Here is a 144,179-nt window from a genome sequence, read left to right on the forward strand (position 1 = left end):
GCTTTATGCCATAACCAGTAACAGGAGGAAAAAAAAACATTAGGAAAGGATCTCAAACATTTACTGAAAGTTGGCTGGAAAAGTGAAGAGTATAGTTTGCAGTTTTATGCAGTCACTGGATATAGTGAATCTTCTCTTTTTCTTTGAGATCTACTTTGTATGCTTGAAAATTCAGTCATTGCTAAATTACGACGTAGGTGACCACAGCCCTGAGGTCTATAGAGTGCCTGGTAGAGGTGCTCAGTGAGAAGCACCCAGTGCTGTGTTACAGCTTCTCAACTCCACCCTGGAGGTTCGAATGGGAGGGGCTCAGCATTTCAACAAAAATTGATTTTTGAAACCATTTGATGTAAGAAAATTTACATTATTTCACTAGTTTAATTTGATCTCAGAATGTTGTACCATATTCTCAGCCGCGGTATCCACAGTGTTGTAAGCACCCTTTAATAGCAGGTAGAGTGCCAAGTCACCCTACCTTATAACACCCTGAATAAAGCCCATTTGCAAAGGGATGTTAGCCCCATTTTATTAAAAAGAAAACTGAGGCTCACGGGTTGAGGCTTGCCAAAGAACACTTGAGTCATGGAGACAGGATTCATATTTCGTTCCAAGGTTTGTGTTCTTTCTGTCCTCTATGTTGTAAGAAAATGTGACTGGTTTTGCTTAAGATGCATAATACTGAAATATGTCTGTACTATAAGGTATTTCAGTATTGGCTTAGGACAAAACACAGTTCAGTGAAGCAGGACAGCAACTCCGGAAAAGAGGTCAGTGAATGACAGCCACTGTTTCCTTTCATTGATATTTTTGACAGTATGTTTGGTAAAAGCTGGCTAATTCAGGACACTGGCATACGGATAGCTATATTAGTATGACTTTAAGGGGCTTTTAAAAGTTGTTTCAACACTTTTATAATTAAAAAACTTAAAGTGTCATAAGATTATCATGAAACAGAAATTGTTTCCTCAAAGGGTAGCATTTTCTTTTTTTTGTTGTTTGATTTTTTTTTTTTAAATTGCATTTTAAGTTTTGGGGTACATGTGAAGAACATGCAAGATTGTTGCATAGGTACACAAATGGCAGTGTGGTTTGCTACCTTCCGTCCCCTCACCTGTATCTGTCATTTCGCCCCATGCTATCTCTTCCCACCTCCCCACCCCCCGTCCCTCCCCCATTTCCCCCCAACGGACCCCAGTGTGTAGTGCTCCCCTCCCTGTGTCCATGTGTTCTCATTGTTCAACAAGGGGTAGCATTTTCAAGGTAAACATGAACAGAGTTTGGGTCATGGATTATTTAGTAATTCACTGTTCAGAGGTTTCCAGAATATGACTGTCTACAATGCCAATTTATATGTATATGTGTGTGTATATATATATATATATATATATATATATATATACATAATTATACTTTAAGTTGTGGGATACATGTGCAGAACGTATAGGTTGGTTACATAGGTATACATGTGCCATGGTGGTTTGCTGTACCCATCAACCCGTCATCTACATTGGGTATTTCTCCTAATGCTATCTCTCCCCTAGCCCCCAACCCCATGACAGGCCCCCACGTGTGATATTCCCCTCCCCGTATGTTCTCATTGTTCAACATCCACTTATGAGTGGTGGTGTTTGGTTTCTGTTCCTGTGTTAGTTTGTTGAGAATGATGATTTCCAGCTTCATCCATGTCCCTGCAAAGGACATGAACACATCCTTTTTTAATGGCTGCATAGTATTACATGGTATATATGTGCCACATTTTCTTTATCCAGTCTATCATTGATGGGCATTTGGGTTGGTTCCAAGTCTTTGCTATTGAGAATATTGCTGCAATGAACATATGTGTGCATGTGTCTTTATAGTAGAACGATTTATAATCCTTTGGGTATATACCCAACTACTTCTTTGCACTCAACTTCCTGTACTCTCACTGCAGGACAGTGATTTTGTTGTTATTGTTGTTGGTACTTTATTGCCAATGAGTTTCATTTATGGAAAGTTACATATAGGGCCTTTCGACCTAAGCATAACTTTAATTAATTTTAACCAGAAAATTTTCAAGTTAGTCAACAAGGGATGGGTGTCATGAGTGTATGACTTGTCATAGGCCAGCCAATACATTGATGTAAACTTTCAGAAAATTATATTTAAGTTACAATTAAAATGCTATTTATGTGGCAGACTTCAAATTTCTTAGAGAGTTGATACTCGCTGTTTGTAATACACAATGGTAAAGTGTGGGAAATGTAGGTGTAGTATGATTGATCCTTAGATTGCTATTTAAAATAAGATTTCAGGCCAGGACCAGTGCCTTATGTATATAATCCCAAAACATTGGGTGGCCAAGGCAGGCAGATCCCTTGTGCCCAGGAGTTTGAGGCCAGCATGGGCAACATGGGGAAACCACATCTCTACCAAAAAATGAAAAAAATTATCCTTGGTGGTGGCATTCACCTGTAGGCTCAGCTATTCATGAGGCTGAGACAGGAGGATCCGTTGAGCCCAGAAGTCTGGACCTACAGTGGGCCAAGATGGTGCCACTGCACTGCAGCCTGGACAGAATGAGAGCCTGTCTCAGAAAAACGATTAAATACATAAAATAAAATAAGCCTTCATAATACGAGATAACAAAATGGAAACATTTTTGCATCACATTTGTTATGTCACTAGCCTACAGGCTTTTAACACTGAGGAAAAGAATATTATCATTTCCTTATTTATATTTTATGTTTACCGGCTTCACTTCGTAACTTTTGCATTTTAAAGTGTGTGACCTGGAAGCTGATCTCCAGGAGCTGTCTCAGTCAAAGACGGGATGAATGCAGAGGTGGTCCTGACGTCAAGGGGAAGATTCTGCCAAAACTAGACCATTTTAAAATGCCAGAAGGAGGTATGTTATCCGTTAAGAAGCAAAATTACGTGCTTTCTGTTTTCCACAATATTATACTTTTGATAATAAAAAGAGAGAACATTAGTGCCCCTTTAAAAACAGAGCTCAAATGCAGACTTTCTTTGAAAGGTGGTTCAAACTCTGAATGCCTGAGTACAAGACTTAAACACTATCAGATACAGAAACAAATTGGGTCAAAGCCATACTGAATTGTCAATCTTGGATTTTGTCAAATTCTGAATTCTGTGGCTCTTAAAGAATAATTGTACTTTAAGTCCTTTCCGCAGTGAAGCCTTGAATATCTGAATAATAAAATGGCAAGAGATGAGTTTCTGTGGCCCATGAAGTAGGGAGAATGCACGTAGGTCAGTGAGCATGCTCCTTGCCCTCCTGTCAGTCTTCATGAGCTATTGTGTGTAATTAGATTGAAGACACATATGATTGAATCACCTCTAACTATATCATAGGCTAGATATTACACATTTCTGTCTTGAGACATCAGTTAATAGGATCTAAAATTCAAAGTCTGTAACTTGCTAATTCCTGAGTAGTCAGCATATTTTACACATATATTCCAAATTGCTGACTGTTAATTAGAAGAGCTTCTGAATTTAAAGGAAACACTTCATGTTTAGGGAAGAAATTACCTAGATGTTTTTACTCTACACTGCTGAACCATTTCATTAGACTATTTACATTAAAAGATAGTTTTCAGACTACTAAACAAGCCTCAGTTGTATTCTTAGGAAGATTCTAACCTTAAATGCACATCTTATTAAAGTAGATAGCAAATTACATTATACAAGAAAATCATGATAAAAAAACAAAAAATAATAATCAAAGGGCAAGAGAATAAACCTAATGGAAGAGGAAAGAGGTAGTGAATAAATGACAGATATGAATCATTAGTAAAAGGCAAACTAATCCAAAAGTAACAAATTTAAAAGCTTGTTCTTTTGAAAAATAGTATAGAGTATCTAGTAGCATACAGTAGTTTATACTATCTAGAAGAAAATGGAAAAAGATGAACACAGAATATGTACAAGACACATGGATTAAACATAGGGTATAATAGAAAGTGAATACATTCTTGAACACTAATATGTTTTCAGAGTATGGATGAAATGATTGATATGATAAGAACACACTCATTATTTACTATATTCGTGTAATACCTGAATATCTAAACATCACAAAGACTGTGGAAGAACTTGAGAAATTTGCCAGTTGTCCCTCAAAAACATTTACTTTTAAAAACAAATATTTGTCTTCTTCATGTGTCTTATTCTTCTTTTCCATTTCCCTTTATCTCTGTTTCCTTTTTTGCCACACTGTTCATGATATATACTTATTTGATATTTTGATTTCAAAAATGATACTGCTAGCTTAACACTAATGTGGCTATATAATTAATTAAGTAAACGGGAATATCTTCCAGTGAAAAAAGGGTCATTATTCATGTTGACATCAGAACCATAAGTGAAAAGTGGAGACCAATGTTTACCATACCTGAAAAACAACATAAAGATAAACTAGCCTAAAGCAACATTTGTGTACTGTTGCACGATAGGGAAAAATAAAATAGTGGCCTATTTATTCACTTCAATTATGCAGTTCTTAATGTGACGTTAACAGTTTTCTTAAAATATAGCTTTCAGACTATTTCCAGGAGCCTAGTTTCAAGCCAGAACATTATTCCTTTTTTTTTTTTTTTGGTAATTTTATTTTGTTTCTTAGGTATTTTGGGTGTTGGTTATATTTTTAGTAATATTGTACACAATTTTTGTTTTCTGCTTTAATCTCCCTTTTAATAGATTCACTTGTGTTCCGACCTCAAACTGTCTTTTGGTTTTCTTGTAACACTAGAAAGCAGAGTGTGTTTAAAAAGTTTTTTTTTTAAAATGTATATGCTTGGAAGTGTATCTCCAAAGTGCCTAGAGATCTAACAGAATGTAAGCCGAAACATGACTCTTAGACTTCTGGTTTTAGTCCATTTTATAAAACTGAAACTTTGGTGGTGTTTGCAAACCTTTAATGTCATCTGAATACAGTTCTGCTAGTAATGACCCTTCCTCTTATGTTTCTATTACAGCTGAAGGGCAACTACCGGTTTAAATGAAGAAAGGCTGAAATAATACAAACTGGTTTTACCTAAGGTGTTTGACTTTAAAAGATCTCAATAAAGTTTTATAGCTTTTCCCAAAGAATTCTTGCACATCTTTTGTTAAGTTTATTTCCAAGTGTTTGAGACCATTGAAAATTGTGGCTGGGTGCAGTGGCTCATGCCTGTAATCCCAGCACTTGAGATGCAGAAGCAGGAGGATTGCTTGAGTTCAGGAGACTGACACCGGCCTGGGCAACATAGCCTCTACGAAAATGAATGAAGGAATGTAGGAATGGATGCATGTATGTATGTAGTTGTAGTCCCAGCTACTCCGGATGCCCTTGAGCCCAGGAAGTTGAGGATGAGGAAGCTGAGGAAGTTAATCATGTTCAGACCACTGCAACTTCAGCCTGGGTGACAGAGGGAGACTTTCTTTTGAAAAAAGGGGAAAAGAGTATTTTGAGAAATTTTGTGTTCTGATTGAACTAGTATATATAAGTGTGATACTGTGAAATATATGTTTGGTCCTCCAGCCTGTTTACTGGTACACAACTCCTAAAAATCTTAGAATCTCCAAGAAGTGACATCTTTTATATGCTAGTGAGTTGACGGAGGCTGGCAGCCCCTAGATAGCTCTAAGATGAGGAGATTAGAGGGATGGCACTTTCAGCCACACCCTCAACCTTCGGGGAAGGGAGAGGCTTTTCTGTGATGAAAATTTTTTTTGTCTATTTAATCATCCCCTTTCTCCTCCAGACTTTTCTTTTCTGGAAGAGTTGTATGCAAAAGGGACACAGCATTTTCAAAAAACACACTTTAGTATAATTTAAGTAAAAATATTCATGTTTAAGAAATGGTCAGGATAAAATTCTAAATTTTGAAAAACTTAAAAAATGGGTTTACAGCACCTCCATCCCTTTTGTCTCTATTGTTTATCTAGAGAAACGTGAAAAACTGCAATCCCTGGCTTGTGGCTGCTGCATTGAGCAGTGAAACTGCTGGACCTCTTCTGTCAATATTGTCACACATCCAGATGTATTAACCACAAAATGCAAGGCCATTTTAAAACTCCCCCCTTTTTTCATCTCCAGGATATTTCCTTCAAACACCTTGCGGTAAATTCAGCATTCACAGAGTTAAAACACCATGGACAAGAGAGATCCTGGCTCATATGTTGGGATGTGGCTTTAGTAGCAACAGCCCAGCTGAAAACAAGGCTGGAATGTGTCGTCACACCCCCAAACCCCCTTTTTGAGACAGGGTTTTGCCCTGTTGCCCAGGCTGGAGTGCACTGGAGGGCTCATAGCTCACTGCAATCTCAGACCCCTGGGTTCTACTGATCCTCCTGCCTCACTTCCTGAGTAGATGGGACTACAGGCACGTGTCACCACACCCAACAAATTATTAAAATTTTGTAGAGCAGGAGATCTCACTGTGTTGCCCAGGCTGGTCTTGGACTCCTGGCCTCAAGTGATTCTCCTGCCTTATCCTCCCAAAGTGCTGGGATTACAGGTGTGAGCCACTACACCTGGTTTGTTCCCCACCCCACTTTTTTCCCTTTAAGACTTAAGGTTGATCTAACGCTTTGCTCAAGCCCAGGAAACTTTTTTTTTCCCCCTCCCACTTGGAGGAAAGAGCAATTCAGATGTTCAGAAATTTTTGCCTACTCAAAGCTCTTTGACATTTGGGTCCTTTCTCTACCTGCCTGCAGGAGAAAACAGAAACCAAAGTCAGCACCTGGCTGCACTTTCCCCCCTTCCATTATCCAGCACAGAACAGCGGTTAAGGGATCCAGTGAGCCAGCTGTCTTACAGTTGGAGGGATTATCGTTAAATACTGGGAGTGCATACACGTATTTCTCATAACAGACAACAGGTCAGTTGCTGCTTCACATTATGGGGAAATCCATAGTCTCCCAGGTGTGACAGCTTCATCATCTCTAGCCCTTCACTCTTCCTTTATTGGAAGAAGGTTTTCACCATATTTTAGTGAGTTAGGGTCTTGCTGGTGACTCACACTGTGTCAGGGATCCCCAAGGCCACCCTCACTTTCAGTGATTCCGTGGCATTCCCTGTCGCCTTTCTGTATACAGTGCTCATAACTGAAGCCAGCCCTCTCACCTTAGCTCAGGATCCCATGCCTCCCACCTTCTCATGGGCTTTGTTCCTGCAATGATCACTCCTTTCTCCTGAACCATCACTGCTCCCTATATATTGGATCATTCCCCAAGCTAAGATGAAACTCACCTCCTTCCCCCATGTCCTTGTGTAGCTCCTAACATACTTATCTGCTGCCATTGAAAGCGAAACTGCATCAACGGAAACAATTCACTGCATTGGAATCAATTTTCAACATTGTCTGGAAAGGAAAATGAATCAGAGTACCCAAAACAATTCTGAAGGATAACTTTGGGGAATTCATACTGCATAATGTCAAGGTTCACATTAATTCTATCTTATTATTTTATTAATATGATTTTTAATCATCCAGCCCCATATGTCAATTACGTTAATTCTATAGGAATCAAGACAGGGTGCTATCGGAGAAAAAATTAACAGAACAGAATAGCATCCAGCAACAGACTCACAGACATGGTAAATTCATTTTCAGAAAAGGTTCAAAGGCGATGGAGAAAAATTGTCTTTTCAAGAAATAGTGTTGTTTACTTCCTGCTTCTTGGCCACTACATCATTCATCGTTTTTTTTTTTTTTTTTTAAATTCCTCTGCATCCCTTCTCTGTGTTTCCCCTTTGCACTTCAACTGCTCTTCTGTTTAAGGGTCTGTCTGTCCCATCAGAGTGTGATAGCCCCCACAGCAAGTACCACGTGTTGTTGATTGGTCTTCCTATTTCCAGCATTCCAGATATTTCCTGTAACATGGCAGGCATCAATGTATGTCTACTGAATTGATTAATCAATCCTCTGTAATGATGCTAACAGATAGGCATCTCTTCTATTTGGGACTCATTATTGGAGATGGTATGTTTCTAAGCACCTTACACATGGCATTTGGTTTCGTGCCAGACGCTCTAGGGTAATAGCTTTGCCATGGTGCCCTGGAGCTCTTGCAGGCCACCACATAGGCTACATAGGCAAAGCCAGGCTGCAGGCTAACCTGATTCTTGGCAGAATACCTCGAATCTCATTGGAACAAAGGGAGATACGCAGCATGGTGGGAGCTGCCAAAGGTACTTTCTTGCCAGCTTCCTACCTTCTTGAAGGCTGACACAAGGCCATTCTTCATTCATCCTCCTAGTTTTAGTTAAGCCCAGGCCTTCCCTCGTCTTAAGGTACAGTTGTAAAGTATAAAAGTGCTCACTGCTTTAGGGTATATCTGTGGGCTCCTCATAGGCAGAGAGACCCACCATCTGTGCTGTCTGTCACTGAGTACCTCCAAATTAGTGTCATACTATGGGATATGATGCTGGTTTTTTTTTTTTTTTTTTTTTTTTTGAGACAGAGTTTCGCTCTTGTTACCCAGGCTGGAGTGCAATGGCGTGATCTTGGCTTACTGCAACCTCCGCCTCCTGGGTTCAAGCAATTCTCCTGCCTCAGCCTCCTGAGTAGCTGGGATTACAGGCATGAGCCACCATGCCCAGCTAATTTTTTGTATTTTTAGTAGAGACAGGGTTTCACCATGTTGACCAGGATGGTCTTGATCTCTCGACCTCGTGATCCACCCGCCTCGGCCTCCCAAAGTGCTGGGATTACAGGCTTGAGCCACCGCGCCCGGCCCATGATGCTGTTTTTGCTTTTGCTGTGTCTTCAAGCAATCAACCACTTGGATCCATTTGGGCTCATTGTCTCCCTACAGGCCAAATCTGTGGATATGTGACAATCCGAACTAACAGCTGCAGTGGTGATCCTTGCGGCCCTGTTTGCCACCACAGGGCTGCTTAGGGAATGCTTGAACACTTGACACACTATTGTATTCAGTTGTGTGTGGTGTTGCCTGACCAGAATATTGGCCTAGTCTTCATGGCATCACACACAGCAAACAAGATTTCAGCACGTACTATTGACTTACGGTTGGCCTTGTCACACCTTGGTTATTTACAAATCAACTTTAGAATCGATGCCGTGTCTGACATCAGGTACACTGCTATTTAATTAACATATTTATTTAAATCAAATAAGTTTCTGAACTGAAATTCATTTAAAAAGGTAAGTAGATATCCCTGCTTGACATTCAAAAGCAATTATCACATACTAGAGATGTAGTTGTAAAGAAAACTGGAATGAAAAAAAAAAGGAAATTTTAAAGGAAAAAAGGAAATATAACTAGCCAACCAAATTGATCTGCAATGTAATGCCTACTTGGTATGTTATTTCATTGATTCTTCACAGGAATAATTTAGTATAAATATTCTCATTTCTAATTTAGAAATGGGGAAATTGTCCCAAAGGATACATGTATCTTGCCCAACACCTCAAAGCCAGTGTGTGAGAGGCAGGAGGGAAACCCTATAAAAAGACAGTGTAGATAGGACACAAGTCATCTTGCCTTAGCAAGTTGCCCTGTTGCTTTCCCCTTTATTCTACCTATGCTCTAATTCAGTCACCCAGCTCTGCAGCCTAGGGACTTCTCACATATTTTTTGGCAAGTGGGATACCCCAAGAAAGGATGCCAATCAGGAGATACATAGGGCAAGGCATGTTGGAAGGGGCAGGGAGCTTCCATGCTCATAGAGGGCATGGTACCCTCCATATATTCAGCTAGCTGGAAGCTCTATGAACCCTGTCTTTTGGGGTTTTGATAGAGGTTTTCATTATGTAGGCGTGTTTGATTAAAGCATTGGCCTGCCATTGGTGATCAACTTAACCTTCAGCCCCTCTCCCTTCCCTGAGGGTTGGGGTGGGGCTGAAAGTCCCAACCCTCTAATCCCCATTCTAGAGCTACCTGTAGGTCATTTAGACAGTGTATGGGTCAGAAATATCCATAGCTTGATCTTTGTTACTACTTTTCTCCTAGCTTTAGGTTTACTTTGTTCTTGTTTCTCCAGTTCTTTGAGGGGTGACATTAAGTTGTCAATTTGTGCTCTTTCAGACTTTTTAATGTAGGCATTTAGCACTGTAAACTTTGCTCTTAGCAGTGCTTTTTCTGTATCTCAGAGGTTTTGATAACTTGTCTCAATATTATCATTCAACTTAAAGAATTTTAAAAATTTTAACTTGATTTTATTATTAACCCACATATCATTTAAGAGCAGATTATTTAATTTTTATGTATTTGTGTAGTTTTTAGGGTTCCTTTTGGAGTTGATTTCTAGTCCGATTCTACTGTGGTCTGAGAAGATACTGGACACAATTTTGTTTTTAAAAAATTTATTGAGACTTGTTTTGTGGCCTACCATATGGTCTATTTTGGAGAATGTTCCATGAGTTGATGAAAGAATGTATATTCTGCAAATCTTTGGCAGAATTTTCTGTAAATATTTGTGAAGTCCCTTTGTTCTAGTGTGTCATTTAAGTCCATTGTGTCTGTTGACTTTCTGCCTCTAAGATATGTCTAGTGCTATCAGTAGTGTATTGAAGTCTCCCACTATTATTGTTTTGTTTTGCTGTCTATTTCATTTCTCAGGTTTGAAGCAGGAGTGGCAGGGAACAAACCTCTCGAACACTGAACTGAGGAAGGAAGTGGCTTCTTATTTGGCTGGGATCTGCGGGGGGCTACAGCCTCATTCACCGAGCTCCCTGAGCTGCAGCTTCTCTCTCCTTTTATAGGCATACAATGCTAAAGGGGAAACTGAGGCAGAACTATGTCATTGTCCATTTGCTGGACGTCCAACCTTACAATGTTTTGGCTTCATTGATGTGCTAATTCATATGCAGCATGAGCAGGGACCAGCAGGGGAGGGGGCTTGCAGAGACAAGACAAAAGCAACAAGCTGTTTGTTGGCAGAGGTGTTTCCAGTAGGGAGCTTGGACCTTGGAGATGTTGGGACGTGACCCAGTGCCAGGCTCCAGCCAGCAGGGATAACATTCATTTGCAACTCTTTCAAGGTTAACAGATAGCAGAGACGCTGGGAACTGAAAAGGGAGTCATTTTCCCAGCTCTTTGGTATTTTATTTTATTTTACTTTTTCTCTTCTTCACCCATCTGGAAGCTGGGGAGGGAGGAGATAAAATAGAAGGAGGCAAAGGGCTCTTCTCTCTTACCCCCACTTTGAGAATCTCACTTACCTCTTTTTTTTTTTTTTTTTTTTAGTGAGAATTCTCACTCTTACCTTCAGCCTCACTGTTGGGGTTTTCTGGTGCGACAGATTGGTGGTGGTGGTTCATGTAATAGGTCTGCATTGATGTTTTTTCTTGAACCATGGTGGTAATATATCCTTTTATCACTTGAAGGAGCAAGGACATTAAGTAGGAGAGCAATATTCATGCTCCTATCATCAGTGACACACTTACGATAATGGTCTTGAGCCCTCCTATAGCAGGAAACAAATTCCCAAACATTGATTCAGGGTCAAACCCATGCCGGACCTGTACGGGTACATGCATCAGTTTTGTCATGTCACTTACAATATTTTCAACCATGAGGTCCTGGGTAGCATTATATAAACAAGTTCCTTTGAGGGTTCTGGTGCATTCATAATAACTGTAGCACAAGAGAACTGTGGCAACCTTTTGTCCTACCATAGTAACCTTATGTATGCACTAGGAACAATCCTTGGATGGGGGATTTACATCTACTGGGGTAGCAAAGACACAAGTCCATAGTCCAAAGAGAAGGAGTACCTGTCCCACAGAGGCAGTCCTCATGCTTTGGCCATTTGTAGACCAGTCAGCTTCTGGGGTGTGACTGGAGTAGGGCTTGTCTCGGTTCTCCTTAAGGTGATCTTACATGGGTTATCGAGATCTGTCTTTACTTCCCAGGTGTCTGATGCTGCAGGAACTCCCTTGACCTTCACGGCAGTTGGAGTTGTCAGAATGACAGTTTGGGGTCCTTTTGACCTCAGTCGTAGCGGGGGCCACGTTCCAGTCCTTGATCCAAACTCAGTCACCTGGTGAGAAAGGGTGAACTGGGGAGAATAAGCTGACAGGGCATCTTTCATTAACCCATTCAGACACCTTCTCTGCCACATTTCCCAAAGTCTGTAATTGCTGACATAATTCGGTTTCCCCTAATTCACAGGAAGTCCCTGGGAGTCCCCAGAGAGTGGGAGGAGGCCTATGATACAGAGTCTCATAAGGGGAATATCCAGTTTTTAAAGAAGGTATACAACTGATCTTAAACAAAACCATAGGAAGGACCTATACCTACTTTAACCCCGTCTCCTGGCACACTTCCCTAAGTTATTCTTTATAGTTGTTTATTCGCTCTACTTTGCCTGAACTCTGAGGCCAGTAGGCAGCATGTAGTATCCAGTTTATTTCTAGCATTCTAGCTGTACTCTGCACTGGTCAGCTAAAATGAGGCCCATTGTCTGAGCCAACTCGCAAAGGCAGTCCAAATCTAGGGATGATGTCTCTTAAAAGAACACAAGTCATTTCATGGGCCTTCTCAGTCTGTGTTGGGTAGGCTTTTACCCACCCGGAGTAAGGACATACCAGAACCAGCAGATGTCAGTTACCTCTGCACTTAGGCATCTAAATGAAATCTGTTTGCAACTTTTCAAAAGGAGTACTTTCATAAGCCTGGATTCCTGGTGGGACCATAGGTCCCTGTCTGGCACTGTGCTGTCTGCATGTTACACACCATTGTGTCACTGTTTTTGCTATTGCAGATAAATGAGATATGTGAAAATACCAGCCTAACAATTTTTCAAGAGTTTCTTGACCAAGGCAGGAGAAGGTTTCATGGGCAGCTAAGACCACTGCAGGTCCTAACAGCTGCGGCACTGCTACCCTTCCATCTGGCAGGCGTATCCATCCTCCCTTTATTTCCTTTCTGCCTTCAGCTTGGAGGAGATTTTTTTCTCTCTCTGAGTAAACTGGCACCAAGTCTGGGACCTGGGGCAGTAGGGGGGCCGCAACTGATGCCCAGTATGGGATGGATGTGGCTCTCCAGGCTTCCGCATCAGCATGGGCATCTCTCAGTGCTACTGTGGTGGAGGTTTGCTGATGTCTTCTGCAGTGCACGACTGCCACTTTTTGGGGCTTCCATACTGTTTCCAGTAGCTGCAAAATTTCCTGTTGGTATTTTCTTTGCCTCCAGAGTTAAGTAGGCACTTCTCCTTGTACTTGGAGAGTGAGGAATGCATACTGTGAGTCAGTGAAAATGTTAACATTTTTTTTTTCACTTAATTTCAAGGCATGAGTTAAGGCTATTAACTCTGCTGTCTGTGCTGAGGTGCCTTAAGGTAATAGCTTGGCCTCTAGAGTTGAGTCCAGAGTCACCACCGCATACCCAGCACACCTTTCCCCTAGAGGGTTGACAAAACTGATTCCATCCACATACAGTTCCCAGTCAGCCTGAGACCATGGCTGGTCCTGTAGATCCAGCTGACTGGAGTAAACTCAGTTCAGTACCTCTAGGCAGTTATGTGTTACTGGGTCCTCAGACACTGGGAGTAAGGTGGCCAGCTTTAGGGTGTTACAAGCTTCCATGGTTATGTGTAGATTCTCACACAGTAGGCTCTGGTACTTAGGCAAGCAGGCATTGGTGAGCCAGTGATGGCACTTCGTGTTCATTAAGGTGACAATGGTGTGGGGACTTTTATCTTTAAATTCTGTCCCAAAGTTAGCTTGTCAGCCTCTTGTGCCAGTAAGGCAGTGGCTGCTAAGGCTCCTAGACATGGGGGCCATCCCTTGGAAACTCCATCCAGTTGTTTGGACAAGTATGCCACTGGTCAAGGCCATGGGCCCACAGTCTGGGTCAGGACCCCCACTACCATTTGCATACAGATACATACGGCATAAAGGGTTTTGTCAAGTCCGGCAGTCCCAGAGCCAGGGCAGACATCAGTTTTGCTTTTAACTGCAAGAAAGCCCCCTGCTGCTCTGAGCTCCACTCAAATGGCTCTCCATCATTGCCACCTTTGTGGCTTCAGACAGAGGTTTAGCCAGAACTGCAAAGTTAGGAATTCACAGCCTGCAGAATCCCACAGCTCCCAAGAATTCTCGTACCTGCCTTTGATTCTTAGGCACCGGCAGGTTACTGATAACCTGCTTTCTTTCTATTCCTAGGCTTCGCTGCCCTTGCTGGATGGTAAATCCCAGATAGCACACCTGCTGTTGGCAAATCTGGGCCTTCCTTTTTGGAGTCCTTGTATCCACAGGTCTCCAGGTGTCTAAGCAACAAATCAGTTCCCTAGGCATATCTGGCTGCTACTGAGTGTTCCAGCAAAATGTCATCCACATGCTGAAGCAGCATACAACCTAACTCCTTGGTGGGGAACCTCTGGAGGTCCTGAGCCAATGCCTCTCCAAAGATGGTTGGGGAGTTTTTGAATCCCTGTGGAAGTTAAGTCCAGGTGTACTGTGTTGTTATGTCTGACTCTGGATCTTCCCACTGGAAGGCAAACAGTTTCTTGCTCTCAGGAACTAACCAGATACTGAAGAAAGCATCCTTTAAGTCTAAGCAAGTGAACCAGCTGGCCTCAGCTGGCAATAGTCCTAGCAACGCATAGGGATTGGGCATTGTGGGGTGCAAGGTCACAGTTGCCTGGTTGACCAAGCACAGATCCTGCACCAATCTAAAGTTCTTGGTCCCCAGCTTGGGGACAGGCAGGAGAGGTGTGTTCCAAGGAGGCTGGCAGGGAACCATAATACCACAAGCTTTCAGGTGTCTGAGATGAACCTGGATGCCCTCAAAAGTTTCTCTTGGTACTGAGTACTGCCTCTGTCTAACTGGTAGTGCCCCCAGCTTTACTTTGATAACCACCGGGGCATGGTTTACTGCCAAACCTGGGGGGTTGTCTTCTGCCCAGACTTGTGGCCATCACTTGGTCAGTGCAGGGGTTAATTCTCCTGGCTCTGTCAGGAAGAGTCTTCACTCCTCCGCCTTCAGGACTGTGAGAGCCATAATTATTCCTGCCTGAGGCAGTTTGAGCTGCACAGAACCCTTATCAGTAAAAGTGATAGTAGCTCTTAGTTTGCTCAGCAAGTCTCTTCCCAAGAGGGGTAGAGGGCAATCCGGCTTGCACAAGAACTGTTGTATAATCTCGGCCTCCCATTGAGCAGGTGAGTAGCAGGCAAAAAGCCTGTTTTTATGAAACTCCAGTTGCCCCAATTATATTTATTGTCTTGCTGGACAAAGAGGCTACGGGTTGGGTCACCAGCGAGTGCTCGGCTCCCGTGTCGATTAAGAAATCAATGTCCTTGCTCCCCTGTCCATCCTGACCATGGGCTCTTTGGGGGCATCCAAGCCCAGTCCCCTTCAGTCCATTGGCACCCCCTGCCAAGCCAAACAGGGTAGTCTCACCTTTCCTGAGGCTTCTTGCTTGGAGTTACCCTGTTCCCCTGCCAACTGAGGACATTCATTTTTCCAGTGCCCCATTTCTTTACAATGGGCACACTGGTTGCACTGCAGACATGGTTGATTTAACTGGGTGTTTTTTCCAGGCCCCCCCTTGCCCTGACCCTTTAAAAGGGTTCCTCTGATAGCCATGGCCAGCAAATCAATATTTCGCCAGTTCTTTCGCTTATTCTCTCGGTAGCTTACTGCATTTCTGTTTATAAATACCTGATGGGCTATTTCCAAAAACTGTACAGTGCTCATGGTCATGAACCCATTCTGTTTTTGTAACTTTTTTTCTGATATTATTTGATTCTCGGGGTTCTCAGGGTTAAAAGGAGTATACATGCAGGGGCCTTACACAGCTTTTTATAAAACTGGGCTGGACTCTTATTTTGCCCCTGCTTAAGTTGAGATACTTTGCATATATTTGTGACTTTTTCCGCTCCTTTTCTTACTCTCTCCAGTAAGGCCTCTTTGTATTGAGTTAGCTTCTGCATGCCCTCAGTGGTATTTGGGTCCCACTGAGGGTCGGTTCCTGGTAACTGGGTTCTTACGTATTCCTGGGGATTTTGGTAATTAGCTGGAACATGCTCTTCCAGCTATTTAGATGTCACCTGGAGCACTCTTCACCTCTCATCAGTGTTAAAAAGATACATGAGCACCTGGTGACAATTAGCCCCAGTAGGGTTATGAGTTAGGATGACAGTTTGAATCAGGTCAAGTTAAGCTTGTGGTCTGTCATTGTAAGATGGGTTGTTATTCTTCCAGTTGATGAGGTCAGATGAAGTGAACGGTACGTATGTGAAGACATGCCTTTCCACCATATATTCATCCTCATTTACTCTTGTATACCACTGCTCTCTCAGGGGCATTTGCATTCCAGCCTTGGGCTGCAAATGAGCCCCCAGGGGAGGGGACCCCCCTGAGAAGAGGGCTGCTATGGGAGGAGTGCCCCCTGATGCTGCACTTTCTTTCTTTCTTTCTTTCTTTCTTTCTTTCTTTCTTTCTTTCTTTCTTTCTTTCTTTCTTTCTTTTTTTTTTTTTTTTAACTCTGGGCTGTCTAGGAGGGTTCAGACCCTGTGGAGGCATTGAGATCTCTGGCTTTGGAAAGGGGGGCCTCTCCTCCTGGTAAGGAGGGGGTGTTATTGGAAGATGGTCCTCTGGTGCCGAGTCAGCCAAGATCTTAGAAGCCTGTGTCCCTTGGTGGGTGGATTAAGATTTTTTCCTAACTGCCTGTCCCTTTGCTACTAACACTGCTGCTGCTTGGCCTCTTAACCACTGTGGGAGGTTTAAAACTAAATGTCACCAAGTATCTATGTATGGAAATTGGTTAAGGTGTCATGAATTTCCTGCAAACTTGTGCCACACTTTGGAGACAAGGGACCTGTCCAGGCTCCTTTCTGTGGGCCAGTCTGCCTCTAATGCTGGTCAGGCTACTTCACACGAGTTTTAAGTATTTTTTGGCGTCATGGTGGCATCATAATCTCCACTAAATCCCTTCTTGAAATTCTTTATCATAGTTTTCAATGGAGTGGGTTTACTCGGCATTTTACCCATCTCCCTCTAGCCAAGTTAGAAACAGAAACAAGTTTAAGGTGCCAAGACTGGCTTACAGAGTCACAAAATTCTTCTGCATGCCCTCAGGGGTATTTGGGTCCCACTGAGGGTCGGTTCCTGGTAACTGGGTTCTTACATATTCCAAGATTGATACATACACACAAGAACAGAGCCAAAACCAAGGTGCCTGCCTTGGCACACACACACAAGAACAAAACCAGAACCAGGGTGCTGACTCAGCGTGCTCTATCACGACTGCCCTGGCAGCAGGTAAGCTATTCCCAACTGCACTACGTCGGCTGCCAGCTCAGCAGGCCGTATCCCACTGTTTGCTGGCTCTCAGGACACACACACACACAAGAAAAGAACCAAAACCAAGTGCCTACCTTGGCACACCATGGGTAATCAGGCCACACTTCCACCCAGTGGGGTGGGCCAGTGAAGCTTCTCAGAATTAATCCTACCAAGTTTCTGACATCCAGTATCTGAGCACACCAGTTCCTTCTCGGGGTTCAGCCTCTGTGCCAGATCCCCGTGGGCCTGCCTGGCTGTGCTGTGGGAGAAGGGTCCACCGGGTCTAATGCCTACCTGGGAGCCCTCTCAGGATCCCATTGCCCAAGTGGGCTGGAGTCTCCATGGGGATGCTCTGCTGGGCAGGGCAAAGCTGCCTGGAAGGCTGTCCTGGCTGTCTGCCAACCAAAACTTGTTTCCCAGTCATGGAACCAAAAATGAAGCAGGAGCGGTGGGGAACAAACCTAGAACACTGAACTGAGGAAGGAAGTGGTTTTTATTTGGCCAGCAGCTTTGGGGTCTACGGCCTCATTTATGGAGCTCTTCAAGTTGCAGCTTCTCTCCCTTTTTATAGGCTTACAACCCTAAAGGGGAAACTGAGGTGGAACTATGTCATTGTTCATTTGCTGGACGTCCAACCTTACAATCTTTTGGCTTTATTGATTGCTATTTCATATGCAGCATGAGTGGGGACCGGCAGGGGAAGGGGCTTACAGAGATAAGACAAGAGCAACAAGCTGTTTGTTGGTAGAGGTGATTCCAGTAGGGAGACTGGTCCATGACCCAGTGCTGGGCTCCAGCCAGCAGGGATAACACTCATTTGCAACTCTTTCAAGGCTAACAGATAGCAGAGACGCTGGGAACTAAAAGGGGAGTCATTTTCCCAGCTCTTTGGTATTTTATTTTATTTTTCCCTTCTTCACCCTTCTTCCCATCTGGAAGTGGGGGAGGGAGGAGGTAAAATAGGAGGCCAGAGGGTCTCCCCTCTGAGGTCTAGCAGTAACTTCTTTATGAATCTTGGAGCTCCAGGGTTTGGTGCATATAACTTTAAGATTCCATTATTTTCTTGAATTAATCCTTTTATCATTTTATATTGATCATCTTTGTCTTTTTAAAAAATCTAACTGTCACTGCTTTGAAGTCTGTTTTGTCTCATATAAGAATAGCTACTCCTGCTCACTTTTGGTTTCCATTTCTTCTGTTCTGATGGAAACATTTCTATTCTTTGGATGTAAGTACAAAGTTTGAGGGTACTTCTTTTAAATTGTATACTTGTGGCTTGTAGGCAGAATATCATCACCTACTTTGGGACATTTTGGAAGTTTCCAAGGACAACTTTGATTTTTGGAATGATTGGCAGGGGTTGCCAGTATTTGAGGGCTTAAGGTTACAGGGAGGCAGATGTGTTTTTCCAGAGTCTTAAAACAACTGGACTTTCGATATATATCACTCCCTATAAACTGAGGGAGGCTTGTATGTTGCTTCATCTGGGAACGTAAAAAGACTGTCAATTGAGACAAATGATGAGGTAAGTTTCAATCATTTTAAGAGATTTATTTGCCAAAGTTAAAGATGCATGCCTGGGAGATAGGTCTGTGCCTTTCTTGGAAGATGATTTTGAGGGCTCCCAAATTTGAAGGGGAAAAGATGGGATACTGAGAAGTACACAATTTAATGAAAGAGGGGGGTGGGGAAAATAGCCATTCATGCTTTTGTCTGGCTCAGTGAATCTGTATTTTTTACATAAGATGACATAGACAAAAGGGGCAGAGGAAAAATGCAGAGAATATGCATTTTATATAAGATAACATAGACAAAAATGGGGCAAGGGAACAATCAGATATGCATTTATGTCTTGTGGGCTGGGGGTTACTGCACCTCTAAAGATAAGCTATCAATTTAGGTTGTTATGGTGAAATTTTAACAGAAACACCTGGAAAGACTTTGCAGCTCACTAGGAATTTCCTCGTGGGCAAAATATGGGGGAGGCATGTAGCTTTTCATCTTGTAGCCATCTTATTTAGGGGAAGGCAGGTCTTTGTGAGCCAGTTCCCAGCTTGGCTTTTCCCTTTGGCTTAATGAGCTTGAGGTTCCAAGATTTAATTTCTATTCACATTTCCCTCCCACTTTTTAAAAAAGTATTTTGGAGAAAGCATTTTAGAAGAAAATGAGTCTCTGCTCCCAGGTTTTATTGATCTGTATGGCCAGGATGGTTTATTCCTGTACAGGTAGGTCCAGATTTATTAGGAAAGCTCATTTCTAGAAGATTGTGAAGTCTCATGTCCTGTGAAAAAAAATAGGAGTAGGAAGGGAGAAAAACGACAAAAGAAAAAGAGCTCTGGAAAATCGACATAGGCCACATTACTCTGAAGACCCTACATCAATAGGCAGGTATAAAAGTGGCTTATGTAGGTAAATAGGTTGCTGTTTATTTTCTTCTCATGTTTAAGTTGTCTGGCGTCAATTTGCAGGGCTTTATGAAAGCACAGCTTAGTTCTGATGACTCAAAATTAGGAAATATGGGAAAAAAAGAAGAAAAAAATTGAAAACATATTTTTGAAGACTATAGCCAAGAAAAACTTAAAATTTAGTCCAAACTGTAGAGAATAATGAAAATTGGGCAAGACTAGAAACTAACTGGGCAAGACTAGAAACTAACAATAGTTGTACTATAGTTTTTGAAACATAATTTTTCTCTCTCCAGTTTCCCATTTTTGTTAAAGACAAATCATGGTAGGACTGGTTCGCTTTATTATACTTGACCTAATTATTTGTATATAGCACAGCAAGAATAATTAATTTTTACATAGGCTTTTAAATTGGTTTTACTGGACCTTTGTTCCATAGAAGGAATTACAGATAAGACTTTTTAAAACCTGAGGCCAGCCATGGATTTGCGACACCAAATATCTATGAGTTGGGTTAATTTCCTCCCTCTTGAAGTTCCAAGATAAACTTGGGGCTTCTGGGCCTGTCAGAAAGTGACATTCTTTACTTATCACAGGTCAGAAACTCTGTACAGGGATTGTGTACACTAACTATGAGGCCAATTTTTCCAAGAGCTTTATTAGCTCCATAAGTCAAGTTTGATTTTTTAAAGAAAAGCACAGTATACCAGTCAAAGCCTTGGTAAAATAATCAGTCTCTCCAATTGTATCCTGTTACAAATGGAAACAGATTCTTATTGCACTTATGCAAATACAGAATTGCCATAAGTTAAGAATACTTATAAATAGTTCCAAATCAGGTAGAGAGAAACAAATATGGAAATCAGGTAGACAGAAATAAATACGCTCCAAATATTGTTCATAGGAGTATACTAAATTGTTAAAAGCTGTCAATAGCTCAAAAGAGAAGTTTCAAGACTCTGATAAAAAACCAAAGGATCAGCAACATTTTAAGCAAAAAGACAAAATATTAGTTCAGTTTGTGCAGTTAATTGATGTTTTGCTTGATACTCATAAACATTTTTATCTCCATGAGTCCTGAAAGTTTTTCCTTTATGCTGATGTCATAGTCTCCAAAGTTATCAGAAACCTGCATATAAATCCTTTTAGAGTTTTACCTTCAAAAGAAGACAGAAACAACACAATTGCCCATAGATGACCAAAAGTTTTAGGGAAGCCGTAGCCAAAGACACAATTGACAAGGAAAATTGTTACCTCTGTGACAAACAATAATTTTAACATAACAATTATGATTATTACTGATAATGTACAATAAATCATATTAGGATTATAGGAGTTTCCCATAATTTTGGAACACACATACCAATAACATATTTATACAAATACAGCCCAAAGAAAACCAAACATCATTTCATATTTGACAAGGCTTCCTGTATATTTTTTATACCAAATAAGCCAGATTATGTCATTTTTGGACTTTAGGGAACCTAATATCTTAAAGGATTAATTTGGTCAGAAAAAGAAATAATTTATAATTTGATTTGGTAAAGCTTGTTAAATATTAAAGGTTTAAAACACTCAATATTACAAAATAAGATTACAGGTTATTGTAAAGTCATTTAACCAAAGTTATAACTCAAAGATTTTTTAAAAAGTGAAAACCTTCATTCTAGAGAGGAGACAATTTTTCAAACCAGAAGCCCTAATAAAAACATCATGAAGCCAATTAAATTTGTTTTTGACACAAGAGCAGAAAATCAAACACCGTATATTCTCACTCATAGGTGGGTGTTGAACAATGAGAACACATGGACACAGGGAGGGGAGCACTACACACTGGGGTCCGTTGGGGGGAAATGGGAGAGGGGCGGGGGGGTGGGGAGGTGGGAAGAGATAGCATGGGGAGAAATGACAGATACAGGTGAGGGGACGGAAGGCAGCAAACCACACTGCCAAGTGTGTATCTATGCAACAATCTTGCATGTTCATCACATGTACCCCAAAACCTAAAATGCAATAAAAAAAAATTCTGTAAACAATTTATAAAATTTAATCTTGATTATAAAATATAACTTCCACAAGCCTTTTATAATCTTTATTAGGGAGTTAATTAATGCTTCCAGAAAACCTTGTTAATCTGACACAGGGGTCTTGCATCAGTTTGCCTTTGACATTAATGATTAATTTAGAGAAAATGAACTTATTTTATCTTTAAAAATTGACCCTCACAATCTCACATGCCTACCTATTCTGTAATAGTACCTGGGCCTTGAGGAGTTGAATGGATTTAATTTCTGGCTTTGTGTCTTAGGAATGCAGTTTATTTTGGTTGGTGTCTTCTACAGGGCCTGAAGATGAGGCTTTAATTGCTATCAGTATTTAATATTTATCAGGACTTGGTATTCTTTTTAGATCCAGGAGTTAAAGCCCTGTAACTTAATGTCACAAGTACTTTAAAAGCACATACAGAAAGATACAGGGTTGTAATAACCTTAATTTAAAAGTTTCTAAATCTCAGTTTTTTCATAAGCAAAATCAAACTTAATAATAATGTCATAGAAATTATTTTAATAAAATGGAAAATCTATTATGCCAGTTACCAAAGAGCAAAAGAAAAAAACCTTTGGCAGTGCACAGAATATTATGTTTGAAGAAAATATTTCCTTTGGACCTTTAAGAAAACATGCCTTTTAAAAGGGAAGGGGAATGCTGAAAAATGGTGAAATGCAATAAAAGTTGAACTTTGGGTTAAAAAAATTAAAATCTCTTATAATTCATTAAGAGTAAAATTGGCTCATGCTTGCAATCCCAGCACTTTGGGATGTGGAGGAGGGTGGATCACCTGAGGTCAGGAGTTTGAGACTACCCTGGCCCACATGGCAAAACCCCATCTCTCCTAAAAAAAAATACAAATATTAGCTGCATGTGGTGGCAGGGCCCTGTAATCTCAGCTACTTAGGAGGCTGAAGCAGGAGAATCACTTGGACCTGGGAGGTGAAGTTTGCAATGAGCCGAGATCCTGCCATTGCACTCCAGCCTGGGCAACAGAGAGGGACTCTGTCTCATTAAAAACAAACAAACAAATTAACCTGTTAAGAAAGTTTTATTGTTTTAGCCAATAATTTAGTGAATAAGTGTTGTTTTACATTAAGTCCAATCTCTAGAAAGAGCATTTTAGTTTTCCTTTAATTACAAACAATTTGATCATATAGTTTTTTTAAAAAATAAATTATCTTACTGTTATTCACACAGACTATTCATGACATGCTTATACTTTCTTGTTTGTTCTGAGCATCCTTCCTCTTAAAGAACCAGTTATTTATATTAGCACTAAATTTACCATACAAGATTCTTTATGACATAAAATTTTCTCTTTAATCTTTCTTACCACAAAATCCTCTTTATTTTATAACTTTCTTTACATCTTTTTTTCCTGGTTCCTTTACCTTGTTTTACACATAACTTTTAAATAAGCTTTGAATTAGACAAAACTTGGTCACCTTTTTAAAAAAGAACATACTTTTTTTGGCAAGAATGTTTTCCTACAATCTATTTTTTTATTGGAAAATATCCAAATAATGAAATATCTATTATTTAATGTAATATAACTTTATATTCTAAATTCTGTCATTTGTTTACAGGTATTAATCCCATTACATTTGCCTAATTATTTTGTTTTAATAGTTTACCTAGATTATTTATGAAAGCTGTGATAGTCATGACTTAAAGTTATGAAACCACAATTGCAAAATTATAACTGAGACAGCAAAAAAGATATGACCTAACTGACTCCGTCTTGCTTCTAATCTCCAAACTGTCCTTGTTCATTCCTAAACTTTGGGAGGAACATGGTTTATAGTTTTGCTTTGAAACAAATACAATAATGTTCCTTTTCCAAAACAAACCTCCTTACTGCCTGTGGACTAGACTGCCTAAAGCCACAGGATTAGAAGTTATGGTAATCTTACTAAATTCAAGATGCAGCTGTTTTTATTAAACCAATATCAATGTCTGATTTATTAAAGATTGCACAATAAAAGATTATTCTGGTTTGGGCTGGGTTTATAGTTTTGTAACTGCTATTTCAAATTTTGTCACTTTATAGTATTTGGCAAGGATAAGTGTGAAATTGGTTGATTTAATAAATGCAACCAAAAAGTAGTGAAACATTGTATAAACAACACATAAATGCATAGACATATTAAGCATGCAGATAGAAATACATCTTATAGATTCATGAAGATCCCCCTTCTTTTTTTTCCTATTTTAGACTTTCAGATTCGTAATAACCTGTTTTACAACCCTAGGCAATTGTTAGCTAAATAGCCTCAAATTTGTATATTAAAGGAAATGATCCAGGTGAAAAGCAAATAGCAAAATTGACATCATAAGGTACAGAAAAAAAAGTCTGGTGGTGTTAGAGGGAGACACTTTTATTTTTCTTTGAGCCAAATTACACATAAAATTACAAAAATTTATCATAGGATTGTATAGGGAGACCAATTTTATTTAGATAGGAATTACCTATCTTTTTAACTGGATCTCTGAGTTTTGGGCAGAGCCTACCAGTCTGAATCCGGGGTCTTCGAAAAAAGGAATAATCATCTTGAAGTTAGATCACATGATGCTTTTACAGTGCACTTAATTTTTTTTAACAAAGATATTTCTAAGTGTCTAAGCTGTACTCTTCCTTAAAAACTTGGAAGTAGCCTCTGTTACACTAGCTATTAATGAAGAAAACAAAATTCAGTCAACTGAGAAATTTAAAAAAAAACAAACTTTTGCTCAAACAAACAAACAAAAACAAAACAAAAAAACAAGGTCCTAGGAGAGAAAACAAAAAACAAACCAACACAAAAACGTGAAGGCCTTAAATACAAACAGGCACACACACACACACACACACACACACACACACACGCACACATCATGGATGTTAGCTTTTAATTAAGTGGACCTTTAACCATTGAGCTTTTTTAAAAAAATCTTTTAAAATTTTATTACTATATTTCAGCTAGAACAAATTGCTGCTGTGTCAGAAGTACCAAGTATCAAACCAGAAAGGGTTTGATTTAGGAGCAAATGTAGGCTGTCATGGTGGGAAATAAAAAAGAAGACCCTTAGCTATTGAACTGCAGCATGGTGGTGGGGAGAGAAAGCACAGTCATTGCTTTCAGTTTGGCATGGTTAGCACAAAAAAAAAAAAAAAAAAAAAAAAAAATTGCTTTGTTATGTAAATAAAGCTCCTTAAGTAGTCAAAATCAAAAATCTTTCCTTTTAGTTTTCTGTTTTCTTTTGCTGGCTGTTTTTCTCCCTGCACTATACCACCTTTCATTTAGTGGGAATTTAGCCACTTTAGAGGCGTTGTTCCTCCTCATTTGGAACTTTCCTTCAGATTTGATCAAGTCAGATAGAGTTGGTCAAACCCAATGGGAGAAAGATGGAAAAAACAACAAAGCCAGAAACAAACAAACAACAAAAAAACCAGTCAAGCAAAATAAATGATTGCACAAATTACATAATTACTGAGTGTTCTAATGGTAAGGAGAAATTAAGACCAGCTGGTTGTTAATCTTAACTTTAGCCAAGACAAATCCCAATTCAGTTACTTACCTAGGGTTGGGTCTCAAGCCATACACTGCTCTCTAACATTGTAGAAGAAGGAAAATAAAAACAACTCATCTTTCATGTTGGAATCGAGTTCAAACTCCATCAAGGAGTTACCTGCCTTCCATAGTTAAAGAAATGGGAAATCTTGCCTTCTTCATGGGAAGCAAGTAAAACTGAAAAAATAAATAAATAAATAAATAAAATAAAAAATAAAAAATAAAAAAAAGAGGAGTTGGACAGCAAAATAAACTTTAGATCTTAACCAAATTTTGGGAGATGAGGGATTCTCTGGAAATGGTGCTCTCAGACTTCAGCAAATTGTCCTTTTGGTTTGAGCCATAAAGTTAGCTCAGGCTGGTACCAAGCACCAACAAGACATTTGTCAAATGTCAGGGGCATCTCCACTCAGAATCCCTCTGTGGTTACCAAATGTGAACCCCAAATATTGGAGATAGGTCTCAGTTAATTTAGAAAGTTTATTTTGTGAAGGTTGAGGGTGTGTGCTGGTGACACAGCCTCAGGAAGTCCTGGCAACATGTGCTCAAGGTGGTTGGGGCACAGCTTCGTTTCATGCATTTTAGGGAGACATGAGACATCAATCAATATATGTAAGAAGGACATTGATTCCATCCAGAAAGGCAAGGACAACTTGAAGCATGGAGGAGGCTTCCAGGTCACAGGTAGATGAGAGACAAATTGTTGCATTCTTTTGAGTTTCTGATAAGCTTTTCCAGAGGCAATCAGAATACACATCTATCTCAGTGAGCAGAAGGGTGACTTTGAATAGAGTGGGAGGCAGGTTTGTCCTGAGCAGCTCCCAGCTTGACTTTTCCCTTAGCTTAGTAATTTAGGGGCCCTAAGATTTTCCTTTCGCAGTATAAAACCAAGCTCTGCCCTGACCACCTTGGGCACATGTCGTCAGGACCTTGTGAGGCTGTGTCATGGGTGTGTCCTTAACCTTGACAAAATAAACTTTCTAAATTGATTGACACTTGTCTCAGATACTTTTTGGTTTACAGGATAAACACGAATGAGCAAATTTAAACATAATGTTCCATATCTTTTTAGTCAGTGTTTTAGTCCTGAGACTAGATTGGTCCAGTTAAACAGCTGTATCCATTAGGAAGTGGCATTCCAAATGGGCAAGGCTTCTGTATGTCATGAAGACAAACAGATTTTTAATAAGAGGCATTTCTATAGAGATAGAAGAAAAACAAAGGTTAATGTTGAGCACAATTTATCCAGATATCTTTAGTAACAGAGGAGGAAGTCAGTGGCAATCTGACATTTTTTTCTCTTGCCTATATTACAAGGCATAAGCTTCAGCTTGCAGGGTCTTAAGAAAGAGGTAGTAGCAATTTCATTGAGGAAGAATCAGAAAAACAAAATGAAAAATTGAAAGCATTAGTATGGGGACTTGTAGCCCAGAAAGAATTCAGGATTCAGCCCAAATTGTGTAATCGCCTAATGGGTTCACCTTGCCCATTGCCTAGACAGAGCTAATTTATCAAGACAGAGGAATTGTAATAGAAAAAGAGTAATTCATGAAGAGCCGGCTATGTGGAAGACAGGAGTTTTATTATTACTCAAATTAGTCTCCCTGAGAATTTGAGGATCAAAGTTTTTTTTTTTTTAATTTATTTTATTGCATTTTAGGTTTTGGGGTACATGTGAAGAACACGCAAGATTGTTGCATAGGTACACACGTGGCAGTGTTATTTGCTGCCTTCCTCCCTATCACCTGAGGATCAAAGTTTTTAAGGATAATTTGGTGGGTAGGAGGCCAGTGAATCAGGAGTTCTGATTGGTTGGGTCAGAAAATAAATCACAGGGAGTTGAAGCTGTCCCCTTGTGCTGATTCAACTCCTGGAAGAGGGGCCGCAAGACCAGATGAGCCAGTTTATGCATCTGGATGGATCTAACTAGTCCACTGAGTGCAGGGTTTGCAAAATATCTCAAGCTCTGGTCTTAGGTTTGACAATAGTGATGTTATCCTTGGGAGCAACTTGGGGAGGTTTAGAATCTTGCAATATGCAGCTGCATGACTACCAAATCATAATTTCTTTTTGAGTTTATTTTACTTTAGATGTATACTATATCTGGCATTTCTCCCCATGTTCCAAATCATAATTTCTAATCTTGTGGCTAATTTGTTAGTCCACAAAGGCAGTCTAGTCTCCAGGCAGGAAGGGGATTTGTTTTGGGAAGGAACTGCTATCCCCTTTGTTTCAAAGCTAAAGTATAAACTAAGTTCCTCCCAGTTAGTTCAGCCTGCTCTCAGGAATGAACAAGGGCAGGTTGGAGATTAGAAGTAAAACAGAGTTGCTTAGGTTAGATCTCTTTCACTGTCTCAGTTATAATTTTGCAATGGTGGCTTCGATTGCAGAAAATAATAGAAACTCAAAAACAGTGGATGAGACTAGAATCGAACAGGTATACTATAGTTTTTTTTTTGAAACATAATTTTTCTCTCTCCAGTTCCTGCTTTTACTAAAGACAAATCACAGTAGGACAAATTTATTTGCAAAATAAGTTTTAGTTTTATTGTGCGTGGCCTGAGTATTTGCATAAAGTCTGCATATTATTTGCCATATAGGTTCTTTTAAAAATTGGCTTTGCTGGAACTTTATTCCATAAAGAATCTCAGATAAGACTTCAAAATTTTGAGGCCAGCCACGGATTTATCTGTGCCTACAAATACTTGTATTAATTGGGTAAATTCCTCACCTTGAAGTCCCAAGGTAATTTGGGGCTCCTGGGCCTGTCAGAAAGTGACACCGTCAGAAGGAGTGTCAAAGAGTGACACTCTTTACTTACCACAGGTCAGGAACCCTGTACAGCAACTGTGTAGACAAGATATGAGGCCAGCTTTCCCAAGGGGCTTTTATTGGCTCTATAAATCAACTTTATTTCAATCTATTCATGTCTGAAAGTATGCCATTCCAGTGAAAGCCTGGGTAAAACAGCCAGTGTCTCCAATTGCGTCCTGTTACAAAAGAAAACAGGTGCTTATTGAACATATGCAAATAACTCTACCACCATAAATCAGGTATACTTATGAGTAGTTTTCAAATTCTGGAGAAATCAGCTAGAGAGAAAGAAATATACTTCAAGTTTTGCTCACAGGGGTTTACTTTACCCAATTGTTAAAATCTGTGAGTATTTCTAAGGAAATAAAGGTTTTCTGAACTCTGAAAAATCAAAAAGTTAACAATATTTCAAACAAAAAGCCATAAAAAGATTATTTTAGTCTTCCATTAGTTCAGTCTATGTAATCAATTCCCGTTCTGCTTGATATTCATGAACACATTAGCTCTCTATGGGAGTCTTGGAAGTTATTTTCCTCTATTCTAGTGTCACAACCTCCACAGTTATCAGAAACCTGCATTCTGTCATAGTCCTACAGCTGATTATAAAACCACCTGAAAAATAACCAAAATGAAACAATTGCAGATGACAAAAGTCTCAGAACAGCCATGTTAAAGACTGGTCATCTCTGCGGCACACAGTAATTTAACATGGCAATCATAATTACACTGAGACATAACAGAATTATGAAAATCTTACATAATGATGAAACACATACCAGTAACAGATTCATATAAATACAGTCCAAAGAAAGCCTAACACCATTCCATAGTTGACAATGTTTTTGTACTATTTTTATATACCAAAGAAGCCAAATATGTGGCTTTTGGACTTTAGGGTAACTAATATCTAAAAGGTTAACCAGATTTTTTAAAAGGCTTAATTTAGAATTTAACTTTGGAAAGTTCATCAAATATCAAAGGTTTAAACACTTGATATTACAAGATAAAATCCCAGGTCACTGTAAGTCATTTATTTAGCCAAAATGATAACTCAAAACATTGTTAAAGGCAAAAATCTTTACTCACTGATAGAGGAGAGATTTAGTTTTCCAAACATGACCCAATAAAGACAGCAAGAGGTCAACTAAATCTGTCTCTTTTTTCCTCCCCTCCTTTTTCTCTGTTGCTCATTCAAAAGGCAAACAAAAATCTTTTATTACATTCTAACATTACATGAAAATCTTGTTTAAAAGAGAAAGCCAAATTTCTCCTTTGCATTAGTATATTATCAATCTTAAATCTGATTCTAAATAAAACTTTATAGGACAGGCACAGTTGCTCACGTCTGTAATCTCAGCACTTTGGGAGGCTGAGGCAGGTGGATCACTTGAGTCCAAGAGTTTGAGACCAGCCTGGGCAATATGACAAAAGCCTGTCTCTACAAACATACAAAAATTAGCTGGGTATGGTGGTACATGCCTGTAATCCCAGGTATTCAGAAGACTGGGGCACGAGAATTGCTTGAACCCAGCAGGCAGAGGCTGCAGTGAGCTGAGATCACATCACTGCACTCCAGCCTGAATGACAGAGGGAGACTTCGTTTAAAAAAAAAAAAAAAAAAAAAAAAGCAAAGAAAAAAAAGACCAAAAAAAAAAAAAAAAAAACAAAACAAAAAACCTCCTTATAGTCAAATCTATGCAATCTTAGTTGGTTTGACCGTAAGGTAAAATTTTCATAAACCTCTTATAACCCTTTACAATTTCCTATTAAACAGCTGATCAATCCTCTAATAAAACCCTGTTATTCTGTCATGTGGGCCCAGGTTCTGACCCTGCATGTGTGTGCTTTTATTTCAATGTTCAACCTATAGTAAAATGAAATAATCCCCTTCAAATCTTAGCCAACTTGCCCATACACACAGAGCTTCTTTTACAAGATCAACCCTTCACAAACACTTTACAACTTGCTTAAACCTTCAGTTTTGCCCCATTGCTCTTTTAGGCTAAGACAATCCTTAAAACCTCTGAACCAAACAAAATTACATTCCCTTTAACAGGAACCATATTCCCATGCTATCTTACAACCTCCCACCAAATCATTCTACTTTCTTTCTATATCTTGCATGTAAAACTGTTTTTCCAGTAGTCTCAAGTACACATGTTACAATGTTAATTCCTAGCAACTTTTGTTTTTAGTGAGAAACCTAGTAGGTAAGCAATTTTAACAATGTGTAAGATTGCAGAGCCCGTGACTTTTCCTAGCTTAGTCAGGGTACTTGGCTAACTCCATATACCCCATGACTTACCTAGAATCTCACAACTGTAAAACAGACAAGTCAAACAGTTACTAAAAGTCATCGCAGTTTATGTCTTTAAAACATCTAGTAGACAGTATCTGACTTGCCTAATGTAGACCAAATGTGTGAACTTTGAAGATGTTTTTATTTTAACTAATAATCTTTAAACTGTCTTTATTTTTCAAAGGTTATCAGAGTCACATGACCTAAAAGCAGTAATGTTTCTGTTTTTCTGACAACATGTTTGATTCAAGTGCTTATTTTTAAGCCAGTTAACTAGTGCTCTTTTATATAAACATCACACACTAACACATACAGCTACACAGACAGACAGAAACAGAGAATCATGAAAAAAGTCCATCAACTGAGTTTTTCTCACTTAACAGTATATAGACTTAATGTTTGTCCATATCCTTTTTTGGCTTAAGAGCTCATTTCTTCTTATCATTAAATGATATTCAATTGTACAGACATACCAGAGTTTGTTTATCATTCACCTACTGAGGGATAGCTTCATTGCTTCTGAGTTTTGGCAATTATTAATAAAGTTGCTATAAACATTGATGTGTAGGTTTTGTGCACATTTTACTTTTTTTTTCTTTATTGAGATGGAGTCTTGCTCTGTTGCCCAGGCTGAAGTGCAATGGCACAATCACTGCAACTGCCGTCTCCCAGGTTCAAGTGATTCTCCTGCCTCAGCCTCCCAAGTAGCTGGGACTATAGGCCCGTGCCACCATGCCCAGCTAATTTTTGTATTCTTAATAGAGACAGGGTTTTACCATGTTGGCCAGCCTGGTCTCGAACTCCCGACATTAGGTGATTCACCCACCTTGGGCTTCCAAAGTGCTGGGATTACATGCGTGAACCACTGCACCTGGCTTACATATTAAGTTTTCAAATCATTTGGATAAATATCAAGGAGCCGGATTTCTGGGTTTTATTGTAAGAATATGCTTAGTTTTTGTAAAAAAAAGCCCCCAAACTGTCTTCCAAAGCGGCTGTACCATTTTGCATTTCCACCAGCAATGAACAAGTTTCTGTTGGTCCACATCCTTACCATCGTTTGATAATCACTATTTTAGATTTTAGTTATTCTACTATGTGTGTATTGGTATCTCATTGTTGTTTCAATTTCCACATCCTTGCCAACATTTGAGGCAGGAGAATAGGGTTTGGGGGCAAGGAACCTAAGGCTGTTTCACCGCGACTTCCTAGAACTAAATTGAAAGGAAAACTCTAACTTTCCTCCCCTAAGTAACAAAAGGACCAGAGGCTACTCCCTTTCACCTTTTCTATGTGGCAGATGGGAAATTGGTTGTCTGCAATAAATCATACTGAGTTTGGGTGGGGTCTTCCTTTGCAACTTTGTAACTCCACTCCAGCCTCTGAATGGTTGCTGTCCACAACCATTCAGACTGATTGCCTGCAGTCTTCTTTTGCATAGAAGTATAACTTTGCAACTTCACCCTGGCTCCTGATTGGTTGCTCTATGCAAAAGAAGACTCTTTGCTCACCCTTACATGAGGTGAGCAAGAAGTGGCCAATGGGAAACTTCTAGGGGGCATTTGGAACCAATAAGATTCCGTATCCAGGCCCTTGAGCCAGTGCTTGGGTCCGCTCCCACGCTGTGGAGTGTACTTTCCTTTTCAATAAATCCCCGCTTTCATTCTTTTGTTGCTTCATTCTTTCTTTGCTTTGCAGGGCGTTTTGTCCAATTTGTTTTTCAAAATGCCAAGAACCTGGACAACTTGCAATTACTACCCTCTACCAGTGACAATTTGATATAGACAGTGTTATAAATTTTAGTTATTCTACTAGGTGTGTATTGGTATATCATTGTTTTAATTTGCAGTTCCTTAATGGCACGTGATGCTGAACATCTTTTCATGCACCTATTTGCCGTCTATATGTTCTCTTTGGTCAGGCGTCTGTTCAAATTTTTTATATATTTTTAAATTGGGTTATTCCTTTTTTAATTGTTTTCAGAATTCTTTGCATATTTGGATACCTTACCTTCATTACATGTGTTTTACAAATACTTTCTCCTAGTGTTCTTCATTTTGTTTCATTTTCTGAACAGTGTCTTTTAGAAAGCAGAAGCATTTAATTTTATTAAAGTCCAATTTATCATATTTTTTCTTTCATAGTGTATTTTTTTTGAAAAAAAAATTTATTGGAACTCATCTGAACATCAGATATACATGGTGTTGGTTAGCAAGAACTGTTTGTACATTTGATGTTGATGGTGCCAAAACCAGTGACTGGGCATAGTGGGGAGAGATGTTGAGAACAAAAACCTGATTTTGGAGAGGAAAATAAAAGCCAGTCATATTCAGTGAGGATGCAAAACCTGGTACAACAAAATCCTTGTACAAAATATAAATGTATTGCGAAAACCTGAAAGGATAATCCGAGGAAAGTAAAGAAAGGGAAAAGAAGACCAGCAGGGAAGAGGAAAAGAGAAAAGACAAAGAGGAGATGTGAGAAGAAAATACAGTTCAGCCCAACAGAGGTGCGGAAGCTCACCTACCCAAATGGCATTAAAGCCTTGCTGTGTAATCCCATCAGAAAAGAAAGCATGCTGATGCACAGTGCTGTACTTCCCATCCACTCGAGTTCTGACATAAATAAAGAAGCTCCCTGGGAAGTGGACATGAGGTTGCTCAAAATCCCAACAAAGGAAATTAAAGAAAAAAAAAAAAAAAAAGAACCACACCCCACATTCTCATTTCAGATGTTCACTGTTTAAAAAAGGAATAAATCCATCTGAAAGCAGGAGAGGAGGAGTGGGAGAGGGAGGGAAGCTCATGGATTTCAGACAGCCTGACTCCCTTGGTGGGGACAGGGAGAAGGCAGAGAGACATGACAGTCTCCTGGTTGAAAGGGGAAGAGAAGAGAGAGGAGAGGAGAGGAGAAAGGAGGGGAAGGGAGAGGAGGAGCAATTAAAACACTGATGGCTAATCTAGTTTACTGTGTGACAAAAAAAAAAGTCACATGCATAGCAGGCTCCCTGGAAGCTAAGGGCCCACACTGCTCCCTGTGTGGCCGTGGTAGACACTAGCTCCTGGCCTCATCCCCATTCCTTCACAGGTCAGAGCGGAGTTTTGCAGGTGCTGCTGCTGCTGCAGTGGTGGTGGTGGTGGTGGCCGTGGCAGTGGCGGCAGGACTTCCAGCTATTCTGCTAGAGCCAGTGTGGGGGACGGAAGGGTGGACAGGCCGATGGCAGGGGAAATAACACCAAAATGCCTCATTTTAAATAAAAATGAAAGCAGCAGTCCATACACAGTTGTTTGTTTTGGTTCAGTACAAACAGAATAAGAAGTCGTTGCTTTTGATGGTCACCCAATTGTGAGGAGGAGGAGAGGTGACGCCTAGCAGGTGGATTAGGCCCCCCAGTGGTTGGCGGGGTGCCTGGCTTTGCGGCCCTCTCCCAGGAGGCAGAGAACACAGCTTTAGGTAGTGTAAGCCTTTTTCCTTTTATTTCGAATAATCTTTTCTTTTTTTAAAGCAATTTCCCCACTCCCAAGTTGGGCCAGTAAAGATTACATGAAAACTGGCACACGTATTGGCTGGAATACAGATGTACCAAATGAGGATTTAAAAACTGTCTGAGCGAAAAGTAGAACAAGAAGAAAAAAGAATCTCCTTGACCAAGCAGAAGAAAGGATATCAGAGGTCGAAGATAAAAAAAAAAAAGAAAAGAAAAAGAAAAAAGAATCCCCTAGAATTTCTCCCCAAGATTTCACTCTCCCGCCACACACACTCTCCAAAGGACTGCTACACATCCAATTCTATGTCAGTTTCTTGGCTTTGTTGTAGAGGGAATCTACTACTTTATTCATGTTCTGAATTGTTTCCAGAGCAGCTTCATAAGTTTTATTACTGGGGGTTCACTGAAAATAATCAGGACACCTTACCCCTGGTCCAAAATCCAATGAAATTTCTTGTCAAGAATCATCTGTGATAATTTCCTTTCCACATCAGGCTTGGACAGTTTGATGAGACTAGATATGTGTTCAATCTGTACTCAAGAAAAAGTCTCAATGACTTGGATCAGAATCTGTTCCAGTAAGTTATCATACAACACGGCCATGTGTGTGCTGATGATTGGGTCATCCTGGAGCTCTGCCCAGTAATCTGTCAGAGCCTTTTCAAAATCTGCCAGTTATCTATTCTTGCTAGCCTGAGTCCACATTTTAATGCTTCTGTCTGCATCCCTGCATACCAAAGTGCAAGCTTCCCGCTCATCAAAGCCTGGACGTTTTCTGGGGTGTTGAGCATGATTTTGCACAGCAACATGTTCTTCAGTGATATGATGGTCTTGGGGCTGTCGATGGATTCTTAATCCTCAAATGCCTCACAGAGGTATGAGTACGCAGTTTTCCAGTTCTTCTCTTCTGCTGCATGGACAATACATGACTACATGTCCAAGGTGGCCTGCAATTTAGGGGGGCAGTAGATGGCATTTGTTGTGGTTCAAGCAGAGTTAAGGCAGCTCGGGCTTTCGGCAGGTTGCTCTGAGCATGGTAGTTTTGCTTTCTAAAAGCTATACTTCCACCAGAAGGGCTTTGTCGTCCATCTTTTTTCAATTCCCACAGGAGCTGAGAACCCCAATACAGTGGTTGCTGGTACCTCTTGGTATCAAATTACGAAGACACCAGTCTTGCTTCCAAAGCTTGGCGTAAGAAAGTTATTTTCTCTGATTTGCCCCATTCGATGTACTCTAAACACAGCTCCACTTCCTGCCCTGAAGCTGCTTCCATATCAAGAAACAGATCAGACCAGGTGAGCTGCATTAGCCTTGCTGATAGAATTCAAGAAGAGTCACACATATATACTTCAGGAGTCCCACAAGCTTTGCAGCTTGTCCAGTCTTCTCGAGGAGAGATCTCAGTTCCAGGATGCTCTGCTCTTTGACTTTCACTGCCTCCTCATCGTTTTCCTGAATGTCACACTTCACGATGGGGTGCAGGAGGTGAATGAAGGCCTCCCAGTGGGTGCTAAGTAGAGACTGGGCTCTCTGGAACTCCACCACCGCCACCGTTGCTGCCATCTTGCTGCTTTCACACATCCCCATATTGTATTTTTTGACTTATTTTTAAGAAGTCATTACCAGGTCAGGTGTGGTCGCTCACACCTGCAATCCCAGCCCTTTAGGAGGCCGAGATGGGCAGATCATGAGGTCAGGAATTTGAGACCAGCCTGGCCAACATGGTGAAACCCCATCTCTACTAAAAATACAAAAATTAGCTGGGTGTGGTGGCGTGTGCCTGTAATCCCAGCTACTTGGGAGGCTGAGGGAAGAGAATCACTTGAACCCAGGAGGCGGAGGTTGCAGTGAGCCAAGATCATGCCACTGCACTACAGCCTGAGCAACAGAGCAAGAGTCCGTTTCAAAAAAAAAAAAAAAAAAGTCATTACCAAACCCCAAATCACCTAGATTTTTCTCCTACATTGTCTTTTAGAAGTTTTGCAGTTTTCCATTTGGATCTAAGATCCATTTTGAGTTCATTTTTATGAAAGGTATATGGACTGTGTCTGGATTGTTTTTTTTTTTTTTTTTGTATGTGGTTATCCACCAAGGCTCATTCTGACATTTACATTATGTTTAAAGCTATATCTACAACTAGTTATTTATAGCAAATTCTTTTTTTTTTTTTTTGAGACGGAGTTTCGCTCTTGTTACCCAGGCTGGAGTGCAATGGCACGATCTCAGCTCACCACAACCTCCGCCTCCTGGGTTCAGGCAATTCTCCTGCCTCAGCCTCCTGAGTAGCTGGGATTACAGGCACGCACCACCATGCCCAGCTAATTTTTTGTATTTTTAGTAGAGACGGGGTTTCACCTTGTTGACCAAGATGGTCTCGATCTCTTGACCTTGTGACCCACCCGCCTTGGCCTCCCAAAGTGCTGGGATTACAGGCTTGAGCCACCGCGCCCGGCCCATTTATAGCAAATTCTACCAATAACCTACTTCACCTGAAAGAAGTTCAGTCATATTTCTAGCAATTTAGGAACAAAAAGAATCACAGACATTTTCTCTCTTCAGATAAATTGAGCTAGAAATTTGCTTAGTAATAAGTCAAATGCTTGACTTGCATATTTTAAAAATTGACCTCAAAATTTTACATTGTAAACAAGGGTTTAGATGTTGCAGTTCCTGCTCTGGGATGCCTATGGGTTGAAAAGCACCATTCAAGTGGATATGTAGCACTTTGGTCATTTGGGTATTTTGTAGTAATTTGCCCATGACTAGTGGGGAGAACCTCAGTGTTACACCATCTAAAAAGATGCATAAAAACCATGGTTGTCTCTGAGAGCTTTTATGTCTGAGCTGGACATAAATATGTCGAAGAACATCCAAAGGAAGTAACTGGGCTCAGAGAAGGCTAGAGAGGACCAGAGTTTCAAGATTAGGAAGAAGGTTCCTTCAGAGACTCCCTTGCCCTAATGCTGAAGACTTTTTAAAAAAATATATTTATTATATTTAAATTGATAGATAAAATTGTATGTATTTATTGTGCACAACATGATAGTTTGAAGTACATATGTGTTACGGAATGGTTAAATATAGCTAATTAACATTGCATTACCTCACATAGTTATCGTTTTGTGGTGAGAACACTTAACATCCACTCTCAGCATTTTTCAAGATCTCATTAACTTATTCTCCCTATCTAACTGTAATTTTGTATCCTTTTAAAGGTATGTGAACTGTATTTCAGTTTATGACCTACAGAGGATCTCAAATCATACCTCTTGAATTGATGGATGGGTGGTGTCATGACTTCTTGCATGCATAGATGGATGTAAATTTTAAGTCTCATTTTCTCTGATGAAGTCACAAGGGTGCTTTCCAGCCCATGTTAAGTTAGCTTTATAATTTATTTTGGGACAAAAGTAGTATGAGTCACTAAAAACACAGTGTTGGAAATTATATTGTACGGGTACTGACTCTGCAGAATTATCCCATCAGAAGAATGTTATGATTTGTGTTAAATGCCTGTCAGAGGATTCTATTAAGAGCTAAGTATTCAATATAATCCACTATGTATCAGAAAAATAAAGATACACATCTGAATGTCAACATACTTTGCATGTGCTCTAACTCCTATGCAGCAGGTATGAAAATGGTATTCATACAATCACACAAGAGAGTGTGTTCACACAAGCACCGGCATCTGAAGTAGCTCAACTAAGGGCAGAAGCTACAAAAAGCCTATGTTTACCACTGTGAATAAGGAGCCTCTGGTTCCTACAACAGTGTTCAACCTGTCAGACTATGACAGTACTTCTGCTCTATGCCTAGTTTTAGGTTTGATTTAGTAATTCACTCTGATTATATAATTATTTTCCATGTTACACTCATCGCTCGTAAGTTCTTACCTTCATTGGAACTTTTCTTATGTTTTAGGACACATTAATTTAAAACAATCTACTCACTGTTTTGGTATTTTATGATTTGGACTCTAGAACCTGAATAACCATGCAGCCCAACTTGATGCAACATACACTGAATTTTAAAAAATCTATTTTTACATTAAATGTTTGTAAGTACAAAGTAGGTGTATATATTTAAAAGATACATGAGATGTTTTGAAACCGGCATGCGATGTGAAATAAGCACATCATGGAGAATGGGGTATCCATCCCCTCAACCACTTATCATTTGTATTTTAATACAAAAAACATTATTTATTTTAGAATATACAATTATTCTTGACTATAGTCACCCTATTGTGATACAAAATAGTATTCATTTTTTTCTAGATTTTTTTGTACCTACTAACTATTCTCACCTACCTGCAGCACCCCCACTACACTTCTCAGACTCTGGTATCCATCCTTCTACTCTCTATGTTGATGAGTTCAATTGTTTTAATTTTTAGATTCCACAAATAAGTGAGAACCTACAATATTTGTCTTTCTGTGCCTGGCTTATTTTACTTAACATAATGACCAGTTCCATCCATGTTGTAGCAAATGACTGAATCTCATTATTTTTTATGACTGATAGTATCTCATTATGTATACATACCACAATTTCTTTATCCATTCATCTATTGAAGGACATGTAGGTTGCTTCTAAATCTGAGCTATTATAAACAGTACTGCAACAAACGTAGGAATGCAGATATCTCTTCCATATACTGATTTCCTTTCTCTTGGGTATTTACCAAGCAGTGGGATTGCTGGATCATATGTTAACTCCATTTTTGGTCTTTTGAAAAACCTCCAAACTGTTCTCCATAGTAGTTGTATTAATTTACATTTCCACTAACAGTGTGCAAGGGCTCCCTTTTCTCTACCTCCTCACCAGCATTTGTTATTGCCCTTCTTTTGGATATTAGCAATTTTAACTAGGGTGAGATGATATCTCATTGTAGTTTGATTTACATTTATCTGATGATCCATGAAGCTGAGCATCTTTTCATATGCCTGTTTGCCATTTCTACATCTTCTTTTGAGAAATGTCCACTCAAATCTTTTGCCCATTTTTAATTGGATTATTAGATTTATTCCTATACAGTTATTTGAGATCCTGTATATTATGGTTATAAATCCTTTGTCCAGTGCTGAATGTGGGGTGCTGCAATGTCCAGCTATTATTGCACTGGGGCCTATCTCTCTCTTTAATAGTATTTAGTTTGTATATCTGGGTGCTCCAGTGTTGGGTGCATATATATTTAAAATTGTTATAGGCTTTTGATGAATTGACCCCTTTATTATTATATAGTGACATTTTTTGTCTCCTCTCAAAGTTTTTGTTTTGAAATCTATTTTTCTTTATTTTTAAAAAATCTTTTATATTAAGTTCAGGAGTACATGCGGTGCAGGTTTGTTTTACAGGTGAACTTGTGTCATGAGGGTTTGTTGTACAGATTATTGTGTTTTCCAGGTATTAAGCCTGGTACTCATGAACTATTTTTCCTGATCCTCTCCCTTATCCCATTGCCCACTCTTTGGTAGGCCCCAGTGTCTGTTGTTCTCCTCTGCGTACATTTTTTTCTAACTTTTAGCTCCTGCTTTTAAGTGAGAACATTCAGCATTTAGTTTTCTCTTCCTGCATTACTTTGCTAACTATAATGACCTCCAGCTCCATCCATGTTCCAACAATGGAGATAATGTCATTCGTTTTTATGACTGCATACTATTACATGGTATATATGAACTACATTTTCTTTATCTAGTCTACCATTGATGGGCTTCTAGGTTGATTCCATGTTTTTGGTATTGTGAACAGTGCTGCAGTGAACATACGCAAGCATGTGTCTTTATGATAGAACAATTTATATTCCTTTGGCTATATACCCAGTAATGGGATTGCTGAATCGAATGTCAGTTCTGTTTTTAGGTCTTTGGGGAATCACCACACTGTTTCCCATGGTTGTTGAACTAATTTACACTTCCACCAACAGTAAATAAGTGTTTCTTTTTCTCCACAACATCACCAGCATGTTATTATTATTATTATTTTTTTTTACTTTTTAGTGATAGCCATTCTGATTGGTGAGAGATGATATCTCCTTGTGGTTTGAATTGCATTTCTGTAATGAACAGTGACGTTGAGCTTTATTTCATATGCTTGTTTGCCACATCCATGTCTTCTTTTGAAAGTGTCTGTTCATGTCCCTGGTCCACTTTTTAATGGTGTTGTTTTTGTTTTGCTTTGTTTTGTTTTGTTTTGCTTCATATTAGTTCTTCACATTCAAATTAAATTTATTCTTGGGCATTTTTATTGTTCTCTTCCGTTGGGACAGATGTTTTCTTTCACTCCACTTTTGTCCTCCCTAGTTAGCTGTATTTCTAGGTATTTTATTCTCTTTGTGGCAATCGTGAATGGGATCATGTTTCTGATTTGGCTGTGAACTTGAAGGTTATTGGTGTATAGAAATGCTTCTGGATTTTGCACATTAATTTTGGATCCTGAAATTTCCTGAAGTTGTTTATCAGATCAAGGAGCTTTTGGGCAGAGAGTCTGGAATTTTCTAGGTATAGAATCATATTGTTTGCAAACAGAGCTTGTTTGACTTCGATGAAAAACGTAGTGTAGTTAAAGAAAACATCTGTCCGCAATGGAAGAGAACAATAAAAATGCCCAAGAATAAATTTAATTTGAATGTGAAGAACTAATATGAAGCAAACAAAATCATTGAGAAGGATACATAAAAAGACTTGAGGAATTGAGGAGTGGCTGTTTCTTGGACAGAGAGATTCTAAAATAAAAAGACGGTTATTTTCCCTCAGTTAAGATGTAATTTAAAAATAATAATTAGTATCTCAACAAGAATATTTTAGCACCTGATCAAATGATTCTGAAGTTCATCTGAAAGACAAACGTGTTAGAATAGATAGAAAAGGAGAAAGCAATGAGGGAGGGCAAGCATTATGTCACATTTCTAATATAATTAAGCGATAGTGATTAAAATAGTATAGTAGTGGTACAGGTATAAATAACTCAATGAAAAAAATTAAAAGAGAGTTACATACAAAATTCAGTGGGGATGTAGGAGATGATAAAGGAGCCATTTCAAAACAGTGGGTGAAACAGGGATTCCACAAATAATGTTAATTCTCTACCACTTTAGCTTTGTTCAGTTAGATCCATGATTTTGGAGGTACAATAATGTAACAAAAACCGATGAATCTCTTATTGTATTGGAGTGGGTAAGATCATTGCAAGCATGATAGCAAACTCATGAAGGAGGCAAGAAAATGATTTATGAGAGGATATGTAAAATAGGTATTAAAATATTTAATATTTATTTCTATCATGGTGAATTTTTCTGAAATGCATTATTCCCTTAGAGTAATCTGGGGCCCATATTCTCCAAAGCCATTGGAAGTGAAAGAAAGGTTGGGTGGGGGATAAAGAAAAGTGCTTTGCAAGTTCATTTTCGTTGTCAGGAGAGCTTGCGGTTTAGGTTCTCCATAGAGGTGGGAAAACTTCAGTCACGTGGTGAATGCCCCACTCAGTGCGCATGCGGCACAGACCTGTTGCTGCGCATGTCTGTTGCTAGGCTTGTCTGTTGCTGCGCATGCGCGTTGCTGCCCATCTGCGTCGACGCAGAGTTCTGTAAGGAAAAGTCTTGTCTTCATTCGTTTCGCCATCTTCATTCTTTCTTACTGACTGAGACTCAGCCGGTAGGTCCAGTAGATTGGTCTTTTGGGGAATTTCGTTGTGAGTGAATGTGAGTAGCCACAGACCGGTACTGTGGCACAGTCCGGTGGCTTCTGAGGGAAACGTGCCTCTTGGCTGTCAACTGGCTCCTCCCAGGTCGTGACACCGCCATGGGTCTTGCTGCTGGGCTGGGATGAGGGAGGAAGGTGAGCCGCAGAGGGGGAGGCACGTGAAGATGGGGCGAGTGCTGAGAATGCTGTTAGAGGTGTCTGAGTCCTGAAAACTCCTGGAACCCTCTGAGGGAGGACAGTTTCCAGACTCCTCGGTAGGGACATTGTGGGTGGTAAGGAAGGGGCTTGGGAACTGGGAACGCTGTGGGCTGGTGACTGCAGCCCAGAGGTCTGTAGAGTGCCTGGCAGAGGTGTCCTGTGAGGAGCATAACCTTCACTGTGTCGCAACTTCTCACCTCCGCCATGGACATCATGGGAATGAATGGGCGAAGTTGTGCATTCCAACAAACCATGATTTTTTGGGAGGCGAGGGTTGGCATGTGGAGAAATGGACCTAGTAAGTCAGAGTTGGGCGAAGGCAGTAGTCACTTCAGTTTCAATTCTTGGCCCATATTTTCGTAAACGTGTTCATGATGGCGAGTCTAATTGTGAAACCAAAACTCTTAAAATTTTAAAAGTCCCCTTTCTTTTGCTATGGCATTAAGGTGATTTCTATGCTTGTTTCACGATGATACAAACAAATCTGTACTATTTTGATTGGAAAGCATGCGTGCTTATCATTGTTCCGTAACTCATTTTGAAAATACTTTCAAAATTAAAAAAGTACAAATCATTATTTTGCTATGGAATGTTCATATATATATATATATATATATATATATATATATATAGCTAAGTTGCTACACACATTTTTCATATAACAATATTCTATTTTCAGTGGTAACTATGAGTGAGCATGTGAGAACAAGACCCCAATCCTCAGAAAGAGGAAATGACAAAGAGTCTTCCCAGCTGGCTGGACCTGCGATTGTGAGTCCTTCAATGTTTGATGTTTTCTCTTAACACAATTTAGTTTTAAAAATATTTCTGAGCTAGTGTACATGAACTGATAAACGTCTTCCATGCTGATAAAAAATATTAATGGCATCTCATGAAGGAAACTTTGGTTCAGGAGTATTATATTCTGGTGTTGCCTGTATGGATATGGTTATGGATGTGGATATTTCACTATGTATACATATGTATATGTAGTGGAAACTGTCATTAGACTTATGATTGACTTATTATGCACATATGCATTGTGTGTATTAATATTACTGACTTTTTATTTGCATACAAACTTATACCCTTAGGTCCAGCAGCCTACTGAGGAAAAACGTCAAGTGGAGCCACCAACTGAAACTCAGGGTATTGCACCCAGTGGGGAGATGAAGAATGAAGGCGCACCTGCTGTTCAAGGTGAAGGGAGAGTGAAGAATAATGATTATGGGCGGTGGAGGTGTATTAATGCATTATATTTTATGAGATAGCAGTAACAGGAGGACAGAAAACATTAGGAAGGAATCTTAAACATTTCCTACTGCTGCTGTGGGGAGGGGTGGGACAAGGATGCATAAAAAGCCACAAAACTTTTCTACCGTTTTGATGGAGGTTTTTTATTGATTGGATATTTGCGTGGTTGCCATAAAACTGAGTATTTTCCACAGCTCTTGTGTGGTTTTACTCTACCAGTTTCTGCTTTTTTTTTTTTTTTTTTTTTTTTTTTTTTAATGTTTCTGTGGAAGAATGGCAGCTTGCAGCTTCCCAGTCTGTCATTTGCTGACAGCTCATGTATTTTTTTAAGATAGTTTTTTCACACATTTATTAATGCTTCCTCATGCCACATAATATACTAAGTACTGGAGATGTCAGTGCTAAATTTCTGCATAAAACTCATAGTCTAGTAAGACTGACTCAAACAAATCATTGATTTAATGTGCTAAGTATAACAAATGAGTACAAAAGGGACGAGTAAGTTGTCTACGGCCAACTTTGGGAAAGGAAAGGAGAATCTTTGAAAATCTCTGCTTTCCTGTTTTTTGGCAACAGACTCCTGAAATAATTAACCTACAGGTTTTTATTTCACAATGATGAGGGAATAAATATTATCATTTCCTCATTCATAGTTCATGTTTTAATTTGTAAATTTATTACCTTTTTATCTTTAAGAGCCTGATGTGGAAGCTCTTCAACAGGAACTAGCTCTGCTTAAGATAGAGGATGAGCCTGGAGATGGTCCAGATGTCAGGGAGGGGATGCTGCCCACTTTTGATCTCACTACGGTGCTGGAAGCAGGTATGTTATTCATTAAGATGCAAATTATAGGGTTTCTATTTTCACAGTAATATATTTTGCATGACACACAGGTAAAATTACTGCTATTTTAATATCATGCTTCACGTATAACAAGTCTTTGAAGATAGCTCAGACCCCAAATGGTTGCCTTACACATTATCAGAGATAGAGGGCCAAGTGTGGTGGCTCGTGCTTTTAATCCCAGCACTTTGGGAGGCCGAGGCAGAAGGATCACTTGAGGCCAGAAGTTCAAGAGATAGAGAAAAATTGGGTCAAAGCTAATTGAATTACAATATGAAAGATATGAAACATGCTAGGAGAGTAGATTTCACGTGTCTTCACAGCTGTGTGAAGTAATGCACAAATTAATTAGCCATTTCACAATATATATATTTAATATATATATATTTATATATGTATATAAATATATATATATATTTAATATATCATGTTGTACATGATAAATATATATGATTTTATGTGTCATTTTTAAAAGAAAGATATGTAAGTCATTTAACCAATAACCAACAGTTTTCACATATTTTGATAAAGGCCTGTTTTTAACAAATACATAACATGTTTATAATAATCATCAATTTATATTGTGATGTTAACTATGATGGTAACGGCTTGAAGCAAGTGTGGGTATTTAGTTTACTGAATAAACTGAAATGCTTTTAAGCATGTCAAGAGGCAAAAGTACCGGTGAAAATAGTGACAAATGTTCACCCTACTTAAAGCAGCTGTATAATGGCTAAGCCAGTCCAAAGTAACATTTTTACACGTTTCCACAAGAGACACAAAACAAATGTAATACTGACTTTTCTATTTACTTCACTTAGGCAGTTCTAAGCATATTCTATATTCAGAGTGTTATTTCATATCAAAATATTTAAATGGTACTTTTTAAAAATTTTTTTCCTTAGGTTTTTGTTTAGTTGAATTTTTACTGAAAGTGTATGCATGTTTTTGCTTTCTACTTATACATAAAAATAGATTCAGTTGATTTAATTCACTCTGAACTCTGAATAGTCTCTTTGTTTCCTTATTGTACTAGAAAAAGTGGCATGAATTAAATACATTGTTAATATGCCTGGAAGTCTACTTTCAGAGTTTATTCAGAGGCTAACTGGATGTAAGCTAAAGGGTCACCCTTAAGGTTCTGATTTTAGCTAATCAACATTGTAGTTGTATACCTCTAGTGTCATCTAAATAAAAATCTGCCAAGTAACATGCCCTAATTTTATATTTGTATTATAGATGAAGGGCAACCAGAGATTTAAACCAAGGCAAATGAAGACTGAAACCAAGAATGTTGCTCTTATGCTGGAAATTTTACCGCTGACATTCTTTTAATAAAGTTTTACATTTTTCTGCAAAGAATTCTTGCACACTTTTGTTAAATTTATTTACAGGTTTTTAATACTCTTGAGAATTGTATCTATTTTGAAGGTTTAAATCCTGTGTTTGAAATGGTATATAGAGATAACATATTGGTACGTTGATTTTCTATCCTGCAACCTTGCTGACTATGCTTATTAATTCCAAAAGTTAACCTCTAGGTCCTTTTGGATTTTTAACATATACAATCATATAACCTTTGAATAATAACAGGTGTGGTTTTTTTTTTTTTTGCCATTTTTAACATTATTCCTTTTATTTACTTTTCTCATTCATGTTAGTGGACAGAATTTCCCAGTACAATTTGAATACAATTGGCAATTGTAGACATCCTTATCTTGTTTCTGATCAGAAACAGATCATTTTCCACATTTCACCATAATGTTTACTGTATTTTTCTTGTAGGTGCAGTTTATCAGAGTAAGGAATTTCTATTCCTGGTTTGCTATGAGTAGTTATCTTCAGTATATGTTGAATTTTATCAAACACTTGTAGTGCATCTATTCTGATGATCATAGGACTTTTCTTTATTAATCGGTTTCTGTGGTAAATTACATTGATAAGTTTCTACATTACATCTCTGAGCTCCCATTTTCATCTTACCATCCCAATAAAACAGTTCTTCAACAAAGGACTTCATTCAGAGTCCACAGTGCTTAGGGAATGCCAGGGAATTATATATGTTAATGATTTTTACCCCTACAGAGTTTTAAGTATATTCCTTTAATCCAAAAAGATTTAAAATCTATGGTCCAAATTAAAAAATTAGCCTAAATTTAAAGGTATCCCAATTTGCCACAAAATATGTGAGGCGTCCATAAGCTGAGGTAAAGTTTCTTGAGTCCTATCTGTACTGTCTCTTTTTGGCCAAGGTATGAAACAGCTGTGGGTTTCCATCCTGGTCCTGAAATATACTGGCTGGAAAATGTACTTAAATTGTTCGGATCTGCTTCCATATTTCTAAAATAGAATTGTAATGTGTATACTAAATTACTGCTATCATGAATAAGTGAGCAAACCTATATGGAGGAGATATTACATTATAAATAGATTTATTTCATTAGTTAGATTACATTTTTCATTAAAATTTTCTTTTTTGCATTTTTTAACCTTTACAATTATAGTTTTAGCAAGCAACATTGCTTTTGAATTTCAAGTAGGGGATATCAAATTAACTTTTTTGATGAATTTGAGTTAAACTGATTTAAACTTTCTTTTTCTTTTTTTCTTATTACTTTTTTCTTTTTTAAATTGAATATATTAATTGAATGATGTAGTTGGCATCAGGCCTGGCATCAATTCTAAAGTTGGTTTCCAAGTTACCCATACCTGGCTGAATCTGCCATAAGTATTGCTGTGTGCTGAAAACTGTCTCTTGAGGTGTGTGATGCCAAGGGAGGTAAGTCAATATTCTGATTATGCACCACCTTATGACTCACTACCAGAGTCTGTCAAGTGGTCAAGCGGTTCCTAAGCAGCACTGCAGTTTCTAACAGCCACAAGCATCACTACCGGTATTACTAGGTTGGTTTGTCACACTTCCATAGATTTGACTTGTAAGATGACAATGTGCTTGATAGATCCAAACATTTTATTAACTTACAGAGAGAGAAAAAGCAAGATCAAATTGTGTCAGCTCCCTGTGTCTCTAGTTCTACAGCATGACACTGAATCAGATGTGCTCAGTGACAGACAGCCTGGGTCAGGCGTCCCCAAACTTTTTACACAGGGGGCCAGTTCACTGTCCCTCAGACCGTTGGAGGGCCGCCACATACTGTGCTCCTCTCACTGACCACCAATGAAAGAGGTGCCCCTTCCTGAAGTGCGGCGGGGGGCCGGATAAATGGCCTCAGGGGGCCGCATGTGGCCCACGGGCTGTAGTTGGGGGATGCCTGGCCTAGGTGGTGGGTCTCTCTGCCGGCGAGGAGCCCATAGCCATACTCTATGACAGTAAGTAGTCTTGTAGCCCACAACTAGACCCTAAGTTTGGGCAAGAAGGAACGTCCTGTGCCCAACTGAGACTAGGGAGATGTATGAATAATGGCCTTGTGTCAGGCTCCAGCAGTATAGGGAGGTAGGTGAGAAACTGCTTCATGGCAGCTACTTACCATGCTGCTGTTTTTCCCTTCTTCCAAAAGGAACCACTGGGTGTTCTGCCAAGACTCAGCTCCATCTATAGTTAAGCCTATATACCTGGGCCTATCTGGTGAGATGCAGTTTCCAGGGCACCACGGCAGAGTCATTCCCCTACAAGGTTTGGCACCAAAGACTGTACGTATGGGACCTTCAGATGACATCTACAATAATGACTCCAAAGTGTGGGAGATGCTTTCCACTGCTAGGGTCATTATGAAAGATTAATTTGATACACATGGCATGAATGCCTGCCATGTTAAGGAAGTGTTTGGGATGCTGAAATTGAAAAGTACTTGCCATGAGGGATACCACACTTTTGTTTGAGAAACAGCCATATAAATAGAAAAGCAGTTGAAGAGCAGAAGAACACAGGCAAGGGGCCCATAAAACAACAAAAACAATGAATACCGTAGCCTAGAATCAAGAGTCAAAGGGAAAGAATGATTGTGAGAGTAAAACAACTAGATTGGACTTCCCATATCTGTTGATTATTGGGTTTATATTCTTGATTTTTTTTTTTTTTTTGCCATAAGGTCGAGTGACATTTATGCCTTACACTTATAGATACTAAAATATCCAGATAGACAGTCTTGTGTTGATTCAAAAAATGTTTACTGATGGACTGGTCTATCCTTCAGCCCCTTTGGATATGAGAAGATCAGTGAATTGGCCAATACAGCCCTTAACTGAGGGCCAATCTGACCAGGATGTCCAAGATTTGTTATGAACATAAAGATAGGAAATGTGCTAGTACTAGGCACTTCCAGACAAAGTGTGGGGTGAAGGCTAGAAACACCTGCCTAAGAGAACATAAGTTTAGAAAGATAGTTCTGTGATTTGTCATTTGCGATGTATTATTCACAGTAAGCAAATTGCTGGTTTAATAATGGCATATTTGGTTAAGTGGGTAGCATATGTCACAAACATGAAGACAAAAACCCAAAACTTGTCTGATAACCTGGGAATCAGTCTTTGGACATTAGTCTAGACAGACGCTAAGGACATAGGAATGGTTCATGCAGGGTAAGAGTTCTTAGAGCTCAGAGTCTAGTTAGTAGAGAACCATTCAGAAGATTATGACAATAGAAACGTAAAACAAGCAATGACAGGGATGAGCCGGGGGATGCTCAGAACACAGAAGCTGGCCCTGTATGTTGAACAATGAGAACACATGGACACAGGGAAGGGAGCACTACACACTGGGGTCTGTTGGGGGGAAATAAGGGAGGGATGGGGAGGTGGGGAGTTGGGGAGAAATAACATGGAGAGAAATGCCAGATATAGGTGAAGGGGAGGAAGGCAGCAAATCACACTGCCATGTGTGTACCTATGCAACAATCTTGCATGTTCTTCACATGTACCCCAAAACCTAAAATGCAATTAAAAAAAAAAAAAAAAAGAAGCTGGCCCTGTAAACCCAAGTGGTTGGGAGGAGCTTCTTCCAGGGGATGATGTGTGTGCTCTAGGTAGTTTCACTGTAAAAAACTTTTAATCTCTCTGGTTATTATTCCCCTTTTCATAAAAAACATAAGTCTCTCAACTCAATTATCTTTTTAATAGATGAGGTAGCTAAGGATCAGAGAAGGTAAGTATCTTATTCAAGTTCAAATCTTTGACCAGTGGAACAGTCAGTTTTCAGCCCTTTCAGTTTACATGCATCTTTAATTATATTAGGTTGGTGCAAAAGTAATTGCAGTTTTTGCTATGAAAAGTATGAAAAGTAACGGCAAAAACTGCAATTCTTTTGCACCAACCTAAATAACAATCTTTTCGTTCTTAATACTGTTTTTTTTTGAGAAAGAAAAAAAAGAATAATAAAAAGAATAAAGAAGAGGAAGAAAGAGAAAGAGGAAGAGGGAGAGAGAATGGGGGTACTGCTTTATTGCCCGGGCTAGAATGCAGTCTAAATATGGGTATGCCTATAATTGTCCTTAATAATGGAGACATAAAATAAAATGAGGGAAGAGAATAACAAACAAGGAGCCAACCAACATTTCCTTTAAACTTCTAAGTTGATATGATGTGGTACTGATAAGAGTGTATATTTTGTATATTTAAAGTGGAGAGTTCTATAAATGTTAATTACGTTTACTTGTTCCAGATCTGAGTTCAAGTCCTGGATATCGTTGTTAATTTTCTGTCTCATTGATCTGTCTAATATTAATGTTGAAGTCTCCCACTATTATTGTGTGGGAGTCTAAGTCTCTTTATTAGTCTTATATGTCTGGGTATTCCTGTATTGGGTGCGTATATATTTAGGATCTTTAGCTCTTCTTGTTGTTGCATTGATCCTTTTATCATTATATAATGTCCTTCTTTGCTTCTTTTGATCTTTGTTGCTTTAACAACTATTTTATCAGAGGCAAAAATTGTAACTTCTGCTTTTTATTTATTTATTTTAGGTAAATCTTTCTCCATCCCTTGTTTTGAGTCTTTGTGTATCCTTGAATGTGAGATGGGTCTGGATGCAGCATACTGATGGGTTTTAGTTTTTTATCTAAATTGTCTGTCTGTCTTTGGATTGGGGGATTTAGTCAATTTAAATTTAGAATTAACAATGATATATGTGAGTTTAATATTGCCATTTAATATTAGCTGGCTATTTTGTCCATTAGTTGATGTAAATTCTTCATTATATTGATGCTCTTTTTGGTATTTTTTAGAAAGGCTGATACTGTTTATTCCTTTCTATGTGTAGTGGTTCTTTCAGAAGCTCTTGTAAAGCAGGCCTGGTGGTGATGAAATCTCTGAGTGCTTGCTTGTTCACAAAAAACTTTACTTTTCCTTCACTTATGAAGCTTAGCTTGGCTGGATGTGAAATTCTGGGTTGAAAGTTCTTTTCTTTAAGGATGTTGAATATTGGTCCCCACTCTCTTCTGGCTTGTAGGGTTTCTGCTGAGAGATCTGCTGCAAGTCTGATAGGCTTCCCTTTGTGGGTAACCTGACCTTTCTCTTTGGCTGCCCTTAGTATTTTCTCCTTCATTTCAACCCGGGTAAATCTGACGATTATGTGCCTTGGAGTTGCTCTTCTTGAGGAATATCTTTGTGGTGTTCTCTGTATTACCTGGAGTTGAATATTATCTTGCCTTACTAGGTTGGGAAAATTTTCCTGAATAATATCCTGAAGCGTATTTTCCAGCTTGGATTCATTCTCTTCGTCACATTCAGGTACACCTATCAAGCGTAGATTAGGTCTTTTCACATAGTCCCATATTTCTTGGAGACTTTGCTCGTTCCTTTTTATCCTTTTTTCTCTAATCTTGTCTTCTTGTTTTATTTCATTGAGTTGGTCTTCGACCTCTGATATCCTTTCTTCTGCTTGATCAATTTGGCTGTTAAAACTTGTGCATACTTCACGTAGTTCTTGTATTGTGTTTTTCAACTCCATCAATTCACTTATATTCCTCTCTAAATTATGTATTCTTGTTAACATTTCGTCAAACCTTTTTTCAAAGTTCTTAGTTTCTCTGGATTGTGTTAGAACAAGTTCTTTTAATTCACAGAAGTTTCTTATCCACATTTTGAAGCCTGCTTCTGTAATTGGAACACAGTCGTTCTCCATCAAGCCTTGTTTCGTTGCTGATGAGGAACTGTGATCCCCTGCTGAGGGAGAGGCGTTCTGATCTTGGGTATTCTCAGCCTTTTTTGGCTGTTTTCTTCCCTTCGTTGTAGATTTATCCATGTGGTCTTTATAATTACCGTCTTTGTAATTGGGTTTCTGAGTGGACGTCCAACTTATTGATTCTCAGCCGAAATCTGAGCAACCCACTGTGCCAACTAAATCAGCGGCATTAAGATTGATGGTGCTTTTCTGACTCTGCACCAAGAACCAACGCTCCGAGGCGCCGGCAAAACAGCCTCGCTGGTCACAAGAGTCGCGCTGGCGACCCGTGGGGCTCCTCTGCTGGGAATCTCCTGGTGCGTGCGCAACAAGAATTCATGTAAAGGTGTGGCGTCCTCTCCTTCTTTGCGCTTTCACTGGGAGCTACAATCCCGAGCTGCTAGTGATCAGCCATCTTGGATCTCTCTCCAATACTGTTTTATATTTTAATTAACATTCACATGCTATGTATAGTTTGCTTTGCTTGTCCCATAAATTATTTTTCTTCAATTCATTTGCAGTTGTAGAACTTTATTGCTAAACAGGCGAAACATTTTTCAAAGTAGACTGTGCCGCTTTGCATTCCCAGTAGTTTTCCAAAGTGGACTGTGCCACTTTGCATTCCCACTAGCAGTAAATCAGGGCTACAGTTGTTCCATACCATCATGAACACTTGGTATAGTCAGTTGTTTCAATTATGGTCATTCTAGCAGTTGTGTAGTAGTATATCCTCTTGCTTTTAATTTGCATTTCAATATGTTGAACACTTTTTTTTTTTTTTTGTGATGGAGTCTCACTCTGTTGCCCAGGCTGGAGTGCAGTGGTGCGATCTCAGCTCACTGCAACCTCCGCCTGCTGGGTTCAAGCGATTTTCCTGCCTCAGCCTCCCGAGTAGCTGGGGCTACAGGAGCGTGCCACCACACCCAGCTAATTTTTTTGTATTTTAGTAGAGATAGGGTTTCACCATGTTGGCCAGGATGGTCTCAATCTCCTGACCTTGTGATCCACCCACCCTGACCTCCCAAAGTGCTGGGATTACAGGTGTGAGCCACCATGCCCGGCCATTGAACACATTTGTATGTGTTCATTTGTCATCCATATGTATTCTCAAATGCCTTGGACATATTGGGGTTGGTTGTTGTGTGTGTGTGTGTGTGTGTGTGTGTGTGTGTGTTTAAGAATTTACTATTTATATTTATTCTTGGTATTCTGAAAGTGTATAGTAAAACACCTTTGTCTGAGACTCTTGTGTTGGATAATCATGCCCTTCTTTGTTTAGGGGCACTTCTTTGCATGATTTCTGTGATAATTTCTTCTGCCTCTTTCTCTGTTCTCAGTATCCAGAGATTTTCTTAATCTAAATCTATATCACCTTTATTAAAACTTTTAAAATTGTTTCACCATTGTCTTTTATTGAATGCTTTTTTATTTGCTACCTAATTCCTAAGAGTCTTTAAAATTACTTTTTCATAATTGATAGCTAAAATATAAGTATACAGCTTAACCAACTGAGTGCTCGTTATTGATACCAAAGTGAAGGCAACTTCCTAAAACATATTGGATACTCATTTCCCCCCCTCTGCTATGGAAGGATGTACACAGCACTGGAGTTGCATGTTGCCCAATGATTTGCAAGCACTGCCGCACCCCATCAACTTTGACAACAACCTAATTTTTTTTTAAAGGATAAAAAGGTAGCCCATGAGGAGCAGGGATTCTTAAGTTGTACTGACTTTGGTTGGAGTGTTTTGAATGAACTAAGTTCAATTTCGGGCACACTGAAACTCAGAGAAAACTGATTTCTGCTGTTCTTTCCAAGTCATCTGATGATTGTCTTTGATTCAGAAATTTGGGTCTGGGGAAGAATAAAAACTTGGGAAATGAGTAAAAATGGAGAGATTATTATTTTCTCCACTGATAAAGATAAATCCATAAAGTCTGGCCTATTTATTCTCAAGTCTACCCATTAAAGGTGATTGAAAATGTTTTTCTGTTGCTCAAGCTTTGGGTTATAGACTTTTGTCAGGAACTAGGTGGCTGGGTCAGAAGCCATACTGAAGATGGATGCCAGCCCTCTGCCCCCGCTGCCCTGCCTCCATCAGCAAGGGATCCTTGAGGTCTAAGAGAGATTTATTTCAACTGCTGGGATCATCTTCTCTGGATGAGGAATATAATTATACAAATTAGTTTATGACATAGGGAAATAAAACCTCAGGAGGACAAGAGATTACCAGATCTATCTGTTGGGCAACACGAGGCTAAGAATCCAATGATGAGGCAGCAGCCCCTCCACGTTTAGCTCAGATCAGAGTCATAAGCACCTAAAATTCCAAGATTCACAGGATGACAGTGTGCTGCAGTTGTGTAAAGGGGCTTCCTTCACAAAAAGTATGCTTTGGTGGTACTGGTAACAGCCATTGCTAATTTTCCACTGCTGCTTTTTTCACTTAATTCAACAGTTCCTGAGCCAAACCTTTACCAATGATTCATCAGCATTGAAGACTGAAGCCTGTTCCTCTAAGGCAGGCGTCCCCAAACTTTTTACACAGGGGGCCAGTTCACTGTCCCTCAGACCGTTGGAGGGCTGCCACATACTGTGCTCTTCTCACTGACCACCAGTGAAAGAGGTGCCCCTTCCTGAAGTGCGGCGGGGGGCCGGATAAATGGCCTCAGGGGGCCGCATGCGGCCAAAGGGCCGTAGATTGGGGACGCCTGCTCTAAGGTAACCCAATTGAAGTACGCTGTCTTCCTGAACATATCTTTCAACACTCTTAGCTGTTCCAGAGTAAAGATTGTGTGCATCCAAGCATACCTTGAATTTGCTGGCATGAGATTCTTTGATGTGCAATAGTTCAATCAGCTGGGTCACATCTGAATTATTTGTAGTGCCTCAGTTTACTCTATGACAATATTTTTAGTACTGAGGCATAATTCAATTACAGAAAAATTCACTCTTTTGTTCTGCAGTTCAAGTTTTGACAAATGCATGCAGTGTATAAGTACTACCACACTCAAGCTATAGAATAGTTCTGTCATCCCCAGATTTTGTCTTCTGCCTGTTTTCAGTCAACCTCCTCCTCTATCTCTATTCCCTGGCAACCACTGATCTGTTGTTCTCTGTCACTATAGTTTGGCCTTTTGTAGAATGTCATAGAAATAAAATCATGGAATATTTAATTTTTTCACATCTGGCTTCTTTTACTTTTCACTATCCATTTGAGATTCATTCATGCTGTCTATAAGTACTTTGTTCCCCTCTGTTGATGAATAGCATTTCTCTGTATGGATTTAACATAATTTTATTAAAGGACAAATTGAAGGACATTTTATTTGTTTTCTTTTCTTGGAGATAAAACCACTGTAAAGATCTATAATGTGGTTTGGATATTTTGTCTACTCCAAATCTCATGTTGAAATGTGATTCCCAATGTTGGAGATGGGCTATGATGGAGGTGATTGGATCATGGAGGCAGATCCTTCCTGAATTGTTTAGCACCATCCCCTTGGTGATAAGTGAGTTCTTTTTAGTTCACACAAGATCTGATTGTTTAAAAGTCTGGAACGTCCTCCCTCTCACTCTATTGCTGCCTCTCACCTAGTGTTATCACCTGCTCCCTCTTTGCCTTCTGCCATGATTGTAAGCTTCCTGAGATCTCCCCAGAAATAGATGTGGGCACTATGCTTCCTTTATAGCCTGCAGAACCACAGGCCAATTAAACCTCCTTCCTTTATAAATTATCCAGCCTCAGGTATTTCTTTATAGCAATGTAAAAATGGCCTAACACAGAAAAATGGTACCAAGGAGTGGGGCATTGCTATAATGATAACTAAAAATGTAGAAATGGTTTGGAACTGGGTGATGGGCAGAGGTTGGGAGTGTTTGTAGGTCTTAGAAGAAGACAGGAAGACAAGGGAACATTCAGAACTTCTTAGAGGTTTGTTAAGTGGTTGTGACCAAAATGGTGATAGAAATATGGTCAGGAAAGGCCAGGCTGATAACGTCTCAGGTGAAGGCCAGGCTGATAATGTCTCAGATGAAAATGAGGAAGTTATTGGGAACTGGATCAAAGCCCACCCTTGTTACACCCTAGCAAAAAACTTGGCTGCATTGTGCCTATGCTATAGGAATTTGTGGAAGTTTGAACTTAAGAGTGATGACTTACAGTATCTAGCAGAAGAAATTTCTAAGCAGCTAAGTGTTCAAGATGTGGTCTGGCTGCTTCTAACAACATATGACCAGATACAAGAGCAAATAAATGACTTCAAGTTGAACTTATATTTAAAAAGGAAATGGAGCAAAAAAATTTGGAAAATTCACAGCCTGGCCACGTAGTAGAAAAGAAAAGTGCATTTTCCAGGAGAGAACACAAGCAGGCTCCGGAGCAGCCACTTGCTAGAGAGGTTAGCATAGCTAAAAGGATGCCAAGCGTTAATATCAAAGGCAATGGTAAAAGGCCTTGAAGGTATTTCAGAGATCTTGGAGACAGCTTCTGCCATCACAGGCCCAGAGGTCTAGAAGGAAGTAATGATTTGATAGCCAGGCCAAGGTTCCTGCTGCCCTGCACAGCCTTGGGACACTTCTGCCCACATTCTGGCTGCTCCAGCTCCAGCCTCAGTGAAAAGGCCCTCGGATATTGCTCAGACCACTGTTTTGAAGAGCACAAACTGCCATAAGCCTTAGAGGTTTCCATGTGGTGCTAAGTCTGTGGGTACACAGGATGCAAGAGTGAAGGAAGCTTGTCAGCTTCCCTCTAAATTTCAGAGGATGTACAAGAACATCTGGCTACCTGGACAAAAGCCTGCCATAGAAACAGAGCCCTTAAAGAAATCTACTAGAGTAGTGCAGAGGATAAATATGGGGTTAGAGTCTTCCCCTCACAGAGTCCCTACCAGGGAACTGTCTAGTGGAGTTGTGTAAAGGAGGCCACCCTCCAGACCTCAGAATGGTAGAGCCACTAGCAGCTTGCATGCTGGGCCTAGAAAAGCTGCAGACACTCAACTCCAACCCATTAACATAGCCACAGGGGCTGCACACTGCAAGCCACAGGGATGAAGCTATCTCAGTCTTTGGGAGCCCACCACTTGCACCAGTGTGTCCTGGATGTTGGACATGGAATCAAAGGAGATTATTTTGGAGCCTTGAGATTTAATGACTGCCCTTCTGGGTTTGACTTGCTTGGGGCCTGTAGCCCTCTTTTCTGTCCCATTTCCCCATTTTGGTATGGGAATGTATACCCAATGCCTGGTACCACCATTGTATCTTGGGAGTAAATAAACTGTTTTTTATCTCACAGGCTCATAGGAAGAAGGTACCCATCTCTAGATGAGACTGGGGACTTGGAACTTTTGAGTTAATGCTAGAATGAGTTAAGACTTTGGGAGACTATTGTGAAGGCATTTTTGAATAAATATTTAGGAGAGGGATCATCTAACAAGTGTTTATTTAAGTCTATGCAATGAACTGAATGTGTCCCCACCAAATTCATATGTTGAAATCCCAATGTGATGGTATTAAGAGATGAGATATTTGGAAAGTAATTAGGTATTGAGGGTGGGACCCTCATGAATGGGTCAGAATGAACCCAGAAGAAAGCTCTGACCAGAACTCGAATATGCTGGCACCCTGATCTCAGACTTGTAGTCCCTAGAAGTGTGAGAAGTAAATTTTTGTTGTTTATAAGCCATCTAATCTATGATATTTTGTTATAACAACCCGAATGGACTAAGACAGTTTATTAGAAATTGCCAAACTGTTTTCCAAAGTGTCTGGTTATTCTACATTCCCACTAGCAATGTATACAAGTATTAGTTGCATTATATCCTAGGTAATATTTGGTATTGTCAGTTTTATAAGAAATATTTTTCTTCACGTTTTAGGTGTTGAGAGATTTTAACATTAACGGATGTTGAATTTTATGAAATGCTTTTTTTTCTCATTTACTGAGATTATCATATGACATGCAAATGTGAACCAACCCTGAATTTTCAGTATAAGCCTCATTTCCTCATTGTACTTTTGTATTTTTAATATACTGCTAGATTCAATTAGCCAATATTTTTGAGAATTTTATGTGCATATTCATAAGAAATATGGTGTGTAATTTCATTTATTCATAATGTCTTTATATTGGTTTTGTATCAGGATAATGATGGATTCATAAAATTAGTTGGGAAGTATATTAGTCAGTGTTTTCTAGAGGGACAGAAGTAATGGGATAGATGTATATATGAAGGAAAGTTTATTAAAGATTATTGACTCACACCATCACAAGGTGAAACCCTACAATAGGCCATCTATCTGCAAGCTGAGAAGCAAGGAAGCCAGACTGAGTCCAAAAATCTCCAAAGTAGGGAAGCCAACAGTGCAGCCTTCAGTCTGTGGCTGAAGGCCCAAGAGCCCCTGGCAAGCCACTGGTGTAAGTCTGAGTCCAAAAGCTGAAGAACTTGAAGTCTGATGTTTCAGGGCAGAAAACATTCAGCGCAGGAGAAAGATGAAGGCTGGCAGACTCAGCAAGCCGGCTCCTTCCACCACCTTCTGCCTGCTTTTTTTTTTTTTTTTTTTCCTAGCTGCACTGGCAGCTAATTAGATGGTACCCATCCAGATTAAGGGTGGGTCTGATGGGTCTGCCTCTCTCAGTCCACTGACTCAAATGTTAATCTCCTTTGGCAACAGCCTCACAGACACACCCAAGAACAATACTTTGCATCCTCCAATCTAATCAATTTGACACTCTATATTAATCATCACAGGAAGTATTTTTGTCTGTTCTATTTTCTTGAAGAGTTTGGATGAATTGTCAATATTCCTTCTTTAAGGGTTTGACAGAATCCATTTATGCCTGGCATTATTTTGCTGGAACTTCAAAAAAGTATGGATTCGCAGAAAGAGGTTGAAATCCTAAATAAACCAATATCAACTTCTGAAATGAAATCAGCAATAAAGAACTTATCAACCAAAAAATGCTCTGAATCACATAAATTTACGGTTAAATTTTACCAGATGTACAAAGAAGAACTGATATCAATCCTACTGAAACTGCTGCAAAGAAATTGAGGAGGAGGAGGGTTTTCTCCCTAACTCATTCATTTGATGTGATTATTTGTTTGTTATTTGCTAATTTGTTTAGTTCCTTGTAGATTCTGGACATTAGTCCTTTGCCAGATGTTTAGTTTGTGTCTATTTTCTCCCATTCTGAGGGTTGTCTGTTTACTCTGCTAATTATTTCTTTTGCTGTGCAGAAGCATTTCAGTTTAATTAGGTCCCATCAATTTATTTTTGTTGCATTTGCTTTTTGGTTCTTGGCCATGAACTTTTTGCCTAAGCCAATGTATAGAAGAGGTTTTCTGATGTTGAGCATTTTCTGATACACCTATTTGTCATTTGTATGTCTTCTTTTGAGAAATGTCTATTCAGGTCCTTTGCCCTTTCCTAAATTGTTTTTCCACTATTGAGTTGTATGAGTTTTTCATACACTTTGGCTGTTAACCTTTTATCAGATAAATGATTTGCAAATATTTTTTCCCAAACCATAAGTTGCCTTTTTTTTTTTTTTTTTTTGAGACGGAGTTTTGCTCTTGTTACCCAGGCTGGAGTGCAATGGCGCGGTCTCGGCTCACCACAACCTCCGCCTCCTGGGTTCAGGCAATTCTCCTGCCTCAGCCTCCGGAGTAGCTGGGATTACAGGCACGCACCACCATGCCCAGTTAATTTTTTTGTATTTTTAGTAGAGACGAGGTTTCGCCATGTTGACCAGGATGGTCTCGATCTCTTGACCTTGTGATCCACCCGCCTCGGCCTCCCAAAGTGCTGGGATTACAGGCGTGAGCCACCGCGCCCAGCTGCCTTTTCATTTTGCTGATTTTTCCTTAAGAGCCAGAAATGTGTCTGATTCAAAGAGTCCAGCACAGAGTGCCAAAGTATATGCTCAATACATGCTTATCCAAGGAATAAAATGATTAATGGTGAGGAATGAATGAATTTGTTTATTTGCACATAGACACTCACTTTGTCTTCCTTCTTCTCATCATCACCATCATCATGGTTCTCCCCAGCTCATTTGTCTTCCTCCTTGTGACACTACTCTTTGAAGTCCTTCATTAGCCTGCCCTACATTATCAATCAGCCTTTATTCAGATGTCCCTTTGCTCAGAGGCCTTCCCTGACCAGCTTTCCTCAAAGGGTCAATTCCTTCACCAGTCACCTCATCACTTGTTCTCTATCACACAACCCTGGTTCATAACGTTCCATAACATTCACCACTCTTAGAAATTAACTTAAATAAAGTTTGTTTGATATTGTCTGTTCGCCCGCCCCTCACTGGAATGTCAACTGCACAAAAGTAGAAAATGTGGTGATTCCATTTACTTCTTTTTGTCTAGAATTAGGACAAGTGTCTGACATTGCAGTTACCCAATAACTCCCGACTGAATTTACAAATGACTTTTTATCCACCTTACAATAGCTGCTATTTGTAGAACATATAATCATACAAAGCCCTAATTCTTTATACACATTATTGCAAATACCAGTACCTCTTCTATACAATAGATGTTGTGATCCCATTTTATAGATTAGCAGCCTCAAAACACATAGACACACAGGCACACACTTGTTCATACACACATGTTTACACAAATATGTACACACATTTGTTTTTTATTAGAAGGATGCTCCTTCAGATCTCAGAAAGTCCCTGGAAACAGCTAAGCCCAGAGACCTGGCCTCAATGGAGCTAGACCCAGCTGGTCAAAGACCCACAACTTCTACAAAAGGGAGGCAAGCAGAAAGGAACATTCAAGAACAACTCCCTCACAAAGCCAGGCACAGCTTTCTAGGGAAAGGAACATGCTCTCCTAGTGTACTGAGGAGTAGCCCTTCCTGTCAGGTAGGGTCACATTTAGTGGAGGCAGATGTTGCAGATCCAGGATATACAACAGTCCTTGTACATTTGGAAGAACTTGAAAAAATTCAAGAAGAGCCATATATCTTAAACTTTTATCATAGTCCCTTAATTAGTTTAACTGGAGAAGTGGCAATCTATACACATTGGAAATTCTGTTGGCATAGACCTATTTTTCATAACAAGGGTGGTTAATGACATGTGATTTAGTTTAGATTAAATCCCTTGGTAGTATTTTTTTTTTTTTTGAAACAGTCTTGCTCTGTCACCCAAGCTGGAGTGCAAAGGCATGATCTCAGCTCACTGCAACCTCTGCCTACCAGGTTCAAGCGATTCTCCTGCCTCAGCCTCCTGAATAGCTGGGATTATAGGCACCCACCACCATGCCCAGCTAATTTTTGTATTTTTAGTAGAGATTAAGCTTTGCCATGTTGTCCAGGCTGGTCTCAAACTCTTGACCTCAGGTGATCCACCACCTTGGCTTTCGAAATTGCTGGGATTACAGGCATGAGCCACCACGCCTGGTCCCTTGGTGGCATCTTGCTCCTATATCCTTCTGCTGGCCATGCTTATTAACTAAGAAGACTTTCTCTATCTCAATGGTGTCATGCCACAGAGAGACAAGGGGGAAAAATTGCATTCAATTCTCAAGAAACTCCACATCTACTGGAAAAATGGGCAATTAATCAATTAAATATCAGTGTAATATATGTCATGGGGGATACACATGTCTCCTATATTGGACTTCAGACTCTTTGCAAGAGTTCATTCTAGTGTCCCCAGCAATTAGTATAACTGTGTAGGTATACATGCCTACTTCTATACATCTGGGATTGGATTTGCAAGTGAAGAAAACTGTCCAACTTTCCTCCAATCATTTTTGTAATACATGCTTAGTTAATGTGAAGTAGAGTGTAATTGAAAATTCTCCCTCTCAGTTTGGAGAGAGGCTCAATCATCTATGCATTGTTAAAAGATAACTGTGAACTAGATGCTATGCCTTGTGATAAGTACTGAGAGTTCAGGGACACAGGATGTAGTCTTTGATCTCATGGAGCTTACATTGAGGAGTCTGTTGCTTAGCCAAAAACCTACGTGTGATCTTTCTGGCACAATGATAGGCAATTACAAAAATACCCTCAGCCCTTATAAAGAAAGTTCCCCTCCTCACCCCAGACTTGGTTCACAAGTAGTGCATTATAGTCTCTGAATGGAGTTCCATTCAAGTCTCAGAACTTTCTGGACAGCCATGCTTTTGTGCATAAATGCATTTTTAACCCAGACACCTCCATTCAGATGACTATTGGAAGGCTCCAGCCAGGGTCTCTCATAGGCACCTCTACTAAGAGTTCCTCATCAGAGGGAAAAGGAAAACCTTGATGATTCACAAGTAGTGCATTCTAGTCTCTGAATGGAGCTCCATTCAAGTCTCAGAACTTTCTGGATAACCATAAATGCATTTTTTTTTTTTTTTTGAGACTGAGTTTCGCCCTTGTTACCCAGGTTGGAGTGCAATGGCGCGATCTCGGCTCACCGCAACCTCCGCCTCCTGGGCTCAGGCAATTCTCCTGCCTCAGCCTCCTGAGTAGCTGGGATTACAGGCACGTGCCACCATGCCCAGCTAATTTTTTGCACTTTTAGTAGAGACGGGGTTTCACCATGTTGACCAGGATGGTCTTGATCTCTCGACCTCGTGATCCACCCGCCTCGGCCTCCCAAAGTGCTGGGATTACAGGCTTGAGCCACCGCGCCCGGCATATAAATGCATTTTTAACGCAGTCACTTCCATCCAGATGACTATTGAAAGGCTCCAGCCAGGGTCTTTCATAGGCACCTCTACTGAGAATTCTTCATCAGAGGGAAAAGAAAAACCTTGATGATGTTTTCCTCCCCTTTGACTCAGAACTCAGTATTTTTCCCCTGCTAGCCCTTCCCTCATCTTCACTCTCAGGGCTTCCTCTCTGCACTGAGATGATTTACACCATCTGTGCTCATACATCGGAACTTTGACTGGTGCCTGCACCATTCCTTGGAGAAAAATAGGCCAATGAGGGAGCTGGTGCTTTCTTCTTTTTGGTTTCTTGCTTATGCTATCATAGAGAGTAAATAATGCTTTGATTTTGGATTATTGTCTTAGTTGACTACTCTGGCACCTGGCAGCTCAACTAAGCTCTTGACAAATTGGCACAGTAATCAGGGCCATTGATTAAATACAATGTTATTCTGAGACAACTAAGGCAAAAATAAACAAATAGGATTATATCAAACTAACTTCTGTGTAGCAAACAACCAATAGAATAAAGAGACAACCTACAGAATAACAGAAAATATTTGCAAACTATTCATTCAACGTTAGGTTAATATGCAGAATATACAAGGAACTCAAACGTCTCAACAGAAAAAAACTGTTAACAATACAAAAGGGCCTGGGTGTTGTGATCTAAGCTATATCTGCTTTGCAGACTCATAGAATTACTCAGCTCACATGGCCCTGACCTTCTCAGTTCTGTTTTGAATATCTGGAAAGCCTTACCAAGAAGGATGGTTGCAAACAAGCCCAGACAGTGAAGACTACAATAAATACCTAACTATTCAATGCCCAGACGTATAAGAACATCTACTAGCATCAACGCCATCCAGGACAACGTGACCTCACCAAATAAACTAAATAAAGCAATAAAGACCAATCTTAGGGAAATAGAAATATGTGACTTTTCAGGCACAGAATTTGAAATAGCTGCGTTGAGAAAACACAAAGAAATTCAAGATAACACAGAGAAGGAATTCAGAATTCTATCAGATAAATTTAACAAAGAGATTGAAATAATTTAAAAAAATCAAGCAGAAATACTCAAGCTGAAAAATGCAATTGGCATACAGAAGAATGCATCAGAGTCCTTTAATAGCAGAATGGATCAAGCAGAAGGATTAGTGAGCTTGAAGATGGGCTATTTGAAAATACACAGTTAGATGAGACAAAAGAAAAAAGAACAAAAAAGAATGAACCACAACTATAGGATTTTAAAATAGCCTCAAAGGGCAAATCTAAGAGTCACTGGCCTTAAAGAGGAGGCAGAGAAAGAGATGAGGTAGAACATTTATTCAAAGGGATTCAGAGAACTTCTCAAAAGTAGAGAAATGTATCAATATCCAAATACAAGAAGGTTATAGAACACCAAGTAGATTTACCCAAAGAGCATTTAACAACCAAACTCGCCAAGGTCAAGGATAGAGAAAGGATCCTAAAAGCAGGAAGAGAAAAACAAATAACATACAATGAAGCTCCAATATGTCTGGCAGCAGAATTTTACTTCTTCTTCACTCATGAAACTTAGTTTGGCCAAATATGAAATTCTAGATTGGAAATTCTTTTCTTTAGGAATGTTGAATTTTGGCCCCCAATCTCTTCAGGGGTTTCTGCTGAGAGGTCTTCTGTTAGTCTGATGGACTTTTCTTTATAGGTGACCTGGCCTTTTACCTGGTTCCCTTTAACATTTTTCCTTCATTTTGATCTTAGAGAATCTGATGATTATGTGTCTTTGGCTTGTTCTTCTCATGGATTATCTTACTGGGGTTCTCTGATTTCCTTAATTTGAATATTGGCCTGTCCTGCTAGGTTGGAGAAATTCTCCTGGATGATATCCTGAAGTATGTTTTCCAGTTTGATCCCATTCTCCCATCTCTTTCAGGTATCCCTATCAGTGATAGGCTCAGTCTTTTAACATAATCCCATAGTTCTGGGAGGTTTTGTTCATTCCTTTTCATTATTTTTTCTCTAATCTTGTCTGCCTGCCTTATTTCATCCAAATAGTCTTCAAGCTCTGATATCCTTTCTTATGTGTGGTCTATTCAGCTCTTGATACTTGTGTTTGCATAGTGAAGTTCTCATGAGTGAAGGAGAAGTAAAATCTTTTTCTGACAAGCAAATGCTGAAGGAATTCATCACTACCAGGACTGCCTTGCAAAGCTCCTGAAGGAGGCACTAAATATGAAAACAACAACAACAACAACAACAACAACAACAACAACAAAACCCATTACCAGTCACTATAAAAACACACTGACGTACAGAGACCAGTGACACTGAAGCAACGACATCAAGTCTTCAAAATAACCAGCCAGCTAAAATCATGATGACAGTATCAAATTCATACAGAGCAATATTAACCTCAAATGTAAATAGGCCAAATGCCCCAATTGAAAGACAAAGGATGCCAAGCTAGAGAAAGAGCCAAAATCCATCACTCTGCTGTATTCAAGAGACCCATCTCATGCAAAGACACACATAGACTCAAAATAAAAAGATGAAGAAAAATTTACTAAGCAATTGGAAAAAAGCAGGGGTTATAATCCTAGTTTCTGAAAAAGCCAACTTTAAACCAACAAAAATGAAAAAAGACAAAGAAGGGCATTACATCATGGCAAAGGGGTCAATTCAACAAGAAGAGATAACTATTTTAAGCATATATACACCCAATACAGGAGCAGCCAGATTCATAAAACAAGTTCTTTGATACCTACAGAGAGGCAGGGCATGATGGCTCATGCCTGTAATCCCAGCACTTTGCAAGGCCAAGGCAGGCAGATCACGAGGTCAGGTGTTCGAGACCAGCCTGGTCAATATAGTGAAACCCATTCTCTACTAAAAGTACAAAAATTAGCTGGGTGTGGTGGCACATGACTGTAGTCCCAGCTACTCGGGTGGTCAGGCAGAAAAATGGCTTGAATCTGGGAGCGGAGGTTGCAGTGAGCTGAGATCATGCCACTGCCCTCCAGCCTGGGTGACAGAGTAAGACTGTCAAAAACAAACGAACAAACAAACAAACAAAAAATCCTACAAAGAGACTTACACTCACACACAATAATAGCAGGAGAATTTAACACCCCACTGTCAATATTAGACAAATCATCAAGACAGAAAATTAACAAAGATATTCAGGACTTGAACTCAGCTCTGGTTAAGTGGACCTGATAAATATCTACAGAACTCTCCACTCCAAAACAACAGAATATACATTCTTTTCATCACCACATGACACTTAATCTAAAATTCATTGCATAATTGGAAGTAAATCACCCTCAGCAAATGCAAAAGAACTAATATCATAGCAAAGAGTCTTTCAGACAACAGCACAACCAAATTAAAATTCAAGATTAAGAAACTCACTCCAAGATCACACAACTACATGGAAATTAAACAACCTGCTTCTGAATGACTCCTGGGTAAGTAATGAAATTAAGGCAGAAAACAAGAAGTTCTTTGAAACCAATGAGAAAAGAGGCAATGTACCAGAATCTCTGAAACACAGCTAAAGCAATGTTAGGAGAGAAATTTACAGCACTGAATGCCCATATCAAAAAGCTAGAAAAATCTCAAATTGACACCTTACCATCACAACTAAAAGAACTAGAAAACTAAGAGCAAACCAACCCCAAATCTAGCAGAAGGCAAGAAATAAACAAGCTCAGAGGGTAACTGAAGGAGAGAGAGACGCGAGAAACCCTTCAAAAAAATGAATGAATCCAGGAGGTAGTTTTCTGAAAAAAATAATAAAATAGATAGATGGCTCCTAGACTAATGAAGAAAAGAGAGAAGAATCAAATAGACACAATAAAAAATGATAATGGGGATATCACCACTGACCCCACAGAAATACAAATAAGCATCAGAGAATATTATAAACACCTCTATGCAAATAAACTAGAAAATCTAGAAGAAATGGATAAATTCCTGGACACATACACCCTCCCAAGACTGAACCAGGTATAAGTTGAATCCCTGAATAGACCAATAACAAGTTCTGAAATTGAGGCAATAATCAATAGCCTATCAACCAAAAAAAGCCCAGGACCAGATGGACTTACATCTGAAGTTTACCAGAAGCACAAAAAGAAGCTGATACTCTTTCTTCCCACACTATTCCAAACAATTCAAATGGAGGCACTCCTCCCTAACTCATTCTATGAGGCCAGCATCATCCTGATACCAAACCTGGCAGAGTTACAACAAAAAAAGAGAAGTTCCGGCCAATGTCTCTGATGAACATTGATGTAAAAATTCTCAATAAAATACTGGTAATCTGAATCCAGCAGCACATCAAAAAACTTATCTGCCACCAATAAGTGGGATTCATCCCTGTGATGCAGTTGCAGCTGTTTCAACATACCTAAATCAATAAACGTAAGTTATCACATAAACAGATCTAAAGACAAAAGCCACATGATTGTCTCAATAAATGCCAAAAAGTACTTGATAAAATTCAACATCCCTTCCTGTTAAAAACTTTCAGTAAACTAGGTAATGAAGGAACATACCTCAAAATAATGAGTGATACATGAAAAACCCACAGCCAATATCAAAATGAATGGGCAAAAGCCGAAAGCATTTCCCTTGAAAACTGGCACAAGACAAGGATGACTTGTCTCACCACTCCTATTCAACATAGTATTTAAGCAATCTGGCTAGGGCACTCAGGCAAGGGAAAGAAATAAAGAGTATTCAAATAGTAAGAGAGAAAGTCAAATTGTCTTTGTTTGCAGATGACATGATCCTGTATCTAGAAAACTCCATTATGTCAGCCCAAAAGCTTCTTCAGCTGATAAGCAACTTCAGCAAAGTCTCAGGGTACAAAATCAGTGTGCAAACATCTCAAGGATTTCTATACACCAATTGAACAGGCAAGGAGAGAGCCAATCATGAATGAACTCCCATACACAATTGCTACAAAAGGAATAAAATACCTAGGAATACAGCTAACAAGGGAAGTAAAAGACCTCTTTAAAGAGAACTACAAACCACTGCTCAAGGAAATTAGAGAGGAAACAAACAAATGGAAAAATATTCCACACTCATGAATAGGAAAAATCAATATTGTGAAAATGGCTATACTGCCCAAAGTAATTTATAGATTCAATGCTATTCCCACTAAACTACTATTGACATTCTTTGCAGAATTTGAAGAAACTATTTAAAAATTCATATGTAACTAAAACAAAGCCTGTACAGCCAAGACAACTCTAAGCATAAAGAACAAAGTGGGAGGCATCATGCTACCTGACTTCAAACTATATTACAAGGCTACAGAAACCAAAACAGCTTGGTACTGGTACAAAAACAGACATTTAGACCAATGAAACAGAATAGAGAACTTAGAAGTAGGACCAAACATCTAGAACCATCTGATCTCTGACAGAAACAAGGAATGAGGAGATGATTCCCTACTTAATAAATGGTACTGAGAGAACTGGCTAGCCATATGCAGAAAATTGAAACTGGACCCCTTTCTTACACCTTATAGAAAAATCAATACAAGATGGATTAAAGACTTAAATGTAAAATTCCAAACTATAAAAACCCTAGAAGAAATCCTCAGCAATACCATTCAGGACATAGGTACAGGCAAAGATTTCATGATGAAGTCGCCAAAAGCAACTGCAACAAAAGCCAAAATTGACAAATGGGATCTAATTAAACTTTTAAAGAGCTTCTGCACAGCAAAAGAAACTATCATCAGAGTGATCAGACAACCTAGAGAGTGGGAGAAAATTTTGCAATCTACCCATCTGACAAAAGTCTAACATCCAGAATGTACAAGGAACTTAAACAAATTTACAAGAAAAAAACAATTCTATTAAAAAGTAGGCAAAGGACACAGACATTTCACAAAAGAAGACATTCATGCAGCCAAACAAACATATGAAAAAAGGGTCAACATCATGAATTATTAGAGAAACGCAGATCAAAACCACAATGAGATACCATCTTATGCCAGTCAGAATGGCGATTATTAAAAAGTCAAGAAACAACAGATGCTAGTGAGGTTGCAGAGAAATAGGAACACTTTTACACCGTTGGTGGGAGTGTAAATTAGCTCAACCATTGTGGAAGATGGTGTGACAATTCCTCAAAGATCTAGAACCAGAAATACCATTTCACCCAGCAATTCCATTAATTGATATATATACCCAAAGGAATATAAATCATTCCGTTACAAAGATACATGCATGCATATGCTCATTGTAGAACTATTCACAATAGCAAAGACATGGAATCAACCCAAATGCCCATGAACAATAGACTAGATAAAGAAACTGTGGTAAATAGACACCATAGAATACTACGAAGCCTTAGAAAGGAATGAGATCATGTTCTTTGCAGGGACATGAATGGAGCTGGAAGCTATTATCTTCAGCAACCTAATACAGGAACAGAAAACCAAACACCTCATGTTCTCATTTAAAAGTAGGAGCTGAACAATGAAAACACATGGACACAGGGAAGGGAACAACACATACTGGGACCTGTCATGGGGTGGAGTCAAGGGAGGGAGAGCATTAGGAAAAATAGCTTATGCATGCTGGCCTTAATACCTAAGTGATAGGTTGACAGGCGAAGCAAAACACCATAGCACGTTTACGTATGTAACAAACCTACACATCCTGCACGTGTACCCCAGAACTTAAAATAAAAATTAAAATAATATACATAGTCATTTCAATTGATACTGAAAAAGCATTTGAGGTTCAACATTCCTTCATAATGAAAACCCTCATAAATCTGGGGATAGAGGAAATATACCTCAACATAATAAAAGCCACATATGACAGACTCACAGCTAGTATCAATCTGAATGGGGAAAAACTAAAGCCTTCTGGAACATAACAAGGATGCCCACTTTCACCATTTTTATTCAACATAGTATTGGAAGTCCTAGCTAGAACAACTCAGAAAAGAGAAAGAAATCAAGGACATTCAGATTGGAAAGGAAGGAGTCAAAGTATCCTTGTTTGCAGATGATATGATCTCCTATTTGGAAAAACCTAAAGGCTCACAAAAACTATTAGAACTAATAAAAATATTTGGTAAAGGTGCAAGATATAAAGTCAATATAGAATAATAAGTAGCACTTGTATATGCCAACAGTGAGCAATCTGTAAAAGAAATCAAGAAAGGTATCCCATTTACAATAGCCACAAATAAAATACCTAGTAATTAACCAAAGAAGTGAAAGATCTCTATAATGAAAACTATAAAACATTAATGAAGGAAATTCAAGAGGCCACAGAAAAATGGAGAGATATTTCATGTTCATGGTTTAGACACTCAATATTGCTAAAATGTCCATACTGCCCAAAGTAATCTACAGATTCAATGCAATTCCTGTCAAAATACCAATGACATTCTTCAAAGAAATACAAGAAACAATCCTAAAATGTATATGGAACCATAAAGGATCCAGAATAGCCAAAGCTATCCTAAGTACAAAGAAGAAAACTGGAGGAATCTCATTACCTGACTTCAAATTATACCGCAGAGCTATAGTAACCAAATCAGCATGGTACTGGCATAAAAACACACACATAGACCAATAGAGCAGAATAAAGAACCCAGAAACAAATCCATACACTTACATTTAACTAATTTGCAGCAAAGGCTCCAAGAATATACACCGGGGAAAAGACAATCTCTTTAATAAATTGCACTGTGAAAACTGGATATCCATTGCAGAAGAATCAAACTAGACCCCTATTTCTTGCTATATACAAAAATCAAATCAAAATTGATTAAAGTCTGAAATCTAAGGTATTAAACTGTGAAAATACTGAAAGAATACATTGGGGAAGCTCTCCAGGGCATTGGTTTGGGCAAAAACTTGAGTAATATTCCACAAGCACACGTAACGAAAGCAAACATGGACAAATGGATCACATTAAGTTATAAGGTTTCTGCACAGCAAAGGGAAAAATTAACAAAGTGAAGAAACAACCCACAGAATGGGAGAAAATAGTTACAAACTACTCATATGACATGGGATTAATAACCAGAATATATAAAGAGCTCAAACAACTCCATACCTCTAACTAAAAATGGTGAAGAGGTATGAATAGACATTTCTCAAAAGAAGACACACAAACAGGCATATGGAAAGGTGCTTAACATCATTGATCATCAGAGAAATGCAAATCACAACTACAATGAGATGTCATTTCACCCCATTTACAATGGCTTTTATCCAAAAGACAGGCAATAACAAGTGCTGACAGGGATGTGGAGAAAAGGGAACCATCTTACACTGTTGATGGGAATGTAAATTAGTACAACCATGTGGAGAACACTTTGTCTCTCTGCTTCTCTGTCTTTCTTATTACACTATCTTTTTTAATCTTTTCTGTTTCTGGCTGTCTTGGTCAAGCAGTGATGTTATCACTTGTAAATTTGGTGGTTTATTGCCATAAGCTAATGGGCTAGGCAGTGAGCTGTGGGCTCAAGATTAGACTTAATTAAAGCTGTTTCAAGATTTTATAATAGATAAACTGAGTAAGCCATGTTACTTACTATATTTATGGGCTGAGCAGAAAAAGTTTTTAATGCCAGAATGAGGGCTCCAATCTCAGCTCTTTAACTGCTAGTAAACTTAGATCAGGTGATTGAATTATGCGGTCTCTACCAGACTGCTGCTTTTCTTTGTTTACCTGATCCATTAGTAAACAGTGTCAAAGCATTAGGTATGGAGAAGAGCAATACTGCTTCAAATTGCTTTTTTCTTAAAGGAACTTTGATGATATTAGGATTATAGCTTAGCAGTTGACCGCATAATTTGTTAAGATGGCAAGCTGAAATTGGTAACATGAAGTTTAAAAGGAAATTTGAAAATATTTCTAGAAGCAGAAAATTAAATAATATACCTTAACCATGTGCTTAAAGCCACAGGTAGACTAGCTTAAATCTTGCAATTGAGTTTTCAGGCTGACCAAGTTTACAGACCTTAAACTGTAAACTGTTTTAAAAACAATGACTTACTAGCTGAGCAAAGACTAGCTTTAATCAGTCTTTGACACGTATGTTTTTACCACACTCACATACAAATTTCTGTCACTTTTTGAGAATGGGCACAACATTTCTACTTCTTAATTTAACAACTATTTAATTTGATTTAAAGTTCTCCTTGAAAGGTAATGTGTGGTTTTACATGCTTAGATTTTAATTGCTTTTTAACTAATTCGTGGACCTTCTTTTATAGCTGATGGAATTTATTACCTAAATTTACAAAATTAAGGGTAAAAAAGGCTTGTGCTAGTAGTGTTGCCTTTTAAGATAGAAAACATGTTTTGCAACTTATCAGTTAATTAGGAAATGTTTTTCTACTGAGGAGCAAAACAATATGGCTGACTTTTAATTGCTTCTTATTAATTCATGGGCTCTCAGTAATTTTTCTCCCTTCAGAGTTTACTGTTTTACGTAAATTGGATTTTAAAAGAGCCACGTTAAGGGTAAGAGAGAAGTAACAAGGGCCATTATCAGAATTTTAAATTTAACTCAAATCTTAGCAGAGAATTACAATTTGGGATGCTGCTTGCACAGAAAGAACACAAAAAATTTCACTGTGGGACACCGGCAGAGAGCAGCAGCAGTGGCACGGTTGGGGACAGCAGCCGTGCTGGCCCCTCCCAGGTGCTGCTTGCTGCTTTCCGCTGGTGCTGCTCACTCCCCCTACCCGTGCAGTAGCCGGCTTGGGCAGAGCTTCCCTACCAGAGCATTTCCCCCCACCCCCACCCCCCGCTCCTTATTTTTCTTTTGCTTGGCCATGCAGCTCTGGCCTGTAATGCCTTTTTTCTTATTTTTTTTTTTTTAAATAAACAATACACCTGATTGCCTTGCCTATTATCAATTACTGGGCAGGCTAAGAGTTTCTTCTGTAATGCTGCTTGCTTAAGACGAGTTCCTGTAGCTGTAGCATTTCTTTTTTCCCTTTTCCTATTTGTTGGATGCCTTTATGTATGATTTCTCCCCACTTGTTCTCAGAGCTTTACATCCAGCCTGTTCTTTGCATGGAACCATGGGCCTTGGGAAACAGCAGCTTGAATTATGTTCTGTACTTTTACCTGTTTGGCTGATAACTGCTGTCCCATGATGAATCCCTAGGCTGAAACAATGCCTCCCAAGCTTGGCAATCCCCAGTGGATATCAATGACTTACCACTTGACCTGACTGTGTGGATCTCTTTTCTTTCCGGTTCTTGGGAAGTCTGCCATTCCTTCTTTGCAATGATGATCAAGTTGGTTTGCTCCATAATGGAGTGCCTGCTGTGACGGGTATCACGTCGAGGTCACCACCTGAGACACTGCGGACTTCTGTCCTGCAGATCCTCACTTAACAACGGATGAATAAATGCACTCTCACACCTGGTTCATTGATTCAAGTGGGCTAGGGATGGTCATCGGCTGCTTTCAGAGGGCAAAATGCAGCCAATCAATCAAGACCCCCTGTACATCCACACATTTATTCGGTAAAATATTTCATAACAGAGGTTCTAAGTCAACACGCTTGTGGATAATTAACATGGTTAAAAGAGTAGTTTTACAAATGATAAAAGCTTTAGGTTCTGGGTCCAGAGTAAACACTATTAACAGGTAATTCCCCTTTGAGGAATTCTCCCCCTGAGAGGACCAACCAGCACCAAAGTTTACACGAGTAAACAGTTAGAAACAAAGGGATGTGGGGTAAAGAGACTTAAAGTGGGAAAGCTTTTTATCATCCCCGTCTTTTCCCTAACATAATGGACCAGCTGCCTTCAGCCTGTCCCAATAAAACCTTTCAGTCTTCCAAAAGATTTGAGACTAATCTATAACTTTCCTTAATATTTTGCTAATATTTTGCCAGCCATCCCAAGTGAATCTCAATGATGACTGAATAAAGAAAATGTGGTATTTATACATAATTGAGTACTACTCAGCCGTAAGAATGAGATTCAGTCATTTGCAACAACATAGATGGAACTGGTAGTCATTATGTTGGGTGAAATAAGCCAGGCAGAGAAAGACAAACATTACACCTCTCACTTATTTGTAGTATCCAAAAATCAATATGATTTAAACTCATGGAGATAGAAAGTAGAATGATGGTTACCAGAGACTGGGAAGAGTACTGGAGAGGTCAGGGGAAAGGTAGGGATTGTTAATGAGCACAAAATAATGGAAAGAACGAGTAAGATCTGGTAATTGATAGCACAACCGGTTGACTATAGTCAATAATAATTTAATTGTACATTTAAAAATTACTAAAAGAACATAACTGGATTGTTTGTAACACAAAGGATAAATGCTTGAGAGGATGGATACCCATTTTCCATGATGTGATTATTATGTATTGCATGCCTGTGTCAAAACATCTTCTGTACCCTATAAATATATATACCTGCTATGTACTCAAAAAATTAGAAATTAAAAACTTTAAAAAAGAAAAAGAAATTTAATAAAGGAAAATAAATTAACCATAAATGTGTGAGTCTATTTCTATGTTTTCTATCCTGTTCTATTTATTAGTCTATGTGTCTGTTTTTATGCCAGTACCATGCTGTTTTGATTACTATGGATCTATTTTGGAGTCAGTTAGTGTGATGCTTCTAGCTTTGTCCTATTTGCTCAAGATTTCTATGGCTGTTTCATGTCTTTTGTGGATTTATGCAAATTTATGATTAGTCTTTCTTTTACTGTCAGAATTGTCATTGGAATTTTGATAGGGACTGCATTGAATCTGATATTTTAATAATTTTAATTGTTTAAATCCATGAACATGAAATATCTTCCAATTTATTTGTGCATTCTTCTATTTATTCCATCATTGCTTTATAGTTTTCCGGGTACAGATCTTTCACCTCCTTGGTTAAATTTATTCCTAAGTAATTTTGTTTTACAGCTATTGTAAATGAGATTATTCTCTTCATTTCTCATTTTGGATAGTTTATTGCTAGCATATAGAAATACTACTGATTTTTGTATGGTATTCCATTCACTTTCAATCTATGTGTGTTCTTTAAATTGAAGTGTCTTGTAGATACCATATAGTTGAGCCTTCATTTTTATCCATTATACTCCTTTTTCTTTTGATTTGAGAATATAATCTATTTATAGTCAAAGTAATTATAAACATGTAACTTACTACTACCATTTTGTTAATTGTTTTCTGATTGTTTCATAGGTTCTTTTTTCCTTTCTTTCTCTCTTGCTACCTTCCTTTGTGGGTTGATGTTTTTTATTGCTGTTGTAGTAGTATTCTTTGATTCCTTTTTCTATTTTTTGTATATATTACAGGCTTCTGCTTTTTGGTTACCACGAGGCTTAGATAAAACATCTCTTAGATTGGTGCAACAGTATTTGCTGTTATTGCCAATACATTTTGCCATTAAAGCTTTTGTTTTGTCATTAAATGGCAAAAGTAGCAATTGCTTTTGCACCAAACTAATACTTTAAAAAGACTGTTTAAAGTTGATAACAACTTAATCTTGCTGGCATTAAAAACCTCTATACTCTTACTCATTTCTTCATTTCATGTTTTCCTGAGTAGCTGAGACTACAGAGATGTGCCACCACACCCAGCTAATCAGGGTTTCACCATATTGTTCAGGCTGCTCTCGAACTCCTGACCTCAAGTGATCCAACCGCCTTAGCCTCCCAAAGTGCTGTGCTTACAGGCATGAGCCACTGTGACCATCCCATTTTGTGTGTTTCATGCCACAAGTTACTTATTTTTATAATGTTACCTTTTAAAAAATTCTTGTAGTTATGGTTGTTTTTAAGTTTTGACTTTAAACTCCATACTAGAGACATAATTGGTTTACACACCACCATTACAGTATTAGAGTATTCTGAATTTGACTTTACCAGTAAGTTTTATACTTTTATGTATTTTCATGTTTCTAGTTAGCATCATTTTCTTTCTGCTTGAATAACTCCCTTTAGCATTTCCCATAAGGCAGGTCTAATGGTGATGGACTACTTCAGCTTCTGTTTGCCTGGGAAATTCTATATTTCTCTCTCATTTCTGAAGAACAACTTTTCTGGGTAAAGTATTATTGGTTTACAGGTGGAGAGGGGCAGTTAGCACTTTGAATATATAATCTCATTCTCTCTTGGCCTGCAAGATTTCTGCTGATAAAATACACTGATAGCCATTTATGTGAAACCACAAAAGACCTCAAATAACCAAAGCACTCTTGAGAAAAAAGAACAAAGCTCAAGGCATTACACTTCCCAATTTCAAACTACAGTACAATGCTATGTTAGTAAAGACAGTATGGTACTTGCATAAAAACACATGTAGAATGATGAAACAGAATAGAGAGCCCAGAAATAAATCTAGGCATATATGTTAAACCAATTTTTGATAAGGAAACCAAGAATACACAATAAGGAAAGGATACTCTCATTAATAAATAGCGTTGAGAAAACTGGATGTTCACATTCCAAAGAATAATATTGGACCCTTATCTTACACCATATATAAAAATCAAATAAAAATGGATTAAAGACTTAATCATTAATACTTGAAACAATAAAACACCTTGAAGAAAAAAAAAAGAGAATAAACTCCTTGCCATTGGGCTTTTCTGCAATTTTTGTATGTGCTACCAAAAACACAGGCAACAAAAGAAAAAATTTTAAAATGGGACTACACCAAACTAAAAAGTTTCTGCACAGTAATGAAAATAACTAACAAAGTGAAAAGGCAGCCTACAGAATAAGACAAAATACTGTAATATATATCTGATAAGAAGTTCATATCCAAAATATACAAGGAAATTGCATAACTTAATAGCAAGAAAACAAGTAACCCTACTTAAAAAAATGGGCAATGGACCTGAATAGACATTTTCCCAAAGAATACATACAAATGACCAACAGTTATAGGAAAAGGTGCTCAGTGGCACTAATCAGGGAAATGTAAATCAAAACCACCATGTGATATACCTTCACATCTGTTAGGATGGCTATTATCAAAAAGGCAAGAGATAACAAGTGTTGTGGAAGATGTGGAGAAAAGCAAACCCATGTACACTGTTACTGGGAGTGTAAATTGGTAAAGCCATTATGGAAAATAATATAAAAGATCTTTAAAAATTAAATACAGAATTACCAAATATGGTCCAGATTATATGATGCTACTGGGTATATTCTCAAAGGTAATGAAATCAGTACTTTGAAGGGACATTGCAGCATTATTTACAATATCCATGATACAGAAACAACTGAAGTGTCCATTGAGTGGATAAAGAAATTGTGGTATGCATATACAATGAAATATTATTCAGACTTAGAGAAGAAGGCTACTCTTCCATTTGTGACAATATGGATAAACCTAAAGGGTATCATGCAAAGTGAAACAGGCCAGACACAGAAAGAAAAATACTGCATCTCGTAAGTGTAACCCAAAAAAGTTGAATGCATGGAAACAGAGTAGAACAATGACTACCTGGGCTGGGAAGTGAGGGGAATATGGAGATGTTGGTCAAATGGTATAAAGTCATAGTTATGTGGGATGAATAAGCCTAGAGCTATAATGTATAGCATGAATACTGTTATGTACATTGAAAATTTGCTGACACCAGAAAAACCCAAAAAGGTAACTATGTGAGGACATGGATGTGGATATTTGCTTCACTATAGTAATCATTTCACTATATATATAAAAACATCTTGTACACCTAAATATATACAATTTTTATTTGAGAAATAAATGTAGGAAAAACAATAGAACAAAAATAACCAGAATGATTCTGAACTCATGCTACTTAAATTAAAGACTTAGTGTAAAACTACAGTAATCAAAATAGTGTGGTATTGGAAAAAAAAAAAAAAAAAAGAAGGACCAGAATAGAGTCCGGAAATAGACTCACACACATGATCAACTGACTTTCAACAAAGGCGAAAAAACAATTCAATGGAGAGAGATAATCTTTTTAACAAGTAGTGTTGGGATAATTGGAGTCTAGAAGCAAAAACAATAAAACAAAAAATACAAACTAGAGAAACAAACAAACAAAAAAGCCTTATTCCACACCCAATAGTTAACTTAGTGTATGCCATAGAGTTAAACATAACACCTAAAACTGGAAAATTTCTAGGAAAAAAATTAAATAGGAGAAGATATTTTTGTCCTTAAGTGAAGCAAAGATTTCTTGGATTAAATAAACCATGAAAGGAAAACTGGTACATTGTACTTCTGCTCTTCAAAATATATGGTTAAGAGAAAGAAAAGACAAGGTACATACAGGGAGAAGACATTTACAAAACATCACATATGGGGAGAAAGTATTTGCAAAACACCTCTTTTATGAAGTACTCATTTCCAGAATATATAAAGTACCCTCAAATCTCAATAATAAGAAATGAAAAAAACTCAGTTAAAAAATGGGCTAAAGAACTGAACAGACACCACCAAGGAAGATACGGATGGCTAACTGGCACATAAAAAGATGCTCAGCATCATAAATTATTAGGGAAATGGAAATCAATGCAATATGTTACTACTACACACCTATGCTTGTGGCTAAAATGAAAAGAAATATTTTTAAAAATGAAAACAACACTGTTCATCTGGCAAATTCTAGTTTATAATTGTCATTCAGTCTTACGTTAGTAGAATCAAGTATATGAACCCAGTGATCAGTGGATATAGAAAGTCCAGTGTATCTATTTCACTCTAACAATGAGTCTTTTTTTTGGGGAATTTCTCCTGCTTTTAGGCCACCCTAGTCTCTTTAAAAATTTTTTATTTTTACTTTTGTTTGGGTCTCTTGCCTCTGTTCATTCTTCATGTTCCAACTGCTTTTGTGTTTGTTTATGCCTGTCCCAAGAGAATGTGATATCCCCCCATGGGCAAGCACCACATTTTTTTGGTCTCTTCATTTCCAGCATTCCAGAATTTTCCTGAAACATAGCAGGCATCAAGCCATGTATATTGAATTGATTTTTTGTAATGACTCAGACAGGGAAAGCATCCCCTCCATTTTGGAACCAGCATTGGAAATGTTATGTTCATAAGCACTATAAATATGGTCTTTTGTTTTATGTCAGACACCAGTGAAATGGCTCAGCCTTGGTGCCTTGGTGACCTGCCACAAAAAATTTTCTCACTTCCCTCCTGTCTCGATGGAGGCTGACATGAGGTCTTTACTCATCCATCTCCCTAGTTGAGCACAAGATGTTCCTTGTTGCCCCACCTTAGGGTACAATTGTGGATATAAAATTGCTTACTGACTTAGTTATGGATGGCAGAGAGACCCAGCACCTGCACTGTCTGTAACCGAACGCCTCTGGTTCAATGTCATACTGTGGGACTAGAGAAACAGAAAGCTGATACAATGCTGATCTTGTTTGTGTTGTCTGTAAGTAGTAAACTATTTGGATCTATTTGAACTCATTTTCTTCTTACTAGCTGACTTTATGAATATGTGACAAGCCAACCTAACAATTGTAGTGGTGATCCTTGTGGCCCTAGTCGGTCACCACAGGGCTGCTTAGAGACTGCTCAACCACTTGATAGATAGATTCTGATATTGAGTTGTGTGATGTTGCATGACCACAATATTGACTTATTTTCATTGCCATCACATACAACAAGGAGCAGTTTTCAGCACATCAGATGACCTAAGGTGACCTTTGCCAGGCCTCCGTCATTTATAAACCAACTTTAGATACAATGCCACATCTGTTACCAACTACACTGTAATTTAATTGTTTACTTAAATCAAATTAATTTCTGAGCTCAGATTCATTCAGTTATATAATTACTTGAAGTTCAAAATCAGTATCTCTTACTAGAGATATAACTATAAAAGTAAATGAAATAAAAAAGTAATTAAAAATGGACTATAACTAGTGAACCAAATCCACTTATACTGTAATGCCTACTTCATATATGTTATCTCACTGATTTATTATTGTTATTTTTTTTAGTAGAAATGAGGTCTTGCTATGTTGCCCAGGCTAGTCTCAAACTCCTGGGCTGAAGCAATCCTTGACTTTCCAAAGTGCTGAGGTTACAGGGATGAGCCACCATGCCTGGCTTTATCTCACTTATTAATCATAGTAATACTTTAGTATAAATATTGTAATTTATATTTTAGTAATGCAAAACAGTTCCAAAGGATGTAAGTATCTTTCTCACTATCACACAGCCAGTTTGTGTCAGAGCCACAATAAAAACCCATAGCTATTTCACGCTACAGCTTATAAAGAGGCAGTGTAGATAGGACCCAAGACATTTTGTCTCAACAAGTACCCCTTTCATTTCTACCTAGCTTCTTATCTCTGCAGTTAGCGCCACCATCTAGGAATCTCTCACAAATTCTGTGAAAATTGAGATACCACCCTGCAGTTTTCTTATTTTTCTAACCATAGACTTTTAATGTTTTTGAATCAAGAAAATATTTTAAACTTGCAAGTAGAAGAAATAGTTGCTATTTATAATCCTGTGTCTTTCCCTAAGCAAGGTGGATTTTGGGTATGGTCTTGTACAACTCTAAATGTGTGTGGATATGAATGGGGGCTCAGAGATGCAACCTGCTGTGACTCTGTACAGTAATCAGGGTGCAAGGCTGAAATTAGGTAGCTTTAGAGGTTTCTTAGTGAGATATGGTGAATATCAGGCTAATAAAGAATTTTGCAGAGGAAAAAAGAGACTTGTCACTGACCCTTCTCAACCTCTAAATTAACTTGGAGAAAGAACAGAAGGGAATACAAGAGAGAAACTTTCAAGGAAAGAACAATGCCTTTTAAGTCAAGCAATTTTATATTCATATGCTGATGAAATTTTTATGAAAGTATCCTATTACTGGCTAAAGTCATCACGTACAGTGTTAGTTCCTTATACAACACTTTCAGAAGCATATACTTTGAGAAAAGCATCAGCATAAAAACATGAGCAGGTAGCTTTCAGAGTGACAGCATCATTAGAGGGATCGAAGCATTTAGAGAAGATGTGCCTCACAAGGTTTGAAGGGATGGGAACCTGGAGCTGCCCCTTCTGTCACTGGCTTTTAAGTCCTAAAATTTAAAACTGTAATAAGAGGCAGAAGCCATACAGAAACAGATGAGTGTGGGAAAGCCTAGCCCTTCATAACTCACAATTTGTAGAGATTTTATTTCCAGAGGATGGAAAAAGAAGTGTTACATCCCAATTCACATTAAAAAGCTAGCATAACCTTGATACCAAAGTCAAACAAAAATAGTACATGAAATCAAAGTGTAAGTTAATCTCTCTCTCTCTCTATGTGTGTATATATATATATACACTAATATTTTATCTAGTATATATACTAAATTTTTTTATTTAATAATTTTACTAAATTTTATATACACACACACATAATAAATATTAGGACATAGATTATTGAAAAAGGGTAATAGTTCAAGAACCAATTGTGTTTACCCTACAAATGCAAGGTTGGTTAAATGTACTTAGTGTATTCACCACAGTAATAAATTAATAGAGGAACAAATCCTATTATAATCACTGTAAGACCGGCTGCCTCGCAGAGGGTTAAACGGACACATCCATCTCTCTCCACACCTGATAACTGCGCCATCACCCAAGCTCGTTATCTGGCCTTGCCTCATGGCTTCCCCGCACCTGCATACCAGACCCAAGCCCACATTCAGCACTAAATTATGCATTCAACCCCCAGCCCGCTGTTGATAAACCCTGCAGGGAAATTTTTTAAAGAAGCCCCATCAGACCCTGCCCAGTAGCAGTCTGCTCTGTATGCCCCCGGAAGGCCCGCCTACCCATAACCACTAGCTCCAGGCATTTCCTGCTTCTTAATAGCCAATAAGATTGCCTTCACTTTGTTTCCCCAGCAGTCAATCAAGGCCCACTTACCCAGAGTCCCACCCACCTACCAATGGCAACTAGTTTCAGGCACTTCCTGCTTCCTGACAGCCAATAAAATTGCCTTTGCTTTGTTTCCCCAGTAGCCAATCAATTGCCTTCCATCCCCATAAAACCCCATGACCTAAGCAGCTGGGTGCGATTTCTCTGGCCCCTTCCTGGACCACAGAACCTCACTGGGAGCTGAATAAATTGGCTTCTCATTTTCTCATACTTGCCTCAGTTTCCTCATTTTACATCACCAATAAATCTTACGTTTAGTGCCAGAAACCCGGGAGGAGTTGTAAGATCCCCTCCTGGGGGGGAAACTGACTCCTCCACCCAAGGCCGGACCAGGAGCCACCCTGCCACGAGGAAAGACTTCTGTTGCTCATAACTTTTCCCACTGCCTGCTCTGTGGACCCCCTGCTCATAACCGCAGCCATGTTGGGGACTCCTTCTCATCTCTCGCTGTGGGCCTGGGGCCCTGGCCTTGTTCCAAGGACCTGAGCATAGTGGAGATGTCCCTACACTCTTGTCTTCTCCCCATGAGGGGTCACTCAGGGCCAGGAATCTGAGGGAGATGTCTCCACCTTCCTGAACCCTCTCGTAGTCTCCGGTGTTTGGGGGGATGGCCCGGGATGCTGAGCCGCCCTTCCGATCATCTCCACAGCAGCGGCTAATGTTCAGGTGATCAGAGGCCCTGTTCACAAGCTTGGGCTCTGCCCAGGACTAAAATCAGACCTCTGGCTCTCAATCTCAAACTTGCCCTTTGGCAGGCCAGCTCCCGCATAGGTGCATTTGGTTTCTCTCTCTCTCTCTCTCTCTCTCTCTCTCTCTCTCTCTCTCTCTCTCTCTCTCCCCCCAAGTGAGTGTGTGAGTGAGTGAGTTTATGTGTAGTCCCACGGCTTAACGGCTACAGGGCTTGTGTGGGCCTCCACCCGCGGTTCCACAGGGACGTCATAAGGCATAACGGTGATTCACCTCAGGGCTAACAGTTCTAAGGTGACCAGGCCTGGGGGTTATACGGGTACACCTTAGCCAAGACGCCCCTGAAACATTCCTTCGGGGATGTGGCTGGGAAGACATCAGACTGGTCTCCCACCTGGGGGGCACCCACCCTTTGTCTGTCAATCCTATATGTGGTCTTGTCTCTACTGCAGATTTGCCAGCTTTGTTAGGCTCTTACTAGCCAATATACAGTGGTTTAGGCCTGCTTCCCTTAAGGTAACAGATACTCTACAGTAGGTAACAGATCACTGGCTTTAGGGGACCTTCATTAAGTTCTAGCCTCTAAAAAGGACTCTGTTCTCCTTTTTCCTTATACTCTTTTTCTACCACTGAAACCCCACTTCCTGGTTCCACTCCTTTCACTTTCTCTAATTCTGCCATGTGGCAAATAGCTCTAGCCCTGTCTGTTTTTATTTTCTTTCTCATTATTGTCATTGCAGGCTGTAGGTTCTCTCAGCCACCCTCTCCGGGAAAAGAGCTTTTCTGCCCCATGTTGGGTGTAATTTCTTTCTGTATCCACTTCTTGCCTTTAGGCCACTGGAAAAGATAACATATGGGTGGTCAGAAATCCCGCCCAGACCCCTAGTCACCACTAGGATGCCTGGTCCAAAATCTACCCAAACTGGGTCTTTCTATAAAAAAAAAAAAGGTTACTCTTTCTCTCCTCTGTAGCCTGGCCACAGTACCCTCTAGACAACCAGTCCAAGTGGCCTCCTAGGGGCACCCTCGAATTTAATGTTTTAACAGATCTAGACAACTTTTGCCAGAAGAATGGCAAGTGGGCAGAGGTTCCCTACATTCAAGCTTCCTGGCATCTCCATTCCCACCCCAGCCTCTGCTCATCCTGCAGTACTGCCCAAGTACTCCTGGCCAAAAACGTCCCAGCACTGCCCTCAACCCCTTTACCAACCTCCTCCTCTTCTTTTTCTGACCCCAATCTGCCTGAGGAACTCTCCCTAACCCCCACTCGACCTTCTAATCCCCTGCCATATAAGGACCCCCAATCCCCTCCTGCTCCTCCTCTTCCAAGTTCTGACATGGACCCTCCTGTTAGTGCTCACACTCACTTGTGCAGCACTCCCAGCGACAAAAACTCCCTCCTTTGTCCTCTCCACGAGGTGGCTGGAGCAGAGGGTATTGTCCGAGTACATGTTCCTTTCTCCCTTACTGATTTGTCTGCCATTGAAAAACGCTTAGGGTCATTCTCCGCCAATCCTACTGCTTACACCAAGGAATTTCGTTATCTCACTCAGGCATATGACCTTATCTGGCATGACACTTATGTAATCCTGTCCTCTACCCTTACTCCTGATGAGCGTAACCACATCCTTGTGGCAGCCAAGGCACACACTGATCAGGTACATCTCACTGATCCTCAGATGCCAGTGGGTGCGGTGGCAGTCCCTCAGGCTGATCCTAACTAGGACTATCAAACTGGCCAAAATGGCCACCGCCGCCAAGACCAGATGCTGCAGTGCCTCCTAGCGGGCATGGAAAATGCAGCCCAGAAGGTACTTAATTAACAGCGGGAAATAACTCAGGGTCCTACTGAAAATCCAGCTGCCTTCCTAGACTGACTAACTAACGCTATGGTCTTTCATACCCGAGTAGATCCAGACTCTTTAGCTGGGGCTACCCTCCTAGCAGCCCATTTTATCTCCCAGTCAGCACCAGATATTAAGAAAAAAACTAAAGACGGCAGAGGAGGGCTCCCAAACTCCCATATGAGACCTGGTAAACCTGGCATTTAAAGTTTTTAATGGCCGAGAGGAAAAGGCTGAGGCCACCTGCCAGGCCCATTTACAGCAACAGGTAGGCCTCCAAACCCAAGCTCTTGTAGAGGCTCTGAGGCTGGCAACTCACCAAGCATCTGGTGCAAAAGGCCTATCAAAACCCCTCCAAGAGGGTCCCCCAGGACCCTCTGGACCCACCCAGACTGCTTCAAAGGTCCCGCCCGGGCCCTGTTTCAAATGTGGCCCAGAGGGACATTGGGTCCAACAGTGCCCCTGTCCACGTCCGGTCCCTGGACCCTGCCCTACCTGCAAACGGACCAGACACTGGAAGGTAGACTGCCCATTCCGGACTACAGGCTCACCCTCCGCACCTCCATGTGAGGGGCAAGCCAGTCCAAAGGATACAATCCCTTTGTTTGAACTCCTCAGCCTCCTGGACGACTAACGTGGCCCGGACTCGAAGACCCCTATCACCCTTGCCAAGCCCAAGGTGACACTACAAGTAGTGGGTAAGTCCATTTACTTCTTGGTAAATACAGGGGCTTCCTATTCTGTATTGCCTTCCTACTCAGGACCTAGCATACCTTCCCAGGTGTCAGTTATGGGAATTAATGGAAAGCACTCCTGCCCCAACCAGACTCCTTCCTTAGCCTGTAACCTCGAGGGGCACCCATTCTGTCACTCCTTCCTAATCATACCCTCATGCCCAGTTCCCCTACTAGAATGGGACATCCTCCAAATTTTAGGGGCCACCCTCCAACTCACCAGCCCCTCACACCCAACCCCATCCCCCACCCATCTTCTAGTATTAACCCTAACTAGTAATATACCCAGTCATAACCCCTCACCTCAACCCCCTATTCTTCCTAAGGTAGTTAGCCTCTCGGTATAGAATACCTCTAAGCCTGTAGTGGCCACGCATCACATGCCAGTTAAGATATTTCTCAAAAATCCTACCCACTTTCCCTCCCGTCCTCAGTTTCCCATCTCAAACAACCACCGTCAGAGCCTAAAAACCATCATCACTCAGCTCTTGTATGAGGCAGCTAAAAACACACCCACATAACCCCTCTCCCATCCAAATGTTGTAAAACAAGCTTTTAAAACCCCTAAAACTTACCTTAGGACAGTCCATTTCAGTGTTCTCACCTCATCAGCTAACCGACCTTCTCTCACACAAATCTCTCACTCACCTAGGACCCTCTCATCTACAAAAGTTTCATCTACTCTTTATTAAAAATCCTTCAGTCAGCCTCCATCCTACTTTTCCACTCAACCCGGCTACTCTGCTTCCTCTTCTGCTCCACTCTCCCTCCCCAGCCCATTCCTGTCCTAAACTCATAAATACACTTACTAAACCTCAGGAGGGCTTAACTAATGTTCCTCCCAATAATGGTCGGCCTCTCCCTAGCTTCCTCTCTACCAGCCGTAAGAGTAGGGAATAGCACTCTAAGTTACAGCATCACTTCAGCCCCTCAACTGGAAGACAAACTTTGGGTAGCCATTAAAGCATCAGGCACCTCTCTGACATCCCTCCAATAACAAATCACGTCACTGGCTCAGGTAACTCTCCAAAATTGGCAGGCCCTAAACCTGTTGACAGCAGAAAAAGAAAGTACCTGCTTATTTCTCCAAAAACGATGTTGTTATTACATTAATAAAACCCGTCTAGGGGAGAAAAATGTCAACACTGTCTAAGTATATCTACAAATAAAATCTACAGTAAATCATGGTAAAATGTTGAATATTTTCCATTTCTTATCAGGAATAAGATGAGGATGTCCACTATCACCAGTTCAATTCCTCATTGAAATGGATGGGTCTGTCCAGTGCCATAAAATGAACTAAAGAAATAAAGAGTATCATACTTTAAAAGGTGGAATGAAAAGTACTATTACTCGCAGATGGCATGATTGTATATGTTGACAATCAAAAAGTACCCATAGACAAACTTTTGGAATTAATAAGCATATTCAGCAAGGTTTCTGGAGAGAAAATCAGAAAAGTATATTCCTATATACCACCTCAAATGGAATATAAATTTCAAAAAAGATACAATTTTCAGTAGTATGAAATACCTAATTATTCCTAGTTTAAAATAAGATGCACAAGACTTCTTTGCAGACAATTGGGAAACTTTATTGAGAGAATCTGAATCATCAAGTTTCCAACATGAAGACTGCATGTATGGTTTTAGCTTGTCTTCATTTAAAACGGTGGTTGCCCTTCACCTATAAAATAAACGTAACAGTTGGGAGTATTTCTTAGCAGAACTTATTTTGATAACACTATGGGTAAAAAAATAAGGCATAGTTTTGGCTTTATAAAATGAACTATAACAAGGTAACCCTCTGGCTTATATCCAGTTAAACCTCTATAGAGACTTAGAAGGTAGACTTTCGGGTATATTAACAATATTTTAAAATCCACTCATTTTTCTAGTGTATAATAAAGAGTTAGAGTTCAAAATGATTTGATCAAATGAATCTATTTAAAGAAAGTTTTAACTGGAAACTAAAAACCGCATGGAATTTTAGAAAAAAAAAAAAAATCCAACCAACTAACCAAACATAAAACTTAGGAAAGAAAAGAAATTTGAAATAATTTTTTGAATATAGGATAGCTCAAACAGTAATGCCACATTTGAAAGTGCTTAAGTGGCATAAACAGAAAGACTAGTATTATATTTGTTTTGTTTCTGTTATGACAAAATGCTAAAATGTTTGTGATTAGTTTACTCCTTATATGTTTATTTAAAATAGTTTAACCATTTGTCCCTGTTTTCACCTGTGGTTCTAGAATAATTATCAATAACACTTCTTTGCACATTTAAAAATATTCCAGTTTGTACAATAAATTATGTTGTTGCACTGGTTGCCAGCCATTATCATTATAGATAAAGTGTTAAAAAAAAATAGTAATGATTCTCATAATTTGGCAAAAGGGGGAGATGAAGGAGAGGGAGAGGAGGAGAGACAGAAAGAGACTGACGAAACCAGAAAAGCTAAAAACAAATAAACAATAGCTTATTTTCTTGTTTGTTTCTAAATGATAAACACTCTTGATGGAAAATTCTGGCAAGTTTTAAAAGTTCATCCATGTTATGATGTTTAAATACTCACTACTGTGGTAGAGTAAATAATTTTGTTTAGATAGCATATCAAACATTGCATCAAAGTTTGAAAATTGTTCAGAGTTCAAGAATGTATCTACTTGTAATTGTATTACACATTCAATATTTGTCCTGTCTTGTTCCTATTTTTTATTTGGTATACTTGAGCTTTGCCCGTTTTCTTCAAGATTATGTAAACTAGAGACTATATTGTAAACTACATAATCTTGCAGAAAACCATTTTCTACAAGATTATGTAAACAAGATTATGCAAACATATCTATTCATAGATATGTTGAAAATCTCTTATTTACTAGTTGAATTATTTCCCTTAATGCCCATACCTGTCTTTTACATTGTTTACAATAGCAAAGACTTAGAATCAACCCAAATGCCCATCAATGATAGACTGGATAAAGAAAATCTGGCACATATACACCATGGAGTACTATGTAGCCATCAAAAAGGATGAGCTCATGTCCTTTGCAGGGACATGGATGAAGCTGAAAACCATTATTCTCAACAAATTGACACAAGAACAGAAAAGCAAACACTGCATGTTCTCACTCATAAGTGGGTGTTGAACAATGAGAACACATGGACACAGGGAGGGGAACATCACACACTGGGGCCTATTGGGGGATGAGGGGCCTAGGGGAGGGATAGTAGGGGGTAGGGGGATTGGGGAAGGATAATATCAGGATAAATACCTAATGTAGATGACGGAGGGATGGATGCAGCAAACCACCATGGCATGTATATACCTATGTAAGAATCCTGCATGATCCACACATGTACCCCAGAACTTAAAGTATAATAAAAAATAAAATAAACAAAAAAATTAAAATTAAACAGACAAAAAAGTATATTTTCCCTTTTTCCTTATGTTTATTTTGTACCTTTTTCTTATTTTTTAAATTGAATGCTCATATAATTTTATATTTTTATTGTTTAATAACATAGCTATTAAAGGCTATGATCTTACTATGAGTATATGTTCAATAGGTTCCTGAACATAGCCTGAAAACTATTTTTAATCTAAATATTCTAATGGAATGGATTAGGAATGTAGAGCAAAAACAGTGGACTAATGCAAGGTAATTTCTTCCCTAAACACTAAGTGTTTGCATTCAATTCGGAAGCTTATATAATCTATGCTTAGAAGTTTTGAAAAAAAATGTGTAAAACATACTTAAGTTGATTACTCAAATTTTATTGTATTTGATTTTGACCCATTTTTATAAGAGCAAATGTGGGTATAGAAGATGAGGAATTTGCTCAAAGTCAGTTAAATTATGTTAGAGCTTGGACTAAAGCCTACTTAATTGCCTCAGCATGTTTCATACAATGAACATCTGTTACAAATTTATTAGATACTTTTTAAAAGGAGACCTTCATAAAAGTATCTGATATTATTAACTGTTGGTTAAGGAACGTATACTAAAAAGTAAGAAAATATCTTCACATTTTATAATGGAATGTGGCTTTGACCCAGTGTGGTAGAATCTCTGCCAGCTTATAAATCAGGCTTTTGGAGACTGAACTATCTTTCAAAGAATCTTTATATATGAACTCTGTTAAATTATATTAGAAGTAATGATACCTCTGTATTAGAAAATACATAGTACTTTTGAAAGCAGAAACCCTGTAATTTGCATTTTTAATGGATAACTTACCTGCTTCTGGTATTTTAACAGGCTCCCGATTTGGCAGAAATTCTCCCATGACATCCGGTCCATCCCCACGTTCACCCCCGGTCTTTGACCGAATCAGTTCCCGGATATAGGCTGCCAGTCCTAGCACTTAAAAATAAAAAAGGTTACCAATTTAAGTTGTAAAACATAAAATATAAATAAAAGTGGTAATACTCCCTCAATGTTATGAAATAAAAGCCTATAGGCTATTGTGGTAATAAATGCAATGCATAAGAATTTCAACAACATTATTTCAGGAGTCTTGTCAAAAAAAGAAAACAAGGTTTTCCAAATGTTATCATCCTTTTCTTTTCCCACAAGTGCTCCAGACAGCTTAGTTGACCCCTTTGTAGGTATATGTTCTTGTACTTATAATTTTAAATTAGTGATTCATTTTAGTGTAACTAGATTGTGAGCTCAAGGCTGAAATCATCTCTCTCATTAATATTTATATCCCTAAAACCTGCTTTTTCTTACAGCAACCTAGATGGTTTGGAATGAAATACAAATTATTTCTCCACCAGTGAAGTGCTCTTTAGTAAGCACAATCTCTGAGTCTCAGTTTTCTTACTTACAAATGGGATTTATATCTCTATGCAAGCTAGTTTAATCCAAGGTGTTATATATAAAATATCATATATAGAGAGGTTATATATCTCTATGCAAGCTAGTTTAATCCAAGGTGTGAATTGGTGTGGATATGATACATATCACATACATGTAAAAAACATATGTATCATACACATGTAAAACATATATATGTAAAAATATATCATTATATGTAAAACACATGTGCGCACATGTCAAAACATATGTCAGTATATGTAAAAACAGGTGCCATATATGTAAAACATATACGTTATATGTAAAACACACACGTCATTATATGTAAAACATATCATCACATGCAAAACACATTGTCACTCTGTGTAAAAACGTCATTATATGTGTAAGATGTCATAGGCAAAGCATATATGCAAAACATGTCACATGTAAAACATGTGTGTTATAATATGTAAAACACATACCATAGCATGTAAACATATGTCATAATATGTAAGGCATATGCATGTCATTATATGCAAAACATATGTCATATGTAAAACATGTCATATGTGTAAAACATACACATGTCATATATGTCATACATGTCAATATGTCAATATAAGTAAAACATGTCAATATATGTAAAAGCATGCACATCATATATGTAAAACATATATATCATATATGTAAAAACCATGTATCATATAGATATAAAATCATATGTCATACATATGTATAAGATATATACATGATGCCTTTGCATTCTACACATGCTATTAAAAATTGCTTAAACTTTTGTTGTAATTACTAAGAAGGACAGACAACATTCTAAGATCAAATTTAACTGGTGAAATAGTGCAAATTCTGACTAAAGTTAAACATAGTTTCCCTGGGTTTGCTAATGAAGGGCTCTGGCAAGCATAACAAGTAAGTCTTGAAGGTAGAATGCATTATAGCAAGGGACTGCACTTGGCTGCAAACTACGCCTTCTTCACTTTTCCAGCCAATTTTCAGGAAATGCTTGAGATCTCTTTCTATTGCTTTTTTCCTCCTTTTACTTCCATAATACAATACATGATACACACATACACCTCCTCCATTCACAGACATTCTTCCTCTCCCACCCTTCACCTTGGAACTCCAGTGGTCCCTCATCTCTCTGTCGACCACGTGCATAATCTTGATTTTCAGTTGGTGGGTCCTCTTGTTGAGGTTGGTCATCACTGGGCGGCTCCTGGGCCTAGGAATGTGAGTGCGTGTGCAAATAAAAAGCGCTGTTATTGATGTATGTCAATACTATGCAGATAGTCAATATACAGATACATCTCACCACAAATAAGTCTAAAAACATTTTTTCTTACACAATTCTACATATACTTATTCTTAATAGTTACTACAAGAAAAGAGTTCCCTTAAAAACTTGGGAAGCTATTTTAATCCACGCTGGAATGGATGTATACAATGTGTTATGAATAAGCAGGAGAAGGAAGCCATAGGGCATATTTCTGGGGAATATAAAAACGTAACCATCTATGCAACATTAGAATGCAAACATCCAAATCTATGTTTATGTCATGAGATTCAATTATTACCATTTATAAGCATGGAAGACCTTATTAATATATCAATATAAGTTCAACAACATTTTCACAAAAATAAGTTTCTAATAGAAAACATCAAATGCTAAAATACTCACAACCACAGCCCCTACTGGATGGTTAGACTCTTGATCATCTCTTCTTTCTCTAGATGTAGATCTTGCTCTTTGATATCCACTCATACTTCACTCTGAAAGTGACATACTGTGATTCAGCAAATGTACATAAGAGTGTATCATCTGACCACTTCCATGGCTAAATTAGATGATACCTAAAGTTTTTAAATTTTGAAAATATCTTAAAATTAAGTTCCAGGATAATTGTGAGCTTGCATGCTTTCCAGTCATACCAAATATGGCTGCTCGCAAAGTCATTCATATTATGGCTATGCTAGCCGGCAAGGCTTATGGCAAGACAGAGGACTTCGTGAGTTTTGGTTTCACACTTAGACTCTCCATTATGAAGACATCTAGGAAAATATAGGTGGAGAACTGGAACCGGAGTGACTACTGCTTTTGTCCCACTCTCATTCACTCGGCCTATTTCCCCCCTAAAATCAAGTTTTGTTGGAACGCACAGCCTCGCCCATGCCTTCCTGAGAGGTCCTGGTGCAGGTGTGAAGTTGCGAAGCCCCTGCTGCTGTGGGGTGCTCTACAGATATTGGGGCCACAGTCATCAGCCCACAGTGTTCCTAGTTCCCATGCCCCTTTCTTACCACCCACCTCGCCCTGCCCTGCCCAGGTCCCATCTGAGAACTGGGGAATCCATCCTCCCTTGGAGGGTTCCAGGCACTTTCGGAAATCAGGTACCTCCAACAGTACACCCAGCACTCGTCCCATCTCCATGTGATTCCTCCTCTCCGCGGCCTACCCTCCTCCCTCGTCCCAGCCCAGCCACGATGACAAAGGCCCATGTGGCATCGCGACCTGGGAGGAGCCGGATGATGACTACAAAGCCCTTTTCCCTCAGAAGCCATGGACTGTGCCACAGGACCTGTCCAAAGCCCACTGGCTCCCCTCGCCTTCACTCACAACTAAATTCCCTGGAGGATTGATCTGCGGACCTACCGGTTGTGTTCCAGTCCGCGAGAAAAAATGGAGAGGAGAGAGGACCACCTTCCAGGCCAGAGCTCCGAGCGCAGACTGCCGGCAGCAAGGCACATGCGCAATAGTGGACGTGCCCAGCAACGACGCAGACAGCAAGGCACTTGCGCAATAATGGACGTGCCCAGCAACGCCGCAGACAGCAAGGCACTTGCGCAATGATGGACACGCCCAGCAACGGACATGCGCACTGATGCACCTTGTGTTACGTACGCTGAGGTTTTTCTGCCTCTAGTGACTAGGAGCTGCAAGGTTTCTTGAGTATTGAAAGGGGCTTGGATAGCTCTTTTACTTTTCCTTCCTAAACTTTTTGACATCTTGAATGAGGGTCCTTGAGGCTTGAGTTCAAATTAACTATCATGCCCAATACAACTCTCACACTTCCCTCATAGAGGGAAGAGGGATCGTAAAAACATGACATTTAACTACACCCAAGCCCAAGGACAGTCATATACAGGATAGAAAGTGAACAAGAGGGCACCTGCACCTGTGGATCCTTTTTCCTGAGGTCTACTTTTTATTAACTAACTCTTGCCTTGTGAGAAACAAACACTGTTATCTGAAGTTTAATGTGAACTTTTAAAGATGCATTGTTTTTAGACAAAAAGGACATATTTGATATGGCCACTAGGGTTACCACAAAACACAGGCATTGATGAAACGTAATTTGCATTTTTAATGTAATGAGCAATGAATAGCATTATAAAGAAACACAATAAAATAAAATAGAAACTATCAGAACTTCATATTGGATATACACATAGCCTACACACACATGTACAAATGTACATGTATTCACACATATATTTATGTTCAGTCCACATCTCCTGCCCTCAAACTGGGATTTACACCATTCGCTTCCCTAGTTCTTAGGCCTTCAGATATGGATTGAAGTACATCACTGGTTTCCCTGGTCTCTTGCTTGCTTGTAAATGGCAGACTGTGGGACCCAGCCTTCATAAATGTGTGAATCAATTTTTCACACAATTTTATATATATATATTATGTATATATATACACACACACACGGACACACACATACACATAAATATATTTTTTTCTTATCCTAGTGTGTGTGTGTGTGTGTGTGCGTGCGTGCATAGGTACTTGATTCTAACTTCTAATTACTGATACTGAAAACATGATTTTCTCTTTCTTAAATTGTCTTTATTTTGTATGTATTAATATTATCAATCTATTATTCAAAAGTGAATGAAACAGTAATTTAATTGTATACTTTTGTTACTATTTGTAAACTATCAGATGGAAGCAGAGATTTCAATTGGATTATCATATTTTATTCCATCTAAGAGTATATAATTGAGAAATTCATACACACACACTAGGATAAGGAAAAGGGCCAGGATATCAGCCCTACTCACTTCTCTTCAGCACTGTCCTGGTGGATGTAGTCAGTGCAATGAGAAAAGAAATGAAATAAAAGTCATCCAGATTGAAAAGGAAGAAGTAAAACTACATGATTCATAGATGACAATCTTTTATGTAGAAAATCTGATGAAATCTATAAAAGTTACTAGAAACAATAAGTGAGCTGCAGGATTAAAAATCAATATACAAAATTTAATTGTATTTCTTTGCATCAGCAATACAAACTTGGATTGGCATTTTTTAATAGTATGTATTGTACTATCAAAGAATATTAAATACTAAAGGAAAAATCTGAATAAGGAAGTTCAAGACCTATAACACATTGAAAAGTACAAAAGATGGCTGAGAGGAAATTTCAGACCCAAATAAAATAAAGAGATATATCTTGTTCATAAATCAAAAGAGTCAATATGCTTAAGATACAATTTTCCCAATTTGATCTATAGGTTCAGAGCAATTCCAGTGAAAATCTCAAAGGGTGTTCTTTTTGGAGAAATTGATAAACCAATCTAAAATAAAAAGTTTTCAGGCTGAATCAGAGAAGTGCAGAAACATACATACATGAATACAATCACTAATCAGACAAGTGTAGCTGCTCTGTCTATGGAGTAGCCATTCTTTTATTCCTTTACTTTCTTAACAAACTTGCTTTCATTTTGCACTGTGAACTAGCCCTGAATTCTTTCTTGCACGAGATCGAGAACCCTGTATTAGAACATGGGGTCGAGACCCCTTTCCTCTAACATATTTCTGGTGACCACAGAAGGGACTATATTGAAGAAACCCTGACCCAATGGCTACCTTCGGGTAAGTTTTGGGATCCTAAAACAACTTTCTGGTGACTACAGAAGTGACTATACTGTGGAAACCCCCAATGCAAAGGCTGACTTTGGGTAAGTGGTGGAATCTGGTAACATCTTTCTCATGAACCAAAAAAGGGACAATACTGAGGAAACCTCCCCAACCCAAAAGAAATAGACTGTAGCACTGATTGGCTGACTTTGGGTAAGTGGCGGGGTACCTGGATAAAGAATGGGATTGGATTAGAGGCCCAACTTAGGGGAGTTAGAGTCTCTCCTAAGACAGAGTGGGTTAGAGGCCCCGCTTAATAAAAGGCAAGGACGCTTGACTGACCTTGGGTTGGAGGCCCAACTTGGGAGGATTAGAGTCCCTTGTAAGATTTAGGGGGTTAGAGGCCCCTCTCGGTAAAGTCCGTCTCAGCTAAGAACAGGTTCAGAACTATGGGATGTTAACTGCTATTCTCTTTGGAATTAATCTGCCTTGCACTCTTTGCTGATGGCTGAGGGTGACAGGGTTAGGCATGTACAGTATCGAGGGACGTGGAGAGCTTTTTCTTCCTCCAAAAGGGGAAACCTGAGAGCTGATGAGACTGCTGGAAAAAGATCCCTGCTGGACCGACAGTAGCCACCTGAAATTTTTCAGTGTTGCTGCAATGGGTGGGTTTTTCTCTGGCCTGGCTGGTCATTTTGCCTTCCCCATCCTGCCACAGGCAATATTTTCTTTCTCTACATTTCCTTTTCCCTTTCTTATCTTTTTTTGTTTGTTTGAGACAGTCTCGCTCTGTCACCAGTCTGGAGTGCAGTGGTGCAATCTTGGCTCACTGCAACCTCCACCTCTGGGTTCAAGCAATTCTTCTGCCTCAGCCTCCCAAGTTGCTGGGACCACAGGCACACACCACCATGCCCAGCAAATTTTTTTTTTTTTTTTTTTTTTTTTTTTTTTTTTTTGGTAGAGACGGGGTTTCACCACTTTGGCCTGGATGGTCTCGATCTCTTGACCTTGTGATCTTCCCACCTTGGCCTCCGAAAGTGCTGGGATTACACGTGTGAACCACTAAGACTGGCCCCCTTTGTTATCTTTTCTGTTCCTCAGGGCGACCATCTTGCCCAGAGAACAAGTGTTGAAACTCCAAGTCGGAGGTTGGATTAAAGATGATGGGGTCCATCTGGGGGGCAAGTTTAAGCCTTGCCCGTTTGATAGTGAGTGCTAAGCAGAGTGACTAATGTCTATGTTTTATTACACGTATTTTCCTCTGGCTAGAATGAAAAAAATTTTTTTCCTTTATGATGCCGCTTGGCCCCCAGGGTGATGGTGCCACAAGCTGGATCACTAGTATCGCCAAGGGAAAGGGAACCCAGAAGTCTGGCATGCTGGCAAAAGGATAAGAATTTCTTACCAGTCAGATTTCTGGCTTCTCCCTCCCTGTGCAAACAGCTGAATGAATGGAAAAAGATATCAGTGTTTATCTCCTCTGTGAAGTTTTGATTGACACAAAAACGAATACTAAGACTGGTCTTAGGCTGGTGTGTTTTGTGCTATGAATTTGTTTTTCTGTGTCGAGGGGTACTTCAGAATAAAACACGGGCTTAGAACACCTGTAAGCCCACTTTCTAGAAGACCCGGCAAGGTGGTCAGTAACAAACTTGGCTGCAGGCCCCTGAAACAAACTGAATGGCCTCTACATTGTTTTATGCCCTTGGGAGCTTGACCTTTTAACCATGTGGCGATACTTTCTTTGGGTCTCTGCCCTCAGGGAACCAAAATTTTAGGGTTCATGTCATAGTTAGCTCTAAAAATCATATTAAATAGTTAAAAACCTCTGCAAGCTTAAGATTAACTACTCTATACTCCTTCTGAGAAAGAAGCTGAAGCATGCTGTAGGCTGTAGCTCAGTAGCTAAGGTATGACACTTTCACTAATAGTGTTCTGAGTCTGACTCCTCACATAGGAACTAAGTCATTTCTGGTTTCATATCTAGTGTAACTTCGTTGATTATTTTCTCCTCCATGGAGTATCTTAAATTTTCCTTTCTCTAAGCACCTGGGAGGTTACCTTTGGTAAAGTTCAAAAGCCGTTTGGCATAAGAAATACTGAAAGGACTTTATTAAAAGGTTCTATGGTTAAAATCAGTTTAATTAAAAGCAGATAGTCAGCTCTAATAGCCAGGACTCCTTGGGAAAAACAGGAGGCACTAGAGACCCCTTTCCTGGCCCTATTCTTCCAAGAGCTCCACCCTAAAACTAGTAATCCAATTAAGAAAATTAGAAACTGGCAAATGAAAAATCTTCTTCTGTCTTTCTGCTTAACTATATATGTGTTGTGTGTAATGTTAATATATAGAGGTCTAATTAATTGGCTTAAACAAAAATAAGCACTTAAATCGAATATTTTAAAAGAAAACAAAAACTGTAATGCCTTTTAGTTCATGTAACTTTAGTAATCTTTGGGAAATAAAAACAGCTTTAAAAATTATTGATAAAAACATTTAGTCTAAATTATTCATGTCAGATATTGAGTTTGCTAAATGCCTTAAGGTCATAAATTGCTTCTTTAACTTTCAATAATTTTTCGACTTACTTACCTTAAAGCCATTAAATTCTAGGTAAAGCCTGGGGACATGTGGAATTAGCCATGCCCCTACCTATACAAAGATGATTATAAAGAAAGTGATTTTATATAAGAAAGGATCTTGCATGGCAAATTATCATACTAAAGTAAAATGACTGTTTAAAAGGAGGGATGTGGCCAGATGTGGTGGCTCACGCCTGTAATCCCAGCACTTTGGGAGGCTGAGACAGGCAGATCACAAGGTCAAGAGATGGAGACCATCCTGGCCAACATGGTGAAAACCTGTGTCTACTAAAAATACGAAAATTAGCTGTTCGTGGTGGCATGCGCCTGTAGTCCCAGCTACTTGGGAGGCTTAGGCAGGAGAATTGCTTGAACCTGGGAGGTGGAGGTTGCAGTGAGTGGAGATTGCTCCACTGCAGTCCAGCCTGGCAACAGAGTGAGAGTCCATCTCAGAAAAAAAAAAAAAAAAAAAAAAAAAAAAAAGGAGGGATGTTTGGGGCAAATCACAAAGTCCAAAAATGTTTCAGATGGGTCACTGCACTCCAGCCTGGTGACACAGCGAGACTCCATCTCAAAACAACAAAAAAATAGGAGGGATTTTGGGGCAAGTCAGAAAGCCTGAAAATGTCTCAGATGGTCCGTGTAAGTTGTGAAAGTAAATATGAAAGGGAATTTATGCAAGAAATGTACAATTCAAAGCTTGTTAGGCTTCCTAAATGCTTCATATAATACCACTATGACTCTTTTTTTTGAGAGAGTTTCACTCTTGTTGCACAGGCTGGAGTTCAATGGCATGATCTCGGCTCACTGTGACCTCCAGCTCCCAGGCTTAGGCAATTCTCCTGCCTCAGACTCCCAAGAAGCTAGGATTAAAGGCTCACTGTGGCTGCTGCCTCTTGAGTTTGGGTGATTCTCCTGCCTCAGCCTCCCAAGTAACTGGGATTACAGGCACCTGTCACCATGCCTGGGTAATTTTTGTATTTTTAGTAGAGATGGGGTTTTGGCATGTTGGCCAGGCTGGACTTGAACTCCTGACCTCAGTTGATCTGCCTGCCTTGGCCTCCCAAAGTGCTGAGATTACAGCTGTGAGCCACTGCACCAAGCAGACTCTTACTCTATAACTTGCCTGCTTAAGTAGGATAAGGTCTGGGGAAATGTGGATTTAGCCATGTCCATTAGCTATGCTGGAGACTCAGCTCTTATCTACACTTCTGCCTAGTGTGTCCTACACTAGGCTCCACACCTAATACATAATTAAAATCTCAGATTTACCAAGGTTTTTACCAGAAACAGAAGTTGCTAAGAGTTAACATTGTGATATGTAGTTGAAACTACTGAAGAAGCAATTTTACATGCAAGGTGTGTAATGAAAGTAAAATGTGTTTTTGGTGAAAGATTATAGGAAGTCATGGGAATGTGGATTTTTTTCTGTATAAAGTTTTAAAGGTTTGTTTTAAGTAAAAAAAAATGCTCAAAGCTATAAACAAGTCATGGAAGATTTATAAAAATTAATTGTAAGCAATTCTGTGTGTGAATATATTGTCTAAAGTTAAAGGGGTATTATTCAGCTTTTCTGTAAATTAAACATTGGAATAAAAGCACAACAGGTTTTTCTCAGAGCACTGATCTTCTCTTTCACAAAAAAATGTAAAGAGTTACAAAAGGTTTATAAGAATCTTACCTTATGGTTAAACATTAAAATTGGGAAGATAGGTCTATAAGGTTTTATTAAAAATTGAATTTAACATTAATAGTACATGAACGTAAAGGTGAAATTTGGCTTATATGGTATAAAATCATGCAGGAAGCATTATCAAATGTGAAATAGTGTTTTGCTTTCTTTGGACTAAATTTGCATAAATCTATTATTGGTATATGTTCCAAAGTTATGGGAAACCCCTATAATTCTAATATGACTTAGTGTATGTCATTAGTGATTACAGTTGTTATCACTAAATATAAAATCATTGTATGCCACAGAGGTAACAAATTTCCTTATCAATTGTGGCTTTAATAATTGCTGTCCTAAAATTTTTTATCATACACATAAAATTGTTTTCTTGTTTCAATTTTCTTTAGAAGGTGGTTTACGATTAACTAGCAAGTGTTCTTAAATGCAGCTTTTTGATAACTTTGGAAATTGTAACATTAGAATACAGGAAACAACTTTCAGAACTCTCAGTAAGAGCTAAAATATTCATGAATATCAAGCAAAACCAAAACAGGAGTTAACTAAATTCACTAAACTAATAAAAATCTGAAGTAATATTTTAACTTTACTTAAAATGCTACTGATCCTTTGTATTGCTTTTCAGAGTCAAGGAAACTTTTCTTTTGAGCTATTTACAACTTGTAGAAATTGAGTAAAATATACTTCTGTGAACGAAATTTCATATTTGTTCCTCTCTGATTTCTCTAGAATTTGGAAAATAGTTGTGAGTATTCTTAACTTATGGCAATATAGTTATTTGCATAAGTGCAGTAATAATCTGTTCTCTTTTGTTTAACAGGACACAGTTGGAGAAATTGATTATTTTACCAAGGCTTCCACTGGAATGGTGTGTTTTCCTTTAGGGAATTAAACTTGACTTATGGAGCCAACAAAAGCCCTATGGGGTACTGGCCTCATACTTTCCCTACAACAATCCCTGTGGTGAGGAAAGAATGTCACTTTCTGACAGGTCCAGAAGCTTCAAGTTATCTTGGGACCTCAAGAGGAAAACATTTACCCAGCTTATAGGTATTTAAGGCTGCAAGCCTATGGTTGGGCTCGGCTTTAAAAAAAAAGTCTTATCTGAAATTCCTTCTATGGAACAGAGTTCCATCAAAGGCAATTTAAAAAGAGATTTTGTGAAAAATAATTATTCTTGCTGCACTTTATACAAATAACCATGCCAAGTATAATAACACAAATCTGTCTTACCATGATTTGTCTTTAGTAAAAATTGGAAACTGGGAAGAGAAATATTATGTTTTAAAAGCTATAGTATACTTGTTATTAGATTCTAGTCTCATCAGTTGTTTTTAAGTTTGTTTCTGCAATTTAGGCTAACCCTGCTTATTCCTGCGAATGAACCAGTGATCTCTGACTGTTGCTCAGAAGAAACAAGAGGGATGGGTAATGTAAAAATCTGGATCAGTATTCTAATTCTGGGCACATTACAATCAGCTAACTCCCATACCAGCTTAGTTTCAACAGTTGTCCAGTTCACGAAAAGCCTTCTAGTTTAGTTTACTTGGAATAATTTTACCTATTTTGCTTTACTCTTGTGGAATATATAGCTGGTACACTCTTTGGGTATGAATACAGGACAAGTTTACTGAATGTTTTCTTAAACACTTACTAATCTTCCAGATATCACCTTTTGTCAAAACTCAAGAGTTATGAATGGACCTTGCCACACTGATGGTTTCTGACTGAACTCCTCTCTACCTTGAATGCAAGAGACCCTCATTATTAGGCAGGAATATCATAGCCCCTATTCAGCCTGAAGAAATTACAGAAGATGGACCTTCATCAGAGGTGTGTGAACCAGAGCAACTCCATTTTAAATAGGAGCTGGGTAAAATGAGGCTGAAACCTACTAGGCTGCATTCCCAGACAGTTAAGGCATTCTAAGTCACAGGATGAGACAGGAGGGCAGCATAAAATACAGGTCATAAAGACCTTGCTGATAAAACAGGTTGTGGTTAAGGAGCCAGCCAAAACCCACCAACAGCAAAATGGTAATGAGAGTGACCTCTGCTTGTCCTTACTGCTACACACCCATAGGCGCCATGATAGTTTACAAATGCCATAGCAATGTCAGGAAGTCCCCCATATGGTCTAAAAAGGGGAGGCATGAGTAATCCACCCCTTCTTCAGCATTTTAACAAGAAATAACCATAAAATTGGGCAAGCAGCAGCTCTCGGGGCTGCACTGTCTGTGGAGTAGCCATTCTTTTATTCCTTTACTTTGTTAATAAACTTGTTTTCACTTTGAAAAAAAAAAGCTGATACAGTGCAGAAACATACATATATGAGTACAACCATTAATTAGAAGAAAATAATCTTACATATTTAACATTATTACCATTTCTAGAGCTCTTAATTCCTTTGTTTAGATCAAAATTTCTACCTGTTTTTACATTCATTCTATAAGAAGGATGTCGCTTAACATTTCTTGTAATGTGATGTACTGGGCACTGTTCTTTTTTGTTTTTCTTTTTTCTTTTAAGTTCTGGGATACACGTGCAGAACGCACAGGTTTGTTACATAGGTATACATATGCCATGGTGGTTTACTGCACCTATCAATCCGTCATCTAGGCTTTAATCCTCACATGCATTAGGTATCTGTCCTAATGCTCTCCCTCCCCTTGGACGGGGTTTTTGTGTCGGGATCCTTTTTGTTGATGTTGATGTTATTGCTTTCTTTTTGTTAGTTTTTCTTCTAACAGTCCCCTCTTCTGCAGGTCTGCTGCAGTTTGCTGGAGGTCCACTCAAAACTCTACTTGACTGGGTATCACCAGCAGAGGCTGCAGAACAGCAAAGACTCCTGACCGCTTCTTCCTCTGAAAGTTGTGTCCCAGAGGGTCACCGGCCTGATGCCAGCTGGAGCTAACCTGTATGAGGTATCTGTTGACCCCTGCTAGGTGGTCTCTCCCAGTCAGGAGGCAGGGGGGTCAGGGACCCACCTGAGGAGGCAGTCTGTCCCTTAACAGAGCTTGAGTGCTGTGCTGGGAGAAACTTCCTTTTGAGGATCCGCTGCTCTCTTCAGAGCCTGCAGTCAGGAACATTTAAGTCTGCTGAAGCTATGCCCACAGCTGCCCCTTCCCCCAGGTGCTCTGTCCCAGGGAGATGAGAGTTTCTTTGATAAGAACCTGACTGGGGCTGCTGACTTTCTTTCACAGATACCCTGCCCAGTGAGGAGGAATCTAGAGAAGCAGTCTGGCCACAGCCATTTTGCCATGCTGAGGTGCATTCCACCCAGTCTGAACTTTCTGGCCTCCTTAACACTGTCAGGGGAAAACTGCCTACTCAAGCCTCAGTAATGGCGGATGCCCCTCCCCCTACCAAGTTCCATAGTCCAGAGTTGACTTCAGATTGCTGTGCTGGCAGTGAGAAATTGAAACCAGTGTTTTATAGTTTGCTGGGCTCCATGGGAGTGGGATTCGCTGAGTGAGACTACTTGCCTCCCTGGATTCAGCCACCTTTCCTGGGGAGTGAACACTTCTGTCACGCTGGGGTTCCAGGCACCACTGGTGTATGGAAAAAAAAAATTTTTTAAACCCCACAAACTCCTGCAACTAGCTCAGTTTCTGCCAAACAGCTGCCCAGATTTATGCTTGAAATCCAAGACCCTAGTGGTGATGGCACACGAGGGAATCTTCTGGTCTGCAGATTGTGAAAACTGTGGGAGAAGCATAGTATCCGGGCCATATAACAGTCCCTCATGGCTTCCCTTGGCTGGGGGAGCGAGATCCCTGGCTCCTTACCCTTCCCAGGTGAGGTGATGCCCCACCCTACTTCTGCTCACCCTCCATGAGCTGCACCTGCTGCCTAACCAGTCCCAGTGAGATGAACTGGGTAACCTCAGATGGAACTGCAGAATCCCCTTCCCACCTTCTACATTGGTCTAGCTGGGTGCTGCGAACTGCAGCTCTTCCTATTTGGCTATCTTGCCAGATCCACCCTCCACCCCCACGCCCAAGCCCCCCACCGCCCCTGCAACCATCCCCTATGAATTTGAAAACAGTTTTTTTCCTAATTCTGCGAAGAATGTCATTGGGAGTTTAATAGGAATATCACTGAATCTATAAATTGCTTTGGTCAATTTGGCCATTTTTACTATATTGCTTTTCCTGTTCATGAACATGAAATGCTTTTCCGTTTGTTTTTGTCATCTCTGATTTATTTGAGCTGTGTTTTACAGTTCTCTCATAGTAGAGGTTTTTCTCCTCCCTAGTTAGCTGTATTCCCAGGTATATTATTCTTTTTGTGGCAGTTGTGAATGGGATTGTGTTTCTGATTTGGATCTGAGCTTAGAAGGCTGTTGGTGTATAGAAATGCTCCTGGTTTTTACATTAATTTTGTATCCTGAAATTTCCTGAAGTTGTTGATCAGATCAAGGAGATTTTGGGCAGAGAGTCTGCGATTTTCTAGGTATAGAATCATATTTTTTGCAAACAGAGTTTGACTTCTGTGAAAATCGTAGTGGAGTGAGAGCAAACATCTGTCTGCAATAGAATAGAACAATAAAAATGCCTGAGAATAAATTTAATTTGAATGTGAAGAACTAATATGAAGGAAATAACACAGTCATAGCCAGGGATACGTTAAAAAGTCTTCAGGACTTGAGGAGTGGATTTTTCTTAGAGAGAGTCTAAAATAGAAAGATGGTTATTGTCCCTAAGTTAAGATGCAATTTAAAAATAATAGCTAGTATCTCAACACTAGGAATATCTTAGCACCTGATCAAATGATTCTGAAGTTCATCTGAAAGACAAACGTGTCAGAAGAGATAGAAAAAGAGAAAGCAATGAGGAAGGGCAAGCATTATTTCACATTTCAAATATAATCAAGCTACAGCAATTTAAATATTAGAGTAGTGACACAGGAATAAGCAACTTAAGGGAAGAAAATTAAATGAAGAGAGTTACATACAAAATTGAGTGGAGATGTAGGTGATGATAAAAGAGCCATTTCAAAACAGTGAGTGAAACAGGGATTCCACAGATAATGTTGATTCCCTACCACTTTAATTTTGTCCAGATGGATCAATGATTTTTGAATGTACAATAATGCAACAAAAAACCATGAATCTCTTATTGTACTGGAGTGGGTAAGATCATTGCAAGCATGACAGCAGAAAATGATTTATGAAAGCATATATAAAATGGATATTAAAATATTTAATATTTACTTCTATCATGATGAATTTTTCTGAAACACATTCTTCCCTTAGAGTAACCTGGGGCTTATATTCTCCAAAGCCATGGGAAGTGAAAGAAAGGTTCAGCGGGGGAAAAAGAAAAGTGCTTTGTGAGTTGGTTTTTGCTGTCAGGAGAGCTTGTAGTTTAGGTTCTCCACAGAGGTAGGAACACTTCAGTCACGTGGTGAATGTCCCACTCAGTGCATGCTGCACAGACCTGTTGCCACGCTCATGTCTGTTACTGGGCATGTCTGTTGCCGCGCATGTCTGTCCGTTGCTGTGCATGTCTGTTACTGCGCGTGTCTGTTGCCGCGCATGCACCTTGCAGCCCACCTTCTGTTCACGTAGAGTTCTGCAAGGGAAGATCTTGTCTTCATTCTTGCTGCCATCTTCACTCCTTCTCACTGACTGATACTCAGCCAGTAGGTCTGCAGATGGGTCTTTCAGGGAATTTCGTTGTGAGCGAATGTGAAGAGGAGCCAGAAGGCTTCAGACAGGTCCTGCCACACGGTCCATGGCTTTTGAGGGAAAAGGGCCTCACTGTTGTTGTCTGGCTCCTTCCAGGTCTTGAGGCCGCCATGGGCCTTGTTGTGGCTGGGCGGGGACACGGGTGGAAGATGAGCCACGGAGGGAAGAGATCACATGAAGATGGGGCGAGTGTTGGGAGTGCTGTTAGAGGTGTCTGAGTCCAGAAAACTCCTGGAACTCTTTGAGGGAGGGCAGTTTGTAGGGACGTCGTGGGTGGTAAGGAAGGGGCTTGGGAACTGGAAATGCTGTGGGCTGGTGACTGTGGCCCCAAGGTCTGAGGAGTGCTTGGTCGAGGTGTCTGATGAGGAGCATAACCTTCACTCTGTTTCACAATTTCTCACTTCTGCCATGGACGTCATGGGAGGGAATGGGCGAGACTGTGCATTCCAACAAAACTTGATTTTGGGAGTAGGTAGATGTGGGGGACAGTGAGGGGGAATGAGCCTAGTAAATTAAAGTGGGACGAAAGCTGTGGTCACTTCAGTTTCAATTCTCGGCCCATATTTTCGTAAACGTCTTCATGATGGTGAGTCTAATTGTGAAATCAAAACTTAGGAAAGCCCTCTGTCTTTTACTATGGAATTAACGTGATCTCTATACCTGTTAGACTATGGTATAAACAAATCTGTACTTAGTTTGATTGGAAAGTGTCATACTTACTGCCCTGTAACTCATTTAGAAAATATTAAATCAAAAATTTTAAAGTACAAATTACTGTTTTGCCATGGAATGTTCATATGCATATAGCTAAGTTGTTACACACATTTTCCATATAACAATATTCTATTTTCAATGGGAAATATGAGTGAGCATGTAAGAACAAGATCCCAATCCTCAGAAAGAGGAAATGATGAAGAGTCTTCCCAGCCAGTTGAACCTGTGATTGTGAGTCCTGCAACATTTGATGTTTTCTATTAACAATTTAGTTTTTAAAATATTTTTGAGCTAGTGTACATGAACTGATAAACATCTTCCATGCTGATAAAAAATGATAATGGCATCTCATGAAGGAAACTTCGGTTCAGAAGTATGATATTCTGGTGTTGCCTGTATTGATGTGGATATGGATATTTTACTCTCTATATAACTGTTGGAAAATGTCATGACTTATGATTAGATGCACATATGCATTGTGTGTATTCATATTTTTGATTTTTTATTTGCACACACACTTACACCCTTAGGTCCAGCAGCCCACTGAGGAAAAACGTCAGGAAGAGGAACCACCAACTGAAACCCAGGGTGTTGCACCCAGTGGGGAGATCGAAAATGAAGGCGCACCTGCAGTTCAAGGCGAAGGGAGAGTGAAGAATAATGATTATGGGCGGTGGAGGTGTATTAATGCATTATATTTTGTGACATAGCAGTAACAGGAGGACAGAAAACATTAGGAAGGAATCTTAAACATTTCCTACTGCTGCTGTGGGGAGGGGTGGGACGAGGACACAGAAAAAGCCACAAAACTTTTCTACCATTTTGACGGAGGCTTTTTATTGATTGGGTATTTGCATAGTTGCCATAAACATTTGAGTGTTTTCCAGAGCTCCTGTGTGGTTTGTTCAGCTAGTTCTGCTTTTTTTTTTTTTTTTTTTTTTTAATGTTTCTGTGGAAGAATGGCAATTTGCAGCTTCCTAGTCTGTCTTTTGCTGATAGCTCATGTATTTTTTTAAGATAGTTTTTTCACACATTTATTAATGCTTCCTCATGCCACATAATATACTAAGTACTGGAGATGTCAGTGCTAAATTTCTGCATAAAACTCGTAGTCTAGTAAAACTGACTCAATCACTGATTTAATGTGCTAAGTATAACAAATGAGTACAAAAGGGACGAGTAAGTTGTCTAGGGCCAACTTTGGGAAAGGAAAGGGCAATCTTTGAAAATCTCTGCTTTCCTGTTTTTCTGGCAACAGACTTCTGAAATAATTAGGCTACAGGTTTTTATTTCACAATGATGAGGGAATAAATATTATCATTTCCTCATTCATAGTTTATGTTTTAATTTGTAAATTGATGACCTTTTTATCTTGAAGGGCCTGATGTGGAAGCTCTTCAACAGGAACTAGCTCTGCTTACGGTAGAGGATGAGCTTGGAGATGGTCCAGATGTCAGAGAGGGGATTCTGCCCACTTTTGATCTCACTGAAGTGCTGGAAGCAGGTATGTTATTCACTAAGATGCAAATTATAGGGTTTCTATTTAATGTGACACAGAGATAAAATTACTGATATTTTAATATCATACTTCACATACAAAGATTCTTCAAAGGTATTTAAGACCCCAAATACCTGCCTTACACACTCTTGGAGATAGAGGGCCAGGTGCGGTGGCTCATGTTTTTAATCCCAGCACTTTGGGAGGCTGAGGCAGAAGGATCACTTGAGGCCAGGAGTTCAAGAGGTAGAGAAAAATTGGGTCAAAGCTAATTATGATATGAAAGATATGAAACATGCTAAGAGAGTAGACTTCGAGTGTCTTCACAGCTGCTTGAAGTAATGCACATATTATTTAGCTTGACTGAGCCATTCCACAATGTATATATATTTTAATACATCAAGTTGTACATGATAAATATCTAAGATGTGTCATTTTTAAAAGAAAGATATGAAAATGTTTCTGACTTTTGAATGTAAGTCGTTTAACCAACAGCCAATAATTTTCAGGTTCTTCATTTTGATTTTGATTTTCAGATTATTTGTTTTGATAAAGGCCTGTTTTTAACGAATATATATAACATGTTTATAATAAGGCGTCAGTTTATATTATGTTCTTAACTGTGATGGTAATGGCTAAAAGCTATCATGGGTATTCAGTTTACTATATAAACTGAAATATTTTTAATTATGTCAAGAGGCAGGAGTACTGGTGAAGATAGTGACAAATGTTCACTCTACCTAAAGCAGCTATATAGTGGCTAAAGTAGTCCAAAGTACCATTTTTACGCTTTTTCACAACAGACACAAATCAAACGTAATACTGACTTTTCTGTTTACTTCACTTAGGCAGTTCTAAGCATATTCTATATGCAGAGTGTTACTTCATATCAATATATTTAAATGACACTTTAAAATACCTTTTTTTCTTAGGTTTTTGTTTGGTTGAAATTTTACTGAAAGTATATGTATTTTTTTGCTTTTCCGTCATACATAGAAAATAGATTCACTTGATTTAATTCAATCTGAACTCGAACAGTCTCTTTGTTTCCTTATTGTACTAGAAAAAGTGGCATGAATTAAAAATTTATTAATATGCCTGGAAGTCTACCTTTAGAGTTTATTCAAAGGCTAACTGGATGTAAGCTAAAGGGTCACACTTCAGGTTCTTATTTTAATTAATCAACATTGTAGTTGTATACTTCTAGTGTCATCTAAATGAAAATCTGCTGAGTAACATGCCCTCATTTTATATTTATATTATGGGTGAAGGGCAACCATAGGTTTAAACCAAGACAAATGAAGACTGAAACCAAGAGTGGTGTTCTTATGCCAGAAATTTTACTGCTGACATTCTTTTAATAAAGTTTCGCAGTTTTCTGCAAAGAGTTTTTGCATATTTTTGTTAAACTTATTTATAGGTTTTTAATACTCTTGAGAATTGTATCTATTTTGAAAGTTTAAATCCTGTGTTTGAGGTGGTATATAGAGATGAAATGTTGGTACATTGATTTTCTATTATAGTAAGCTGGAAGCTTTCCTAGGGGGATGCCAGCAGCTGCATAGATAGAAAAGGCTACCTGGGGCCAGGGGTGTCCATCATGGGTGTTCCACCTCCCCTTTTTAGCACATGCACAGTAAGAAAGAAATGAGGAACATGGAGTAGCTCAGGCTGAGGACCCGCCTGCATAATGAAAGATTAGGGTGGGGGTTGCCAGAGATTCACACGCTATGCAGATGGTACACCTGTTCCTAACTGGTTGTTTGTACCCTATGTAGATCAGATACTGGCTCCCCACTAGCTGTTCTATTTTGTTATTTATGTAGTATTCAGTAGCAAGCTGTTCCGTTTCCATGTCATTGTACAGTTTTGAGTGTGTTTCTTAATCTTGAGTTTTAATTTGATTGAACTGTGGTCTAAGAGTTTCTTTGTTATGATTTCCATTCTTTTGCATTTGCTGAGGAGTGTTTTACTTCCAATTATGTGGTCAATTTTAGAGCAAGTGCTATGTGGTGCTGAAAAGAATATATAATATTCTGTGGATTTGGGTGGAGAGTTCAATAGATGTCTATTAGGTTCTCTTGGTCCAGAGCTTAGTTCAAGTCCTGAATATCCTTGTTAATTCTGTCTTGTTGATTAGTCTAATATTGACAGTGAGGTGTTAAAGTTACCCACTATTATCTTGTGAGAGTCTAAGTCTCTTTGTAGGTCTATATGAACTTGTTTTATGAATCTGGATACCCCTGTATTGGGTGCATATATATTTAGGATAATTAGCTCTTCTTGTTGCATTGATCCCTTTACCATTATGTACTGTCTATCTTTGTCTTTTTTGATCTTTGTTGGTTTAATGTCTGTTTTATCAGAAACTAGGATGGCAACCCCTGATATTTTTTGCTTTCCATCGCTTGGTAAATATTCCTCCATCCCTTTATTTCAAGACTATGTGTGTCTTTGCACATGAGTCTCCTGAATACAGCATACCAATGGGTCTTGACTCTATACAATTTGCCGGTCTGTGTCTTTTAATTAGAGCATTTAGCCCAATTAAGATTAATTTACATTTAAGGTTAATATTGTTATGTGTGAATTTGATCATGTAATCATGATGCTAGCTGGTTATTTTGCACATTAGTTGATACAGTTTCTTCATCGTGTCATTGGTCCTTATATTTTGGTGTGTTTTTGCAGTGGCTGGTACCACTTTTTCCTTTCCATATTTAATGCTTCCTTCAGGAGCTCTTGTAAGGCCGGCCTGGTGGTGACAAAATCCCTTAGCATTTACTTGTCTGGAAAGGATTTTATTTTTCCTTTGCTTATGGAGCTTAGTTTGGCTGGATATGAAATTCTGGTTTGAAAATTCTTTTCTTTAAGAATGTTGAATATTGGCCCCCACTCTTTTCTGGTTTGTTGGGTTCTGCAGAGTGATCCACTGTTACTCTGATGGGCTTCCCTTTGTAGGTAACGTGATCTTTCTGTTTGGCTGCCCTTAGCAGTTTCCCCTCCATTTCAACCTTGGAGAATCTGAAGATTATGTGTGTTAGGGTTGCTCTTCTTGAGGAGTATTTTAGTAGTGTTCTCTATATTTCTTGAATTTGAATGTTGGCCTGTCTTGCTAGGTTGGGGAAGTTCTTCTGGGCAATATCCTGGTGTGTTTTCCAACTTGTTTCCATTCTCTCTGTCACTTTCAGGTATAACAATCAGTCGTAGGTTTGGTCTTTTCACATAGTCCCATATTTCTTGTAAGCTTTGTTCGTTTCTTTTCATTCTTTTTTCTCTAATCTTGTCTTCATGCCTTATTTCAGTAAGTTGATCTTCAGTCTTTGCTATCCTTTCTTCCACTTGATCGATTCTGCTATTGATACTTGTGTATGCTTCACGAAGTTTTCATGGTGTGTTTTCCACCTGCATCAGGTCTTTTATATTCCTCTCTAAAGTGACTATTCTAGTTAGCAGTTCCTGTAACCTTTTATCAAGGTTCTTAGCTTCCTTGCATTGGTTTAGATCATGCTGCTTCAGCTCAGAGGTGTTTTTTATTACCCACCTTCTTAAACCTACTTCTGTTGATTTATCAATCTCATTCTCTGTCTAGTTTTGTGTTGTTGCTGGAGAGGAGTTGCAATCATTTGAAGGAGAAGAGGCATTTTGGTTTTTGGGATTTTCAGTATTTTTGCTCTAGTTTTTCCTCATCTTTGTGGATTTATCTACCTTTTGTCTTTGAGCCTGATGACCTTTGGATTTGGTTTTGTGTGGGGGTTCTTTTTGTTGATGTTGATGTTCTTGCTTTCTGTTTTTTAGTTTTTCTTCTAATACTCCGCTCTTCTACTGGTCTACTGGAGTTTGCTGGAGGTCCACTCCAGACCTTGTTCACCTTGATATCACCAGTGGAGGCTGCAGAACAGCAAAGATTGCTGCCTGCTTCTTCCCCTGGAAACTTTGTCTCAGAGGAGCACTGGCCTTATGCCAGCTGGATCTCTCCTGTGTGAGGTGTCTGTTGACCCCTGTTGAGCAGTCTCTCCCAGTCAGGAGGCAGGAGGGTCAGGGACCCACTTGAGGAGGCAGTCTTTCCCTTAGTAGAGCCAGTGCATTGTGCTTGGAAAACCCCCCTTGTCAGGATCAGCTGCTATCTTCAGAGCTGGCAGACAAGAAAGAGCAAATCCACTGAAGCTGCACCCACAGCCGCCCCTTCCCCCAAGTGCTCTGTCCCAGTGATATGGTAATTTTATCTGTAAGCCCTTGACGGGCTGCCGTGTTTCCTTCAGAGATGCCCTGCCCAGTGAGGAAGAATCTAGAGAAACACTCCGCCCAGTCCAAACCTCCCAGCCTTCTTAGCACTGTCGGGAAAACGACCTTCTAAAGCCTCAGGGATGGCATATGCCCCTCCCCCCACCAAGCTCAATCATCCTCAGACTTCAGACTGCTGTGCTGGCAGTGAGAATTTCAAGCCAGTGTTTCTTACCTTGCTGGGCTCTGTGGGAGTGGTACCTGCTTTGGAAGACCACTTGGCTCCCTGGCTTCAGCCCCCTTTCCAGGGGAGTGAACAGTTCCATGTCTCTGGGGTTTCAGGTGCCACTGGGGTAAGAAAAAATCTCTGGCAGCTAGCTCAGTGTCTCCCCAAACAGCTGCCTAGTTTTGTGCTTGGAACCCAGGGCCCTGGTGGTTTAGGCTCATGAAGCAATCTCCGTATCTGTAGATAGCAAAAACTATGAGAAAAGTATAGTACCAAGTAGCACTGTCCCTCACCGCTTCCTTGGCTGGGAGAGGGAGGTCCCCTGGCTCCTTGCACTTCCCGAGTGGGGCAATGCCCACCCTGCTGCTTCTTACCCTTCATGAGGTACACCCACTGCCTAACCAGTCCTAGTGAGATGAACTGGGTACCTCAGTTGGAAATGCAGAAATCCCCTGCCTTCTGCGTAGGTCTCACTGGGAGCTGCAGACTGGAGCTGTTTCTATTCTGCCATCTTGGCCTCTCCCTCAGTTTTATATATAGAACTTTAAGGGTCTCTTGTCAGGATTGTCTAATAGTAATGAATTCCCTTTGCACTTGCTTGTATGGAAATTATTTTTTTTCTCCTTTGCTTATGAAGCTTAGTTTGATGGCATATCATATTCTTGGTTGGATTTTTTTTTCTTTAAGAATGCTGAAAACAAGGCCCAATCTCTCCTGGCTCTTAAAGTTTCTGCTGAGAAAACCACTGTTAACCTGATGTGGTTTCCTTTGCATATGATCTTTTTTCTCTAGCTGCCTATAAGACCTTTTTAGCATTGACTTTTGAAAGTCTGGTGACTAAATGCCTTGATGATGTCCATGTTGTATAGCATCTTGCCGGTGTTCTCTGGATTTCTTGTATACGGATATATATCTCTAGCAAGAATAAGAAAGTTTTCTTGAATGAGTCCCTCAGGTATGCTTTCCAGATTGTCTAGTTTTCCTCATTCTTTCCCAGGAATGCAAATAATTCATCAATAATTCATAGGTTTCATTGCTTCACACAATGCCATATTTCTTGAAGACTTTGCTCATTTTTTAAAATCCTTTTTTCTTTATTTTCATCTGACTAGGTTATTTAGAAAGGCCAGTGTTCAAGCTCTGATATTCTTTCTCTGCTTTGTCCAGTTTATTGGTAAATGTTTTAATTGTATTTTTTTAATTCCTTAAGTGAGTTTTTCAGTTGCTTTAGGAGTTTCTTTGTGTTGATTTTCCATCTTGTCTTGGATTTCATTGAGCTTCCTTGCAATTCATGCTTTGAATTATTTATGTGTAATTTCTGAGTTTTCATTTGGGGTAGGGACCATTTCTGGAGAGCTAGAGCAAGCTTGTGGTGGTGTCACTACATCTGGATTTTTTTATGGTACCAGAATTTTTACAGTGGTTCCCTCTCATCTGGAGATGCTGACACTTCAGATTTTTGTAATTATTTTTGTGCAGGTAGAATTTTTTCCTTTTTTTTTTCTCTATAGTATTTTTTACTATTTTTCTTTCTCTTTCCCCCTTTCCTAGATTGCGTGACTGTAGAGAATGTTTGGTCAGGTCTTTTGGCTTTGCTTCTATATCTCTATGCAATTCTTTCAGCAGATTTTATACTGGGCTGTGCAGTTCAATCTGTAAGACAGTAGATGGCACGTATAGATAAGAGCCAACTGTGGCCAACATGGCTGAGTATATACTTCTTCATTGTTTATGGAGAGGAGTCCTCGGTTGCTTCAGGCAATGGGTTGATTCATGGAATGCCAATTGGTCTGAGCTTCCTGCTCAGCCTCAGGAGAGTGGGGACCATGAAGCGGGGGAACCAGACCAGGCAGGCCTGCCTACAGTTCTCCCAGTGGCAAGTACAAGCACCAGTGGCCAAGGAAAATCTGGTGGATGGCCAGCAAGCACCCAGAAGTTTGCCTGGGCATGTAGCTGGGAAACCTTGGCCTCAAGTTCTCTGCATGGGGATGGGGAGTGGCCTAAGCTCTACATCCAGGAGAGTTAGTGTTGCAGATGCCTGGAGATGTACCTGGGCATGTAGTGGAGAGCCCCCACCTCCACCCCAATATTTCTGCATAGGAAGGGTGGAGTGACTGAGGCTGCTGCTTTTGGTGAGCAGATGCTCTGGATGCCTGGAGATCTGCCTGAGCATGGAGCAGAGGGCCTCCTGCAACACTATCTATATCCAGGAAGGGTGGGATGGCTCAGGCTGCTGAATCAGATGAATGCTTCCTATTTTCATTTGCTTCTTTCATCAATTTATCTGTAAAATTTATGGAAATATCCCCTGCAAACCCACCCACCCTACCACAATATCTGCTCCAACCCACATTTGCAGTTTCATCATTCTCTAATACCTGCACCAGGATTTCTCCAAATGTGGTTCTGAGACCACTTTTATTTGACTGCCTTCAGGAGAGCTTGTTAAAATGCACCCTCCTGGGATCACACTTCTGATAGGTTGGGCTACAGTCTCTTGGATGGGGAGCAGGAATCTGCATGTTGACAATTTTGGAATGCCTCAAGACCTGACCTTGCCAGTTGGATGCCAGTTCTATTCCCCTCACAGGCCATATGAATCCCATCCTTTCTGCCTCACAATGCCCATCTAGAGCCTCTACATTGATTAGCTTTACCTTCCCTTCCAGAAAAGTTCAAAGGCTATCCTCTCCTTGAAGACTTCACAGATACTTCGATCTAACTGTTTATAACCCTCTGCCATCATAGCACTGTAGAAAATACATAAACTTGGGGTAAGAATATCATCAGTTTTAATGTAAGAATCATTCTTTCAAGCTGTAGGGACCTCCTGAATCTTAGTTCTTACATCTTTAAAATGGAACCAACTCAACAAGCAGAAGGATGTAGCAAGAATCAGGAGATTGTATATGTAGCACCTGGCAGGTAGTAAGAGCTTGGTCATCACAAGTTAAATTCACCCGCTACCTTGTGTGGCACTGTTTCTTCTATGGACTTGACTTCTCTCTGCACTGATTTGGGAGTTCCCTGGGAAAAGGTGCTTTCTTTTTTGTTACCTCCCAGGAGCACCATGAATGATGCTCTACTTGCAGTATACCCTGAAATGATTATTCTTAAAGACTAGCTCTCATGACTTGAGAGTTTGCCCTGTGTTAGGTACCATTCTAACACTGGATGTTGACTATGTTATTTAATACTTCCATCAACCCCATAATGTAGGGAGTATTATTATGCCCATTTTAAAGATGAGAAATTGAGGCACAAAGCAGTTAAGGGAAATTGTCCAAAATCTCACTGCTAGTTGGTATTGCAAATATTTGAATCCAAGCAAACTTATTAGCCAGTACATTATATTCCTTTTTGAGAGAGTGGACTGCTATGGTTAACTTATTGGCCAGTACATTATATTCCTTTCCAAGAGAGAGTGGACTGGGCTTTTGGCGTTATGCAGAGGTCAGTAGCTGGGCAGAGGTAGGAGAACAACTCTCTCTGCAGATCCAGTGTCTGCATTTTTTCTATTGTTCCACGCTGGATCTGCTCAGTCCCTCTCTTGATCATGCTCAATTACGTCATGCCAGTTTTTCAGTTAATGTTTTATTTAGCTTCTTCCAGTGCCACTCAGGAGCTGACAGGCCTAGTGGTATGGTTTCTCTCCTTAAGTTTCTTCCTGAGGAAAAAGGAATAAGCAGCATAAGTCAAACAAATGGAAGGCTCCAGAGCAATTGTCACCAGCTCTGTCTAGGGCTGGCGATAGGAGGGACAGAGTGAAATAGATCTGAGCTATTGTGGCAATCAAGGCTGTTGAATGTCAACATCAATTTGCCTCTGTGATACCAATAGCGGAGGGGTTTCCAGTAAACATTAGATGGAAATCAATGGTCATGACAGAGGCAGTGGGGGCTCTTGGAAAGGAGAAACGTGAAGGGCACCAATATAAAAAAGCATAGTTTCCCAAGTCAGCTCTGCCAACAACCCAGGCCTCCATCTCCTTATTTATAAAATAAAAACATTGAAACTAACCCACTGGGAGCCTCAAATAAAATCCAGGAGCAAAGCTGGGGTAAGAAAGAAGCCAGGCCTAGGGTCAGTGCCCTTCGGGTCTTCTCCCAGTCTTGTAGCTCCAGGTTGCTTCGAGAACTTGAGCAAGCTGTTCCCATGTTCCTGAGATCACCTCCACTTCATCTGGCTTTCTTCACCGTAAGTGTTTATAAGAGTGCAGATCACAATCCTGGCCTGGTGTGCCTTGCACTGTCTCTGGCTATGTGACAAAGTAAGCCAAAGAAAGATTGACACTAACAATAGGAATATTAATAGGTAGAATTTTCTGAGTATTGACTAGCTGCCAATCAACTTGCAGTGCCCCAGTAAATCCTCATAACAATCTAAGAGGTAGATACTCTCATTAATCACGTTTTACACCTGGAGAGACTGATGCCCAGGAAAGTCAGAATCTTACAGAGAATGAGTAAGTTGGATTTAAAACCAAAACAAAACAAAATCAGCTAATCCAATTCCTAGAGCCTGTGCTTTACTGTCTTCTTACACAAGCTGGGGTACGAAGAGCTGTCATAGCAGGCTTCCCTGTAGGGAGTTCAGAGGAGCCTTGGTGACTTGTGCACATCTCTGCGTGTTTCTCTCTCTCTCTCTCTCTCTCTCTCTCTCTCTCTCTCTCTCTGTCTGTCTCTCCCCACCTCTTTCCACTTATCTCTTAGTTTTTGTGTTGGCCTCATTATCTATACAGAACTTTTTCATAAGCAGGAAACAAGGCATCATTCAACCCTTATTATAGAAATTTCTGCAAAAAGCAGAGATATTTTTCTTCTCCATGTCTAAATCTCAGTCCCCAAAACGGGTTCTTATTGACTCTACCAGGACTACCTGCCTGGTAAATCAATCCCTTATGCCTAATAGGGGGGTCCGTGATAGCCTAGGCCTCAGCATGTGCCAATGCTGGAGGCTGGAAGAACATGCCTATGAGCTGAATGAGGCATTTGTGAGGCAAGAAAACCTCTGTGCAGAACCTTGGTCATTGAATTAACAGTCTGAATGATGCATCAATTCCAAGGGTTCAGTAGAATGGGAAAATCAAGATGCAGTAAACAGGAGGCAGTCTGGAGAGTACTGACAAAAGTTCTGGCCCAATCCAGAGGGACACATACCCATTGTCTCAGGTGAGGACAGGAGAGAAGTCATTACCCCCAGCATAGGCAGCCCAACTCACTTAATTTCCCTGCAGGATATGAAGGGACTGGTCTTCTTGAGCTCCATGTATCTATCTGCCCTTTTCCACTAGCATTGCATACTATAAAACTCAAGATGATAAATGAAATTAACTGTCTATTGATTATAATGTGTAGGACCATCTCCAGTCCTTTGAAAGGTCCTTTCCGTGACACTAATTGTGGGGGTTGACATGTTTTAGCATGGGACTTGGAGCACAGGGGCCCTGCCTGGTAAAATGACACCAGAACCAGAGGGTGGCTTGACAAATGGTGACTAACTGCTCTGTCAACAACTGCACTGAATTAAATAGTAATGGCAGAGGGGACCACTGAAGACAGCATATGCAATTATTAGGAACATTTCAGAATATGGAAAAAGCTGCCACCTAAACTTGGAGAAAATAACTTTATTTAATTCTGCTTCAGTCAGCTGAAACACCCCACCAAAATTTAAGTTATTTTGCCGAACAAGTCAAATATCCTTTCATTTTCAAGGAGATGAGCCTTTCCTTTCATGAGCCCAGCCAGAGATGGCTTAGAGCCAGAACCAGTTTTATTAACCCCACTATCATTCAACTTTGGGTTCCACAGGGAACAGAAAAACAAAGTTTATCTCACCCCTGAGGCTAGCAAGACAGTTGATGAAACAAAAAACCTTCACAAATAGAAACGATTTTCCGCCCCAGTCATCTCAGCATCCAGTAACCTGCCCTTGCAAGGGGCCAGAAGAGGTCACCAGAAGGTTTAGAGGCTGAGGTCTGCTCCAAGTCCTTAAGGGTAACTAACATATGGAAAGGGACTACCCCTTGGAGCAGGAGCTAGTTCTATCTATTCTTTGGGACCACAGCTGTCCCGAAGAAGAGGTAGGTGGCATTCTCTGAACCATGACAGCCAGTCTCATCACATCTAGGCTTCTTTCTGAATCTAGACCTGGTAGAGAAGCCTGATGAACAGATGAGAGGCCCTGACAGCAACAGAGTTTCAGGAGTGGTCTGTGTGGCTTCTAGGTCTAGGTCTGCTTCTCATAGCTTCTCTTCTCTAGACTTCAGCTTTCTGACCTATTCAACAAAGAGGACAGGCTAAATTATGTCCAGAAACAACATCCTAAGATTTTAATCCTACATACAATGATGTTAATAGCTTAGATTCCAAAAAATTTAGGGGCCGAAAGAAGTGAGAAAGAGAAGGAATATTAGCACACAGTTTCTTCATAATATGCCATGGGTGTGGAGTGAAGGTAGCAGGATGAGCTGGGATGGTTTCCACTCTCTCCACCAAGCATTCCCTGCACATGGAGCAGTGGGCCAGAGCTGGATTTCAAGGTCTGCCTGTCTCTTTCTTACTCTATGATCTTAAGCTGACCTGGTTTTTCTATTTGGGCAATAGGCACAATAGACTTAGCTCCAGAGTTTTGGTGAGGATAAATGTGAGGGTCTAGCCTGGATCAGAGTTCAATGTGATTAGTCAGGGTTCCCCAGAGGAAAAAAAAACTGAGGTTTGTTTATAAAAGCATATACCCTCTCAAGAAAGAGTAAGTGAGCATCTTTTATATGAATAAATGAGCAACAGAATGAAATGTGATACACTAATGCACACACATTTGTCACAAATATATTATCTCAAACACACATGTTAACAAACATGGACACACCCATGCCTTTGGAGAGACACGTTCACACACTCACAAAGCAGGCATGCTTATGGAGGATTTATTAATGGAAATGTATCTCTCCCCTTTGCTTGATTTCTTTTGTCAGTCAGAGTATACATGAGATAATAAGTATGGGGTTTTATAAGGGCCTCACTTATGTAGTGTCTAACCACTTTTTCCTGAACTATAACATTTTTAGGAGTAATGAAAATGGCTCTGCTTCAGGATTTGTGATCTTCCATGTGTATCAAGATGAGAGATGCCCTAGGGGTAAGCTCTCTGCATGATACTGAGTCATGTCCACATCAGTAATTCAGCCTGGCTACTGGAGCCCTTCAGGATAGTGCCTGGACAGAGGAAAAGAAGGTGCTCATCCAGGGAGTCAGCATGAAGCTCAGAGTCCTTGTAAGGCTAGGAGATAGAGGAATACTAAGGACTTAGTTACAAATACCTTATTCAAGGTAGAAAAGCCCTGGAGAACTAGGGGGTCTGCAAGGCTTGTCTTTGGAGCCCTGCCCCTGTAACTATGGTCAGACTCTTCTTTAGTTCTTCCCCCCTACAACTGTAGGCTTTCAACCTGCCTTCTCTTCTACCTTACCTCAACTCCTTTGCAAGGATGTTATGGGAATCAAATTCATAGGAAACACAGGACAGTGCCAGCATGTGGCTGCCACATGATAAATGGCCATAACAAACTAGATTTTTGGTGCCCATTCATACATGCCACAAATTTTGGTAGTTACAGCTCTTAACCGTCTGTCTTCAAAAGTTCCTCCCTCCTGTATTCCTTACTGATCCATTACCCATTCAACAAATTAGGCAACTTCTTTTATGTGAACAGGACTCCAAATTCCCCCTTGAAGCCCTTATTCAGTTACTGTTCTCCATATCTGAGATCCACTCCCTGCAACCCTATCCCATGACAGAAGCTTTTTAGTTTAATTAAGTCCCATCTATTTATCTTTTTTTTTTGTTGCATTTGCTTTTAGGTTCTTGGTCATGAAGTCTTTGTCTAAGCCAAATGTCTGGATGGATTTTTCTGATATTATCTTCTAGAATTATTATGGTTTCAGGTTTTAAGTTTAAGTCCTGGATTCATCTTGAGTTGATTTTTGTATAAGGTGAGAGATGAAGATCCAGTTTTATTTTTCTACAGGTGGCTAGACAATTATCCCAGCACCATTTGTTGAAGTGAGTGTCCTTTTCTCACTTTGTGTTCTTGTTTGCTTTGCTAAAGATCAGTTGGCTCTAAGTATTTGGCTTTATTTCTGGCTTCTCTATTCTGTTCCATTTGTCTGTGTGCCTATTTTTATACCAGTACCATGGTGTTTTGGTGACTGTGACCTTTTAGTATAGTTTGAAGTTGGGTAATGTTGTACTTCTAGATTTATTCTTTTTGCTTAGCCTTGCTTTGGCTATGTGGGCTCTTTTTTGGTTCTATGTGAATGTTAGAATTGTTTTTTCTAGTTCTGTGAAAAATGATGATGGTATTTTAATGGGAATTGCATTGAATTTGTAGATTGCTTTTGGCAGTATAGTCATTTTCACAATACTGATTTTACCCATCCATGATCATGGGATGTGTTTTCATTTGTTTGTGTCATATATGATGTCTTTCAGCAGGGTTTCGTAGTTTTTCTTGTAGAGGTGTTTCACCTCCTTGGTTAGGTATATTCGTAATTATTATTATTATTATTATTTGCAGCCATTGTAAGAGGGGTTGAGCCCTTGATTTGATTCTCAGCTTGGTTGCCATTGGTGTATAGTGGAGCTACTGATTTGCATACATTAATTTTGTATCCTGAAACTTTGCTGAATTCATTTATTAAATCTAGGAGATTTTGGTTGAGTCTTTACGGTTTTTAGGTATATGATCATGTCATTGCCAGACTGTGACAGTTTGACTTCCTTTTCACTGATTTGGTTGTCTTCTTTCTCTTGTCTAATTGTTCTGGCTAGGACTTCCAGTAGTATGCTGAATAGAAGTGGTGAAAGTGGGCATCCTTTTCTTGTTTCAGTTCTCAGGGGGAATGCTTTCAACTTTTCCCTGTTCGGTATAATGTTGGCTGTAAGTCTGTCATAGATGGCTTTTATTACCTTAAGGTATGTCCCTTCTATGTCCACTTTGTTGAGCATTTTAACCACAAAGGGATGCTGGATTTTGTCATATGCTTTTTCTGCATCTATTGAGGTGATAATGTGATTTTTGTTGTTAATTCTTTTTAATTCTGTTTTGTTTTTAATTCTGTTTATTGACTTGCACATATTAAACCACCCCTGCATCCCTGGTATGAAGCCCACTTGGTTATGGTGGGTTATCTTCTTGATATGCTTTTGGATTCAGTTTGCAGTATTTTATTGAGGATTTTTGCACCTGTGTTCATCAGAGATATTGGTCTGTAGTTTTCTTTTTTTGTTATGTCTTCCTGGTTTGGGTACTAGGGTGATACTGGCTTCATAGAAAGACTTCAGGAGGATTTTCTGTTTATCCTTTGGAGTAGTGTCAATAGGATTGGTACCAATTCTTTTTTTTTTTTTTTGAGACGGAGTTTCGCTCTTGTTACCCAGGCTGGAGTGCAATGGCGCGATCTTGGCTCACCGCAACCTCCGCCTCCTGGGTTCAGGCAATTCTCCTGCCTCAGCCTCCTGAGTAGCTGGGATTACAGGCACACGCCACCATGCCCAGCTAATTTTTTTGTATTTTTAGTAGAGACGGGGTTTCACTATGTTGACCAGAATGGTCTCGATCTCTTGACCTCGTGATCCACCCGCCTCGGCCTCCCAAAGTGCTGGGATCAATTCTTTTTTGAATGTCTGATAGAATTCAGCTGTGAATCCATTTGATCCTGGTCTTTTTCATTGGCAATTTTTAAATTACATTTTCAATCTCATTGCTTGTTATTGGTCTGTTCAGAATTTCTATTTCTTTCTAGTTCAATTTAGAAAGGTTGAATATTTCCAAGAATTTATTCATCTTCTCTAGGTTTTCTAGATTATGCACATAAAGGAGCTCATAGTAGGCTTGACTGATCTTTTGTATTTCTGTGGTATTGATTGTAATATCTCCTGTTTTGTTTCTAATTGAGCTTATTTGGATCTTCTGTCTTCTTTTCTTGTTTAATATTGCTAATGTTCTACCAGTTTGATTATTCAAGATGTAAAACATGTGCATCACCACAAGAATCTATTATGCTTTCCTTTTATAGGCACACTCACTTCCCTTCCATGCTCACTCGTTCCTTTAATCCTAGAAACTACTAATCTGTTCTCCATTTCTACAGTTTCATCATTTCACAAGTGTTATATAAATGGAATTATACAACATGAAATAATCATTTTCACTCAGCCTTATTGTCTGGGGATTGATGCCAGTTGTTGTGTATATCAATAATATCTTTCCTTTTTATTGCTGAGTTGTATTACATAGCATGGATATACCAGTTTTTTTAATTAGTTACCCATTGAAGCACATCTGCGTTGTTTCCGGTTTGGGGTTATTATGAATAAAGCTGCTATAAACATTTGTGTGTAGGTTTTTGTGCAGACATAGTATTTCTCTGGGACAAATGCCCAGGAGTGTAATTTCTGGGTCACATGGTAGTTGCATGTTCAGTTTTCTAAGGAACTGCTAAGCTATTTTAAAGAGTGGCAGTACCATTTTACATTCTCATTAGCAATCTATGAGCGATCCTGTTCCTCTGCATGTCACCAGCGTTTGTTGTTATCAATTTTGTTTTTGCTTCTTTTTAGCCAATCTGATAGGTACAGTGATCTCTCATTGTTGTTTTAATGTGCATTTCCTTGGTGGCTAAGGATGTTAAACATATTTTTTTACATGCTTATTTGCCATCATGAAGTATATCCTCTTCAGTGACATGCTTGTTTATGTCCTTTGCCTGTATTCTATTGGATTGTTTGCTTTTTATGGTTGAGTTTTGACAATTTTTTTTCTATATTTTAAATACCAGTAATTTGTCAGATATGCTCTTTGCAATTTTTTTCTCCCACTCAATAGCATGACTTTTTATCCTCTTAATAGAACTTTTTACAGAGCGGTTTCTATTTTGATGAAGTCAAATTGATCAATTTTTTATTTTACAAATCATGCTTTTTGTTACTATGCCAAAATCTTGTTTTCTTGTCCTAAATCCTAAATTTTCTCTCTTTTTTTTTCTAAAAGTTTTCTAGCTTTGCATTTTATGTTCAAATCTGTGATCCCTTTTTTTATTTTATTTTTTATTTTTATGTGGAGTCTCACTCTGTCACCGAGGCTGTAGTGCAGAGGCATGAGCTTGGCTCACTGCAACCTCCTCTTTTTTGCAAAACTGTTTAACCTATTTTAGATCTTTTGTTTTCTCATATAAAATTTAGAATAATTTTATCTATTTCTGCAAAAGAATCTTGTTGATAATTTGAGAGGGATTGCATTAAAACTGTGTATATATTTAGGAGAATTGACATCTTCACTATGTTAAGATTTCCAGTTCATGAACGTGGTATGCCTCTCCACTATTTAGATATTCTTTGATTTTTAACAGAGTTCTATATATGTTTCGTTAAGTTTACCCTTAAATATTTGATGGTTTGAAGGGATTGTAAATGGTATTTTATTTTTAATTTTGGTGTTCATTGCTAGTATGCATAAATACAATTGATATTTGGATATTGGTCTTGTATCCTGTCACCTTTTCTGAACTCACTTATTAGTTGTAGGGGATTTTTTATAGATTCCTTCGGATATTCTAGATAGCTAATTATGACATCTGCAATTAGGGACAATTTTATTTCTTCTTTTCTGAACTGTATCACTTTAATTTCCTATTTTCACATTATCACACTAGCTAGAACTTTCAGGACTATGTTGGATAAGAGTGATAAAGGAGGGTATCCATGCCTTGTTCTCACTATTAGGGGAAAAGTTCAGTCTTTTGCTATTAAAAAGCTGGATTTTCTGGAGCCTGAAGCCATGAGGATTCACTTGGAGCCTGGCTCCATGGGGCCTGATTCAGCAGTGAGGTCTTGGGATGCATCTACACCTTGGGGGTCTGCTGGAAGGCTAACAGAGGCTAACTTGGATGGTGGAGCTGTGAGGACCAGGCTGACACTGGATAAACCCTGAGTACAGGGCATACTGGGTTGGTCCTGGAGAAGGCCTGGATCCTGAGTCTGTGGGGACTGTCCTGGTGCTGGGGCAGTCCTGAAACCCCAGTTCAGTGGAGCTGCTCTGATGCTGGGGAAGGTCTGGAGCCTGGGTCCATGGGGGTCAGTTTAGTGCTCTGGCAGTCCCAGAGATCAAGTCTTTGAGGCAGGTCTGGAGGCTGGGGCTGTGGGATCACACCTGGCTTGGAGTCCCTGCCTGTGGGTACTGGCTTGGCATCTGTGGCCAGAGAGTTGGTCTGGTGCTGGTTGGGTCTGGAGTCCATGTTCATGGGGGCCAGCCTGATGACTGGGGCTGTAGCAGTTGGCCTGGAAAAGGGGTAGACCTGCAGCCTGGTGCCTCTGGGGTCAGCATGTGCCAGTTGTGGGGGTGAACTGGGGCCTGCAGCTGCTGGTGCCAGCCCAGAGCCTGGGGCTTCTAGGGTTTGCCTGGAAGTGGGGTGGCTTGGTGATGGAGTCCACTCCACCAGGCAGTCATGGAGCCTGGGCATGCAGAATTTAGTGTCATCATGGTGGGCTTGGAGGATCAGTCCACATGTACCAGTCTAGAGCCTGAAGTGTCAGGGCCTGTCTGCTACCGGGTTTTAGTGGGACAGACCTGGTAGTGGGCTCCAAGGCAAAGTACAGTGCTCACTTTCCTCCTCCTTCAAGCAAAGAGTACCTCTCTCCATGCTGCGCTGCCTGTGGTTGGGGAGGGGGCGACATAGATAATGTAGAACTGTCCTTGCTACCCTTTTCAATGTGTCTTTTCTTACTTCAGTGCTATACTCAGGTGCTACAATCTCTCATCTGGTTTCCTTAGCTCTTATGAGAACATTTTCATGTGTAGATACCACTTCCTTAAAACAAGTCTTGTCTTCTCCCTGCTTCAATATATAGGTTCTGTTTCTCTGGAGAACCCTGACTAATAATACAACATCCCTTACTGCTGCATCTGTATAAGACCTCAGAATGTTTTTCAACACTATGTGACTACAGCCACAACCAACCTATCAGAGCTGATAGTCAAGTCAAAAACCGTTTACTTATGCTGCTTCTGTTAATGGTGGCTTCCTTCCTAACAATGGTTTTCTCTTCTATCCCCAGCACCCCATCCCTCCCATATCTCTTAGTGCTGCCAAAATTGTCATGCAAATGGCATCTTCAATCTGTCAGCAAGAGCCAGTCTTGCCACTGAAGGTGCTATGGTTCATCCAGGTGCAATGCAACATATTCTTCTTTGGGAGTATTCAATGGCAAGCACCATGGAGGCTCTGCCCAGGCCACTACAGGCTGGAGCAAAGAATGTTAGGCATCAATCAGCTGGGTATCTGACTGAAAAGACATGAGGGTGGAGGGCAAATGCCAGATGGTGGGACGAATAGTGAACATAGGAAGACAAAAGGGGTCAGGAAATAGGACAAGATTTTATTGGCTACAGTTATATTCTGTTGAATGTATTTTTTTTTTTTGAGGTGGAGTCTTGCTCTGTTGCCCAGGCTGGAGTGTAGTGGCATGATCTTGGCTCACTGCAACCTCCACCTCTCGGGTTCAAGCGATTCTTCTGCCTCAGCCTCCAGAGTAGCTGGGACTACACAGGCGCACACCACCACGCCCAGCTAATTCTAGTATTTTTAGTAGAGATGGCGTTTCACCATGTTGGCCAGGCTGGTCTCAAACTCCTGACCTCAGGTGATCTATCTGCCTCGGCCTCCCAAAGTGCTGGGATTACAGGCATGAGCCACCGTGCCCTGCCACATTCCATAAGGTTTCTATCATTTGCTGAACTTTTTCTTGATCAAAAATAGTTCTAAACTTCCCCATCTTCACAGCACTCAGTCCAGTGTTGGCCCTCAGCAGTTGTTGACATTTTTTTGCATGAATTATAATTTCCTGAGTCTGTGTTTACCAGAGTGGGTATGTTTGTTTCCCAAGAGAATTGCCAAGTGGCAGTGGGGTTTAAGAGAATGGAAACAGCATTTCCAATATGCAGGAGATGTGGATCATGCCGAGACTGCATGTTTAGCACTGCCCCTGGAATTCCTTCAGCACCAGACTGCATCAGAAGACATATGAAATAGGGGCAGAGATGACCTGTGCTGATGATGGTGATAATAACTTGCAAGACTGGAGCTAGATCTTTCTAAATGGAAAGGAAGGAAATAGACTAGACTGAGCACCAGCTACGTACCAGGTGATAAAACATTTTGATGCTTATTTTCCTAGTTGATTCTTTTTTTCAGTTTTAATTTTTATTGTAAATTGACAATTTATAATTGTATATATTTATGGGGTACAAAGTGATATTATAATTTATTAATACAATGTGAAATAAATCAAGCTAGGTAACATATCTATCACCTCAAATACTTTAAGATTTCTTATGATGAGAACATTTGAAATTTATACTTAGTAATTTTGAAATGTAGAAAACTCCATTATTAGCTATACTAACCATGCTGTGCAGTAAATATCAAAGAAAAATATTCTTTCTATGCAACTGATAATGCATACCCTTTAAGCTATCTATCATTATCCCCTTTTTACACTTGAGGACATTAGGTATGTATGTATTTAGAGTTAACAGGCAAAGAGCAAATAAGGTGGCAGCCAGATGATTGACAAGAAGCTTGTTGTATGACAGTAGAGGCAAGGAAGAGAGTGGACAGAACCCGGATGTCTTTAGGGGTACAGTTTGTGCTACCATGATGCCTAGTAGAAGACGCTGCAAAACCATCCAAGCAGTACAGCCAAGCTTTTCAACATGTTACAAAGTTGAATAACAGGGTAATTGTGGAAAACTATATTTCCCAAAAATGATCATTTTATCATTCTCACACAAAGATGTGGCTTCTATTTCCTCTCCTCTTGAACTTTGGTGGCTTGTGACCCCTGCAACTGAGAGAGTACCCAGGAGATGATGCTAAGTGACTTCTTAAACTAGATCATCAAAAGGTGCAGTTTCTTCGTGGTTCTTTCCCTCTTTTTCTTGGAATGCTCATCCTGAAACCAGCCACCAAGTTATGAGAAAGCTCAGGCCACATGAAGAGAACATAGGATTGTTGCAATCAACAGCCCTAGCACAGGTCTCAGATGGCAGCCAATATTTACTAGCAGACATATGATTGAGTGAGCCTTCAGATGATCCTGGCCTTCTGCCTTTAAGCAACCCCAGTAAAATCTAAGAGGAGCAGAAGGTAGCTATTCCTAAAAAGTACTGTCCAAATGCCATATTTGATAGCATTGTCACTGTTTTAATCCACTACATTTGGTGTGATGGTAATACTGAGTGTCAACTTGATTGGAATGAAGGATGCAAAGTATTGTTTCTGGGGGTGTCTGTAAGGGTATTGCCAAGGGAGATTAACATTTCAGTTACTGTGAATTGAGTGGGAAAGGCAGATCCACCCTCAATCTGGGTGGGTACAATCGAATCAGCTAGCAGTGTTGCCAGAATAAAAGCAGATAAAAGAACGTGGAAAGTCTAGACTGGTTTAGTCTTCAGGGCTAGATCTTTCTCCCATGCTGGATGCTTCCTGCCTTCAAGGATCAGACTCCAGACTCCAGATTCTTCAGCTTTGGGACTTCGACTGGCTTCTTTGCTCCTCATCTTGCAGATGGCCTATTGTGAGACCTCACCTTGTGATCATGTGAGTCAATACTCCTTAATAAATTCTCATTTATATATACAACTAGCCTATTAGTTCTGTCCCTCTAGAGAACCCTGACTAACATATTTGGGATTATTTCTTATGCAGCCATGTTAACTGCAATAGAAACTAATACTTGTGTTTATGTTCTTTATTGTAAATTTCGTTAATCCACTCCATTTATTTCTACTCCCTAGCCCTTTCACCAGTCCCCTTCACTATTACATAGGCTGTGTTGGAAGTAATTAAATTTGTTACTTAGTTCATAAGTTGGAGAACAATAAAGTGGCCTGGGACAACACTAGAATTGGAATGGGCATCACCTGAATGTCTTGGAGTAACAGTCATTTTCGCTGAAAAGTTATGCCATGCTAAGTGGAAGTGTTATTGAACTTGTGTATACTAGAAGGTGAGCAGATGTAGATTTCAGGCAGCCAAGGAGTGGACTGTAGTGGACGTCTGTGGGGTTTGTTTGCCCAATATCTTTACCCCTACCCCCTTCTTTAATGTAGTCTTAGTGGGACAGTCAATTGAAGTGCTAGAATTCCTCTGGCCAAAAGGGGGCAATGACACAAGTGGGGACAAGCAGACTCTCTTCCTTGGAATTTGAATCTTCATTAAAGTGACTTGAGAACTGAAAATGACTGTAACTGATTCATGCCATCAACCTAGATTTTGATCCTGTGAGCTCTCTCACGGCCTTACAGTATGTTTTTTTCTGTTTGTTTTTGTTTTTTGCTTTGGATAGCCAGAAGTAGTTTTTATTGTTTGAAATCAAAGGCCCTAGCTGAAGTCTTATTTTAGAAAGACCGCTTATGGCATGGATATGGAGACTGGGTTGGAGGCTGAGAGGCTGGGCCCAAGACTGTGTATGAGGAGGCTGGTGCTCTTAACTAAGTGCACAAGTAAGGGAAGGCAAGACCTGAACTGTGGCAGTGGCTGCCAGGGCAGAGGGAAAAGACTGACTCCATGAAGTAGAATCCAGAAGATAAGGGAGCTCCTTGGGATTGGGGGAGGGAATGAGGTGAGAAAGAGGGAGTTGTCCAGGTTGGTTTCCAGGCTCCTTGCTGCTTGATGCATTGAGGATGTCAGTCAACAGCACAGAGGACCCATTAGAAAGGGTTCCTGTCCCAGGATTAGGGGCTCATCAATGGGAGAAGCTGTGCTCAGATTCTTTATAAGGCATTCAAACAGAAGTCTAGAAGTGAGAAATCTGGGCTAACCATAGGAGCAGAGGGCTCTCGTTAGCATGTGAGTAGAGACTGAGGCCTGAAAGTGGGCAAGATCACCTAGGAGAGAGGAAAGCGTGAGAGAAAGGAACAGGACTTAAGACCAGGAGGAGAGGTTTCAAGATGTTTGACTACGGACATGCCAGTTCTCCTCAGAAAGAAGATCAAAGTGACTGTGAATGGACAACTTTTGAATGAAAAATGGAGGGAAGAGAGCCAGGATATTTAGAAGCACCCATGGGAAGAAGCTGGAGCTCAGACAAAGAAAGCAGCAAGAGTCTGGCTGAGCTCCACCCCTGAGGATCTCAGAAACCTGTGGGCAGGGTAAGTCGGAGTGGTTCTCTGCTCCCCTCAACCCTCTGGCAATCTGCTGACTGTCAAAGCCCTGCTGCTGGGTAGTGCCACTGCACCACTACACCACCCACAAACATACTCCATTACCCGTGGTAAGCCAACAAGTAAGTGAGACAAGTCTCAATCAGCTTAGAAGTTTATTTTGCCAAGGTTAAGGACGTGGCTGGGAGAGAGATCTGTGCTTTTTTCCGAAGATGATTTTGAGGGCTTCAGTATTTAAAGGGGGAAAGCAGGCTGGAGGGAAACCAACATCCCTACGCTGCTCTCCCTCCCCCACTCCCAATACACACTGTTTCCCAGTGAGTGGTGGTTCTTCTCATAGGAGTCCCTGTGAGCATGGACTAAAATAAAGTGCTTTTTGCATTTCTCTGGTGGCCCCACCCTAACTGAAAGTGAGCCTTCACCCTCTGAGGCTTTCTAGAAGGGCAGGGCCCAAGTTCCCATCCTACGCAGAGCAGCAGCACCCTGGCAACAGAGGTCAGACTGTGAAGTTGCCTGTCCTGGACTGGGGAAAGAGGCTCTGCCCCACTCCTATTATAGTGGTAGCCATTAGAGAGCGAGATCTAAGGTCCACAGCTGCACTGTGACAGTAACCAAAGGAGAAAGAAAGCCTTTGTAAATAGAAGGTCAGGAGTTCCACCACTGGGGCTTAATAGGGAACTGGATAGCGTTTCTGCTGGCCCAGGACAAGGAGCTGGTGCACATCTTCCCCCACATTCCTTCTCCCCGACCCCAAACTTCCAGCACACACCGACACAATTTCTTCCTGCCATCCCTGTCAGGGCAGGTACATTCACTGGGCACCATGCTGGCCATTACTCTTTTTCTCCCTCTACTGGACCTCATCCTGAACTGCACCACCAAACAAAAATACATGGCTACAATAAGCAGAATCTGAGAATGCTTCTACACAGAACCTAACCACAACAAATGAGCCCATGCAGAGCCTTGGCCCCGTGAAAGCACCCGGAAATGAAGCCAATCAATCATACACAACATATACCACAGTCATACCCTCAAGGGGAAAAAAAGAATTCAAAAACTAAAAGGTCCCATTCAAATGATAGCAAATTCGGAAATAAGAAGCAACAGCTCCCTCAAATAAGAAGGAATCAGTGCAAGAACTCCGACAGTAAAATATCCAGTTTTGACACCTCCAAAGGCTCACACTAGCTCCCTAGCAATGAATCCTAACCAGAATGAAATTTCTGAAATGACAGAGAAATAATTCAAAATATGGATTGCAAAAGTACTCAAAGAGATCCAAGAGAAAGTTGAAATCCAGTCAACACCAAGAAACCAGAAAAATGATCCAGGATATCAAAGACTGTGAATACATAAAAAGCATTAGATAAAATTTACATCCTTTCATAAAAACTCAAACTAGTAACTGAAGAAACAAACCTTAAAATAGTAAGTGCCGTCTGTGATAAACTAACAGTATACTGAACCGACAAAAGTTACAAGCATTCCTCCTAAGAACTGGAACAAGACGAGGATATCCACTCTCACCACTCCTATTCAAAACTGTACTGGAAGCAGAAGCCACAGTAATCAGATAAGAGAAAGAAGTTAAAGGCATCCAAATTGGAAAAGAGGAAGTCGAAAGATCTCTGTTTGCTGTTGATACGATTCTATACCTTAAAATCTCTAAAGATTCCTCCAAAAGACTTTTAGACCTGATAAATGACTTCAGTAAAGTTTCAGGATACAAAATCAATGTACAAAAAATCAGTGCCATTTCTATACGCCAATAACGTTCAACCTGAGAAACAAATCAAGAATGCAATAGCTTCCTTCCCCCACCAAAAAAATACCTAGAAATACATCTAACCAAGGAGGTGAAAGAAGAACTATAAAACAACAAGAACTATTAAACACCAATAAAGGAAATCACAGGTGACACAAACTAATGGGAAAATATTCCATACTCAGGGATTGGAAGAATCAATATCATTAAAATGCCTATATTACCCAAAGCAATCTTCAGATTCGATGTAATTCTTAGCAAACTGCCAACATCATTTATCACAGAATTTGAAAAAAAAATCTATTCTAAAAGTCACATGAAATCAGCAAGCCCTAATAGTCAAAGCAATCCTAAGCAAAAAGAAAAGAGTGGCAGCATCACATTACTTGACTTCAAACTATGCTAGAAGGCTATAGTAACCTAAACAGCATGGTACTGGTACAAAAATAGACACATAGATCAATGCAATAGAATAGAGAACCCAGAAATGAAGCCATACACTTATATCCAACTAATTTTCGACAAAGTTGACAAAAATAAACAATGGGAAGAAGATGCCCTATTCAGTAAATAGTGCTGGGTTAACTAGCCATATGCACAAGATCGAAACTGGACCTCTTCCTTTCACCATATACAAAAATTAAGATGGATTAAATACTTAAATGTAAGATTGCAACCTATAAAAATCCTGAAAGAAAAACTAGGAAAATTTCTTCTGGACATTGGTCTAGGCAAAGAATTTATGACTAAAATTTCAAAAGCAAATGCAACAAAACAAAAAAATTGTTATGAGACAGTTAAATGAAAGAGCTTCTGCACAGCAAAAGAAACTATCAGCAGAGTAAGCAGACAACTTACAGAATAGGAGAAAATTTTTGCAAACTATGCATCTGACAAAGGAAATATATCCAGAGTCTGTAAGGAACTAAAATCAGTAAGAAAAAGACAAATAGCACCATTAAAACGTGGGCAAAGAACTTAGACAGATACTCCTGAAAAGAAGACATACAAGTAGCCAAAAAACATGAAAAACTTTTCAACATCACTAACCATCTGAGAATTACAAAATAAAACCACAATGAGATGCGATCTCACACCAGTCCGAATGGTTATTATTAAAAAGCCAAAAAATAATAAATGTTAGTGAGAATGTACAGAGAATGGTGTTGGTGGGAATGTAAATTAGTGTAGCCACTATGAAAAACAGTATGGAGATTTCTCAGAAAACTACAACTACCATATTATTCAGCATTCTCACTACTGGGCATTTATACAAATGAAATCAAATCAGTACATCAAAAAGATACCTGCACCTGTATGTTTATTGAAGTATTATTTACAATAGCCAAGATACGGAACCAACGTACGTGTTTATTAATGGACAAATTGACAAAGAATATATGGTACATATTCACATAAAATACTATTCTCCTAAAAGGACATATGCATTCACCATGATGTGTTATGTCTTTCTCTTTGCCCCTCTGTGTCTGTTTCAATGTCATCTCCCACACATGACCACGTATGTCTTCTATATCTTGGTTGGCCTTACAGAGAATAAACATTCTGTAGAAACTGAGCTGTGCAGCACTTTGTGGATGAATTCTGGACCTGTTTTCCAGGTGAACACTACCTAGTTAGTGGTCCATGAATTCTGTTTACATTGTTTACATTGTTCCATGAGTTCTGTTTTGAATTCTTTTTTTTCTTTTTTTATTGCATTTTAGGTTTTGGGGTACATGTGAAAAACATTCAAGATAGTTGCATAGGTACACACATGGCAGTGTGATTTGCTGCCTTCCTCCCCTTCACCTGTATCTGGCATTTCTCCCCATGCTATCTCTCCCCAACTCCCCACCCCCCACTGTCCCTCCCCTATTTCCCCTCAACAGACCCCAGTGTGTAGTGCTCCCCTCCTTGTGTCCATGTGTTCTCATTGTTTCAACACCCGCCTATGAGTGAGAACATGTGGTGTTTCTGTTTTGAATTCTTATTTTACATTTTAAATTTTTGAAATATTAAGTGATTCCCCCCCCAAAGTATGGTAATATGAGTTTGCTCCATTGTAAAAGAGATATTTATTACCAACTTTTATGACGAGAGTGAGATTTGTTAATTAAAATTCTCTCATGCCTTCTAAGGACAGCTGGTGGATTCCGTGGGAGAATACAAATAGGGGATTAAGACTGACTCAAAGTGCCATCATCGTGAAACTGGATGCAGATGGCATCTGGAGACATGAGGCCATGCAGGGCCCCAGGGAGGTTAGAGAAGCAGGTGGGGTGAGAGGAGGTATCCACAGGATTAGGAGGGAGATGGAGTGTCAGATAACTGAGATGAACTTTAGGAAAATGCTGTGTTCTGCATGTGGAGGCTTTATTCACTCTTCTGCTATACTTCCTCTGTCAGGCAGTGTACTGATAACTTTATGCATTGATTACAACAGTCAGTCATCTTCACAACCCCATCAGGCAATTACTATTATTTCTTTCCTTTTACAGATGAGGAAACTGACTCACAGACCTTAGGAGTCATGATAATGTTTCTAAAGTGAAACAAAATGGTGGAGAATTTGGAGAGAGAAAAGACATGTGACTTCCTCTAGAAGAATAACTTTAGAGAAAGGATAGAAAATTTTCTAGAGGAGTTATTTTTGTTTAACTACCTGATTGAGGTATGACTGACAAACTCACCAACTTGAAGGAAGTTTTGAAGTATGGCCAGGGAGTGGGTGATGGCCACACTCTTCCCCATGCACCCTCAAAGGGCCCCAAGTTGACCTCAGCGTGCAAGTTATTTCTTTTTAATTCCACAATAAAATGCATATATTACACAGAACTTGGGCTCCACTTTATTCTGTCTTCCAGAGCTTTCTTCTTGTCTGCCTCTGCTCTTATAACTTAAGTAAGGGAAGCTGGTCAGGGGACAATTCCCTGGAGAGACAGAAATGTCCCTGACCTCTAAAATTAAGGTTTTCTTCCTGCCTGACATTTTGTCTACTGGAGTAAGCCCTTTCCCTGGGCACTGCTCAGGTCTTCCTGCCAACTGACCTTTGGCCCCAGCAATTAGACAAACATGCACAGACATCTCAACCCCAGTGATTAACAAAGCTTAAGTTCAAGATGGGGCATCTCTCCCCACTGACACTTTTTCTTATCTAAAAATAACCTGCATTTTTAACCAAAATAACACATGATCATTTGGTAAAATTTCAAGCATATAGAATTAATGAAGGCATTAAGATGAACTTTCAGTACTGTCTACCAGAGATAATAAAGTTGACATTAAAACAGCAATGTATGTACCAGGCACCAGTGTTCGACAAACTTGAGGCATATTCTTTCAGTTAATCCTCACAGAAAAACAGCAAAGTGGGCCATTTGAACATACATATTCTTGCCACTTCGTCAAGCTCTCTTTTAGTAATGAAAATGGATCTCCATGTGGCTCCTCTTGCGGCAATCTAGGGGAAGCCTACAGTGCATGGTGGTTGAAGGCATGGGCTCTGGAAGGAAGTGGTCTGGGAACAATTCGGGACTCCATCATACATCAGATTGCGACCCTTGGCAAGTGATAGAGCCTCTGTGACTCAGGACTGTCTTGTGTGACATCAGGTGAGGCTATATGCTACGGATAGAGCTCTTGTTTGGGGATCAAATGTTTTCGTAGGCATAAAGCACCAATGACAGAGCCTACTTTGAGTTCAAGTACATTGGGACATAACCCCATCTAAGTCAAAGAGTATCCGTACAGGAATATAGTCACCAACTTTATCCCAATAAACTTGTCAGTCCTTACATGCCTCTGAGTGCTTCTAGAAGGAAAGCAATTTTGGGGATAGAGGGATGGAAATGTTCCTTCTGAGCCAGGGATTTGCCCTATTTTGACCTTGAGTGAGGAAGAAGACTGGGCAGCTGAAGCGTCCTTTTAGTCTTAAGCTGTGGAACAGAGGGTTGAGTGTGACGCCCTTTTGCTACCTCTCATGTGGACTCCTCCACAAGGCTGGCTCAGCCTAATCTTTCTTCTCTGCCTTTGTGGGCAAACTGCTGAGTTGTACATCACTCAAGTAAGCTTCCTGATGGAGGAGTCTAGGATGTTGCTGTTGGCCTATAGCTCCTCCTTGGCACATGTTCATGCAGTCTGAGAAGTGTTGTGACAGACATCAAAAATTCCATTCTTTTGATTGATGGCTTGCCTTGGAAGGCAATGCAGACATAACTGCTTTGCTGTCCTTTCTCTACATTTCCTAACGCAGCTTGAGACAGACAGAGAGAGAGAGAGAGAGAGAGAGAGAGAGAGAGAGAGAGAGAGAGAGAGGATCTCCATTTTCTCACTCAAGTTATTTCATGAAAAGAATCCAGCACCAGTTGGTATATATAGGAGTCAATTGAAAGCACATATTCTAATTTCTTTAAAAAAACATTACTTTCTCATTAAGCTTCCCATTCTCTGCCTCTCTTCCATATACCAACTCTCTTACATTTAACCGATAACAAATGTAAGCATAGTGAAAACGGAAATGACGTATATAGCTTACTATTTACATTAACGAGAGTTTACTCATCTATAGTTTTCATCGACATTGCCTTACCATTCCAGGAAACTCTTGCCCAGAAAGGTACCTGCAAGTAAATTTATTGTTCATTCTAGGAAATTCCTGAAAGATCCATCTGCTTTCCTTTTATGTAATTGTTTTTGTTTGTTTTTTAAGTTATGTGGTCTTACTCTGTCACCTAGGCTGGAGTGCAGTGGTACAATTTTAGCTCACTGCAGCCTCAAATTCCTGGACTCTAGCAATCCTCCTGCCTCAGCTCACTAAAGTGCTGTGATTATTGGTATCAGCCACCATGCTTGGCCCCCATCTGTGTTTCAATAAAACAATCCAAAGAACATTTTTAAACTCTAAGACTCTCTGAATGCTTTGTCTGAAAATCCTTGCATTGCTAAGTCCACCCATCCTGAACAATTATTAATATATTGTAATCTTTACTAAATACCCTATTATCCTTCCACCCCCACGTTTGAAGACTCATTTTACAACAGCCTTCAAAATCTCAATAAATATCCCTTCCTTCTCTGATACTCTCCTAAGGCTCTGTCCAGATACTGCTCTCCCTTAGAGTGTTATGCAGCAATGACAGCTGTGTCTTACCAATAGTTGTTTGACACATATCTGGATAATACTGTCTCATCTTGCACTGTGTAACAATGTTTCAGTCAATTATGGACTACATAAATAAGGATGGTCTCATAAGATTATAATAGTGTATATTTACTGTACATTTTCTATGTTTAGATACACAAATACTTGTGCTTCAAGTGCCTACAGCACTTTGTACAGTAACATGCTGTACAGATGTATAGCCTAGGAGCAATAGGCTATAGCAGATAGCCTAGTATGCAGCAGGCCAGGCTATACATTTAGATTTGCATAGAAACACTGCAAGATGATCACATAGTGACCACCTGAAGCATTTCTCAGAATGTATCCCAGTCAATATGTGATGCATGCCTGTATATTATGATGAGGCTAGGCAACACTGTTGCACAACATGCAATAGCATGCGAGTCTAGATCCTAGTACCCATATCTATGGATATTTCTGAACCATGGATATGGGAACATGGTTCATGTCTGAATGGAGTCCAGAATTGTTCTCAGACATGGTTCATGTCTGAGTGAACACAGGTATATTCAGCAAAATCAGTGTCACTTCAGAGACATAATTGTGCAACAATGCATCCAAAACAGTAAAGAAATCATGTGAAGGTGTTTATTTTATGGGAATTGGCAAGGTCATCCCAAGTATGACAGAAATCCAAGAAACAGGGAAAGAAATAATTGATCAATGCCTGTAAAATTAGGTATTAAAGTTCATAATGGCTATTTCTGTTACAGGGATCTTTCGGTACACATACTTCCCTAAAGGTAACCTTGGCCTGTCAGTCCCCAAAGTACCTGGGCAGGATGGATGCAAAAAGAAAGGAACTGCACAAGCCCCTTTGCATACTCAGGAGAAGTAGTGGTTTCTTGCCTGCAGAGGTGAGAAAACCTCAGTATCCACACCCTCCTATGGATCAGTGCACATGTCTGCTATTGCTACTGACTATTGATGAGACACAGCTGTCTTTACTATATAGCACTCTAAAAGAGAACAATATCTGGACAGAGCCTTAGGAGGGTATCAGAGAAGGAAGGGATATTTACTGAGATTTTGAAGTCTGTTGTTAAGTGAGTCTTCAAATGTGGGTTGGAAGTACAATAGGGTATTTGGTACCCTTGCACCTTTTGCTGTCCGTGTTCTGTGCTCAAAGCTGTGCTACAGCAGGTGGTCTTCCTGCGGTCTTTGTTCTTTTTCCTCAACTGAGACTCAGCTGGTTTGTCCCCAGTTAAGGCCTCTCAGGAGTTTAAGTGTGAGTGGACATGAGGAGGAGGCAGCAGTCTTTGAGCAGGTCAGGCAGGTTGGTCTGTAGCCTTAGAAGAGGGAGGGCCTCAAGCTCATCTTCTCACAGGTGGCATAGCTGCCATGGGCCTTATCATCCTGGCTGGGCTAGAACAAGGGAGGAAGGAAGGTGAACTGTGGAGTGAAGGCGGGTCAGGTGGGGCGAGTGTTGGGGGTGCTGTTGGAGGTATCTGAGTTCCGAAAGCACCTGGAACCCCTGACAAGACAGATTCCAGACTCCTTGATGAGAACCCGGGAAGAGGCAGGGCAGGCAGTAAGGAAGGGGCCTTGAATCTGGGAATACTTCTGGCTGATGACTGTAGCCCTGAGGTCTGGAAAGTGCCTGGCAGAGGCGTCCAGTGAGGAGCACGCCCTTCACTCTGTGCCACAGCTTTTTACCTATTCCATGGACGTCATGGGAAGGAATGGGTGAGGGTGTGCGTTCCAACAAAACTTAATTTTACGGGAGAAAATTGGCCTAGTAAATCAGAGTGTGATGAAAGCACTAGATACTAACATTCTAAATCTCTAGTCTCTAGAGCCCAATTGTGAAACCAAAAATCATCAGACGTCCAACCTTTTTTTTGTTAACCATGTTCATGAGGGCAATTTCTTTGCCTGCTTCAGGATATATAAGCAAAGGCTTATTTACTGTGGCTAGAAAGCATGCATACTTGTAATGACCCTGGGACTTTCTCCGAAAATATTTTCTAAATTTGAAAAGAAAATGGCACTTTGGAAGCTGAGACAGGAAGATCGTTTGAGACAGGAGAATCACAGGAGTTCAAGACCAGGCTGGGCAACATAGTAAGACCTTAACCTTTAAAAAATTAAAATAAAATTTCAGGTTACCTTTTGGCCACAAAGTGTTCATATATAGCTATTCTTTTAAGTATATTTTCCAAATCACAGTATTCTACTTTCAGAGTGAAATATAAACGGACATGTAAGGACAAGATCCAAATCTAGAGGAAGAGGAAATGATGGAGAGACTTCCAGACAGCTGGGTCTATGATTGTGCATACTTTGACATATCATGTTTTCTATTTGCAGAAGTTAATTTTTGTGATAATGTTGTTGAACTAATATAGATACACTTCTAAAAGTCTTTCATACTGATAATGGGTGACACTGGATCTCATAAAGCAAGCACTGATCCAGGAGAATTACATTCTGGTGTTGCCTGAATGACTGCTGTTAGTTTACTGGGAATATGCCCAATGACTTCTTCTCATGCTTATTAACAGATTGCTTATATCCATGCCAGCATAGATTAAAATACCTTCAAAAGACCTAGTGGTAACTTTTCTTGCTATCTTTACTCCTCCTTTGTGGGAGGAGTAACTTTGTTAAGAGTATGAATATAAAATAATATTGGGAAAATGTCATTGAACTTATTTATGATTAGATATAGATATGTGTTGTATATATTTTTATTATTGGCATATATATTTTATTGTAAATTGAGAATTTATAAAATATATTTATATGGTATAAAATGATGTTATGATTTATGAATAAAATGTGCAATTATTAAGTGAATTAACATATCAATCACTTCAACTACTTATCCATTTTGGTGGTGAGAATATTTGAAATTAACTCAGCTACTTTGAAATGTACAATACACCTTTATTTACTGTATTTCCCATGCTGTGCAATAGATATCAAAAAACTTCCCTTTCCATCTATCTGAGATTTTGTACTCTTTGACCATTGTCTCTTCATTCCCCCAACCCTCGCAGACTCTAACCACCATTCTACTCTCTGTTTATGTGAGTTCCATTGTTTTAGATTCCACATATAAATGAGATCATGCACTATTTGTCTTTCTATGTCTGACATATTTCACTTAGTGTAATGTTCTTCAGTTCTATCCATGTTGTTGAAAATGACATAATTTTTTTCTTTTTTAAGGCTGAATAATATTCCATTGGGTATATATGCTATATTTTATTTATCCACTTATCTGTTCATGGATACTTAGGTTGATTTCATAACTTGTCTATGGTGAATGGTACGGCAGTGAACATGGCAGTGCAGACATCTCTTCAACAAACTGATTTCAGATTTTTTGGGCAAATTTCAAAAAGGGGGATTGCTGGTTCATATGGTTTATTGACTTTTAGTTTGTTGAGAAAATTCCTACTGTTTTCCATAATGACTGTACTAATTTATATTCTTGTCAGCAATGTACAAGGGTTCCCATTTTACCACATTCTTGCCAGCACTTGTCATCTTTTTGATAATAGTCATCCTGACATGTGTGAGATAATATCTCATTGTGGTTTTAATTTGCATTTTACTAATGATGAGTGATATTGAGCATTTAAAATATTTAACTGTTGGTCATTTGTATGTCTTCTTTTGGGAAATGTCTATTCAACCTTCTTGCTCATTTTTAAGACTTTTTTCTTGATATTTAATTGTTTGAATTCCTGATATATTTTGAATATTAACCCCTTATTGTATGTATGGTTTTCAAATTTTTTCTCCCAATCAGCAGGTTGTTTCTTTATACTCGTGTTTCCTTTGCTGTGCGGAAGCTTTTTAATTTTATGTGATCTCATTTATTTCTTTTTACTTTTGTTGCCTACACTTTTGCAGTCAAATGCAAAGAATCATGGCCTAGACCATGCTTTTTAGTTTTTTCCACTATGTTTTCTTCTAGTAGTTTTGCAGTTTTAGGTCTTACATTTTTAATCCACTCTCAGTTGACTTTTGTATCTCACGTGAGATAAGGGCCCAGTTTCACATTTATCTGCATGTGGATATCCAGTTTTCACACCATTTGTTGAAGGAACTATCCTTTTCTTATTTGTGTATTTTTGGCAACTTTGTTTAAAAAATCAACTGACTGTACATGTATAAGTTCAGTTCTGGGCTGTCTATTCTGCTCCACTGGTCAGTGTATCTGTTTTTTGCCAGTGCAATACTATTTTATTTACTATAGCTTTGTAATATAGTTTGAAGTCAGGTACAATGATGCCTCCAGCTTTGTTCTTTTTGCTAATGATTGCCTTGGCCATCTAGTCTTTTTAGTAGTTCCCTGTGAATTTTAGGATTTTTTTCTATTTCCTTGAATAAAAACATTGAAATTTTGGCAGGGATTGCATTGACTCTGTGGGTCACCTTGGGTAGTATAAACATTTTAACAATTTTAATTTGTGTAATCCATGAATTATGGATATCTTTCCATAGTTTGTGTCTTTTTCAATTGTTTTCATTAGTGTTTTTATAGTTTTCATTGTACAGGTCTCTCATCTCATTGGTTAAACTTATTCCTAAGTATTTTTTGTTGTTGCTATTGTAAACAGGATTGTTCTCATTTTCTTTTTCAGATAGTTAATGGTTAGTGTATAGAAATGCTACTGATTTTTGCATGTTGACTTTGTATCCCACAACTTTATAGTGTATTCATTTATTACTTCTAACAGATTTTGGTAGCACCTTTAAGGTTTACCATATATAAGATTATGTCATGAGCAAACGATGACAATTTATCATCTACTTTTTCAATGTGGATTCTTTCTATGTCTTTCTCCTATGTAATTACCCTGTCGAGTCTTCCCACTACTATGTTGAATAGAAGTGGCTAGAGTAAGCATTCTTATCGTCTTCCAGATCTTAGGGGAAGGATTTTTCACCATGGAGTGTAATGTTTGCCATGGACCTTTTCTCTATGGCCTTTCTTGTACTGATGTACATTCCTTCTACACATAATTCGATGAGAGTTCTTATCATGAAAAAATGTTGAATTTTGTCAAATTATTTTCTGCATCTCATAATGTGGTGATGTAGTTTTTGTCCTTTATTCTGTTATGTGATATGAAGTAACACATTTACTGATCTGCATATGTTTAATCATCCTTCAAGCCCAGGGATAAATCTCACTTGATCACAGTGGATGATCTTTTAATGTGTTGTAGAATTTGGTTTGCTACTGTTTTCCTGAGGATTTTTGCATCTATGTTAGTTAATTACTTTTTTTGTAATGTCCTTGTCTAGCTTTGGTAGCAGCGTAGTGCTGGTCTCATAAAAACAGTTTGAAAATATTTTCTTTTATTTCTTGGAAGAGTTTGAGAAATATTGGTATTCATTCTTCAAATGTTTGATAGAATTCAACAGTGAAGTCATCAGTTCCTGTGCTTTTCTTTGATGAGAGGAATTTTTATGACTGATTAATCTTTACTTATTATTGTGTTGTTCAGATTTCCTATTTCTTCATGATTCAGTCTTTGTAAATAATATGTGTCTAGGAATTTATTCATTTCTTATCAGCTGCAATGTCTCTTTTACTTTTGATTTATTTGAGTTGTCTCACTTCTTTTCTTTGGTAGTTTATCTGAAGTTTTGTTGGTTTTGTTTATCTTTTCAAAAAGCCAACACTTAGTTTCATAGATCTTTTGTATTGCTTTTTAGTTTGTATTTCATTTATTTCTGATATAATCTTTGTTATATCTTTTGTTCTGCTAACTTTGGGTTTAATTTGTTCTTTTTTCTTGAAAAAAATACGAAGTTATTTTGGGGACCTTTCCTCTTTTTGATGTAGGCATTTATTACTATCAACTTTCCTCTTAGAACTGCTTTTGTTGTATTTTATAAACATTGGTGATATGTTGCATTTTTACTTTTGTTTTTCCCAAACTTTTTTAAATTTACCTTTTGATTTCTTTGTGGATCCATTGGTTATTCAAGAGCATGTTGCTTAATTTCCATGTGTGTAAGTTTTCTGGAATTCCTACTTTTATTGATTTGTAGTTTCCTACCATTGTGGTCAGAAAAGACACTTGATAAGATATTAGTCATCTAAAATTTGCTATGTCTTGTTCTGTGTCCTACTGTGATCAATCATGGAGAATGTTCCAAGTGCAGTTGAGAAGAATGTTTATTCTTTTGTTGGATGGAATGGTCCATATATATCTGTTGGGTCCATTTGCTCTAAAGTGTTGTTCATGTCCCATGTTTCCTGATTTTCTGTCTGGATAATCTGTCCACTATTGAAAGTGGGATATTGAAGTCTTTAGCCTGTGATTCTGGAAGGTCTAGCTGGTGATGGGTAGGCAGAGCTTGTTGTAAGATCCCTAGTTGGCTGATTGCTGCTCTCATGTTGGGTGGGGCTGCTGTCTAGGTTCTGCTGTCTGATGACACCACTGGTGAGACTATTGTTAGGTGGAGCTGCTGGCTAGGTACTACAATGGCTTCTGGTCAGGTCAGTCACAGGATGTATTCTCTGGCTGGGCAGTTCTGCTTTTTGGGGTGAGTAGTTGAACAAGGCTGCCAGCTGGGCTCTGAGGTGAGGGAGAGTTGCTGCTCAAAATGGATGGGACCAGAAGATAGGCCTCTATGAAATGCATGATTCAGGATTACCTCCCTGTTCTGGAAGAGCTGTGGGGTGGGGTTTTGGCTGAGTTGAACAGGTCTTTGACCTTCTAGATCAAGTAGGTCTATCCCCTACACTTCTCTGAAATGTGCAGAGGTGGGGGTCTTTCTGTTTGGGTGGACATTTTGGTTGAGTAAAGACTTGTGAGTCAGGCAGATCTAGTCTATACGCATCTCCAAGATGGTCAGAGGTGGGCATCTCCTTGCTAGGGTGAGTCATTGGAGTGGGCTGTGAGGCTAGGCATGGAAATTAGCCATCTAGGGATTTAAGCTATGTTGTCCTTCCCACTGTGCTTCTGAAAGTGACCAACTCAACTTTGTAGGTGGCTGTAAAGGTGGCTGATGTCTCCAATCATGTGCAACAGGTAGCAGGAACACAGACGTACACCAAGATCCATGTGTTGGTCACCATAACCTCTGCCTCCTTTCTTTCTTTCTATCTTACCCTGACCACCTGGGCCCATTACCCTTGGTGTTTCACATGAGGTGAGACTAGAGTAGGCTTTTTGGGAAGCATCTAAGAATGCTAGGAAAGCTGAATGACTGCCTCTGGTTCTCTTTTCCCCTTGTAGCAACCATACACTCATAGAAATCTTCTCCATGTGGAATTGTGCCAACTTAGGGGAGGTGGAAGGGTGGTGCAGTTGAAGTGAGACTATTATTCTGATGGCTTTAAATTGGTTTTCTTTTTTTTAAATTGAATTTTCATTCAGTTCTGAGGATCACACAGTTGTCTTGGGTTTGATTACAATTATTGGGGTTTTCAATAAAGGTGTTCTTCTTGGTGAATAGTTGCTACTTGAACTTTTTGTGGGCTGGGGTTAGAGCTTGAAACTTTCTACTCCACCATCTTGCTGATGTCATCTCTATTGGCATATATTAATAACAAAACTTTTAGTTTGCACACACATATTCCTAGGTCCAGCAGCCCAGTGATGAACAACCTTAGCAAGAGACACCACCACCTAAAAGTCAGGATATTTTTCCTATTTAAGAGAAGGAGATGAAGAAGCACCTGTGGTTCAAGGTGAAAAGAAGGGGAAGAAGAATTCCTATGGATGGAGGTTTATGTATGCATCATGCATTATGACAGGTCAGGAACAGAAGAGAGAGTATTAGAGAAAGATATCAAACATTTACTAAAAATTGGCTTGAAAGTGAAGTGGACTTGCAGCCATGTGCAGTCCCTTGTCATTAAGAATTTTCCCTTTCTCTTAAAGACTTACTTGGTGTGCTTGGAAAATACAGTACTTTTCAGAGCTAATCTCTAGCGAATGTAAGAAAATTATTTAATTTTAGCCATAAAATTGTACATCATTTCACTGGTTAAATTTGATATTAGAACATTGTTGCTGTATTTTAAAATTATTGCATTAAAAGTGTAAACAACTTACAATAGTATGTGTAGAGTGCCAAGTCAACATACCTTGCAACACCCTGACTAAAGCTCCATTGTATAGGAATGTGAGGCTAGGTCATTGTGTCTCACCAAAGAGGATGCAAATGATATCTACAGAATTCACGTTTCATTCCAGAGATTGTGTTCTTTCTGCTACCTGTGTTGCTGTAAGAAAAAGTGAATGATTTTGCTTAAAATGCTTAATACTCAAAATTATATACTATAAGATAGCTCATTGCTGGCACAGGCATAGATCTAGTTCAGAGAACAGGACAGACTCTGGAAAGGAGCTCAATGAATGATGGTCATTTTTTTCTTTGATTTACATTTTTTTGTGTGGTCAGATTGGTAAGAGCTGGAAAATTAAGGGTACTGACATACCTGTACACGGTTTACTATAATTATTTAAGTCACTTTTAAAAGTAACCACCTTTAAAAGGTGAGGAAACTCAAAAGACCAAGTTCCTAAGATTAACAGGAGAAATAATCATTTCTTCCAGATAGAATATGTTTAAGCAAAATATTTCCATAATTTAAGCTGTGGATTATTTTAGTGGTTTATTGTGAACAGATTTCCAGAATATGACTCACAACAATGCCCATTCATTTGTCTTCACCCCTTTTCCCTTATTCTTAATAGAAGACAGTAATTTTGCTGTACTCACAAATAATTTTTTATGTCATTTTTATTTCTTTGTTCTACCTGTGATTCATTTATGGAAAGTTACATATAAGACTTTTAGATTATTTCAACAAATAACACCCCACTAGTGAATGGAGGTCATGACTATAAAATTTGCCATGGGCCCTCAAATCCATTTGGCTGATCTTTTAGAAAATTACCTTTTAAATGTAATTGAAATCCTGTTCATGGTGTAGATTTCAGATTTTTTTGAAAACTGATGTTTATTGCTGTTAATACACTATAGGGAAATATAGGAAATGTAGGCTAATCATGGCTCTTACATTGTCATTTAAAGTAAGGTTTCACAATACATACAGGGGTAACAATGCTGCTGTTTTAATAGTAGAGTTTACACACACAGATTCTTTGAAAAGTAGTTCAGATCCCATATATACTTATAAACTATGAGAGAAAAAAATTGGGTCAAAGCAATATTGTATTATAAAACATGAAGGTGTAAAAAGCAATGAGTTTGTGTCCTTCATAGGGACATGGATGAATCTGGAAACCATCATTCTCAGCAAACTGACACAAAAACAGAAAACCAAACACCTTATGTTATCACTCATAAGCAGGTGTTGAACAATTAGAACACGTGGACACAGGGAAGGGAGCATCACACAGTGCAGTCAGTAGGGGAGGGACAGCTGGGTGGGGAGGATGGGGAGGGATAATGAGGGGAGAAATACCAGATATAGGTGATGAGGGGATGAAGGCAGTAAATCACCATGCCATTTATGTGCCTATGCAACAATCCTGCATGATCTGCACATGTAACCCAGAACCTAAATTACAATTTTAAAAAAATGAAGGTGTTTGCTTACTTCTCAGTGTCCTTTAACCAACAATGAATAATTTCAGTATACTTTCATAAGGGGCTGATTGTTAGAAATAAATAACACATTTACAACACAAATCAGTGTGCATGAAATATGCTGTGTACTGAAGTTGGTTGTAGTACCAGCTCTAACATAAGTTTTGTGACTCTGGGTCAATCCCTTAAGTTATAAACTTATCTTTGCTGTTATAAAAACTCCAAGTTCAGTTAATAATAATTTATTGTATATTTCAAAATTTCTAAAAGAATTATTTTTTTAACATTCTCACCACAAAACTGTGCTAAGGTGGTGAGGTAAGAGATGTGTTAATTAGCTTGGTAGG

The 144,179-nt window shown here is 39.4% G+C and overlaps 3 protein-coding genes and 1 pseudogene across 6 annotated transcripts; 2 read left to right on the forward strand and 2 right to left on the reverse strand.

Moving 5' to 3' along the window:
* Positions 1-28,142: 28,142 nt before the first annotated feature.
* On the reverse strand, positions 28,143-91,365 carry PAGE3 (PAGE family member 3). 4 transcript variants are annotated; one of them, XM_074391806.1, is made up of 5 exons: positions 91,279-91,365; positions 90,310-90,401; positions 89,745-89,853; positions 88,050-88,175; positions 28,143-28,245 (listed from the first exon to the last, which is right to left on the reverse strand). In XM_074391806.1, exons 2-5 carry the CDS (start codon positions 90,391-90,393, stop codon positions 28,166-28,168), a joined length of 399 nt encoding a protein of 132 aa, XP_074247907.1. In that variant the 5' UTR covers positions 90,394-90,401; positions 91,279-91,365; the 3' UTR covers positions 28,143-28,165. The 4 variants fall into 4 exon arrangements, with proteins under 4 accessions (XP_074247907.1, XP_010329851.1, XP_003943740.1 ...); XM_010331549.2 differs by lacking the exon at positions 28,143-28,245 and adding an exon at positions 85,209-85,492; XM_003943691.3 differs by lacking the exon at positions 28,143-28,245 and adding an exon at positions 85,209-85,492 and having other exon boundaries at positions 91,021-91,365.
* On the reverse strand, positions 34,099-35,442 carry LOC101044262 (26S proteasome non-ATPase regulatory subunit 11-like; annotated as a pseudogene).
* Positions 42,444-45,688, forward strand: LOC101031768 (putative G antigen family E member 3). The gene is made up of 4 exons (XM_074392111.1): positions 42,444-42,527; positions 42,851-42,956; positions 43,707-43,832; positions 45,639-45,688. Exons 1-4 carry the CDS (start codon positions 42,444-42,446, stop codon positions 45,686-45,688), a joined length of 366 nt encoding a protein of 121 aa, XP_074248212.1.
* Positions 91,366-104,317: 12,952 nt separating the features above from the next.
* On the forward strand, positions 104,318-109,654 carry LOC101043947 (putative G antigen family E member 3). The gene is made up of 4 exons (XM_074391558.1): positions 104,318-104,401; positions 104,701-104,809; positions 105,549-105,674; positions 109,467-109,654. The coding sequence occupies exons 1-4, from the start codon at positions 104,318-104,320 to the stop codon at positions 109,652-109,654; spliced, it is 507 nt and encodes a 168-aa protein (XP_074247659.1).
* The last annotated feature ends 34,525 nt before the right edge of the window (positions 109,655-144,179 follow it).

Source organism: Saimiri boliviensis, chromosome X (assembly GCF_048565385.1).
Source record: "Saimiri boliviensis isolate mSaiBol1 chromosome X, mSaiBol1.pri, whole genome shotgun sequence".
NCBI classification, from domain to species: Eukaryota; Metazoa; Chordata; class Mammalia; order Primates; family Cebidae; genus Saimiri; species Saimiri boliviensis.

Coding starts and splice junctions, on each gene's coding strand:
- LOC101031768 (XM_074392111.1), top strand. CDS start 42,444: ATGAGTGAGCATGTGAGAACAAGACCCCAATCCTCAGAAAGAGGAAAT. Junction 42,957..43,706: donor AGGCGCACCTGCTGTTCAAG/GTGAAGGGAGAG, acceptor TTTATCTTTAAG/AGCCTGATGTGGAAGCTCTT. Junction 43,833..45,638: donor CACTACGGTGCTGGAAGCAG/GTATGTTATTCA, acceptor TTTTTCTTGTAG/GTGCAGTTTATCAGAGTAAG.
- PAGE3 (XM_074391806.1), bottom strand. CDS start 90,393: ATGAGTGGATATCAAAGAGCAAGATCTACATCTAGAGAAAGAAGAGAT. Junction 89,854..90,309: donor ATCCAGTAGGGGCTGTGGTT/GTGAGTATTTTA, acceptor TCACATTCCTAG/GCCCAGGAGCCGCCCAGTGA. Junction 88,176..89,744: donor GGGACCACTGGAGTTCCAAG/GTGAAGGGTGGG, acceptor TTTATTTTTAAG/TGCTAGGACTGGCAGCCTAT.
- LOC101043947 (XM_074391558.1), top strand. CDS start 104,318: ATGAGTGAGCATGTAAGAACAAGATCCCAATCCTCAGAAAGAGGAAAT. Junction 104,402..104,700: donor AGCCAGTTGAACCTGTGATT/GTGAGTCCTGCA, acceptor TTACACCCTTAG/GTCCAGCAGCCCACTGAGGA. Junction 105,675..109,466: donor CACTGAAGTGCTGGAAGCAG/GTATGTTATTCA, acceptor TCTGTTTTTTAG/TTTTTCTTCTAATACTCCGC.